The sequence below is a fragment of the Vigna umbellata genome, chromosome 10 (genome assembly GCF_029865625.1).
Source record: "Vigna umbellata cultivar VRB3 chromosome 10, Vumbellata_1.0, whole genome shotgun sequence".
NCBI classification, from domain to species: Eukaryota; Viridiplantae; Streptophyta; class Magnoliopsida; order Fabales; family Fabaceae; genus Vigna; species Vigna umbellata.
Genome location: NC_142174.1, coordinates 16,791,822 through 16,923,767, shown reverse-complemented (window position 1 = coordinate 16,923,767; position 131,946 = coordinate 16,791,822). Strand labels below are relative to the sequence as shown.

Here is a 131,946-nt window from a genome sequence, read left to right as displayed (position 1 = left end):
ATTTGGAAAAGTATAATTATTAAAAGGTAGCAATTAATTTAATATTTAAAATTATATTTAAATTTTAATGCATTGAACTATTCTAACTGAGTCAAAAGTTATACTTTGTTATTAAGTGTATTTTTTATTTTAATGTATTATAGTTAAGTATAATGATTTTATCGTGACTTAACCTCTAGTTCTTGGAATAATTTTTTGACAATTGTTTCACTATAAACTAAACTCGTGATTTTGACTTTCATAGATTTATTAAAGAAAAAATTGTTATAAGTCACATCACTTATCTCATAATATATTCTATAAGAGAAACAAGATTAAATCATAATCAAATATTGGTGTATAGATTATTTATACTATTAAGTAGGGATAATTGCATTATAGCTACAAGTTATAGCATGTAATAATGTACTTAATCCAACAATTAAAAAAACAAAGAAAAAATGTGCATTATGGCATAAGAAGTTTAATGATCTTTTATGAATAAGAGTAATATCCGAAGTTTTTAATTATGTATCGTGTTTTCGAAAAATAAAAATAAAAACCATTTTGTTCTTAGTATCTCCTCTTTAAAAGAAAGTTAAAATTAGAAGAAATAGTTTTGATGTAGTTGGAGGATTCACCGGACATATATTTGAAAAGCTTGTAAATCTATTTGTTCTGCGTTGCATTATCACATTATTAATACTTAATAACATAGTTTATTGAAATTTTTTATCAATTACTTTTTTTTTATAAAATAACTCTTATTACATTAAAAATAATATCTTATTCCAGGAGCATAAAAGAAAGTTTTTCTTCTCAATTCGATATACTTATTATTAAATATTTTATTAAAGATATTTATTGTTTCGACAGGATTTAGAATCCTAATCCAAAACATTCAAAGTAATCTGCTCCATCTTTCAGTTGTGTTGTCTTCTCTCTTCTCCTTGTCCAAGCTACGGGAGAGGATGCCTGCAAAAGACACTCCGACGCTCAAGTCAGTGACTTTTCGTAATAATCTTGTAATAAACATTACTTATCAGAGTTCAAAGTTCAGTCTAAAGTTACTGTCCTCTTTGCCAAACAAATATTTATAAATTATAATGAGTTTACTGTTAGATCTGACTCATTAATCACCAATGAATGACAATATTAATTGTCAATAAATGACAATTATTTTCCTTAACTCCCCGACAGTTATTACTATTGATTACCTTAAAGACTGTTTTTACCGATCGGTTCATTGACCTGAGAGGTATCATCGGTCAACCGACTCTTCTGCACCTTTACCATTCGGTCAGCTATGAGCCCATAGTAACATAAGTCTCCCAAGCCCTAACAAAATTTTTGATATTGCGTTGGATTTATAAAGTTATATGGATCGGTAGAGAATTTTACCTGAGTTTCAATTCATACTAGCATGCGGCGGGTTTTGCGCTAAGAGTTCTTTTGAAGTGTTCCTCATACCAAGGCGAGAGTTCACGAAAGAGCTTGCTTTGCCGCTTGATTTAGGTCTTAGGAGTTCACTAAAAGCGTGCCCTAAGACCAAGGTGAAAGTTCACGAAAGAAATCTGCCTTACCTGCTCGGTTTAGGTCTTAAGAGTTCACTAGGAACGTGCCCTAAGATCAAGGTGAGAGAGTTCACAGAAGAAATCTGTCCTACTTGCTCGGTTTAGGTCTTAGGAGTTCACACGAAAAATATATATTATTTTTATAGTGATTTATTATATAAAAATAAAGGATAGAAAAAGTAAAGCAGGAGAAAGGAAAAGAAAAACTACCGGTAATACTGACTAAAATATTCTAATAGTTTAGCTTTAAGGATGGATGATTAGACAAAAATTTAAAAGAGATAAAATTCATAAAATAAAATATTATTAAGGGAATAGATCAAAACTTTTTTAATAATTTTGTTAAAGTTTATACAGTCTTATAGAATTGTAATTATTTGACTTCACTGTAAAATTGATATTATTATTCTCTTAATTAAGTTCCAAGTTTATAATAAATTTTAAAATATTTATTTGAATTTTTATTACATTTTTTAATTTATTAAGTATTCAATGTTTTTATATTTTTTAATTAAATTTTATCATTTATTTTTTTATTAAATATATTAAATGGATGATGTAATTATTATTTTTGTATGTTTTTAATGAAAATAATAAAAATTTATAATATTTCTATATTAATCTAAAGATATCTCGGATTTATAATACCAGATAATTTTAAGTTATTAGAAAATAGTTAAAATAACATTAATCGTTTTCGTATCACATATTATCTTTAATAACGAATCTAAAACTAAAATATTTGAAATATATTAACATTCAATTATAATTAAAATAAATCTTAATTTATTATATATATATATATATATATATATATATATATATATATATATATATATATATCGTGTTTTTGAAAAATAAAAATAAAAATTAGTGTGTTCTTAGTATATCTGAAGTCAAAATTAGAAGTAATAGTTGATGTTGTTGGAGGATTAATTTACAAAATAAGATCTTATTACATTAAAATAATATCTTATTCAAAGATAGAAGCATGAAAGAAAGTTTCTTTGTTGCATTAGAAGATATAAAAGACCAGTAATATTCAATTATAGTTTTTCCTTCTCAATTCAATATACTCTCTCAATTCGATACACTTATTACTAAATATTTTATTAAAGATATTTATATTATAGAGTTGAATATATTTTATGAAATTTTTATATTTTCAGAGTTTTGTACGCTTGGTCAAATGGGAATTTCCACGAACAATTCTAACTTTATTATATATTTTTATAGTTTTGTATGTTATATTTTCATAATTTTGTATGCTAAAAATGTCAAAAGTTATAGAATGTACGCATTGTTTTGGATGATTGATTTTTAGTAATATTTTACAGGTAAAAGCCAAACTTGTCGTCGCTGCTTTCTTACTCTCCCTCTTTACATTGAAGAAATTAAAAAGAAAAACAAAAGAAACAAACTTAAAAATAAAAAAAATATAACTATATATATAACTATATATATATATATATATATATATATATATATATATGGCGAGATTTTCTCACGTAATTGAATTTTTCTCACCACGTGAATTATTCTCACACAATCCTTTATTTATATATATATATATATGGGTTTGCTAACGCGTGATACGCCTGTTTTTCAGTTGGTACATTTTAGCAATGTGTACCGATTTTTAGTACACTAAAATTATTAAAATACCCTTAACCTTAATACTTGGAATCCATAATATATAAGGATATTTTTGTCTACTAAAATCTGGTACACATTGTTAAAATGTACCAACTGAAAAACAGGCCGTACGCGCGTTAGCAAACCCCATATATATATATATATATATATATATATATATATATATATATATATAGTTATACTTTCTTCATTTTTAGGTTTGTTTATAACTCATTTTTTTGTATTTTTCCTATGTAAAGAGAGAGTGGAATAAAGCAGCGGTTACAAGTTTGACTTTTAGCTATAAAAGATTACTAATAAACTATCATCTAAAACAATGAGTAAATCCTAAAGTTTTTTACATTTGTAGGGTACCAAACTCTGAAAATATAACCAAACATACAAAACTTTGAAAATATAATAAAGTTAGAATTGTTTGTGGACATTTCCCTTTGATAAAGGGTACAAAACTCTGAAAATATAACAAATAATAAAAATTATGAAAATAAAAAAAGTTAATATTTAAGAAACATAAATAAACAATAGAAATTGTAAGCATACGGGTCGCTGTTAAACAATTTACCTTTGTAAAGAGTTTAATAGTTGGCATTTCGCCTTTAAGCAAAGGTTCATTCAAGATCTCTTCAATTTTATCATCTTCACAAACCTCTCCAATTTCATCATCTTCGGACATTGAATCATCATTTCTAAAAAGCAATTTACGCCAATTAGCAATTCCTTCGGATGTTATTATTCTTGTGAAAATTTAGAGAAAAGTCCAACCTAAAAATTTAGTAAAATAAAATAAACATGAGTAATGATTTATCACACCGGTAACGATTCTTCACCTTGCAAATTAATATGATTTCTCAAAGCATATCAATTATTTCGTTATTCAAATGTTAAGCAAAGCCACCAAACAAGGGAGGTCACATAATAGTTAAATATCAAACCTCCTTGAAGATAAACTACTGCTTCTAAAATTTAAAAACAAAATTTAATAATTGTTACTATGGGCTCATAGCCGACCGAACGGTAAAGGTGCAAAAGAGTCGACCGACCGATGATACCTCTCAGGTCAATGAACCGATCGGTAAAATCAGCCGTTAAGGTAATCAATAGTAATAACTGTCGGGAGAGTTAATGAAAATAATTGTCATTTATTGACAATTAATATTGTCATTCATTAGTGGTTAATGAGTCAGACCTAATGGGTAATATTTGTAGACAGGTAACTTGAACTGAACTTTGAACTCTGATAACTAATCTTGATTACAAACTACACAATTGAGCGTTGGAGTGTCTTTTGCAGACACCCTCTCCCGCGGCTTGGACAAGAAGAAGAAAGAAGATATCGTAACTGAATGATGAAGCGGACAACTTTAAATGCTTTGGATTAGGATTCTAAATCCTGCCGAAACAATAACAATATATAACACAACCATTCAATCAAAAATCAATATCAACATCATCAATTATTTTGTTATTAAAGTGACAAACAAATTACGGTATCGCGTGAAGTGAGGAAGGTGGATTAGGAATAAGTGAGTGTTTCTGATTTTTTTTTATTTTAATTAAAAATAAAAATTATTAAAATACTCTTGTATTTAAAATATGTCTTTTTGTATGAATGAAGGATTTTTTGTCTACCAAAACTTAGTATGGTAAGATGTATCGACTGAAAAAAGACCTCATATAAGTTAACAAACCCCTTTATATAATTATTTAACTTTTATTTAATTATTGTTTAATATTTTGATTTAAATTTATATAATTATAATTTTTATAAATATTTAATACATTATTTTAATATTAAATATATGATAATGCAATATTTTTTGTAATATTTTTTAAAATTTAATTAAATATTTAAGATTTAAAAAAAAAGTATAAGTACAAGAATAACCGTGGGAAGATAGAATAAAAATCATATACCCGAGATATATATTATACCAATTAAAAACAAGGCTGATATAAATATGATTTTTATTTCAGAGATGAAATGAAATTATAAATAAAAGTAATCAGAGAACACTGCATTTCTCTATTTTATTCTATTTTGAGTTTTTATGTGTATTATTGTTCTCCTAAGATTTATTATGAATTATTTGCATACGATTGTTGTTCATGTAAGCTAATATTATAATTTTTCTGTATTTTAAATTAATGAAAATTTCAAATAAAAATGAAATGAAAAACGAGTTGTTGGTAATTTGTTTAATATAAATTTTGTATTTGATTATTATCATTTGGTTCAACCGACAACATTCTAAGTGTTAATTTAAACTTAGATTTCGATGTTATCCAATATTTTTAAAGAAAAAGTAATTTTACACACTTAAATGTTTTGTGAATTAAATTTAGAAATTATGGTAATAAACTACAGACGATAAAAATGCATTCTTTTGTATTAAAGAAATTAACCAAATAAGTAACTCTTGTGTAGAAATATTTCATAATAATAATATAAAATAATTTATAATAACTAATAGTAAAAACAAGATTAAAATTAAATAATTTTGTAATGATATGTAAATAAAATATTATTAAATATTTTTTTAAAGAGAAAATAAACAGGAGTTGTAGAAAAAAAAAGTTGAAATAATGAAATGCATAAAAGATAAATTAAAATTTATTTATACATGATACTTTTGGCTTTTGAAATTTTGTAAGGGTTTTTGTTGGCATTTGCACATATTCTATATCAACATAAAATAGTATTACAGATGTTATCATTTGTAAAAAAGAAAGAAATAAATTCAGTAATTTAAAAAAAAATACATGCTATATTGATGTAATTAAAGGTCAAATATTAATTAAAATCAAGACGTTTTAAAAAACATTATTAAATACAATAAAAGTAGTTAAATAACTATATATATTTTTCAAAAAGTGTAATTCTTTAACTAAATATATATAGCTTATGCAGGATAAGAAAGTGCATGTACCACATCGAAAGGAAGCGCACATCATGCATTTATTACCTCGACAATACAAAACAGCAATCCATTAGACCAACAGATATTAGCATGTATATTTCAAATTCACGCAGACACTGCAAAGGTGCAATTGGACAAAAATCTCTATTCGTTGAAGTGGATGGTGGGAATTCGCGCCTCCCAATGCCAAGCTTTCTTTGAGCCAAATAAACGACAACAAGAAAGATAGAAAAAGAAAGACAAAACGACAACAGAAATAGCTAAAAAACTTTCCATCGTTCAAATACGTATTATTATCTGCTGAAAGGAAAATCGTAAAAACCCGAAATAGGTATTGTGTTGACTAGGACGTTCTTTCGTCACCTTCTCATTTTATCAAGTATTTTTCAAATTACTATTTTATTTTATCGAGGTGGGGCCGAGGAGCGTTTAAACAGTGACCGCATACGCGCACATTTGGCCATTAGTTCATTACCTTAACCCCGCTCCTCTTCCTTTTCTGCCTCTCTTCATATTCCAAGTCAAACACTTATTAACTCACTCTTTCAGCTCTTCAGAAGCCAACACACCCATTCAAATCCAATCCTCGTTCTCCTTCTGCTTCTTTTATTTTCCATCACACTAACTTAAGATATTTCATTCTTCTTTCTTCTTTCGGGGTAAGTTTCTTTCTTTTTTCTCTATCTATTTCTTCATGTTGTGTTATGTATCAGTGTGTCAACTTAGGTGTTGCTAAAGTTGTGTTCTTGGACCTGAAGTAGTAGTTAGTACATTCTATTTTCTTACTGCTGTTTGATTTCGGAGTTCTTTCTGTTTGATTTTGAAGTTCATGAGGCAGTTCATTTTGTTTTAAACTAAATTTAAATGAGAGTATATTCACAGTCTCAATATAGTAGTCTAATCCTTTTCCCATTCAAATATTTCATGTTTGGCTGTTTATCAGACTATATAAATTACAATAACTTCTTAGGCAATGGTAATGCTGATAAAGAATAACACAAAACAGAGCAGTTCAGTTGTGTTTGATATTATAAAAGGAAAGGGAAATAAATTGAATGATATCATTTGATTAGAGAATCGAGTTTGAAATACAAGAAAGTCTGTGTTTAGCAACAGGGCAAGGACTCGCTAACAAACTTGTATAGCTAGAATAACTTACTAAAACTACTGACAGAAAGCTTATCTAAAATCAACAAAAACACCAGAATTTAAAGTTCCTTCATCTTTAGCTACAATGATTCAGATAAACCATGTTAAAGAGAAAAAAAAAGATTACTGTGCAATACTATACTGCGGATGAAAACACCACATTTTGGTTACAGGGTGTATTTTTATTTGATTACATTACATGTTGAACAATGACATTTTTTTTATTTTAAGGTGTATTTGTGGGTGGTTTCTTTGGTTCGAATTTATTTTATTATAATAACAATACTATAAATGCTTTTTACCTGATAGTCGAATGATGTGAGCAGGGTAAAATTTTGAGATGGATCGCCGGGGTTGGCTCTGGAAGAAAAAATCATCTGATAAAAGCATCAAGGTTGAGGATGAGAAACCTGTCTCTTCTTATGAATCTGTTGTTCCAACCTTGTCTTCTGTGGCACGTGTAGATAAGGTATTTTGTTCTTTTTAGATATTCAGGAGGGAAAACGTTTTTACATGAAGTCACTTGCTACATTTCTCACTAGCCTTGTTTTTTTCTGACTTTTTTCAGCAAGACAATAGCAAAAATAAGAACTATGTTCAGATATCCATGGAGTCGTATACTTATATGTCTGGATTGGAAGATCAAGTTGTAAACTTGGAGGATCAACTAAAAGCTTTGGAAGCAAAGCTATCTTCAGTTCATACAGAATTAAATAACAAGGATAATCTAGTTAAACAGCATGCAAAAGTTGCAGAGGAAGCAGTGTCAGGTAATTGTCATATACAAAAATGTACATAATTCCACGTAACTATTTGTCCGAAAACTGCTCAGCTACAACATTTTGCAATGACTGGATCAGTCATTCAATGACTATATTGCACTCGTTTGGTGTTGGTTAATTAAGCTTTATATGCATTTTAGGTTGGGAGAAAGCTGATGCAGAAGTTGTTTCCCTACGATGTCAACTTGAGTCGGTATCTCTCTCTAAGCTTACCGTTGATGAGAAAGCAGCTCACCTAGATGACGCCCTAAAAGAGTGCATGAAGCAGATAAGAATTGTAAAGGAAGAAAGTGAGCATAAACTGCAGGAGGTGATTCTTATGAAATCTCATCAATGGGAGAAAAGCAAGTTAGAACTTGAAGCTCAAATAGACAATTTGGATGAAGGACTACGTCTGTTAGCCAGTGAAAATGCTGCCCTTCTAAGATCACTTCAAGAAAGTTCAAACAAAATAGTGAAACTAAAAGAAGAAAAGTCTGAAGCCGAGGGAGAGGTCGAGCTTCTAACGAAGAGTGTTCAGTCAAAAGAGAAAGAAATATCTTCTTTGAAGTATGAGGTGCATGTAATTTCTAAGGAGCTAGATATCCGAAACGAAGAGAAGAATATGATTATGAGATCTGCAGAAGTGGCAAACAAGCAGCACACAGAGGATGTCAAGAACATTGCCAAGCTAGAGAATGAGTGCCAACGACTTCGTGGTCTGTTGAGAAAGAAATTACCTGGGGCTGCTGCGTTGGCACAAATGAAGCTAGAAGTTGAGAGTTCACATCATGTCATCAGTGCATTCCATCCCAGAAAAACTCCTTCAAAAAGTGATAACCTGCAAGAATCTGAGTTTCTTTCCAAAAAATTACAGGTGTTGGAAGAAGAAACAATGACATTGAAAGGAGCATTGGCCTCAAGTAATGCTGAACTGCAGGCTTCTAAAAACTTGTATGCTAAAACAGTTGGCAGACTTAAGCACTTGGAAGCAGAGAGGCATCAAGAAAGAAGCACCCAGAAAGCAATTTTGGCAAACAATTATGAAAACTCCTTTAGAAGAATTTACAGCTACTCACCGAGCATTACTTCTATCTCTGATAATGGACATGAGGATCCAGAAAGTCCTGTTGAGTCCTGTGCAACATCAATTATTGACCATTCTGATATAAATAGAATTGGAAGTGTAGGTAAATTTGAGAATCATAGGAGTGAAACTGTCTCAGAACTGATGGATGACTTTTTGGAAGTGGAGAAGATGGCATGTTTATCAGACAATGGTGGTGTACCTCTTGGCATCATTAGTAAAACTAGAGATACAGCCGAAGATAAAAAGGAGACTAGTTGTTTATCTTCAAATCAAAATTGTTTTGACACGACGAACCAAACTGAAAGTAATAACCCCGATAAGGCAGCTGAACATGATGTGAATATGCAAGATCTTGAAGAAAAAAAGCTGATGTTACAGGAAAACATGCAACTTCTAGAAGAACTGAAAGCACAATTGGCGTCGTCCCACAAATCATGCAGTTTAACTGAAATTCAGCTGAAATGTATGACCGAGTCTTACAAGTCGCTTCAAACTCGTGTAGAGGAGTTAGAAACTGAAAATAAGTATTTAAAGGAAAAGATGGATGAGCTAAAGAATGATCTTACAGAGGAAAAACAAAGTCATCACGATGCTTTGGTGAGATACAAAGAAATTGAGGAGAAAATGCAAAGGTTAGCTCTGAGCCTTAATCGGAAACAATGACATGATTTTTAAACTGTATAATTCGAGCTCTGTTTCTTCAAATTGATATGTGATCCTTTCTAAAATTTTGGTGTGTTTGCCACTTGAAGGGACCCGTGCTCGGTGTGTGCATCGAATTCAACAGCAAACTCCGGGAAGGTATGTACATTTGCATCTTCAAATAAAACTGTTGTTTGATGCAACTCCTGTCATATGTTTGTCTTTGTTTGAACTTGGTAAAATAAACCTCTTTTGTTTAACGTAAAAGAAGCAATTATGTCCTTTTTCTCCTCGGTGTTTTCTAATCTCTTCATGACAACAGGATAAAGAGCTAGCAGCTGCAGAGAAAAGGCTGGCAGAATGCCAGGAGACTCTTTCTATACTTGGTAGACAGTTGCAAGCCATGTGCCCCCAGATAGGTGTAACCACGACCCATCATAGTAAAAGGCTTCAAGTGAATGAAAAGTTAGCCAAACCATCTTATGGCTGGTCTAATTCTTACGGATCCTGTAACTCAAATGAAATTGAGCATGCTGAGGCATGTAGCGTTGTGGCTGATGAGTTTTCATCTCAAAACTCTGGTGCGACATCATGCCTTTCAGACACCGAAGGCAACTTTTGGTTAAACTCTTAAGTTATATGCTTTCTGAATCAAATTCCTATTCTTCTGCCTCTGCTGCATGGAAGAATCAATAAATTCTCATAGTTAGCAGAGAGAAGTAGTCACTAACATTGTTACTTTCGTTGTCTTGATCGTTGGGAGCTCCCCAATGATGTTGTACATAGGTTCATGTGTGTCTGTATTTCTCTTCAATATATAGATTTTGATTTTGGGTAAACATAGCATCCCAAGTCACCTTCTGAATCCATTCCTGCCTCGTTGCACTACGTCACGCTATTGTGTCTTTTTTCATTCTTAAAAATATCATGAAAAATAACTATATTATCTTCGCACCTTTCTTATCTTAAGTTCGAGTAATGATAGAATGCCATGTATTTATATTTATTTGACACATAAAAAAGTAAAATGGTTATAAAAAATAAATTTTTGTAGTTTTTTTAAAAAAAGTAAAAAGTAAAAAATGAGAAAATATAGTATGAAATGAATATAAAAGAATTCATGTGTGTCGAACTACTAAGTGCAACTAAGATAATATTTATGTCCTAATACTTTTTTCTTAAAATCGCGTTTTATAACCTTCATCTTCATTACTGTTTATATTTTTTCCAACAAATCTTTTTAATCAACCTTATTTTTCTTCAAATTAAAAAATAAAAATAAAAAGACAAAAATGTGAAAAATTAAGTTTTGAAGAATAAAGGAGGAATATGGATTTTAGATTTACGATGAGACGTTTAATAATGGAAAAAGGAACCAAGAAATAAATATTAAACTAAAATCACAAATAAAGAGGAATCAACACAAAAGGAGGAGGAGGAGAGGAAGGTGGTGTTAGAAAGAATTATCTGAAAAGGAGAATAAAATAGGAAAGCGAAAGGTATATTTAGTAACAGGGGCCCATAAGTATCACTAACTTAAACTAATCTTCTAAAGCCCATTTAGGCACTTATTGGGCTCTAATGGTCCGGGCCCCATCTCAAAATTTACTAAGTTGCAATCTACGTCAAACGCAAAACGGTGTCGCGTCAGCTATATATTACCTGCAAAGCCAAAACCCTAGCTTCCGATCTATCCTTCTTCCCTCCCCGCGGCGCACTCAAACACAGGCTAGTGAATCGGAATGGGAAGGGTAATTCGCGCACAGCGTAAGGGTGCGGGGTCCGTTTTCAAGTCCCACACCCACCACCGCAAGGGTCCGGCGAGGTTCCGCAGCCTCGACTTTGGCGAACGCAACGGCTACCTGAAGGGAGTGGTCACCGATATCATCCACGACCCCGGTCGAGGTGCCCCTCTTGCGAAGGTCACTTTCCGCCACCCCTTCCGCTACAAGAAGCAGACAGAACTATTCGTTGCGGCCGAAGGTCTATATACTGGCCAGTTCCTCTACTGCGGCAAGAAGGCAACCCTCGTAGTTGGCAACGTCTTGCCCCTCCGATCCATCCCCGAGGGTGCCGTCATCTGCAATGTTGAACACCATGTAGGTGATCGCGGTGTCTTTGCCAGAGCATCCGGTGACTACGCCATTGTTATCAGCCACAACCCCGATAATGACACCTCAAGGTTCCTACTCGCACCTTTACATTTTGTCTCAGGATTATTGCTTTGCGTAATGGCGGTATTTTATTTTATTTTACTGTTAACGAAGGTTAGTGATGCAATACCATTTATTTATTTATTAAAAAAATACAAAACTGAATTATAACCTGTAATCCTTTACATAATCAGGGAAGTGAAAGCTTGACATTTAGTTCAGTTCTGCAAGAATAATGTTCATAACAGAAAATAAGAAAATTAAATAAACTTGTCCAGTAGTTTTAATTAGCTTATTGATGAGTTAAAAATAAGTGTTTAAAGAAGCTAATGGTGTTGAACTTGCCCAAATTAGCTGATAGAAAATTAATTATTTTTAACTTATTTTTTTCTTCTAAAGTGTACAAAGCGGCCTGTCGTGTTCTTATTGTAGAGCAAGTTATATTCTCAATACCAATTCTGTATGTTTATGTAATATCTATCGTTTTGGTCATTTTAGAGGAGATTGATTTTGTAAAGTGGATGTTTGCTCCATGGGAAACTGTGCAAGTGTTTGAATGCATTTTTGCACTCTTTTGGCAGGATCAAGCTTCCTTCTGGAGCGAAGAAGATTGTGCCGAGTGCATGTAGGGCAATGATTGGGCAAGTTGCGGGTGGAGGGAGAACTGAGAAGCCTCTTCTTAAGGCTGGTAATGCTTACCACAAGTTTAGAGTGAAGAGGAACTGCTGGCCTAAGGTGCGTGGTGTGGCTATGAACCCAGTTGAGCATCCTCACGGAGGAGGTAACCACCAGCACATTGGGCATGCTAGTACTGTCAGACGTGATGCTCCTCCTGGCCAGAAGGTCGGTCTCATTGCTGCCAGGAGAACTGGTCGTCTCAGGGGGCAAGCTGCTGCCACTGCTTCTAAAGCTGACAAGACTACTTAAGGAGATTGTTAGAGATATGCTTAATTACAAATTTTCAAATTTTGTTTCATCGATAGTTTGTGTTCATCTGTTTGGGTACTTTTTTGAGCACCATATCCACCATAAATATGAAGCTTGTAATATGCGGTGTTTTATATCTGATTAAGATCTGTTCAATCCTGCTGTTTGTCAATCATTTGATGATTTGATCTAGTTGGAACTAGGAACGTTCTAGTATGGTTTCTTTCCTTTTGTAGACCATTATTTCATTGATCAACTTAGTCTTGTTTGCCAGTATTGTAGTCCTGTTTTTCTTTCGTTAGTGATTTGAATTAAACATTCCTGGCTAAACACAATGAAATTAATAGCATATATTGTACTCATAATTAATGTATTTTTAATAACAAATATATAATATTTATTTTAATAATTTTATTAATGATTTCAACAATGACTTAGAAATTCCTCTTAAACATGGATTGCTTAAGTTATGGGTGATAAAATGGTCAATTGGGTTCGTTTTAGGTCGATTTGATATTAGTATGTTGAAAATGCGTCATATCGAGTTAGCCTGACTCATAAGAAGGATGGTTGGTTAGCTATTCTGTCAGTTTTGATCAATATAAGTTACTAATCACCAGAATTATTAAATCTTTGCCAAATTAAAATGAATCGAAATTCTAGTCAGTAATACAATAATAGCATCACAAAACAAAATGAATCCAAATCCAAAGTCATATTACAATTCACTTGTACACACAATATTAACAATTTCTATTATAGAATCACAAATAAAGAAAACATAATAAATTCAGGGCAAAATTAGATCAAAATCAACAAATTGCAAATGGCTAAACACAATCTAGAATTTTCTCAACACAAAGTAGGGAAAAATGCTTCAAATTAGGACAAAATCATAAAAAGGACAGCGAAATTTATATAAAACGATGTATTCGTGGTTGTAGCTCATGTTTGACTCTTGTGGCTGCTGTTCTCCCTCATATCGTGTCTGACTGATAGTGGTGGTTGATGTCTGACTAGTTGTGATGGCTCACGTTTGCGATGGATAGTCTTATTGTGTCGCGTCTTGATCATCGTCGTGGCTCGCAACTGCCATTGATAAGGTTGAGTGGTTTGTCATGATGGTGGGAGTGAGGGCCAATAAGTGAATGTGAGATGGATGAGAGATGATAACATTATGAGCAAAACCACGAGATGTTCCAATTTTTTTATCAAAACGGGTCATGAGTTGGCCTGGCTTGACTTGTAGACTGGCTTGACGAGTTAACAGGATTGGCAGGCCAGGCTAGATTAGGTTTGTAGGTTGAAAGTTCTATCATGACACGACTTTTTTGTATTAGCTGACGGACTGGCCTGTCATGCCTGGCCCATTATACCAACCCTAAATGGGATTTTCATTTTACACACCTCAATCTTCTGCGTTCTTTTTTTTTCCTTTTTCTTTCTTATATTCTTTATTTGAAATATAATATCAATTAAATTTATATTTGATATAAAATAGAATTAAATATATTTTTAATCATAAACTTAAACGTGAAATTAAAATTCATACTCGTTATAAATTGTGATGTTTTTTTCCCTCTAAGTTTTTAAACTATTTACAATAGGAACAAATTCCAATTTTACATTTAAGTTTGAAGATTAAAAAATATTTAATGCTATAAAGTATAATTGGGTTAAACTACTCTACTTCATTGATTTTCTCTTTTTCCTTTATCATTTCCTATTTTCTTATTTTATTAAAGAAGATTTTTTATCCCCTTATACATATTTTTATTAATAAATTTAATGTTTATTATATATATTATTAAAAATTAAAATAATAATTATAATAGTAATATTTTTTAAATTTATAAAAATGATGTTTTTTTCTTATGTATACATATATATAAATAAATAATTTTTATTTTTTATTATATATTTATCAATTAGTGAGAGGGAGAATCGATTTTATTATTTAGATAAGGTTTAATCATTCGTCAGGTTTTTATTTGGAATGAGAATCTGAAATTGATCATTTTTTTTTCGAAGTCTCAATTGGGTTCTTATTTTATAAAAATTGAAACAATTACAACTCTGCCATTAAATTAGTCCTACGAACGATAATGTAAGATTGACGTGACATGGTCATGTATGTTTTTAATTAACTTGGATTGCATTATTTGGTGTAAGTGATTCTTACATGCATATTTTATTTTATTTTTTAAGAATAAATTAGAAAGAATGGATGAAATATTGGGAATGAATTTCAGAAATATGGAATTGAATTTGTTAGAATTAGGGGATTAAATTTATTCGAATTAGAGATTGAATTTGTTCGAATTAGGGATTGAATTTCTTTGAATTAGAGATTGAATTTGTTTGAATTAGGGATTGGGAAAAAGGTAGTGAGAAATTATGGATTGTCAACCACCACCTCGTGCTATTCATCTCCATTGCGCCAGTGCTTCTTTTCTATCCTCATCCACCTGTAGAGGAAAGAAAGAGAAAAACCCAGAAACATATCCAATGAAAACCTAATTCTTCCAAGTCGCAACAGTTGTGCAAGCATCAACCACAACCACTAGTCCACCATGGAACCCTAATATAGAACTAGGTTCGTTCCTCCTCCTTCCTCTCCATGGCAACCTATAAGAAAATCAAGCCAGCAGTCTTCGCGAGTCCTAACCGCGACATCCAAAGAACCTAGATCGCGAACATTTTCGTATCACAGCCCTAAATTTTCAAAAGCCTAATTAAACCCTAAAGTCGCGATTTGTTTGTAGTACTAAAATCGCACTACAAGAGCCACCACGAGAAACCCTTTCGTCCTCCATTCTCCACGGCGATGCCAACCAAATCGCAACCATGAGAACCTGTAGAGAACCCAATCACAAACCTAGAAAATAGAGAAAGTCCAGACTCGCAGCTAACATTAGTTCATCTTCCTCACGCAAGACAAACAAATTCAATCCTCAATACATGAGCAAGATGAATATGGGTCATCTTCAAACCTCTTACTTCAAGAACAATGAACACCTTGGAAGAAGGGACATAACGAAGTTTTCCTCTTTTATTAAGGTTTGAAGCAATTAGGAATTTATAAAAAATAAAAGTTTTCTCAACTTTTTTCTCATTTTTTCTATTTGAAAATAACTAAAATCCACATAATGCCCTATTTCAACCACAACATTTAAAAACTAAGATGACCATGCCACGTTAAACGTCGTTTGGCCCAATTTAACAAAAAGGGTGTAATTGGGTGTAATTGTAGTAATTTTCACAAAACAAAAACCAAATTGAGACACTTAAAAAAAAAGGATCAATATGAGATTTCTATCCCGAATAAAATCTAACGAATGATTAAACTTTTACGTAATCATTCCTCTCCCAATAATATAAATAATTATTTTTAATTTATATATATATATATAATTATTAATATTAATAATATAATTGATAATATTGACTCTTAATAATAATATTAATATTAATAATGATGATAATAACATCATGTTTAATTTGTTTTTTTCCAAATTTCTCTACATTGTATCAAATTCGTCATACTTTTTAAAAAAAATTCAAGCAACAGACCTTCTCTGTCTCAGTGCTATCTTCAATATGCGGGTCCCTCTTTTCTTATAACCACGTGAATGAAACGAGTAATGATATCTTAATTTTTTATAACATTTTAATATAATGCATATGTTATTTTTTATTGAGATTAAAAAATATCTAACACAATATAAATAAATAATAATCATCTTTGCAACATAAAAATATGATAGTTTTACATAATTTGATATATATAATATCATAATATTAATATTAAATATTACAATTAATACTAATATAATTAAATTTATTTTTAATAATAATATTAATAATATAAATAATATAAATAATAGTATTAATAATAATATTTAGTTTATTTTTCTTTTATTTTCTTTTTTAATGAAGTCGTATAGATTTTAGTTTCTTCATTTCTTTTACCTTAAAACTTTATTTATTTTATTTAAGGATAGAAAATTCATATAATCATAAAAATCACATGTAAAATTTAATAATAAAAATTATTTACAAAAAAATTAAAAAAAAAAACAGAAAGAGTTTAAAACAAATTAAAACAGCATATTAAGTAAACATAATTCTTTTAAAATAATAGTAAAAAATTATAATTTTAAAACACAATGTCTTTATTTTTAAATCGTGTTTTAATTAATGTTTTATTTATATATTTTTTGCATTAGTTTTATTTTTAAAAAATTGTTTTATTTTGTAACCACATGTTTTCGTATTACTTTATTTATTTCTTTTACTCGGTTTTGAATAATTTTTTTTTCTATAAATAGCCTACAATTCTTTTGCAAGGTTAAATTCATCAATAACGTAAACGTACAAGAACATTGTCTATGTTATGTATTCATATTTAAAGGTTTTATTATATGGATTAAAACTTTTGTTAACCCAGAGTAGCACAGGAGTGAGCACTGACAAAGAGGAAGATTTGCGTTGTGCAAATAGCATGGGAGAGAAAAGAAAAAAAGTTAATGTCATCTCTACGTATTTAACAGGAAAGACTAGATTGAGACAAATTATATTAGGTGTGGACAAAACTGAAACTTTTTTTGAAAAGTAGAACCAACTTGATACACTTAAGTAAAACTAGGGACAAAATGTAAGGCCTGTAAAATTAATAAAGGGGCCTTTGGGCCTTATGTGGGACAGTCAGACCCATCCGATCAAATGCACATGACCTTAGTAAGAGTCTTTCTCCTAAGTCAACTTTCTACTCTGCCAACTTTTTCCTTTTCTCTCTAAAAAACTCATCTTCTAAATATTGCTATGTCTTCTATCTAAAATACCACCATGTTGAACCGTTCAATTTTTGAATAGCTGGTGCTCAAAACGTTCAGCGCGTCAAGGGCTCCGTAACGGACCGAACGAGTTCTTGTTCCAACGGTAAATCACTTTCTCCTTTTCTCCACCGTTTCTAACACCTAGGACATTGCTTTTTTACTGAATGCATGACACTAGAAGTGTTCTACTTTAAATTTGTGGTAATTTCTAGCCTAAAAGGCTAATTCTATCACCATTGGGTGATTTATAGGGTGTCTTTGAATTTTGCGTCAAGTAAACTGTGAAGTTTTGCAGGTAAAGGGAGCTAATTATTTTTGTATGAATTTATTTTATACAAATATATGCAGGTTGAATGTTGGACTGGTGTGTTCTTGTGAAGGTGTTCTACAATGTTAATTTTTATGGGATAATTATAACTGAGATTGTGGGATTGTACTTAAATAATTTATGCGTTGGTGTTGAACTGGTACATGTGGCAATTATGTTTGTAAGTGTCTCTGTTTAAGGTTACTTTAAGGGGAAGAGTGATATATATAATTGGGTATTTGATGTCTGTAGGACAATGTTAATAACTTAGATAATTAAATCATAACTGTTAAAAGTCTTTCTTTGTTGGTAGAAGTCTTTCTTTGTTGGTAGGATAGAGGGGACTAGACAAGTAGTTTACCAAATAAGAACCATGATACATATACATATAGAAAAACTTTTAAGAAGTTATGATTTAATTATCTAAGTTATTAAAGTTGTCCTATATACATCCTATCATAGAGCCCTTGCTCCAAACCCTCCAACCAGGACAATTTGAACCAAAACAGATTAATTTCAACAGAGACACTTACAAATATAATTGCCACATGTACCAGTTCAAATTAACATAGTAAAACAGCTTCAGAAGAACACACTAGTTCAACATTCAACCTGCCTTTACCTTGACAGGGATGATCTAAATAGTGCTTCTCACAGCAAAAATTCAAAGACACCCTATAAATCATCCAATGATGATTACCACAAATTTGAAGTACAACACTTCTAATGGCATGCATTCAGTAAAATAGCAATGCCCTAGGTGCTAGAAACGGTGGAGAAAAGGAGAAAGTGACTTACCGGTTGGAATAAGAACCCGTTGAGCCCTTGACGCGGTGAATGTTTGAGCACCACCTATTTAAAAATTGAATGGATCAACCGTGTGATATTTTAGAGAGAAGGCAGAACAATATTTAGAAGATGAGTTTTTAGAGAAAAAAAAGGAAAAAGTTGACAAAGTGAAAAGCTAACTTAGGAGAAAGACTCTTGCTAAAGTCATGTGCCTTTGATCTGATGGACCTGGCTACCCCACATGTGCCCAAAGACCCCTTTATTAATTTTATAGCCCTTACATTATTGTAATTGTAATCATAATAATAATATTTTTTTAATTTTAAATAACAATATCAATTTTATTTTAACATATTTTAACTATTTATTTTTAATTTTATATCACATTTATTTAAGGGTAAAATAATAAATTAATCTTTATGAAAAAATTAATTTAGAAATAAAATTAAAAAATTACATTACTATAATGATTGCTTAGAACTGCCGACTTTATTACATTTAATATATAACATGATTATATCAGCACCTATTTGTTAAGCTAATAAAGTATTTCCTTATTGAATTTAATTTTGTATAGACCACACCCTCTTTCAAAATCTCACGGGTAATGGAGCACAGCATCAGTCTTTATGAACACATGATGGGATATATAATGGCAAAACTAGAGCGAGATAAAGGCTCTTTTGGAAGATGTGGTAAGAAAATGGTTCAAGCTTCTTTGTTCTATTCATTATGTAACATGACTAGGGTAGGATCTGTATAATGTCTCCTTTTCTGAGACTCTTCTTCTTAACCTTTAGGCCTACCTTTATTTCACAATATTATATCATCAACATCGGTAGACTTTTCGATCCCTCATATGGCAGTAACAATCAATCAGTTCTATTACTTAACAAAAATGCTTTTTTGTTTTATTATTATTTTTATTTAAAATGTTTAGTTATGCATGTTTTTTTTTGGAAGAAATGAACTTCTGATGAAAAAAATATCTATGGTTTGACGCTACAAAATATAATTTAGTTTCATCTGCAAATGTGAATATTGGTAAGCGTAGCTATTAAATACGCTTCTTAATATTTAGATTTGCTTCTAAAACTAAATTATTACCATACATATTCTGATCATCGTCATCGAAAGTTTATTTCATTCCAAAACATGTAAAACTAAATCTTTTAAACGAAAATAAACAGAATGGAAAAGAAGAACATTTTTGTTAGTAAAAGCTGTATGATTGTTACTGCAAATGTACCAGCTTAGCTTCTAACCTCAGCATGATTTTATGTAAAAAAAGCTAGGCCAAAAGATCAAACAAAAGAACCTGTGATAATGACAGAACCAAAAAAGGGGCATATAATCACAAAACCAACCCTAATAAGTGCCAAATAGTGACTAAAACAAAGAAGCTTCAACCATTGGTAAACATCCTCCAAAAATTAATCTCAATCTCTAGTTTTATTACCACCTGATGCTTCTAGCATCAAAGTCTGCATATTTTGTGACAGCATCATGTTTGATGTCTTCAGACACGGTCATTGTTTGGACTCTGAAATTTTGCTCTCTACTCTCTTCCCTCTCGCTGCTGCTTCACTTAAAATTCAAAGTAAACAAGTTTATCAATATGAGAAAATAATATACAACAACAACAAGGATATCAAAATATAGAAGAAATATTGTGAGTGTAAACATGAAAATAAAATTAAAAGTTGAAGAAATAACGAAAATCAAATTAAAAATCTCTTACGTCTCGTTACCGAAATAGGGCACTTCCATATAATTTTGGAGAATTCAGCCTTTGATCGATTCAGAAAATTATTTCCTTCAAAACCAGATGGTAAATCATCACATTCCTCGGCAGTTGAAGGTCATACATTCAATGTCTTTCCCAGAAGAGGATCTTCATATTTCTTTTCAACTTTTAATAGGCAATCCTCGTGAGAATGGTTTTACCTGCTAAATCACGATAATGTAAACACTTAAGGAGTAGCAACATTCGAGTGGAAAACACTGAAACTATAACACATAACTTCACACACATATTGATTTTTGTTACTGTGTCCGCTTCTTTATGATAGATCAAAATGATAGATCAAAATGCTCACTCACTCTCTGTGCTTGACTTTGCAAACTAGCACAGCAAGAGTTTATATAGAGATATTGAAAACCCTAAAAGTACTGACAGCGGTGAATGGTGGTTTCGATAAAGAAACAAAACGGTGTCGGATTGCAATGAACAAAACAAGTGGCCCTATGTATCTCGAACAAAGTTGTGTTCAATTGCAAAACGCGTAACGAAAACAGGTGGTCCTATTTTACCGTTACAGGTTTCTAATAAACAGGGGTTATAAAAGTGGTCTTAATTATTTTCTATCGGTTTTAACTTATTATATAATTTTTAAGACGTTTTCTCATCTTATTATAAGATTATCTTCGTTAACGGTAATTACATGAAATTTGAATTTACTCTTTATGAATTTAAATATGATATATTATTTTTAGATTATTTTGTAATTTTTATTTTAATACTTTTATAAAATATATGTTCTATTTAATGTTTTAGTTCGTTATTGATAAAAAAATATGTTTACAAAAATATATGATGTTTGAATAAAATGTAATTGCATTTATATCTTAGTTTAGGTCATTTAAATATATAATTGTATAAATGGAATGATTTCATCATGTATTATCTTTGTTTTGGATCATACATTTGGGTTTTGTGTTTTTTTTTTGTAGATATGTGTTTCTAAGTGTTAAAATCAAAACTCTGGAAGGATTGATGTCCAAGATGCAAAGTTGAAACCAAAAGGTTCCTGAACTTAGATGTGAATGTTTCCACAATTTGTGGAATTGTCTCCAAAATGCAAAGTCAAAACCAGAGAGTTCCACAGCTGTGGAAGTTTAACAACCTGTGGATTTATCTCAAGAGAAACACAATGCAAAATAGAGAGTTCCACAATTGAGTTGTGGCTTTTTCCACAACTTGTGGATTTACTTCAGGAAGTGCAAAATAGAAACCAGAGAAGAGTACAAGCAGAGTGTGTGGATTTTTTTCATGAGCTTTGAAATTTTTCAGATAATTTATTAACCTCTCATGACATGGATTTAAAGAGATTAAAAAATAGAGAAATGAAGGGTAGTTCCTTAACCACTCTCTTAAAAATGAGGAATGAGTGGAAAAGAGATATAAACCGTTTTGGGTCGTGATTTTGGGGAGGAGGGGACACACATCAACAAAGACATTCTACACTTCTTCTAGATTTTTTTCTTCAAGATTTTACATTATGCAGAACTAATTTCCTTCTTGTTAGAGGATTGATGGAATACTTCGGATTATAGTTTCTGAACTTTTCCTTTTGATGTTTAGTTAATTTTAACCATTTCAGTGTTTTATTTATGTTCTAATGTCTATTCTATGATAAGTTTAATCATTGAGAAATTAAAGATTGTTTACCATTATAAATATAATAGATTAGATGTTGTCACAATTAGAAAATTAGGTATAACTAATTAATTTATCATTGAGATAATAATTGTTCTTAATATTAAATGTTATAGCTAACCTAAAAAATTGGGAATTAAAAATTCAATGAATAAGTTTAAGTAAAATTGGGAATTAAAATTCAATGAATAAGTTTAAGTTTGTCTATATAAAAATTAGGATCGGCGGCGGGGTTATGGAGGCCAACCTATGCAAGTAAGCAAGACAATATATTCAACCTGTCTCGTTTTTTTTTTCTTGTATAGTGGTGAGTTGAGGAATGATTTGCTCCACATTGACATTTTTATCTTAAAATTGTAATTCTCTATCTACAATGATGTGCAATGGAAGAACTTACTCATGGCACTTTCAATGTACGTCATACACAGAATTATAAATTTAATTCTCATAAAACACTTATAATGAACTGTAAATTTAAATTTAAAACAGAATAGAAATTAAAACCCCGATTCATAGAAATTAAAGATTAAAACACTTTACAATAAATTTAAAACCCTGAGTCATAGAAATTAAAAATTATTAGTTTTGCTTTAAAAACAATTTTTGTTTCCAATAAATATTTAAGAATAAGAAATTTTATAGAACCTTTGCATTAGAGGAAAAACAGATATAAGATCTGAAAAAGGATGATATAGTGTAACTCACAAAAAGTAAATTAAGGTGTATTTATATTTATTATTGTAATAATATTACTATCATGCATGCCGCATTAATTATAAGTTCAAATGAATTATGTTTTATCACAAATTTATTATAAATATGTTATTGAATTTCTTTATTAAATTCTTTCTTAAATATATTTATTACATTTAACATGAGATTGGTAAACACATTCTATTATTGTAGAAGTAATAAGTAAATGAAATTATTTTAATGGGTTTTATGTTTATCTCCATAAGCTACTCATATTAGAATTTTAAATAATTTATAAAATTGTATTTCATTATTTTTCTTAAAATAAGGCTACAAAAATCCTAATGCCTAAATGATTATAATTTTTGGATTAATTGTAAAATCCCAATTTAATATTATATAACTACTAAAAGAGACATCACCTACGAGGGTAAATTTTTCAAAGAGAATACATAGAAAAGTCTATTACAACTATATCTTACATAACAGTAATAGTAGTTGAACATATTCATACATAGAGTCTATACTTTTAACAATACTATTACACCAAATCAAAAAGCCTACTATTGTTTTTACAAAATTTAATAAGAGAGGAAATCTAACAATCTAACTCTAAACTTCAGCATCATTCCTGCGTTGGATCAACTAAAACATCTTTATTTGCTCACACTATTAACGTGATCATTGCAAACAAAGAACACACATACAAACAAATAAAAAAGAAAGGATAAACTAATGTACCAAAAACAATCATATATGTTTATAGAAGTAGGAATATAACACAAATAAATCAATCAATACTAAGACATACAATCTTTCCCTCTAGATTTGACTATTCGGATACATGTATTGATATCAAACTCTAGGAGTCATGCATCTGATGGTGGTGAAATAACTCATCCAAACATACTATCACACACCGAGATTAATCCGTCAAACATCTATGTCTAAGAAACAACCATTAGACTAAGGACATTTGCTACTTTTCACACATAATCATCCTTTTCTACTTGAGATTTGAAAGTTATTAAGAGCGTCAAGATAACCCCTGATACATAGCTCCTATATCAATATGTACACTATACATAACCAACTTAAGAACTTCTCCTTGAAATTCTTCTCATAGCATATACCATATACAATCCACACTCAAAATATTATCACATACCACTTATAATCATATCCATATTTAACATCCATTAAACATAAACATATAATTCAAAATGACTCAATTAAAACATATCTAAAATCATAATAACACAGAAAACATGAAATATATATCATTTGAAGTAGGGAACGCTCAGTGTCCATTTTTGGCACTCAATGCCAATGAACATGCAAACAAGCTTGCTCAGTGAGCTTAACCTCTCTCTCCCGACAAATAAATGAGAAAAAGAGTACAAACCTGTAAGGGGATAAGTGGCTTTCAATGGCCAAAACTAACGCTTAGGGACATAGAGCTCAGGGGCTCTCTGCCTGTGAAACACTCAACATTCAGAGGTATCCCTCAGCTTCCAAGAAACAGAAACTAATTGTCTTACTATCGCTCAACGTTACCCAAGGTCGCTCAACGTTATACCAAAATAAAAAACCTTAAAATTCTTGGTTTACATGTACTCAATACCTCTCCAATGGCACAAAGTGATATTCTTGACACTATAATTAGTTATACAATATGTTTATACTTCATATTGAACATCAATTTGTCTAATTGGCCAAGAATTCAGTTCATCGATCAACCAAAACCAACTAACTCAAATGACATATTTATAGCTCAGATTTCAACAACATAAGTGACTAATCAAGTCCTAAATACCACAAACATAGACCCCTAACCTAAGACTCAATGAATAAACCATTCCCATAGAATTTATCATGTCAAACCACTAATTATAGACCAATTTCCAATCATCTATCCAACCTATTATTAAACCAAAAGTCCAATCAAATAAGAAATTCTATCATTCACAATTCATCAAAAACCAATACAATTTAACAAGTTGTCTACAACAAGAATTTCATTATACCAAATCACCAATATCAATATATCACACAATTCATTATCATATAGTTCAAAACAGATTTTAGAAAATTATTCCATACAATTACCACATACAAATTCAGGTTATTCAACTACTAAAATTTAGAAACAAGGTATATAGCTTCCAATACCTTATATAGATGACCAAACCGCTCTAAAAAAGCTCTATATGCTCTATGAACAACAAAAACACAATCAGAATATTCATTAGAACCATTAATTAGTAGAAATTCTTATAGAAGACTCAAATACCACATGCATCCATAACAGAGTCGCATGCGAAAGAAGACAAACCAGACAAAAAAGAGGAGAAAAAAATGAACTTACTCTATAGGAGAAACTAATCCGTTCAAATTGAAGAGCTCACAAAGATCAATTCTACGGTTTCAATTCTTCAACAGGACAAAAAATTCTTAAAAAATATCAGAGAACTCTAAAAAAATAGTTTATAAAAATATAATATGTTTTAAAAATTATAAAATTTGTTACTAACGAAACTATTTATACTAAAATCTTTTAATATTAAAATAATTCAGTCTCAATGTTTTAAAATATCATTTTATAGTTCTTTATATTAATGTTTGTTACCTTGTTTTGAATTATTAATTTAATGTTGTTTGTTTATAGTTGATTGAACTGTTACTTTGTTTAGTTTTATCAAAATACTTGCTTTTTATTTATAAATTATAGCTACTTTAAATTATGATGAAAATATATTTTTACACAAATATATTACTTGAAATTTAATTTATCCAAGTTTTAGTTTAAAAAAAAATATAAACTTGTAACTTTTAAATTAATTAATTAATCAATATTAAATTTCATTAACTTTTACTGAGTTGATAAATTAATTTCCCTAAAAACATTTAATTTAATTTTCAATGTTTAACTTCTTTTAACTTTCATCTATACTTATTATAAGTTTTAATGTAGATATTAAATATAGGGCATATTTATTGTATTATTATTAAATATATATTTATTATATTCATTAAATGCGTTTATTATAGTTATTAATATATGTGTAATAATATTAAACATAATAAATATTTTTATTATATATTATGATAAATATATTACAACACTATAAAAAATGTAAATTTTTATTTTAAATTTAAAAGATCATAAATATTTATTGTTCTCATTTTTTAATATATTTTTTAGTGTTTATAATTTTGTGAATGTGCAATTTTTATCCTTATAAAAAACCTTTGATATATATATATATATATGATAGCAATAACCAAAACTGGCTTAATTTAATAAACTTATATATTAAATATTTACTAATGGGTGTTTCTATAAAACATTTTATAATAAATAGGTTTAATTGCTTCCTTTGTTCCCAGTTTGGTTGAATTGTGTCAAATTCATCCTCATTTTTAAAAAAGTTTCATTGTCGTCCTCACGTGGTGTAAAAGTTTCATTGTCGTCCTCACGTGGTGTAAAAGTGTCAATTGAATCCAAACATAGAAAAAATTTGTGTCAAAGTAGTCATTTTTCCTATATCTCTGTGTCTTCCTTTCATACAATCAAGTACAGATATTCATTTTACCTTATCCAATTTAAGGCTTTTCATAGCTCCAGAGAAGTGACATATGAAAGGAAGACACAGATATATAGGAAAAATGACTACTTTGACACAAATTTTTTTTATGTTTGGATTCAATTGACACTTTTATACCACGTGAGGACGACAATGAAACTTTTTAAAAAATGAGGATGAATTTGACACAATTCAACCAAACTGGGGACAAAGGAAGCAATTAAACCTAATAAATACTAACAAAATGCATGGTGTGGCTACGAACTTAGTAGAAAATATCAGATAATTCAGTATTGTCAAGCGCTGACATTCTCCTGACCAAAATATTCATAAAACTGTTAGAGTAAGAAAAGTTTTCCACTTCTAACTCACTGAATGACTTCCCCTCCGTGAGTACAATGTAAACAATCTTCACCATCAGAATATGCAACTTCAGATTACATTCTCCACACCTTATCATGCAGATAACGGCATTTGGAACCACGGCGACCCCTTGAAGTCTTAGAGTATTTGCACGATTTCTGAATTTTCCTTTTCACTTCATTTGGATTAAGGACACGAGGTCGTTTATAATTTTGCAAATGATTATGATTCTGCTTGTCTGGCTGACTCATACCATCATATTTTCTAACAAGGTTTTTATAGTAATTGACATCTTTCACATGAGGTGCAGCTGTGTGAGCAGATACAGATCCAGACAAAGGAACAAGTGGAGTTGCAGTTATATGATTATCATGTGCAGGTTCCAGCAATGAACTAGATGGAATTTCAGACATTTCAGGGGCGACGATCATCAGTGGATTTGATGGAGCTGATGATTTTCTTGCACTCACAGTCCTTGAGGCTGTATTCATCCCAGTGGTGGTAACAGTTGAATATTCTTCTATTATTTTCTCAATCATTATTGGGTCATTAGCTATTTTAAAGAGAAAATCAACATCAATCACGGTTCCTTCTTCGATGCTTTTTAAGATGGTAGATGAAACAGTAGTTATAGAAGCTGCAACGAAATTTGCCTCCGAAGATGTTGCTGGTTGAATGCATTGCTGTGTGGTTTGTGTCTGCAGTTTGGAGAGAGAGTCTCCATGTTTTTTTGTGACAGAAACATCATGGTTAATACCTGTTACTGATTCATATTCCTCAATGGGAATGAGAGAGATGATAGGAGTAAGACTATCATCATAACTTTCATTCTCCACGTTAAATGAAACAAAAGGGCTGCACGAACTCAAAGAAATGAACTAAATTTAGTAAGAAATGTATATGAAGTGCCAGAAATTCTCTCAGTATAAGACAAGGCTTTCTAAATAAACATGACATTTTACCTTGGAGGAATGGCAGAACTACAAGGATAATATGCTTCAGACACTCTCCTTTCTCTTAGCATCTCATCATATTTCTCCGTACTTTCTTCACCAGCTGCCACGCTCCAACAACGATTCAGAACAAGCTATATCCGAAATAGATCAGTTAATGAACATGACCAAATAGAATAACATTTTGTATGAGGAAAAACTGAAAAGAGATATTTCTTCCTGACAGTATATTAAACCATCTGATATAAACTAAAGAAACGTTCATGAAAGGGAAATTTGATGAAGATTCTATATCTTTCAAGAAATTTCCAAGATCTCATTACCGGAGGAGGGCTTTCCCATTTAATGTAAGAAAATTCTGACTTTGATTGATTCTGGAAATGATTGCCTTCAAATCCAGGTGGGAAATCATCATGTTCAAGGGTTGAAGGCCTTGTGGACAATGTCTTTGCTTGAAAATCATCTTCAGATTTGTTTCCAATTTTTGAAGGACTTTCCTCAGATGAGAAAATTTTTACCTGTTAATTAAGGTCACACTAATCTATAAGCTTTCAAAAGAAGACTGAAAAGGTTTACGTGAAAACTCTCAATAGCATAACACTATCATGACATACATATGAACTTTGGAGTTGAGACAGTTTCTTGAACTTGTTCCAGCAGAATGTTTCATTTCAAACAAGGATGTGCAAAACACGACGGAGCGTATTTTGAAATATAAATAAAAAGATTTATCATAAGTACAAAAATAATTAATTTAAACAAACAATATAAATAACTAAAAGGAAAACAATAATTTCTAAAAATAGAAAAATGAATTTAAATTATAATCATGAGATTAAAAATGTTATATGAAAATAACTTTTTAAACATTTAAAAGTAAGATTATTTAGTAATTAAAAAAAATGATAAGTTCTATTTTCATGGTAAAAAAATAAAGACAAAATGACTATCAACATGTTAATGACCTATGTGAATCTAAGCTTGCATTTCTCTCAAAACGTCTGAAAAGAAATGTTATTGAACAGAAGATAAAACTAAAAGCATTCAACTATATTCTAGAAAAACATAAACAAAATAAATCACTGAGCTTAAGCATAGTCCTTTAAATTTATAGAATACAGAAATTGAAGAGTCTTACCACAGTTGACTTTAGTGATTTTTTTTCCTGCAACTGAAATATGTATTTATACTAATGCAGATTAATGCACAGTTATATTTTTCATTTCGATTACGTACCCGTCCTACCTTTTGACAATATATATATACTTATTATTATTGTTTATGTAAAAGGAGTTAGTATGTAATTGGCATTTTACTAATAGTTAAAGGAAAAAATGTGTATTAACTTTTACATTCATAATCTATATATATATATATATATATATATATATATATATATATATATATATTATGGTACAGGTCATCATGCAGATATAGTATTTCAAATCCATGATTTTATTTCTTATCTGCTATGACCACATATCTCAATGACCTTCCGTTTGATGCAATTTGAATTATGTCATATATGATATAGTTCTTGACTTGAAAATCGATTTCAATATACAGAAGGTACACATGTGTGAATTTTATTTCTGAAAACAGATTGGTTATTTGAAAATATTCGAAGGTTTCAGACTATCAGTAATATTTAGAAAGTTAAATCTGACAATTGTGAAGTTAATTGTACATGACATAAACCAGTTAATTGTACTCAACAAGTGCATCATACTCCTCACTGAAGAGGTCTCTCACCAAAGAGAGTTTAGATAGATCATGCTTTGATCGATGTTAAATGCCCGTGTCTTGTTACACACTTTTAGAGATCCCTCAAAATGAGAACGAGGTTGATTATGTTCTAAATGGAAGTACATACGTCCATATTTTTACGTTGGTTCAAACCATGAATCAACATGAATTCATCACTTTCTAGGATGTGATAACGTAGTTATCTTCTATAACCAACGTTTGGATGTTTATGTAGCAGTGAAACAGTCCACCGAATCCAAATGATCGGCACTCATTTGCTCACCGATTTAGAAGAATGGTTATCCTGATATATAATTTTTAAGTTTAAGTTTCATGAATTAATGAGGATACAAACATAGACTAGTGGTGAATTTATGAATCCAGGAAAAAACAAATTTCGTAATTAAGAAAGCTAACAATGTCAACTTATTTGACGTTACACTTTTTTGTTTTTCCAGCTTTAACTTAGTACCATGTCACTGTTTCTTCCAAACTGCGAGGGGATTAGAATTGCATATTCAAGTGAAGAGGGGATTTTGTTTATCTTAAGTGACAGATAGCAGAAGAATTCGACAGAAATTGAACCAGATCGGAGCAAGAGCAGCATAGAGCAAACGAAAAACATAAAGAAGACGACGTTTATATACCTGACAAAGACGAGATTGAGGAGCCCACGAAACCGTTTTTAATTTCCTTGCCTGCTGCATATTAAATCTCCGATTTTCTTCTATCAAGTGAAGGAGAGAAAATGGAATTGAGGGAAGAGATGCTTGAAAATTGAAATGAATGAGCAATGACAGTGTGACGAAAGAAGAGATTAAAGTGAAGCTATAAATACAAAGCACAAGCGGTGACTTACGTTACTTTGGGGTGGTGGTGACGATATATAACAAAAGAATTCTGATTATGTGTGCGACAGATAACATAGCAAAACAATTAACAGATAATGATAATGAATTTTTGAGGAAAACTAAAACTAAATAGTGGCGTGGGTACAAAGCTAGTTTATTACAGTTTTTTCATTTTGTTTATTTTTCATTAATATTATTTTTTTATCAGCAAATTAAATATATAAAATAGTACAATTGAGTTATCTAATCTTCTTAAAAAAAATATTTTTTTAACAATTTTTTTTATAATTTTTTATAACAGTCTATGTAATAACTTGTGATTGATCTATTTTAAATATACATACCAATAAAATAGTAACACATCATTCATTATCAAAAAATTATTAAAAAAGATTGTTAATATTGAGTTTCTAAAAAAAATATGTACATATATAATTATCAATGTCAAGTATCTAACACTTCCCGACTTCTCTCTCTAAACAAGTTAATTCATGTCTAGTTAAGAAAAATAATGATACTACTTTTCCATATTATTTTAGGCTTTCTTTCCCTTCTTCCTAAGATGTTCTTTGAAACAATCACGTGTTTATTGTTTTTATTTCCTTCTTCGTTAATGTCTTCTTGCACATGACTTGTTTCATGTTGCCATTAAATATAAACATTTGTGTGGATTAATGACGAAATTTAATGGTCATTAATTTTGTAAATTCTATCACCATATTTATCGTATTGAAATTAATATAGCTACACACTAATATTTTGATATTGTGTACACTCAATTATTTTCTTTGTCTCGTCTTTGATAATTTGTTTTATATTTGAAGAAAAAGCTTGTCAACTGGAACAATAATAAATAATTCCCAATTACTCAATATGAGAAATTATAATTCTATTGACATAATTCGAATTGATTTTGGTCAAGAAATGGAAATTCAATGAAAAAAATATTCATTGAAGTGATTAAAGAGGTTTTAAGAAAATTAGGGCATCAACATATGGTTCTGTATTTTCTAGATTTTGCGAGACTCGATATTCTTGTACTAACATTTTTGGCGAGTTAAATTAAACTATCAAACTTTCTAATCACCTTGACAACCCACTTTATTTATCTTATCCTAAATGTTACACTTTAATTTCATCATATAAGACAAAGATTTCGGAATTTACCCCTATATGTATATTTTTTTATCATCCACGATCTCTAACAAGATTCGGTATAATAGTTTATATCTTTCACAACACCACCCAAGAAATTAAATTTAATAATAAAGTATTTCATTAACTTGACAAACAGGGTGGTGGTGTAATTATTTGACACAATATTAATTTTTGCTACTACTTTCTCCTGGTTTCTGTTAACTAAGAATAAAAAGTACTAAACGAAAATTGAAACACTCGTTAAAAGAAAATTCTTAAATAATGATATTAAAAATATGTTTAAAAATCAATTTAAAGATCAATTTTTCTGGTATTCAAAATTTTAGCAGATAATGTTAATGAACAATTTAAATATTCATTAATAATAAAAATTATTTTAGTTATCACTTTAAAAACTAATTATAATTTTTTATTCATAATAAAAATTATTTTAATAATTAATAATTTATCATTTATAAATTAGTATGTCATTACAATAATTAATTGTTTTTAATTATTAAAATCGGTCATTATTTAAGAATTTTCTTGTAACCACTTCATAAGAAATTCATAGGAAAAACAAAGTTTCTTTCTCAATTAATGAATATCATTGTACCTGAGAGGAATTGCTGAAAAAGAAGTTCCATGCAATGGTGGAAAACCCTTAAAAGCTATAGCATTGACACATTAATTTTTGCTCCAGTGCCGCTAAGTAAAAAAGAACGTAAGAAATGGAATTTGAAAGAGATGAAGCAGAAGAGAAACGTAAAGATAGATAAAAATGTAACTAACACTGAATCTTAGATATTAAAGGAGAAAGATATATGATGTATTTTGGAGGAAGTGAGTTCTGGGAGTGAATCATAACACCTCTCTGCTTCACTTGGCAAAGAAGCGGAGGAGAATATTATAAAGAGATATTACAACGTAATGTATATTTATATAGATAGATTTATTTTCAATAAAAAATTAAAATATTTTTTTAATAAAAATACATGTTTGGACATAAAATTTGTAAGGAAATTATTTAAGATTTTTTTAGAGTAATTTAATTATTTAAAGGTAAAAAATTTAAGTTTGTTATATTATTTCTTTATTTACATACTTTTTTCATTCATCTCTTCAACTTGGTTTACTGGAGATGCCATTGATTCATATTTTTCTAATGATATTAATTAGTTGACTTTTTGAGGTTAAAGTTAATTAAGACTTCTATTTGTTTGTATCACCAAAATTATTATTTTTATATATGTCTCAAGTAATATTAATTAGGATGTTTTTGTTAATAATGTTTTTTTAATTAATGTTAAACATGAACTTTTCAATTAATGTCAAGCGATAGTGTATTCAATTAGGATAAGTTATAGTTAGGCCGTGTTCGCATGCGAAGAATTTACTGTTTACGAAGATTGATAAGGACGGATTTGCGAGATGATACACGTTCACTTGAATGCATAAGCGAAGACGGATTGAAGATGATTTGCGAGATTTTTACTTTTTGAGTCACTCGCACAATTGCGCAGATTTGAAACGATTTGAGGTAAAATATCAGTTTTGTCCTCAACATTTCTGTGGCAGTGAAGAGTTATGTAGTGAACATTTTAATTTAGCCCAAATTACTCCAGTGACAATGTAATGGCTATAAATGAAGAATAAATTATGAATATTTTTGGACTCTTTACTGTGTTATGTTGTCAGCAAAAGACATGGTGATTCTAGAGTAAAGTGATGAACGAAAGTCCTTTATCATGTTAAATTTTAAAAATATTATATTTTAAAAATAATAATTTAACTTTACTTATTTTTTAAAATTTTTAAAATTAATTTTTATATCAATTTTTACAATTATATACCATAAACAAATATCATTTTATATCACCTTAATACTTAAGGGCATTTTAGTAATCTTTAATTTCTACCAATTAAACAAATTTTTTAAAACTATCACATCAATCAAATCCTACACTAATTCTCACAAACTTTACCCCTAAATCCACTCTCAATCACCTTCAAATCCACTCAAATAAACACATAAAAAATTACTCTCAAATCCCCTCAAATCCATTCAATCACTCTCCCCCAAATCATCTCCCCGAATCAACCCCAAGTGAACACACCCTTAATTTTTGTAAGAATTAGAAATAGTTAAAGAGTAAAATTGTTCTTTAAAAACGGAACTTTATTACAGTAAAATTTGGTTTTATAAATAGAATGATCAGTTGATCAATTTTATTTTAAAAAAGTTACCATTTCATTAAAATTGTTTCTTTTTCTTTTTCTTATTTTTCTGTAGGATTCTTATTAATATATCTAGTTGTTTCACATCAGAGTATGTCTGAGGATTCTGACAATGAGGGAAACAATTTTATATATCTGATTTTTTTTTTTATAGTTTCATATATCTACTTCCCGTGGAATGTTTGAGACTTGTAATGGGAATACACTTATTTGTTTTTAATAGTTTGGTGCTTGGTTGGAAATAAACTGATATTATGTTCTGTATACTCACTAGTGCAGAAAGGGCTTTAGACGTCCGTTCTTTTGGCCTTTTGATGTCTGACGTTTCCCCGACGTCTTTGTGGGTGACGTTACTCAGACATCCGGCCTTACACAACAGACGTCTATATAGATGTCCGTTGTGTCAGGCCGGACGTCTATATAGACGTCTGTTGTGCAAGGCCGGACGTCTAGACGTCTGGCCTGACACAGGACCGCGACGACCACCTGTCTGAATTGTTTTGTGGTAGGGCTGGAGTTTGACGTTCGTTGTGCACTGCCAGACGTTCGTTTGTGCACTCGGTTGACTACCTCTATAGATTAGGCGGAGCGTCCTTGGCTCAGCATCGGCCGGCGCTACTACAGCGCTTCGCTAACTCGAACCGTCGCGCGTTCGCTTTCTCAGTAGCAAAAGTGCTTATCTTGCTCCCACTTCCTCGCATCTGCGCTCGTCAAGCCAACTTTGCTTTTTGGGAGGTGAAACTGCAGTTGAAGCGGACATTTCCGGGCCGGGCGGGAGGTGAAGGCCATAAGATTGCCCTCCCGGTAAGAGAGGCCATAAGATCGCCCCCCTGCTTGCAGAAATGAATGGATCAGAAGGGGGGCTGGGTTCTAAATAAGTGAAACTCTCGACGTCCGATGTGGAGAGGGACGTACGTCTATAATTATATAAACGTCCGTCCCCCGATATTGGACGTTTCGGGTGCTGACAGGGTGGTTGAAGAATTAATTGTCTTCAGCCCATCAAACGTCCGTGCAGGAGGGGCACGGACGTCTATAATATTATAGACGTCCGTCCCCCTCCACACGAACGTTTAAGTGGCTGAGAGACAATTAATTCTTCAAATACCTGTCAGCACCCCAAACGTTCGTTGTGGAGGGGGACGGACGTATATAATTATATAAACGTCTGTCCCCCTCCACAACGGACGTTTGGGGTGCTGACAGGGTGGTTGAAGAATTAATTGTCTTCAAATCATCAAACGTCCGTGCAGGAGGGGCACAGACGTTTAAGTGGCTGAGAGACAATTAATTCTTCAAATACCTGTCAGCACCCCAAACGTCTGTTGTGGAGGGACGGACGTTTATATAATTATAGACGTCCGTCCCTCGATATTGGATGTTTCGGGTGCTGACAGGGTGGTTGAAGAATTAATTGTTTTCAAATCATCAAACGTCCGTGCAGGAGGGGCACGGACGTCTATAATATTATAGACGTCCGTCCCCCTCCACACGGACGTTTAAGTGGCTGAGAGACAATTAATTCTTCAAATACCTGTCAGCACCCGAAACGTCCATTGTGGAGGGACGGGCGTTTATATAAAAAGACTAAATACACACATTTTTAAAGTTTAAAAATTAAATTTAGTCAAAATTTCAAAGACTAATTTCAATTTTCTCTAATAATAAAAAAAAATATTTAATCCTAAAATATTTAATACGATAGTTGTGAGATGTTAAAGTCTTCCATGTAAGTTAAAGATATTTTTCAAACTATTAATAAAACTTCTTGTTGATAAAACTTCTTTTTTGTTAATAATTTTTTTTATGTTAATCAACAAATTTTATTAACGACAATAAAATTATTTTCTACTTGATGTAAGTTAACGTTTTTAGTAAGTATTAATAAAAATTGTTGTTAATTGATATTATTGAAATTATTTATTGACAGTATAGATAAAATTATTTTTATCAAAATTTTGTTGACTAATGTAAGTGAGACTTTTTTTAGAAGATATAAGTGAAATTCTTTTAGTTAAATTGTACAGTAATTATTTTTTCATTAATATTTGCGTGAGTTATATTTGTATAGAGTTCACTAGTGCTCTCAAAATAAGTTGTAACCCGCGAGCCAACCTGGCTCATCAAAGTTTGAACTGGGTTGGGTTTGAAAAAAATGTAATTTTTATTGTGGGCTAGTTTTCAAACCGGCTCACTTAAAACTCGGCTTACCGGGTTAAACCCGTGGTGAGCTGGGTTGCCTCACTAACCCACCAAATTTAATTTAATTATTTATTATTTTGTGTTTTAATATTATTAGCATTTTTTTATTATATTATAAATGGTGATAAAGAAGAAGATGTTTGAAGAGAGTAAAATATTATAGATTTATCTGTTCAAGATTATAATATTATAAATGGACAAGTGATACAAAAATTATCAATATTTAAAACTTATTTGTTTTTTTTTGTACATGTTTTTGTATTATATTTTTCTTTGAATTGTCTTTGGAGTTTAACATCATTTTAGTGTGATGTTTATTTAGGTTTGAATTAAAAAAATTGTAATTTTTTTATTTTAGAAAAAATTTATAATTAAATGAGCTGGTGAGCCAACTTGTTTAACCTACCAACCCATGGTTGCTCAAGTCGGGTTCGAATTTTTTTAACTCGTTAATAAGTGAACCGGGTTGGGTTGACTCACTAACCATAACTTGTGGTGAACCGGGCCGGGTCTAGTTGAGTTACTCGTTTTGACAGATCTAGAGTGAGTTCACTAGTTTTATCTGGTGAGAGTTTGTATTAATGATAATTGAAATACTCTATTTAGAAATTTAATAAACTTAATTTTTTTTATCTAAACAAAGACATTTCTAATTTGAATAATTTGGACTGATAATTTTAAATTCAATGTATTTGATTTTTTAAATATATAAAATTCTGTCCTTTTAATTAAATTACTTTGGTTAACCCACGAGGAAAAAAAATAGTAAGAGAATATATAATGATTTGTCTTTATCAGAGTCTTAAATTTAAGAATTACATTTCTAAAATATTCACGTCTATAAAATGTGTCACTATACGAATCATAAATTTAAGATTTAAGTTTTGAATAAAATTATGGGTCTTGAGAATTTTTTTTAAGTTATAAAAGATTAAAATACAAATTAAAAATATAAAAATGTAAGTTATATGACCTTATCAGAGTAAAGTTTAAAAAAACAATCATTCAAAATAATGAGATGCTAAAATTCATTTAAAACAAAATAAAACTTCATAAAAATATTTTTATAGCTTAATGATGCTCTAGAAAAAAAAGGAACAAAAACTAATCACCCTGTATTTTGCATACAAAATGACCAAAATGAAATTTTCTGATTATATTCACACTCAAATCACTAACAAATAATAAATATATTGATATGATAAATTCAAACGCAAGTTAAAAAATAAATTTTAAACTTAATTCAAGCTCCCAAAATCAACATAAAATTTATACTTTTATATATTATAAATTTAATTTATTTTTAATTAATATGAGATCTAACTTTAAAATGTTTTTATTATGTTCCAAATAATTATATTTTATCACAAATTGAATATGAAATCTCTAATTATAAATTTGTCTTCCATATTTAACTAATAATATTCATTAATCATTAATTTATTAACTTAATAGATATAAAAGATACTTATATTTAATATTGAATAATTTATACCTTTACGACAGAAAAATTAATAAAATAAATCTATTATACGTGAAAGATAAAAATATTTGTCAAATAATAAAAATATGCATCATTAATATTGAGATCTTGAAAAAAAAATGTTAGGAAATCCGGATGTTGCAAAATAAACTAATGAATTTTTTTATTCTAAGGTCTGATAGAATGGATGGACAAGTATGATATAAGTTTGTAATAGCTAAGCATTGATTAAAATATAATAAATATACATATATTTGTTTCAAACATTAAATATATAAAAAATATTTTATTTATTATAAATATACTTATTATAGGTATTTGAAACTATTAAATATAATAAATGTATTATTATCAGTATTTCTTATAATCATTATTAAATGTATTCATTACATCTATATTTATTCTTAAGATATAAGTGTTTATTATAATCATTAAATATATTCATTGCATTTATTATTATAAAATATATTTATTATAAATATTCAATATGAGAAATATTTATTGTATTTATATTATGAACATTAATCTATGTATATAAGACATATTCATTATTGAATATATTATTTATCAAGGTTGTGGGTGAAAATTGTATTATGAAGCTGTGTTTTTAATTTCATGTGTGTGAATGGTGTAGTCTGGATTATTATGCAATTTAATATTCAGTTTATTATTTTCAGGAAAATATTAAGTGTTTCCAAAATTTATTTACAAATATTTTACAATATTATAGTTGATTGTTTTTGTTTTTTTAGAGACATTCGCAAATAATCTATTAATTCTTATTATAATAGAATATTATAAATAGGTAGAAGATTAATTAGTAATTAATTATCTAGAATTTGATTCTAATATAAACTTTACTAATTAATTATATATTGAAATAATTTATTAGAATTTTCATATTTAACCATAAACAATCTATAATCCATACGTTAAATAATTGTGTATACAAGTTTTTAAGGAAATTTTTAAGTAAACGTATTTTAATAACATACAAATAAATTATTTAACATTCAAGAATTTTTCAATAACAATAAAAGTTTTTTTTTTTCATATATCATTAAAAGATGGTCGTAATTAAAGACAAATAGTAAAATCATTGCATAGTAATGTGTTCTTATCTTTTTTGGAATATTCATCACGTGATTTCCCTTTTATATCTAGAATTCTTTTAATATACCTAAGTCTCGAGTTTTTATTTGATAGGTGTTTAGATAGTTCCACATTTATTTTCTTACATATTTTCAAGAAATTTAAAAATATTATTCATGTATTAGGACAGGAAGATGAAAATTGTCGATAAAGAGGGAGAATTTGAAAAGAAATAAATGCTGAAAGTAAATATACAAAAATACTGCAGAATAAATATTATGTTTTATTTGTACTTTTGACTTTGTTATATAACTTCTTCTTTTTTTTTCCATTATTTCTTGATTTTATAAAATAAAAAAGAAAAATACAATTGATTCAAATGAAGTTAAGAATACAGGCTTCAATATACAGTATAGGATTTTAGTGGAAGAATATATGTCAAATGTGATATAAATATTGTACCAATAGGGACCGGACGTCAGATTGGCCGAACGTCCACAATAGACCAAATACGCTACTCCTCGGTTCATCATCGATGGTTCGGCGCGCCAAGCCGGACGCCCGTACGTCCGCAATCACGCAACCTTGCCCTTGTCATCCGGATAAACAGTGATGAGGCCGGCCGGTCATACTGCCTGCTAACCATGCCGCCTATAGGGATTGGCTGGCTGAAAAGCCAAATTTTGGGAGACCGGCCGGCCATGTTGCTCATTAACCAGGTTTAAGGTAAGTTGAGGTTAAAAGCTATTGGGCTGAATTTGGGCCGTGATTAACTTTTCACTAATCCCAAGCCCATAGCGAAAATTATAAATACAGATCCAATGTGAGTGGTAGATAGGTTGCATTTACTGCACATTTATTACTGTTCGATAGAAAAACGTCATTACTCTCAACTGACTTTGGCATCGGAGAATCTTTCGCAGGTCTCCCACCCGCGAGCTGAGGAGGAAATTGAGGAGCGAGGACGGAGGACCGAACATACGAAGTACGAGCAGAGAGTGACGTGAAGACATTAAACCACACAACCCTTCACATCCGAAACAAATATAAAAAATAAGTAGCAGTAGAAAAAGTCCATTTTAGGAAGGTTATTTTTGGCTTAATAAATCAAGCAACTGATGTAGAATTAAAAGATGTAGAAAGTGTGAAATATATTAACCATTGTAGAATATGATAGCATCATCATGTAATACCATACTACATCAGTCATGTTCAAAAATTTCAATTTTGCCATTACGTGTTTATTGACGTTGATTTCGCTACAAAGGATCTAAAGTGTCGTTTTAATATATGTATTTTGCATTAATGGTACAAATTGGTTATCCACAATAACTGGATAAATATTTGTAATTTTTATCATTTTAAATACAAAAAATTTAAAAGAAAAAGATTCACAATGGATACAAAATATATTGTTAATTAGTTGTATATTGAGTTGATAATTAGGTCATGGCAAAATCAATTATAAAATACAAAAATAACAATATAAGAAGTTGTTGGCATTGAATTTCATGTATTTCACTCTTATGTTCTCCTAAAATTATTGATATATATCGTTCAATGTTATTGAATCTTAAAAAACAGTCGTAGTTACTTCCTTGCATTTAGAAATTATAAATTTAAAGTTAATAATTGAGTCATTAGCGTATAAAATGAACAAAGTTTAATAACAAGCAATGTATTATAAATAAAGGAACCTCTTAAGTAAACATGGGAAGTTGCTTCATAACATCTGCATACTTTTTACATTATGGTAATATATTTAAATACAAAAAACATTTTTATTCATTTGAATACATTTTCTTCAAACTCTCATTATACTAGTATAGACATACTTAACGGTAAAGCTTGTAATAAAAAAAACAAATGTAAAAATTTGTTAGAGTTTAAAAATGTTAGTTGATAAGGTTTTTTTTTTTTTCAAGACTTAATACAATTTAGACAAATTATTTATGTACCCTAAAAAAATCATCAACACTTAATATATATATATATATATATATATATATATATATATATATATATATGAAAAACAAAAATGATAAATTTATATATTATGTGATGTAATAATAAGAAAAATAATATTTATCATTGCTCTAAAAATTTTCAACTTACAACAAACAAACTTAACTTAGTATTTCATTGAAAATATTGATCAAGAGAAAAACATAAGAAATCAGGAAGGCAAAGTAAAAGTCAAATAATAAAATTATTTATAATTCATAAATATTGTAGAAAAATTACTTTTTTTATAATAAATTTTAATACAGTTTAATTTGAAACTTTAAAGATAAATATACATCATTATCTAATTCAATTTAATTAATTTTTTTAATATATCAATCAGTATTTTAAATTATTATTTGAATTATTTGTAATATTTGATATATTTTAATTTAAATATCAAATTATAATACCGTTTAATACATAAAAAAAATTAATGTGATTGAATTAAAATAATTATATTTATTTTATTTTTAAAATTTGAATATCAATATATATTAAAATTTGAAACAATAACAAATTTATCAAATATCCCTAAATTAAATAAAGTCTTATAAAAACTCTAATACGAGTAAAAACTAATATAAGATCTTAAAAGATTAAATAACATATAAAATATGAAAAAAAGGGTAAATTAAGATTCTAATAATAATCTCTGAAAAAATGTTCTAAACTTCCCTATTAAGTTCAAGTAATTATTAATTATTCAGTTATTAAACTATCAGCCTATTAAAATTTTATTTTATTAAAGTATTAATTTATTTATCTATTAGTTTAATAACTTTAATATTTATTAATATAGTAACTTATTAACTTAAATATTTTAATAATTTAATTAAATTAAAAAATAGTTTATTAACTTGCTAATTGTTAGTTTAATAAAATTTTATTTTTTAACTTAAATATTTATTAATATACTTAATTATTAATTCATTAATTAATATTGCATGTGTTTTAAAAAAATTAAACTTTTCTGAAAAAGAAAAGAAGTCAAATTTAGAGTTTTCATACCTTCATTTTAAAGAAGGGTTAAGAAACTGTTATTTGAATTCGGATTTCCCAATCGGGATGTGTGCACGAGGTCAATGCTAAAAATGGTCATTTGTGTATTGAAAACCGTTAAAAGAAAAACACGGTATCTTGTTGCATAGAGTACGTTTAAAACCCTCACCGACACGCAACACAGTCAGTAAATTTATTATTTTTAATGTCTTAAGATTTTTTTTATGTAAAACTAGCGTTTACTTTCTTTTTTAAAATAATAACAATAATAAAGTTATAATTTTATTATAGATAGTTTTTATTTATTTTATAAATAATATTTTAATAAAAATGATTAAATTAAAAAAAACAAATTTAAAAAAGATTAAAAAATTCAGTTAAAGATGAAATTTATAAATGATAACTTATAAAAAGATAAAATTAAAACAAAGAAAATATACATATCTATATCTATCTATATATATATATATATATATATATATATATATAATTACTTATCACCTTATTTACATAATATTATTTATAATATTTTTATTTTAATAATTATAATTTATTTTATCTAAAATTATATTTATAAGTATATATTTTTTGTTTTTTTAGTTTTACATTTAATTACTAATTTTAAAATTTAAATAATTTATACATAATTAAAAAATATATCTACAGTAGCGTTTGTGTTTATGCTAATATATAATAGTGAAATGAAAAAAAAATTATATTAATTTTTTACTTGTTCAGGTGTATTTTTTGGAACTTTTTTAAATATTTAAGAAAATCATTAATTATAATTAGTTTATTTATGACTACCGAAAATATATGTATTTTAATTTTTTTATGATAATGAAAAATAGTAAATTATTATTACAGTTATGAAATTAAATATAAATATTTTTATAATTTTATTTATTTTATAGGTAGTTCTATAATCAGAAAACAATTAAATTTAACAAATATGAAATTGAAAAAACGGTTAAATTTAAAAAAAGATAAAATAATTATTTTAATTTAAAAAAATATCTAAAAGATAAATTTGAAATAAAAATATAGATTTAAAATTTTAAAAATTATATGAAATATTTTTAAAGTTAATTTAGTCTAGTGAATGAAATAATTTTAAACCAATAGAAAGTAATTTTAATAAATAAAATAAAATTTGAATTTTATTTTTGGTGTAATTATTTTAGAAAAACTGATTTAAGTATAGATGTGATTCAGTGTAATGCAGTGAAAAGGGTGAGAGTGGTAAATAAAGGAAAATGGGTAGAAAAGAGTAGTAAAATGAAATGAGAAAGTGTATGGAAGGGAAGGAGAAGATATTGAAAAGTAAAAGAGAGTAAATGGAATAGAATAGAGAAATAGCGATAGGGTCAGTCAGAAATTGTGAATCCCAGTTAGAAGATTTGTGTTCTGAGCTGTATAAATTCAGGCACAGAAGCCTCTGTTTTTTCATTCATTCATTCATCTGTTCTCTCATACTCTGCAATGGAGAAAGCCAACGCTGTCGGATCCGGATCTGCCACCAACGGGGAGGTGCCTCCGCCGCGGAAAGTGGCATTGATCACCGGAATCACGGGACAGGACGGGTCTTACCTCACGGAATTTCTTCTTAACAAGGGCTACGAGGTGCACGGTCTGATCCGTCGCTCCTCCAACTTCAACACGCAGCGTATCGATCACATATACGTAGATCCCCACAACGCCCACAAGGCGCACATGAAGCTCCACTACGCAGATCTCTCTGACGCCTCCTCGCTCCGCCGCTGGCTTGACACCATCCTTCCCGACGAGGTCTACAACCTCGCCGCCCAGTCTCACGTTGCCGTCTCCTTCGAGATCCCTGACTACACCGCGGACGTCGTCGCCACCGGCGCCCTCCGCCTTCTTGAGGCCGTCCGCTCCCACATCGCCGCCTCTGGCCGCTCCCACATCCGCTACTACCAGGCCGGGTCCTCCGAGATGTTTGGGTCCACCCCGCCGCCGCAGTCTGAAACCACCCCCTTCCACCCACGCTCCCCCTACGCGGCCTCCAAATGCGCTGCGCACTGGTACACTGTGAACTACCGTGAGGCCTATGGACTCTACGCCTGCAATGGCATTCTTTTCAACCACGAGTCCCCTCGCCGCGGCGAGAATTTTGTGACGCGCAAGATCACGCGGGCCGTGGGCCGGATCAAGGTCGGTCTCCAAAACAAGCTCTTTTTGGGGAACCTTCAGGCCTCCAGGGATTGGGGCTTCGCTGGGGACTATGTTGAGGCCATGTGGCTGATGCTGCAGCAGGAGAAGCCCGATGATTATGTTGTCGCCACCGAAGAGTCCCACACCGTTGAGGAGTTCTTGGAAGTGGCTTTCGGCTATGTGGGACTCAATTGGAGGGATCATGTGGTGATTGACAAGAGGTACTTCCGTCCCTCTGAGGTTGACAACCTCAAAGGGGACGCCTCCAAGGCCAAGAAGGTGCTTGGTTGGAAACCTAGAGTGGGGTTTGAGCAACTCGTTAAGATGATGGTTGACCAGGACATCGAGATGGCTAAGAAGGAGAAGGTTCTTGTTGATGCTGGCTACATTGATGCTCAGCAACAGCCTTGAATCTTCGTCTTCCAATTTCTCTTGTTTAGATTTCTCGGAGAGGGGGTAAACTGTTTTAATTTTGAAGTATAATGTTGTTCTTTTAATCATTCATCATACCGGAGACAGTTTAATTTATGAGCAAATTATGTTTTCCTGTTGCAATTTGTATTTCATAGTTGTGCCTTTCTCAGATTTTTATTTTTCTTTTGTAAGCCAGCTGAATCATTCAATTAAAGCTTTATACATCTATATCCATTATCTTGCACAAGCCATTATGCTGAGTTATTCCGATTGTTCTTGTTTTTTCACTTTTCTTCCTTTGTCTGTACATTCCCCTGCTGAGATACCTGAGATAGCTTATTCGTTCCAGATCATGATTCTGCAGGACCTGTGTCCTTTCTATAAAGTGTTTGACAAGAGGGTTATATTGTTCTTAAGATTTCCCTATAGATATGTCTGCAAACAAGGTACTATAGAGTGACCATGAGTAAGGAGAGTGATACTATCTTTTTTTTTTGTTACTTTAGGTTCAGAGGTTGTTTTCAAATTGCACAAGGTTTTGGAGTTTGGTGTTCAAGAATTTGTCGAGGATTTCCTTAATGGATGGAGTCTTGAAGATGCAATTTGCAGTCTTTACAGAGACGAATGTAGCGGATGGAAGTACTGTGTAATTGCATTAATGTCAGGAAGTGTAGGCGTGATTTGTCCTAAAACTCTACATTTTGCCTTCCAACTAGTTGTTATTTCAACACAATTTTCTACCCATATAAAAGTGTACAAAATTAAAGAACCCAGTTAAAACATAATAATTTACCAAATAAATGTACTAGTGAAAATTTTTCAAAAGGGCCTGATTTGGATGGAGACTTTGATTGTTACGCCTTCACCAGTAAATTAGAATATGTTGAGTTTGCAATGGTTGTATAACTATTCTTTTCTAAGAGGGAAATTTAACTTTAATTTGATACAATGTATCGAACAAGTTAAAACAAAAAGTGTAATTTAAGAAATTGGTTTGAAATGAAAAAGAATAAGACATAATTTAAATTAATCAATATGGATATAACTCTTAAGTATTGGGTTTTTGAACATGAATATGATATAAAAATATGAAGGTTTAATAGCCAATTTAGTCCCCACTTTGGTTAAAAAATCTCAATTTAGTCCCTCGTTATAAAAGTGTTTTACATTAGTCCTAACTTTTAAAATAGTGGGTCAGATTGGTCCCTTTCGTTAAATATAAGTTAACGAAATTAATGGATGATGATGTGACACAGCTTAAAGCTGATGTGTTAGATTGGTCCCTCGTTAGCTTTAAGTTGTGTCACATCATCATCCATTAATTTTGTTAACTTATATTTAACAGAAAGGACCAATCTGACCCACTATTTTAAAAGTTAGGACTAATTCAAAACACTTTTATAACGAGGGACTAAATTGAGATTTTTCAACCAAAGTGAGGACTAAATTGGCTATTAAAAATAATCAAGATTCGTAGTTATACTACAGAAAAAAAAAGTATCATTACTGGTTACTCTATATTTATCATGGATAACCGGTGGCAGAAGCAAGTTACACTTTTATCTTGGTTTTTTATACTCCCTACGAATTGCACAAAAAGAAAGATTTAACATTTATTTTCCCAGATGATTTCTATATTTTTCTGTAAAATTTTTTCATTATAGATGAAGTATATGATAAAATTTTAACATTATGCATTTTGTTAAATCGATAATTGTTACCGATTTTTAACATTTGAGCTAATAACTTTTTATTTAAAGTATTATATAATTTAAATACAAAGGATAAAGATTATTTTTTAATAGGTACCAATAAGCGCATGAAAGTAAATAAAAATCCATTTTAATTAAAATAAAAAATATAATGAATAAATTTGTTGTATTGTGTTATATCTCTCATACGTTGTTTATCAATACATTTAATTCATCAAACATTTAATTTGTTCTATTGTGGCTGTCTTCTTTCCCCTCCACCCCTGTCGTATATGATTAGAAACTTTGTTTGTTTGTTTCTTCAGTGTCATACTTGTATCCTCAATTCCCTTTTTTATCACCTGTTTCCAGTTTTGCAACAGAAATAGATATCTTCATGATGAAAATAACAAGAGTTTCCATTAAGAACTCAAGTACATCATCAAACAGTAATGTCAAGTGCATAAAACTTTTAGATAGCATCATTGCTGAAACAGCTTTCTAGTTTCTTAAAAACTAAATCCAAATAATAGAAAGTTTAATCGGTATAGTGTCTTGTTTTTCTTTCTGTTTTCTTTTTCCATAATTGACAATAAACCCCAAACATTGAAGTTGAATGCTTCTGAAAGTGCACAGGAACTGAGACAAATCATGGAAACCATAATAACAATGATCACCGCAAAACTGCCCAAAAGAAGATTATTTTTAACAACCAATTTTCCTTAGTTCAGAAGCCCTTGAAGACCTTTGTACAAAAATCAAGTGCCTTCGGTTCCAGCATTGCTACGTCTTTGGGAAACGGTTGTGTTGATATAAATTTCTAATGTAATTCAATTTTATAAAACAGTGTATAAGATAATTTATTTGTGGTTGATATAAAAGCCTCATCGCTCTGTTCTTCAAGGACGTGTGTGAAAGTTTTGTTCATGAAGTATGGATTGGTGGTGCCAATTTCGGGAACTGAGTTCAAATTTAAATTCTGCATCATTAGTATTGATCTGGGAATAATTCTACGATCTTACGAGTGTAATGTAGGACTTCTAACCGACATGTGCATTTTCGTTGCAGATTGTGATTTGGTTGGTGATTCCAGCGAGCAGAAACGCAAGAACTGATCATGCCAACAATACTCTTGATCTTTTTGTTCTTATTCAATATTTTCCTAGGTTGTTTCTTATCTTTCATTTGAACCAGCGTATTCACGACAGCAAAATTGAATTATCCACAAAGAAGAAGAACCACTGAATTCATGTTCTTCCTCAACAGAGGCCTAATTGACAAATACCGTGCTTCAAAATAATGCACCAATCAAACCAAGGATCATCACCGAACTCAGTTGCAATAGAATCCACGCCAAATTCAGTAACGCTATACACCAGCAGCTCCTACATCGCCTGATTGATTCTGGATGTTCCAGAAAGGACTCGAGTCTGATTTCTTTTTTAAGGCTTTGTAATGTGCTAAATTTGTACTTTTGTCTGCAACCATAATGATTTGATTCGTTTCATTGCATTTTTCAGTCGAGTTTTCCTTTGGAGTTCCAAATCTGTCGAATGTTAGGTATTTGTACCGAATAAATTTGGTTAGATCAATCAATTTCACTGATCCAAACCATAATGCCGGTGTCATTGGCAAATTGCACGCGGATCTAAACACAATATCTGTTGAAAATGAGATATGAATGAAAACTGAAAGTCTGGGAAGAAAGAGTGAAAAAAAGAGTAAAAGGTTTTTTCACACTGACATGTGGATAATTCACATGTACTTCGACGTCGTCATATTATTATTGGATGTATTTGAATCAATTTTATTTGAAGTTAAATTAAATTTTGGTAATATTAATTTAACAGTGCAATTAAAAAGTATTCAAATTGGTTATATTTACAAATTACAAAATACGCATCGCATAATGTTTGGGGACTCTTCATTAAAACTTGTGTACTGTAACAAAAGGATTAACATCTTTATTTGACATCTGACATAATTTGAAGATGACAAAATATATCTTTAGTTGACATCAATAAAGACATTGGCAACATGTCGCACAATTACACGATCACGTGCTTAATTTATACTGAAATTGTCACCGTTGTCGAAAAGTCGAAACAACCACGTTAAGAGACCCAACAAAAAATGACAAATGTTAATCACTTTAGATCCGATCACGTATTTGTTATCTCGTCCTTTCAATTATTTGCCTCCAATTAGCAACCAAAGAAAAATGTGCGTGTCGGTGACGGACATCGTAGCTCCCATAGAAGCATCAAAACATGGCTGGGTTGCTATGGTAGCCATGATTTGGTCCCAATTAAAGCGAAGTTTCATGCCCTCCAAAACATGGCCCCATAAAAAAATTAGTCTATCACGTGAATGTGATCCAACCGTTCTTCGGAATCTCGAGCACCTCAAATTCGATAAGAATGTAGGAAGCTTCTCAAAATATGAGCAAAAATCAAACTATTCTTCGGCAGAAGGTGGATTTATTTTAGGAACTGTCGGCAAAGTAGACGAACTTGAGCCGGTTTTTTGGTCAGCCGTAGCAATAGAAAAAGGTTTGATAGATGACCGGAGAGATTCTGAGCCCTCTGTTTCAATCCTCTTGCACAATGCATCGCAATTACTGATCACCTCAGTCAACCTTCCTTTCAGCTCTCCAATTTCCACCTGCAAGGCATGGACTGCAACATATAGAGTTAACAATGTTCACAAACAAATGAATTAAGATTTTGACTTCATGATCCTTGAAAAGGATGAAAGAGGGAATTCCCTTTCAATGCAGCAGATTATGAAAACAAGTCTAACAGTATCAGTCTCTCCCTATAATATGAGAATCCTAGTGTTCCAAATATTGTTCAAACTGTGTCAGATAATTACCTCCGGATAGATGCTGCGAAGCACTCTTCATTGTAGATTTTGAATGATTATATCGCTGAAGAAGTTTGATTGCCAAAGCATCTGCAACTTCTATTTTGTTTTCTATATCCTCCTGCAAAAATTGCTACCATCTTCATGGCATGTACAGAAATACAAGAGACAACAATGTCGAGCCATCAATGCAAATATTGGTACTATCTAATAAAATAACATAAATAAACTACCAATATTATTGAAGGGTTCATCATGATAGGAACTATTCTCGTATTGAATTAAATGAGGCCACTAAATTGCCTTTTCATTTTAGAAATAGATTGAGTAGTTTATCACCAAATACGGAAGTTCCAGCATTTTCATTTTTGCTGTGTACAATCAATTAATTAAAACAATAATGAAATTAGCTTCACGATTCCAAATCTTCACCTGAAAAATTAAATTAATAGTCTGATGAATATCTTTTTTACAATCACTCAATACCAACATTTACATACTGAAATAGTCAGAAGATTCCAAAATAAACTTTCGTAGCATGGAAGGGGGAAATAGACCAGCTTAATTGTTATCCATAAGGTAGAAAGTATATGTTTGAAGGCAACTCTTCTCATGTCACCATATGTTTAATAAATACTCACCAGTCACAAATTGAAAAGAGAATGACAGAACATACCAACTTTCATTAAAATTGGTGTCGTAATTGTAACAAATCATCATTACTATTATATAGCAAATAATTGTATTGCTGAAATGTGCTGCCAACACATCAAAATGAAATTCCTTGTATGAACTTTGTTAACACTACAAGGATTCTGTATTTGTTGACATACAATTCTGACCAACTGACATAAATTCAAGAATATGCTACATACACCTCCCCTCCATTAAATTTTTCTTTGAATTTCACATTCTAAATAACAATTTTAAGTTAATTTCTTGTTACCAGTTAGCTCAACGGTGATGACACAACTATTAAAGACAAATGTCTTCTCCATGTGATGGTCACAACTGGTGCCACAACACTGCTTAGTCTAATTGGCAAATACAATTCATTTTATTATATCTAATAAGTATTGGTCAACTATATTTTATTTATTTAACAAATAAAAAACCAGCTATGTTTATCATATATATGTGTGTGTGTGTGTATCAAAATCTTAACTGAAACCATTAAGAATATTTTAGCCTTTTAATGATAAATTTAACACCACATATCCTTCTATTAATAGAATATACATGTTTGAGGTCTTGAAATGGAGGGAATAAAAGGGTGGGTTTCAGTATGGGTAAAGGGGTGTGTGTAAATCACATGACATTGAATTATATACGTGCAAGGAAAAAGTTTCCCTTGTGTATGAGAGGGTAAAGGTGGGTTTGGTAGAGCGGGTGTATGTAATTCACTTGAAATTGAATTATACTTGTGCAAAAAAAACGTTTCCTCTAACGGAAAAGGGAAAGGGTGGGTTTTTCTAAGATTTGTATGTATGCATTAGTAGATGAATACGGTTATGAAGTGGATTTGAAGTCTAACTCAATCTTATAAGATCTGTTTGTAAGTTGAGGTTTGCACTCACTTATATATTGTAAATTGACTTTATCTCTAATCGATGTGGAACTTCCAACACACACTCCTATATATACATCTCGAGCGTGGGACTAGACATTAATAGGTGGTATGATAAAAATCCGATAGTGGATAGAATGATATGCTCAACAAACACAAATCTCTCTAGGATAGCCTAATTCATGGTTTTGATACCATATTAAGAAGTGAATTTTAAGCCTAACTCAACCCTACAAATCCTTACAAAACTGGCTTGTAAGGTGAGGTTTGCACTCACTTATATACTATAAATTGACCTTATCTCTAATCGATGTGGGACATCCAACACATCTCCCTCACGCCGAGGTATATACATCTTGAGCGTGGGATTAGACATTAATGGATAGTCCGATAGCGACCTAATAGTAGGTGGAATAATATGCTCAATAAACACCAAATCTTGCTAGGATAGGCTCTAACCCAGCTCTGATACCATGTTAAGAAGTGGATTTTAAGCCTAACTCAATCCCACAAAATGAGCTTGTAAGGTGAGGTTTCCATCCACTTATAAACTATGAAATCGCCTTATCTCTAAATGATGTAGAACATCCAACCAATGTTGTCAAACTCGAGGATTGTAAGAGAAACAGAAAGGGAATGAAAACTTGTAACTCAAGGATCATAACTCGACTCGTAAGAGTTATAAGTAAATAAAAAATTATATTCATAAATTGGTTGTCCCATCTATGATCGATGATTTTCCAAAGAGGAGTATAGCTATGCAATATAAAAATAAATAAATTTATCTCCAAAAACAAAGTCTATTATTAGAAAATGAAATATTAGTGTAAGCAAATTAGCTATTGTCACCTCTTGCTAACTCCATTGAAAATACTTTCTATCTTCTCTTTAGCAATATCCATTTCTTTATAGATAAATCCCATGGCTGGTTTCTTATATGAATCCACCATGCACAACACCTTAATCAAAGGAAGAACACCCATCAGGCAATTCAAAATATTTTTCCAAAATTCCTTATCCAATATCAAATTTTCCACAAACCCACCATCTCTAGTCTTTACCATTTGATTAGATTGTCACTCCTTTGATGTGAACATCCTAATTAGTGAGCCTTTATTCTCATTCAAGCATCCCAAAGTCAGTGGAAAAGTGAGTATGGGTAGGTCTTATCAAATTTATCCCTTTAGTAAATTTGTGCAACAAAGAAATAAGACTCGATCTTGAATAGATGTAGGTTGTGATTTTCTTACCATTGGTTATTGTTGTATCATGATGAAGTGGAATTTTCTTCTCTAAATCTTCTAACATCAAATCAATGCAGTGGGATACAAAAGGTGTCTGTTCTTCACTTGGTTTTTTTCTAGCATATAATCACCCATACCACCATCCCCTTCAAATTCTTTGAATATTGATTTTTTAATCAGATTTTTCTGCAACACAGAAACCACACCCAACATTAATATTTTTACATCTTTCAGAACAGCAATAGATGCTCATCCTTTGAGGTTCCTGCTAAATGATGCTTGAGTCGATAAATTCTACCCGTCAATAACTTTTCACAGTATTTACATTTTACATTTCTTGCTTTCCCATCAAAAGAAACACAATGACTCCATGCTGGTTCAGTCCTTACTCCAATTCCACTTCTTCTTCCACTTGATGTCATTTGTTTCTTCTTCAAATTGAAAATAAAAAGAGGCGACGTGGAGAGAAAAAAAACAGGGGTAGTACCTAAAAGTCACAGGGAAGAGTGGCGATGCAATGAGGACGATGAACAAGCATCAATGACGAGGCATTGGCAACAGGTGAAGCTTCGTGCATATTGTATGAGTTTCTGTTTGTAAGGTTGCAAAATTGTTTCTGTTTTTGAGGTGAAAAAAAAGTTAACCAAACCTAAAAGAAAAGGAGGGAAAAAAGTTGGGTTTTGGACTGAACTGAGTCTGTTTTTTACTAAAACATGGAGCAGGTCTGTTTTAATAAAACATGGTGTCGTCAAACCCTAATTCCATTTTTTCTCCTTTTGAACCTATCTTCAACATCACCATGGAAGATCGATCCTCCGATCTAGCGAAAGAACTCAAAAGATCGCTCCAATCCGGCAAACTTTTGATCTAGCATCCTATTTAGCTCGCATGGGTTGTGAAAACTCGCAGGTTCGTTCGAGTTTGTGAGTAAGATCGCGATTTTGACAACATTCCTTCCAACTCACCCCCTCATGTCGAGGTATATACATCTTGAGCATAGGACTAGACACTAATGGGTGGCCCAATAACGGTTTGATAGCGGCTCGATAGCGGATAAAATAATATGCACAACAAATAACAAATTTTGCTAAGATAGACTCTAACCTGACTCTGATACCATGTTAAAAAGTAGATTTTAAGCCTAACTCAACTCTACAACACCGGCTCATAAGGTGAGGTTTATATACTATGAAATCACCTTATTTCTAAACGATGTAAGACTTCCAACATACCCTCCTCACACCGAAGTATATACATCTCGAGCGTTGGAATAGACATTAATGGATGACTTCATAGAGGCCTAATAGCAGGTGGAACAATATGCCTAACAAATAACAAATCTCACTATGATAGACTCTAACCTAGCTTTGATACCATGTTAAGAAGTAAATTTTAAGTCTAACTCAACTCCACAAAATCGACTTATAAAGTGAGGTTTGCACTCACTTATTACTATAGTCTTATCTCTAGTCGATGTGAGACTTTCAATAAATTCAATAGACTATTCTTGTATTAAGAATACCTGTCTTTTGGTTATCTCTTGGGCCTTTTTCTCCTGCCAATCACGGTACATTGAGAAGAGCTCCAATAGAACCTTGGGATTCACTGTACCTATTTCAAACATGAAAAAGAGAGAAACTAAGCAATTGGCCACAACAAAACTACTAGTATTAAATGCAAATGCCATTATACAACAAAGTGATTTATGCTCTCAACTCTTGTTTGAGACCTATATGATAGGGGAACCTAAAGAAAAAGCTTTAACAGAAAAAGAGATTCCTTAAACTCTCAAATACATGCAGATGTAGACTTCACACATTAGTGCAGTAAGAATAATAAAAGAACCCTTGATAATATTATAGGTCAATGGGTTGAGCATAACATGCCAATACCCAAACCCAAGACAAATCGGTGAACTAGAACACGGAAGTTTTATGTGGGTACAGATGTGGTGCCTAAGTGAATCATCATGACTTTTGGGACAATTGATCTGGCTGGCTGTTAGGGAATGCTTGCACAGGCACAGCTATGCGGCGTTCTATAATAGATGTCACAGGGCATGGCCAGAGCATTAAGGGTTTTTCTAATTTCGGGAATTAGGATCTTGTTGCTGTAAACAGAAGGCTAATTCCTACAGTTATGAGGCCTTCTTAAAGTGGTAACCCAGGGAAATCATTCTGTTGGAGGGGATTTCATCTTAATGCTACAAACAAAACCAATCAGAAACCTTTTGAAAATGTCGAAGACATTACCCATGTAATCCCTAACTAATTAATAGCTTGAATTAGGAGAAAAAGTTCATGAAAACTGCCAATATGCTAATCTACTTTTAAGAACAAATCAATTACAGGAGAAGCTATCCAGCATGTGTGTTGAAATCACAACCAATAAAAGCATAAGCTGGGGACCGGATAGAACTCTGCATTTTCATTTTTATGTAAAAATAGCCACACACACAAAAATATTATATCGTAAACTAAAGATGGCTTGAGCCAGGCAGGGCAATTACATCTTAGTAATCACAGTCGGAAAAGAATATCTACCAAAAGGATCAGGATTTTAGATGCATAAAATAGATTATTTAGGCCAATAACCCCTCTGTTCAATTCTATTGGGAGTATAAGAAACAAAAGAATCCTTATCCATTAAACCTTAGAAATCAGCACCTGAAAACGAAGACGACGAAGGCTTCCTCACCAAAATATCAGTTAAAGTACCCTCTGTTGGGGGAGAGGTCAATATCGGTGGTGTCTGCACCAAACCAATTAAGGGAATAATAACCAAATAAAACAATCAACAAAAAAGAAAAAACCTCACAACAAAGACTTGTTTCCTTATATCAAAGAAAATTACATACAATTTTGAGAGATTTAAGGCGCTCCAAAATAGGGTCAGAAGCTTCCGATCGCTCCGTTATGGTGGTGATTCTGTCATCAGGCGTCTATGGCAATAACAAATCAATAGTGTTCAGTGAACAAGGGCACAGCTAACAGTTTTATTCATTTTGAACCAAAAAAGAAAAAAGGAAAAGAGGAATTGAAACCTGTCCGCTTGAGAGAGTAGATTCTGAAGCGCCCATGTATGGCAATGTGGTGCAGGACCGTAGCTCAAAAATTAATATCTAAATCGAAACTCTCACTCGCGTAGCGAATTTGGGGAAGGGAAACAGTACTCTAACGAATTCGCGTTCAACGAACACGTTCAAAGACAACAACCACCTTTGATGGTATCGCACGTTACCGTAAGCTTAAGTCCTGAAGATAAAAGTAGAAAATTAAAAAGCTCTTCCACAAGGTAATGTTCTATATTTAAAATTAAATAAAAAAGTTTATTCCTTCGTTAATTTTTTGTATTAATTTTTAAAAAAAATTCATTTTCATTCAACTTGCTACAAAAATATAATAAACTTATTTTAAGAATTAATTTAAAACAAAATAAAAAGATAAGAAATTTGCAGAATCTATTAAAAATGAACATGAGATATTAAAAGGATAACAAATTTAAAAAAATTGTTAAATAAAATAATATTTTGTATTCTTGGTTTTAAATATTTATTGATTTTATTGCTTAGTGTACATATAGACTATTCAAGTATTAATTAATTATTTATTTAAATAAAGTTTTTCTATAATTTATCACTTATCATATACCATAGTATTTTATAACATGATATTTACCTTTCACTTTATCTATCAAAGGTTTAAAAGTTTATAGATACACAAAAACACTGAATAAAATATACATATATTTACAATAATATATTTTTTATTTTCTTATACAAAGCTTCTATTTTTATTTTTTTTACTTTTAGGAAACAAATTATCTTCCAGAATTGGGAAGACTAAGCTCAAATATAATGATATAATCTTTTTGGTAAGAAAAATTATTAAATTTTGTTAAGAATTTTACTTAACACCGATTATTAATTGTTGTTTAAAGCAAATATTTTCGAGATAACCTTCAGAATGATTTCTTTGTAATTATCCAAATTTCAGTTTAACGAAAATTTTACCAAATAATCTAAAATAAATAAAAACCATAAAAATTAATGGAAATAAATGTATTTTTAATCTTTATATTTTAATTAATGTGAAATTGAAATTTAGCAGTAAATAGCGTAAGAGTTTTTTTAGTTATGGATTGTTGTTCTGTGAGTAATGAACTTCTTTAGAAAAGGTAATGATGTTGTTATTTGAGTTTGAGTTGAAAGTGTGGGGTGATCTTTAAAAGTCAGAGCTAAAACTATGTACGAAGAAAGTAGGTAAGAGACAGAGAAGGCAAAGTAAGTATACGGTTTTAAGCTATAGTGTCGACTTTGAAATGATATAGTGATATAGGACGTTGGAACTGATAAAGTGGGTCAGTGGATGAAAGAGTGAATTGAGCTATGGTTTTAAGTGGTAATGTCAATCTTGAGGTGAGGAAGTATTAACAATGAATAAAAAAGAGGAGATTCAAGTTCTTGGTTTGGTAAGAATTGAATAAGAGTTATTCGAAGAGTATGAAGACTGGGGCCTAAAGTGAAGGTGGCAAGGAGAATTCATTAGTATAGTTAAAGTACTATATCTAGTGGGTTTCTTAGAATGGTTGAGAAAATGGTAGTTTGGACAATCCTAGTTTCAAATGTATCATAAGATGGCTAAATACTGATCAAGCTAGTGATTTCAAGTCGAGAAGAATGTAGAGTTAAGTGTGAGTACATGATAGTGGGTCAACAAAGGAAAATGGTTCAGGTTGGCAAATTGAAGGAATGAAGATGGAGCGCTCAAATGTGGTTTTTGTCGCTGTAACAAATGAAATAGTTCTACCTTGAGAATGGTTGGAAGCTATGTTACTCAAGAGTGGAGATCAGTAAAGCAATGTGAAGTCCTCATAATGGGTGTGTTTAAAGGTGATCAAGAGTGATTAACAATTGGCAGTAAATCAAAAGTTATAGTGATCAAGTCAGTTGTATGGTGCTTCTTAAAGGGATCAATAGAAAGTCAAGGGAGATCAGTCAAGGGTTGATCTGAAGTCAAGGATAATTAAAGTTTTAGAAGGATTTTACAATAAGCTCGTGGAAGATAAATGAGTGGTGTTTTCAGTTTGGCAGATGCAGTTTGGTTGCTAAAGTGGAAGAAGAATCCTTAAAAGTGGAGGTTTAGAAGTTGAGAATTTGTTTGAGAGTAGTGGCTAGACCAATTTACACTATTGAACACTATACCATTTTATCACATAAGCAAGGTTTTTCATGTTAGTAAAGTTGTTCGGACGTAGTATCTTTGTCAAATAGGTGGTTGTGATAGAGAATGTGAAGAGAGTAGGTTGTTCCTTCTGTATGATAAGTAAATTTTTGAGGACGAAAATTTTTCATGTTGGGGAGAATGTAAAATCCCAAAAAGTGGTATTTTATAAATGGTGGTAGTTTAAAAATAACGAGGCTCAGTTATTTTAATATTAAATGATTTACTTATAAATAGTTTTGTTATAAACGAGTTTCATTATTTTAAAGCGTATCATCTCTCTAAAAACCACTTTTCTAGAGTTCTCTACCTTCTCTCTAAGAGATCTAACTCCTGAATCATCTCTTTAACGATTAGGTTGTACCTAAACGATCACGACAGAGTAATCTATACTTCTACCCGATCAATTTCTGTCATAGAGCAAGTAAGTTTCGACTCCTTTTTCCTCTTTCGTTCCTAATCTATTTCTAGAAGAATTAAGTGTAGTTGCATGAGTAATCTTGCTTCATCTACTCATTCTTGAGTAATTTAAAGTCCTAAGGACTCTATACGCTTCCAATTTGGTGTTTCGTAGGTTTGTTTAGAAATTTCTTGTGTTTCAAGCAATCAGTAAGATGTTGTTAGAGTTGGGTTGTTCATTGTGAGATAAGGGAAGTTAGTATTTTCTCTAGGTTATGTTTGTTGTATATGTTTAGTATTTTTATGTTCAATTTTATGATGAAATTGAAATTGTGAAAAATGGTTCTAATATGTATTATGTTTAGGTGATGACTTTGGAATGTATGATACTTGGATGATTGATATTTGGTGATTATGAATTGATTATTGTTATGATGGTTGTAAATCTGATGATGTTGGATAATTGGAATTGGATGTGATTCTAATAAGTAATAGGTGGTAAAAAAACATAAGTGTGTAGTTGAAAATAGAGGTTTCAATGGAAAAATCTGTAAGATATGAATTGGTGTGAGAAAACAGTTTTTTCATGTCTGTTATGGGGTAAATTGAAGTCTATTAGAAGTATGTTTTAAGTGGAAACTGATCTAGGATCAAAAAGAGTGGTCAATGGTTAGTGTTCGAGTAGTTTTAAGTACAAAATGAGAAGTTTAGGTAGTGAAATTTTAGCCTGTGTTCGCATCAACAGAAAGTACTGTTAATGTGAATTTGAGAGCGACGAAATGAATCTGTAGTGGTGTTCGTTTGAGCTGAATAGGAAGGATTGTCGCGGACGGATTTGCGGGATATACCCCGTTTTCATCACTCGCAAAATTGGAGAGATTTGCGTGGATTGAATGTAAAAAGTCCAGTATGCCCTTCAGACAACAATTATATTCCAAGCGTGTACGTTGCTCACATACTGCAGTTCAACCACTGTTCAACCACGAGAGTGCATGCCTTGGCGTGGTTTTAGAAATCGTGTGCTTTACACAGGCTCAGTGATGTTACGTTGCCTTGTAAAAGCAATGAACAGCAAAGATTCCTGCACTGCATCAGAGTCAAAGTGCAAGTGCAGTGTTGAATATCAAAGGTGCATTGACCATAGGACCTCATACGCGCATAGTAGTGGGTAGGTGTGGTTCTATTTAATGAGGGATGAGAAGCATAATAAACTGGTTGCAAGTTTGAGAGGTATCTGCGAATGTGTGGAGAGTGGTTGCTGGTGTTGAAAGTATTTTGTGATTTGCTGAGACAGCGAGGAAGAGGCTGGTGAGGTAAGTTCAAGCCATTTTCATGTATGTGTTTGTTTGGTGGTGTGCGTGTGTAGACTGGGACGAACACCACTGTCACTTCATGTGAAGAAGAACCAAAGGGTTGAAGAAGAAGACGAAAGCCGTGCGTGAGAGGCGGAGAAGATGGTGAACAGTGGACGTGGAGGCTTCGTAACCGGTTACACGGTAGACGTAATCGGTTACGTCTGTATGAGAAAAATACACTGCGTCATGTAATCGGTTACGGGCACAGGTAACCGGTTACACTGTTGACCGAAAAATGAGTGAAATTGTGTTGGGTGCTTGGCCGGTGTCTGCAGCAGGTTATGGGGTGGACGACGGTTGTTGTTGGAGGCCACCGAGGAGGATATGATTAGCCGGAGTGGACAGGTATGGTAGTGGTCAGTGGTTTTCAGTGGTTAATATTCATTATGTTGTAATGGGAGCAAATTCATTTGCAATGCAGGGAGTTATGGAGGAGGTGAGGGTGGCGGAGGCCATGTCAGAGATAAGAAGGCCGAGAGGGAAGATACAGTTCTGTTGAAACAATGGTGGAGAAGCAAGGGAGTACTGATTATATGAGGAGTGGATGGTCCTGGGTGATCTACCGTGGTCTAACAGTGGGTTTCTGATGCAGGTGTTCACTGGGAATTGAGGTGTTTATCGTGGTGGAGGAAGAAGCGTGAAGGTGGTGGACATCAAGTAGTAGAAAGGTACGAAATGTGGTGAAGGTGAAGGAACAACATCTTCTGGTATTACTTTGTTATATTGAAATGAATTGTGCAATGGTGGTGGCAAGAATACAAGAACAAGTTATATCTATAATCTGTAGTGTTATGGCTAGACCTACAGTGCTGACTTATACTTGAAATAATTTGTTTGAAAACAAATTGCTTGTACCCAATGTGTTCATTTTGCATTGATGTCAAAATTGGTTGAACATGTTAAGAATCCAGATATGATTAGAAGTGAGGAACTTTTTCAAATTTCACGAAAATGGTTATTATAAAAAATATGAATGTGAACTATAAAAATTGTGAATCTAGAAACACAAGTTGAAATTACTTTAGTGTCACAATTGTTTCAAATCTGATTTCAACTTCTGTTAATGTCCCTGAAATAGACCTACTAGAAATTTTAGTCTATTCATATGTTGTTTCAATTTACATTTTTATTTGCCAACTTGCAGGTTCCATTGGAAAGAGGTGCATGTGGGGTTGCTTAGTTGTTGCTCAAAGGATCTTCAAGTAACCATATAGATCTTGAACGTGTTTTAACAGGTAAGTATTTTACATTATTTAGGTATAATATAATGATTTGAATGATTTATTGAGTTATGCACATGTATACCTTAGGAGTATAAGATTATTTTATAAATATATTTTATGTTCATTTATATGATATGGGTTTTATTAAATATACTAACGTATGAAAATTTAAAATATTAATTTCATTTGTTATACGTATATGTACTTAGTTAATAAGATAGATATTAAATGTTTTTGTGGTATTATGTTATTGAATTTTTTTTTTAATCATTAGTTGAATATAGTAATGTATATTTGTAATTTTTTATAGAATATATGAATTTTAAAATTTTATTGAAGTATGTATAATTGTTTAAGTAAAATTAGATGGAAGAAATTCTAGATTTATCATATTTGGACCGCGAAGAAGTAGATGACGATGTGGTTGGTGTCAACTTCAATATTATAGCAATGATTCGGCAACACTTGCAATGTATTTTATCCATGTTTGATTTTAAAATTATGTTTATGGTTACGATGTAATGTTTAGTTCTTATTGACTCTTATTGTTAAATATAAGTAATTTATTATCACTAATTTTTTTATGTCTCATGTATGACTTTGTTGAAGAAACTGTGAAATGGCCTCATCATCAACAAAAAGGCCAAGAAAAAGTCGTAAGGGAAAACAAACCCTCACTGAGGCAGAAGATGCAGCCAATGTAAGACCATCTGTACAGGAACAATTAGATCAAAGTCGTTTCTTCACGCACAGTCATCAAATGGAGAACTATGCAGCAGATTTCTATACAAGGAGTATAGTTGTTCCCAAGATAATGAATTATGAATCATTTACTGGTTCAGGGTTATATTTTCAACAGCATCTTCTGTTTCAAGGGGTGGTGGAATTGCTTACATTGCAGGGACCGTACTATCCAGATTTAATCAAAGTATTTTATTCCAATTTGAAGATATCTGGAAATGGATATTTGATCAGTGAGGTGAACAAGAAAAAAATTAGATTGAAACCTGCTGATTGGTTGAATGTAGCTAACTTGAAGTACCAGGGTAAGAAATTGACTTATTCAAATATCCCAGACGACTTTCCATACGACCGCGACATGGCATTAGCTACTATGGTTATACCAGATTTGGAGGACAGTCACGGTGTTTTAACAGTTGGTTGTTTGAATATGAATGACAGGCTTCTGCATTATGTTATTGTGCATATGTTGACTCCACGACGTGGGAATTTTGCTAGGTTATTGCAGGAAGATATTTTTATGATATGGGTGCTTAAAAATAATATATCTATCAATTGGCCTCATCACATCATGCAGCATATGCTTAAATGCAAGGCCAGTGACACACCCCTCCCATACGGTGTACTTATCACACGGATCTTGCAATATTGTGGAGTTAATGTTGATGCCGACGCGTGCACTCAGGTAGGGTCCCGACATCACTTTTCAATTAATTCTTTGAAGAGGATGCATATTGTTAATGTCAACGATGTTTGGCAACACGATCATGCTGATGATGAAGAAGAAGACCAAGCAGACCATCATGAATACGTTGTGCAGCCTCCTCCACCTCCACCAAATCCTAATATGATGATTGAAATGTGGCAAGGTGTCCAAGACTTGCAACATCGAATGCAGGGAATGGAACAAATGCAGGTCCGGGTTCAACATATTGAAGACAACTTGGCAAACCTTTCTTTGGACATGAACCGTCAATTTGCTAATCTCAATCACAATGTTAACAACATTCTTCACCGTTTAGATGACTAAGTTGAATTTTATTCCGATTATGTATTATAGTACTTAATTTCCCTTAAATTGAATTGTGTGTTTGATATATTACCTTACCTATTACCTTAGAAATATTTGTATGTTAAATTGTTGTCACTTATTTGACGTACTTGAAGATTATAACTTCATTTAATTATTTCTTTTTTTAAATTTAATCACTTTAACTTACCTATCGAAATTTTTTTTAAAATTTCCTTGTAAATTATTATACAAACAAATACTAAATTTTAATAAAATAAATTCATTTTATAAGGCATTCTAATTTATATAATTTAATAATAATTATTTTATAAATTATTTATATTTTTTGTCTCTATATAAACATTTTTCCAAATAAATATAACATTAATAAATTACATTTTTTATTATATTTATACTTAGGGACATTTTGGTAATCTTTCATTTCTAACAATTAAACTATTTTTTAAAATCTATCACATCAATCAAATCCTACACTAATTCTCACAAACTTACTTCCAAATTCACTCTCAATTACCCACAAATCCACTCAAAAAAACAACTACAAAATTACCCTCAAATCCACCCAAATCATCTCCCCCAAATCATCTCCCCCAAATCATCTCCCCCAATTAACCTAAAGAGAACAAAGCCTTAATGTAAGGAGTTGGGACTAAATTGAAAAATTTAATGTAAAAGAGAAATATAACTAACATAATCTTATTTAAAATATTTAATAAAAGTATTAATTTAAAAAAATATGTATATAATATTTATATAAAAGTTAAATTTTAATTTAATTTGAAGAAAGATAAAATTGTTTAACTAAAAGAAATTAAGACAAAATAAAAATATATGAATAAAAACAAGTATATGGTAATGACTAAGAGTGATAAACTCTTATATTATATTGTTAATGTCACACGATATAAGCTTGACCAATTTTTATTTGTTTAAAAATATTATAAAAAAATTCACAAATTAATATATTGGTACAATACTATAAAAAAATGCGATTGGATGAAAATTTTCAAAATAAAAATCGAGACTCATAAGAAAATATGAAATCTATTTGAAATTTTTCTAAAAATAGATATAAATGTTTGGATCAAATTTTTTAAAATAAAAACCGAAATTAAAAAACGAAAACTATTTGGCATTTTTCAAAAATAGATATAAATGACATAATTCAATATAGTGACAATTGAAAGTTGGAATTTTAAATGTAATTTAAATATTTTCATTAATAAACAAACTGATTGATTTTATTATGTGAAAATTGCATTAATCTCGGCTAGAATTTTTTTTAGACAGCATTGATTTTATTCACGGTTTAAAACACAGATTCACATAATTTATACAATTAAAAAATATATATTTATATTCATTATTTAATTTATATGAAAAAAGCATATATTTTCAAAATTTTCAGAACATGTATAATTAAGTCAAAATATAAATTTATAATATTTTTCATAATTAAATTGTTAAAACCTGTCTTAATTTTTTTAAAATTTTTAAATTTGTATGTTTTTAATTTTAAAATCTTAGTTTTCATAATTTTATTTATATTTTTGTGAATATGTTATTTGTTTAACTAAAATAGTAATGCAAAAGTCACTTTCACGTTAAACTCTTAACATATAAGAGAGTTACTTGCCATTTGATTAAAAAAAATGAAAGAGGTGAATATCTTTAAAAGTTGTGATGATCATTTTTGAAAACTTAACAGGAGATAAATGTATAAAATTAAAGTGTGAGTATGTTTAGCATCTGGGAACATAGTGTAATTTTCTCTTATCTATTTCCATCAAAATTTATGTGAGTGTCTTTAGTTTTTTTTTTCTTAATTATCTTCGTTTCATTTTTTTTTTCTTTTCCTTATTTATTTTGTTTTACTTGATCTCATTGTTAATAACAAGTATAATAAAGCCTTTACTTTTTAAATATGCAACAAGTTTTTAATCTAATAAAAAATAAAAGCACTAGAAAAATTAAATATTGATAGCTCTAATTGATATACAATATAATTTATAAAACTAATAATTTGATTGAATATTATTGTATTTCTAAAATCTTTTATTAATAAAAGAAATAAGTTGAAGATAAGTAAATAGTAGAAAAGGGAATTATTGATTTATTTTTAGCTTTTCAATGTTTTTTTATTGCTTATCATTATTAGAAAAATGGGGTTGAATGTTCAGTGATTTAGTTTGGTCCTAAATGGCCATCATTTAACCTATTTTCACTCACATTGTAATCTACTCTCTCTTGTGATCAACCCTACAAAAAAAAATTGGGTGATAAGAAAAGGAGATGAAGAAAATGGAAGAACAAAATCCTCAAGAAAACACACTCTTTCTTAGTTCCCCATTTGGTTTGAAGAAAAAAAAGTCAGTTACTAATACAAAAAACTGTTGGCATTCCAATCCACAGTCTCGGCCACTTCATAGTCTTTTTCGAGGTCTTCAAACAACGCTCTAAATGTACGCCACGTGTACGTTCTAGATATCTCTCTGCCACGATGGCAATCCTCATGCCACTGTCTCCACCAATAGCACGCAATCCTATATCCAGCAGATATTGCCCCCTTCGCTATTTATAACACGATGTTTACGTTCCCGTCATCATCAATATCAAAACCATCGGGTTAGTTAACTTTTTGCATTTCATCTGAATATTTGATCGGAGATGACTGACGTTGCCGGAGAAGCTCCCGTGCCCGCTACCACCGTGGAAAAGCCGCTGGAGGAGGTGAAGGCGGCGAAGGCGGCGAAGGAGAAGAAAACTAAGGCTCCGAAAGAGAAGAAGCCGAAACAGGCTAAAACTGCTGCGCATCCTCCATATTTTCAGGTATTTCTGCATTGATATATATATTTTTTAATCCCTAATTATGTGTTTGATTTTTAGGCTTTGTTTGTTTATTGAATTTTGTGAGTTTGTTTTGTTTTGTATAGATGATTAAGGAGGCTTTGGTGGCGCTGAACGAGAAAGGAGGATCGAGCCCTTATGCTATAGCGAAGTACATGGAGGAGAAGCACAAGTCGGTGCTCCCCGCGAATTTCAAGAAGATTCTAGGTCTGCAATTGAAGAACCAAGCCGCGAGAGGAAAACTCGTGAAGATCAAGGCCTCGTACAAGCTATCCGAAACCGCAAAGAAGGAGAAGGAGACGAAGGCCAACGCTGAGAAGAAAGAATCGCGTCCGAAACGTAGCAGTAGAGCAACCACCGCTGCTCCGACGAGCAAGAAAACTGAGTCGGTTAAAAAGGCCGGAAAGAAGGCTGGGCCGAAGAAGACTAAGAAGGTGTCGACTCCCGCGAAGCCCAAACAGCCCAGGTCCATTCGGTCTCCGTCCAAGAGGGCCCGGAAGGCCACCGTTACTGCCGCTTGATGTTTGATATTTTCCTTTTCTTAGTGAAAGTCTGTAACTGCATATATAGTAGATAAAAAAAGTTGTGTTGGGTAACTTGCTGCAAAAGCTTGAAGAGAGTCTGTAAGTATAGAATGGTTTAAGGGTTATGTAGTGTTCTCTGTGATCAAATGAGGATCAGTATTACTGTTTTCAATTATTGTTTCTCTGCGGCATCTCTTTCAAGTTCTTTTTCTGTGAATTCTCTGGAACGAGAAAATTTAGTTGTGTTCGGTTATTTTTTTTTACTGGGCCGTTTAATGGGCTTTATTATTTGTGGTTTGTGACTGGGCCGAAAATAGTTGAATAAACCATTAGGATCAAATGAGGTGTGATTTGATACTCTGTCGCTTTAAATTGTTTCCATATTTGTGTGGTGTAGAAATTTTTGAATGAGTGTTCAACGATTCTAGTATAGAATTACTTGCGGAACTTAATTAGGTTTTGAAAACCAGCGTGCATGCAATGTAACCCTATTAAAAGAGGATGAATTCATTTAGTATTATTACTATTGCACTTAATAATATTTAAGTTGTTCGTAATCGGAGAATTTTCATTCAATTACCAGTTTAGATTAATTAAGAAATGCAATTTTTATAATAACATTTTTTGGAACTTGTACTAATGACATGGTAATGCAATTTGCTCTTGTTAATAAATATACTTTATTAAAGGTCATGACATGAGCACCATGTTTCGTTTTTTATTTTTTCACGTCCTCGCCTTTTTAGTAAACATGCATAACCTTTATTAAAGGTCATAACATATATTTATTTTTTTACTTCCCTTCATAAATATGTTTAATAGTTTTAAAGACAACAACAAAAAATGAATACAAGAGAAGAATAAAACTACGAATAAGACCTTCCATTCTCCTATTCTCTTTACCTGTTAAAATTGATCACAAAGTTTATATTAAGAGTAACACTCCTAACTCCGATTTTTACTTTTTACTCTAGGAGTAATTGGATTTTTATCATACTTAAGATAATATTATATATAATGATTAAAAAATTATTTATTTATCACTTTTCGTCTTTACTTATTAAATAAAATAGATATCAAAATTATATTGAATTTATTCAGAACTTTTATGACATTATTATTTTTAATGTATTTTAATATATCTTTAAAAGGTAACTTAAAAGAAAATCTTACGATGAGGATTAATATAATATTTTTTTTATCACGGTATATATAAATTATATGGTTGTGAAATGTTTAGATTTATATAAATTATACTATTATGAATAAATTAAAACAAATTAAAAAATAAAAAAATCACAGACACTGTTTAACGATTTAAATATCGTTAAAGAAAATAAAGTAACTATAATTCAGGAAAATGAAATTTTATTGAAAAAATAAATTATATTGAACAACCTCAATAAAAACAGAAATGACATAATTTATTTATTTTTACCTATAATACACATGAATAGTTTGATGTTAACCAAACGTTTATAAAATTACCCAAAACTAAATGTTAAAGTATGTAATTTAAAAAATAAATTTTAAAGTTTTATTTTATTTATAAACTTATATATCTATAAAATATTTTACAGTTGAACGAAATTATAATAGTAAACATTCAATATATTTTTGTTTGAAAATTAGATATTATTATAACATTTCACGGTACTGTTAACATTTAAAGTAAAGGGATTATATGCAAACAAAATTTGTAAATAAAATAGAATTATTGATAATTTATTTACCATAAAAAATTTGTTGATAAAAAATTTGTAAATAAATTTTATCGACAAATAAAAATATTTATTATTATTATCAGTCCGTAAATATCAACTATTTAAATTCATTAATAATTATTTGTTAGTTAATATTTTTTGGTAATTACAGATATAAATAATTTATTATTAAATATTATTATTATTTTTTTCTTTTTCTTTCTCTACCACCGTCGTCTCCACCATCTTCTGTGTATGTCTGTCCTTCACATCATTGCATACGTTGATTCAACGATGAGTTTGTAATTCTCGTTGTCCCGTTTGTCGTCCTTATCGCTGTATTTGTCATCTCTACTCCCACATTCGTTATTGTTAGTGCGTCTGATGTTGTCATTTCTAGCATCTAATTTCTTTAGCTTCTCAATTTATATATTATTTACAATTTATTATTTCACTGATTTATTTATTACAATTTTATTATAAAAATTTCAAAAAATTATATAAGTTTATAAATTTTTATTTATAATTTACATTTATTAAAATAATATTTTAGTATTATAAATGATATTTATATAAAAATTACTATTATTTTCATTTGAATACTATTAAAAATATTTTTATTAATTATACTTAAAATCAAATGGTTAATTGATTAATAGTGAGTAAATAATTTCTCCTTAACTACTTATTTATTCGTCATGAAATAATATCTTTATTTTTCTTTGCTAATTCTTCGTATAACAGTATGAGAGGGATTAACGAAGTTTAACTAAAGATTATTTCGTCAAATGCATTACTATCTTATAGTATTCATAGTAAAACAATTTGTTTTTTCTATCTCTTTTTCTTTATTTCTACTTTATTATTTATTTTAAATTGATTTCAAATAATACAAAAATTATAAAAATTAATAAATTAAGAATTTTCTTAAATTTAAATTTACCATTATTATAGCTATTCATAATCATGCAAATTTTTATTTACTTAAAGCAAGTATAATATTTTTGTTAATATTTTTATTTATTTTTACATATAATACCATTCATCCGAACCAAAGGCTTTTTAAAACGTAGCAATTGTCACATCCCAATTATATAGAAAGTATATATAATAAAGACGTCCACATGCATAATATAGGAAAACAGTGAGAGTAAATAGGATTACAATCATCCTCTAAGTAGCTTCAGAATATAAGCTTAAACTCCGAAAAGACATAAAATATAAGCTGAAATGGGAAATAGTATCCTAGAACATAAGATCAACTAATAGCATCCTAGGAGACTAGGCAGCAGCATTGTCCTCAACTTCCAGAGCCGTCTCCAATGGAACCTTCTCGCCATATGCTCCCATCCAAATGGATGATCATCGCAAGAAGAAACATACACAAGCAATACAAACAAGCAAGGGTGAGCTAGATATAAAAATCATGTTATTCAATCACACACGACATGTAAAAGCCACTCAAACATGATACATTGACATCACAAGACTCATTGTTTTATAGACCGACTCGTCCGGACCAGAATGATTGTCGAGCTATGGTGGGTTATGCACTCGTGGTGGCCTCTACTGCTTTGCAAAGCCGTTGCCAATGGGTTCCACCCTACCACACTCACGAGGTTAATCCGTTCCACGCCTTGGAGCATACTGGAAGCCTCCAAGACTAGGACCTCCTGCTACTCCTCACCACATGGATCAATCCTCTCTACTTGAGAATGAAAGAACATTGGAGCGTCAGGAAAACCCCCAAGACTGAGCTACTATGCAATCATTCTACACTAAGGATCTCACCAAGAGATCCTACACAGATGGAATTTGATTTACAACTTGAATCATACTTTCATCACTTTGTAATCATATACTTTCTGCCACAATCAACATATACACAATCTCAACAATATACATTACTCACCACTCACAAATTATAAAAATAACATCTCCACAATTGAATCTAAGTTAATCAATACCAAGAACCAAACAACTCCAACTAACCCATAACAGCTCACAAAATACATCAATTTATACATACCTACAAGTAATATAATTATTGATTAACACTCACGTTTCAATATAAGAAACAACTATCCTTATTTTATTATATATATATATATATATATATATATATGATACGTACATTATCTTATAAATATATATATATTATATTAAACTAATATATATTATATATTATCTTATAAATATATATATTATATTAAACTAATATATATTATATTATATATATATATATGTATATATTTATATATGAATCCTTACTTTGAATTCCAAACACACACTGACTGATTTTCTAAAATTATAATTGACTAGAAATTAACACATGATAACTTTATGCATCTACAATCAACTTGTTTTATTTTATTTTCATCCTAGTAGAGATCTTTCTTTACCCGAATTGGTCACCGGAGAGGACCCAGATGTCTGAACGCATCAAACTCTACTTCGACGCCAGCACATATGACTGGTCACAACTGACTGGACCAGGCCAGGGCTGCTCTATGATCAGGGATGTGCCAACTCGGGTTTTTAAGGTTCCTCTATCCTACCAACAAAGAAAGGCTCTCAATAATTAATAATTAATTTATTTAAATTATCTACCATGTTCTCTTATGCTCTAAATCTGAAATGCCTAATTTTAATATTTTCACTTCCTCTCACAGTAACCTCAAACAATACCTGTACACCTATTTAATCCCCATATACATGCTATTACAGAACCCTTACTCCCGACCTTTCAACAAGATCAATTTCAGCCAACAAACTCATTCAAAACAAATTAAATTCATCACATCACAACATGCACAATTTCACAGTTTCAATTATAACACCCAATACAATAAAAGTCATAAAACAGTTTCACAAGAGCACACCAGTTCAACATTCATATGCATATATTTTTATAAAATAAATTCATACAAAAATAATTAGCTCCCCTTACCTTGAAGTTGATCAGTATAGTCAACTAGAGTGCCCTAACCGTGCCTTCCCAGAGAAAACCCAAACAGTGCCCTACAACCACCTAAATGGTGATGGAAACAGCTCTTAGAGCTAGAATAGACAGAGAATCAAAAGGAGCACCATGCAACCAGTAAAGTTGCATGCCCTAAGTTCAAGAAAAAGTGGAGAAACTGACTTACCCGTTCAAATAGAAATCTAATCGGATATAAGGGAAGCTGTCAACTCCGTGAGCGAAAGAACACCACCTATTTGAAATTTCAACGGTTTAAATGAGTGCAAGGGTAGAGAGAAGGCAGAGCAAGAAGGAGAAAAATGGAGATGAGTTTAGAGAGAGAAAAGGGGAACTGCAAAATGAACTCAGAGCTGGAAAAATGAGGCCTCTTCTGAGGTCTTAGTGCCCTTAGCTTTTTGGGCCAGGCTGCAGGCCCAGTAGCCTTACATTTTCAGGCTCTTACAGCAATAAGCAAAAATAAAATTTAATTTTTGTAATGCTTTTATTTTAATTAAGTACATAAATTCGAACTTCGTATATTTTTTTGGGTTTTCTTGATAGCATTGAGAAAATGTTGTAATTATCTCTATAAATCTAATATAAACGCACTTATTGAATAAATAATAAAGGGATAAATAAAATAATTATCCAATATAATGTGAAGTGAATTTGTCTTGGTTAATTGTTACTACTTGGCACCCTTCTTTGTACATCTCATTATGTAGTGATTGAATTGCCATTAGAAGCAAAATCCTTCTTCTGTGCAATTTTTTTCTAACCTTTAGATATTTACACAAAAACACAATTGTTATAACTTTTTTTAATACTTACCAAGCTACTCTAACTTCTACCATTAGTAAGATATTTTGTTGTTAATTTAACTCCTTGAACTGGTTTAATGAATTGAAACGAGTCACCAATTACTTAAAATTAAAATTACAGAGCTATCCGAATCTTAAAGATACTCACATAATTTGTATATATCTTGACAATTTATTATAAAATTTAGTACTTATTTATTTTTATTTTCTTTTTCAGGTTTCTCACTTTGTAAAAGTTCTTCTTAACCATTTCTGAAAACCCAGTCCATTAAGCCTCAAGGTAGGGCAATTGCTTTCTCTACTCCATCAATTTCTTCCTGTACCCGCATCAATTTTCCTAAATGCCTATTTTACTTTCATAAAACTGACTTCCGGATTATTATTTCTAGAACGGGGTTTCCTGAACAAGATTTTCGGAATTTGCGAAACAACGTTTAAGTAATGTGTTTTTCGAAACGAGATTTTTGAAATAAAATTTCCAAAACGCGTGAAGTATATTCCAGAATATATATGTTTTCCGCAACAAACTATCTTGAATGCATATGACATCTAACATATTTTGAAATAAAATTTTCAGAACATTCCTACATAAAATGTATTCTGGAACTAGAAAAAGCTTTCCGAACACATGAAATACTTTTTGGAAAAAACTTGCTGAAATAAGTTCGTTAAGCATTTTCTCTCTTCTTCCTTTGCATAAGCGGTCTAGTCAGTGATGTCAAAATGATTGTAATTCGTGAATTAATCCGGTCTGCTACGGGTTTGAGTCAGGTTGGGTTTGAAAAAAATGAAACTTTTTTATGCGGATTAGTTTTCAATTCAACTCACTTAGAACCCGGTTCATCCGAGTTGAACCCGTGATGAGTCGGGTTGGTAACCAACCCATCTAATTTAATTTAATTATTTATTATTTTGTGTTTCAATATTATTAGTTAACATTTTTGTTATTATATTGTAGATGAGGATAAAAAAAGATGTTTCAAGAGAGAAAAATATTATAGATTTGATACAAAAATTATCAATATTAAAAACTTATTTATTCACATTTTATGTTTATTTTTGGATTATGCTTGGATTGATATATATATTTTTTATTTTAAAATTGTCTTTAGAGTTTAAGATCATTTTAGAGTGAAATTTATTTAGATTTGAATTAAAAAAAATTATACGATGGGTCGCGTCAGGTTCAAATTTTTTCAGCTTGCTAATAAGTGAGTCGAGTTAGATTGGCTCACTAAGTGACTAACCCGTGATGAGCCGGACTAGATCGAGTCAGATTACCCGTTTTGACAGCTCTAGGTCTAGTAGGGGTGGCGGTGACATAAACATAGCATTAACAATGGTAGTGTGGCCCAATAGTAAAGGGTATTTTTCTTTTATTTTGGTGCAAGAAGAAATCTGATGCGATGCAGGAAGCAATTGTCAAAAGGTAGGAATCTGAGGCCCAATCTTTCTTTGTCCCTTCAATACCCCCACACAGTTACCGTAAGAATGTTCAAACTCTGTGTAGAGTTCATATAGTTAGGGTTGCCTTCCCTTTCATTAATTCAATGTCATAACAAAACATCATAATGATGTAAGGGGAAAGTTTATGGATAAGGTTGCCTTCTTTTTGGACAACATATGTAAAAACAAGCAAATAGCGACGAATTAGAATGAACTGACAGGGAAGGGAAGGACCATCTGGTCCTTCCACTAGCTGATCCTAAAACTCATGAATTTGTTCTAAGAGAAAGGGTATAAAAAAAACCCTAAATCTTCTATATGTGTATGTAAGTAAACTACCTCAACGTAGTGTAGGGTATATATGAAGGTACGCACATGCAATTACTTTTTATTTTGTGTGTTATAGCAGATGAAGACAAATACAGAAGGCTCACAAATGTTGGAATAATTAAGTTGATTAAGAAGTGAATAGGACCATTTGGTCCACCTAATGTATAGGATGCCACCAACTCTGAAAATCTAATGGATAAACATTATTCTGTTCGGAATCGGAGAGAATTATTTTGTTACTGCAACGCTCACGTAAGTTATTTTTAATGCTTAGCATTAGAAATCACAGTCTCACAGACATGTATTATTTCATAGACAGGGCCTGAATAATCAAAGTTTGAAGTTGTATATATATGTAGAAGATAGTGTAGGAGAAAATTAAGAATAACGGAAAAAAAGTTTTGAAGGTAGAAAGGTAAAAAGAAAAAAGAAGTTGCATGGGGTTGCGAGGTTTGTGCACTGTAAGACAAAGCATGCTCAACGGGAGAAATGGCCAGCAGCATGCTAGACAACATACGGACCCACCAAAACTCTTCATGCTCATCAATCCAATTCATATGCTTTTCTAGTTTCAAATATGTCTTTCCATCTTCACTTCTTGACTTCAATTTTAACTTTTCTCCCACAATCATTCATTTACTTCCCTTTCTCTCCTTCCTTTACCCGTCTCCAGTTATCACACATCTTATTCTTCCATTTTCGCTTTTTCATCTTACCATCACAATTTCATCTACCTTAATTAAATATCTCAATCTGTTCCCGTTTAATTTGAATAATCATTTCAAACTGTGCTACTCATCAACATAACATCCCAAAAATAGTTTTGCTTCTTCAATATTTCAATTTAACAAAGGATATTAAATTAGAAATATTAAAATTATATAGGTTATATAAAGGTTATGTGTATAGCATGTTCAATTTTTCAATTTTTTTTTTATTTCCATGAGAAGAGAAAAAGGTAATGTGATTTGTAATTGGAAGATCATATACCAGTTTTATCTGTTATTTCCAATAACTAATTTAGATATGTTTTTACTTTATAAGATTTTTGAATATTGTTCTTTCCCATAAAGGTTTTAATTACTCATTTATTATTAATATATGTTGATGCATAATCTAATAATTAGTATCTAAACATGTTAGTTTTATGATTAAGATCTTTCTTCCATTAAATTTTGTCCCCAAATTAGCATCAACTCTAATATGCGTTTCTTTCCAATTTTAATTATGAGGAACCCTAATATGAAATTTAGGGTTTTCAATTTTACTGAACCTTATGAATCAATTACGTTTTCCGCTTCATATGGTTCAAGTGAAACTTCACCTTATGAATTAATTGGATCAAGCCGCCAATTACAAAAAAAAAGTTATCTTTTTTTGGTGTTATGTGAATCGAAATTTTGAATAAGTTGCGTGAATCGATGCCTTAGAAAGGTTAGAACTTGAATATTGCATGCACGTATCACTGTAGCAAATCAAAATTTTGTGAGATTGGCTATATTCTACATTGAGGTTTGCATAGCCCCATGTTTTAAGCAAATTGCAGAGCCTACAATTCTATAGGAAGATGCCAAGGAATTATACATACATACATACATATATATATATATACATACATATATATATATATATATATATATATATATATATATATATATATATATATATATATTAAATATAATAGGTTTATTATATTATTAGTTAAAATATTAAATTGATCTAATTAATATACATCATAAAAAAATTAACTGTGTATATGATATAAGTAATATTTAAATTAGACGAGGAATCAAATTAAAAATATTGAAATCACAAAAATAATTCATAGAAATTATATAAATGAGTTATGGTTTCCTTCTGTGTACATACAATTCTTTTTCATTTCTTTCTTTTATTTTTTTTTTCATTTCTTTTTTATCATCATTATCAGAAAAGAATGTCAAAAAAGAATCTAAGATGCTATATAGTTGAAATATCAAATACAAGTTTTATTTACGTTGTTTTCAATAATCAATTCAAATACATTTCCGTATAGAAGTTTTGAAGATTAAAAGGTTTAATTGTTTATTAATTAATTAGTGATCTGATTTGGTGCATAAATTTCTATCTTAAAAGAGATTGATCTCTACAAACTCACACCGCAATATTAGATTCATCTAATATTAGATTCATACTTAAATATTGCTCAACATATATATAATATCAGAATTTGTATAGTTGAGAAGCTGGAATGGGAAATACTATGATTTCTTGTCATTTTTTGGAGTATTTGAAGTAAGAGAAATAGGTGTAAGTTTCAAGATAAAGGCTTTAATGGAAAAAAGGTGGCTCAAGAGATTAAGGAATAATAGTATAAAAGTTAGGGACCATCGTTCTCCCTATGGGACGACAAACCATGGACGTGTTGGAGAGATATAGGGTCTAGTTATTGTATTAGTTGCTTTTGTTGTTTATTATGCTATGAGTTTTAGTGTGGGTATTAAATTGATGTGGAGAACCTGAGGTCATTGTTATTTTCCTAGGTGAATAGAAATAGGTCGTTAGCATATAATATTTGCTGGATTTGTATTTCTTATATTCATGTTTATGGGTGCTATACCTCTTGTACTAAATGTATATTATAATGTCCATTACGAGAAAAAAAGAAGTGAGTATCTTAATAAATGTTTTAATTACTTAAATAGCATGTGGTAAATGCTTTTTTTTACCCTAATAATTACTACAATAAACATTTTATTTCTGATCATGTTTATATTATTAATTACGGACATTTAAAAAAAAAAACTAAATTTCATATGTGAAATTTATTTTTACTACAAATGTATACTTTTCGTCAACCATAATATAAATATATGGCAGATATAGTTTAAGGATATCAAAATTTGTTTAAGAACTAATTTACGCCGTATGAATCAAATTAATTTCTAATTAATTTACATCTGTTACTGTACTTGATTATTTTTATTGACTAATTATTCTGTTTCTTAATGTTTAGGTTTGTTATTTTCTTTTTTATTATATAGGTAATCCTTTACAAGTTTTTCAATAAATAAGATGTTCTTTAATAAATAAAGATTAATCCTTTATTTTTTTTCAATTTCAATTATATATTTGTGGGTTAAATATGTTTTTAGTCCCTAAACTATCATGTGATTTTGGGTTTAGTCCCTATTCGAAAGTTTTGTTCCTTTTAGTCCTCTTAGTTTTGAAACTCTTATGTTTAGTCCTTAAAATTGAACGACGTTAAATTTTCTTTGATGTGGCAAACGGTGAGCCACGTCTGATGCAAGTTACTGTTCCACGACGTTTTGATTTTCGAAATTTTTTAATTGGGGAAAAGTGATTGCCTCCTCCTGGTGAATCCTGATGACACTGTTCAAGAGCCTCTTCGAGATTGGGGTGCTTGCGACAAGATCCGCCCAGAGCTAGTAATCAATGGAGTGCTACATTCGCAATCACAACCAACTGACGCAATTAACAAATCAAGAAACGGTGAGGGAATAAAGTGAGGAAAAATGGGAGGAGAAGGAAGAAACCTATTCGATGAAACGGTGAACGGGACTTCCAATGGAGGTGAGATTGAAGGAATCTCGATAGGTCCTTTTGAAGAGCCAGAGCAAATCATAGGTGAACATGTTCTTTTACTTCTGCACCGTCGCTGTCCTCGCTCCGCTGCTTCGGCGGATTGCTCCCGCGAAAGCTGTGCCAACTCCGCTGCATTTCGAGCTCCGTCGCTTCCCGTGCTTCTTCCACCGGCGGTGGAAATGGAGACGGTGGAATCGGTGACAACGACGGTTCTAGCGGTGAGTCTGGTGATGCTAATCTTCATTTGGTTGGTGATGTGTCACAGGAGCTTTCAGCACTTTCGCCTGACGTTATCATTCTTGATGTTTCAGTGTTAACTCTTTTATTTGTGTAGAGTTTTTCCTGTTAGTTTTATTTTTAGTATTTCACTTTTTTGTGCGTTTGGTAGGGAATGGTGTGCGACGGATGTGCTCTTATAGAAGTGTGTCGGTCGGGCGAAGCTCCTAGAAGAGTGGTTGCTCCTGCTTCTCAAGGAAATGAGGTTGGTGCTCCCTCTCAAAGGCTGGTTTGGAAGAAGTTTGTCGGTCGGGAAATCGAAGCTCTGCCACAAAACAACACTGTCGGATGAGGTGGCGGTGTCGGTGGACCACACTTGCAACCGACCGACGTTGGTGAGTACCGATTTTTAGTTGCTCATTTCAGAAAAAAAAAAAGCGCAACATGGAACACATTCACGAGGAAGCTGGTATCACACGTGGCTCGCCGTTAGCCAAAATCTAATGCCATTCAATTCTAAGGACTAAACATAATAGTTTCAAAACTCAGAGGATTAAAAAGAACAAAACTTTCGAATAGAGACTAAACTAAAAATCACGTGATAGTTTAAAGACTAAAAACATATTTAACCCTATATTTGTTGTTTGTTGGACATATTATTTCATCTATCATCCATTAATGTCTAATCACACTTTTAAGTTTATAATGTTGTTCAATATTATTTAAATGCTTTAAAAACTAAACTTATTTGTTTGTTTGATTATATAAGTTAATATTTTAATAATTATGGTTAATAATTAATAAAATAGATTATCATCTTGATTTTTTTTCTAACAAAATACATTTAAATGAGTTAATGCTTCCCTAACTAATAAATAATAGGTCAAATCAAACTATAAAACTTTTAATACGTGAGTTAAATTGAATTAACTTGATTTTAACTCAAGCAGTAGCGAACTAATATGGTAATTCATTTTCATACTTCTAAATAAATAGTACTTATCAAAATTTAATAATCTATCAAATCCAAAATCCAAAAATAATCCTCACTGTTAGGTCGTTGAACATTTTTTTTTTATGAATTTGGGTTTTTGTTTATGATGAATTTTTTATGTTTATGGCGAACATTTTATTGAGGTTTTCACTAAATGAAAAGATAACAAATTATTCTTTCGATACGGGGATGGTGATTGGATGAAGTACTAAAAAGAAAATTGGATGAAGACGATGATTATATTTTTGTGATGGTGAGCCTTTATTGGATATTATGTTGGGTTTTCTTTTTATCTAACATGAAACTTGGACTTAAGGTGGTTCCTTTTCACATTGGTACAATTTTCTTTCCGTGAAAGTATTTTTAACCAACTACAATCACTAGTAATCTTTTGTACCGAAGTTCATTTTAACGGGACTCACTTATCTGAAATCCTTCGTCAGGAATGCTTTCGATATAGGGACCATTATATTCGTCTAAGCTGGTCACCAAGACAAACCAATACCATTGTTGGGTCTATCGAAGAGGCTCTGATACCACTGTTGGGTCTATCAACAAAGAGATTCACTGGAGAGAAATAAATATCAATGACATCTGAGTTCAACCATATAAGGGATTCACGTCACTCTTTATCTAAAATCTTAAAACGATGAGTTGATAGGTCTTTCACCTTTATATAATGTTTTACTATCTCATTTCTATCTATGTAAGACTTGGACTCACACTTAGATTCTGAACACTTAGAAGTGTTGAAAAAATGGAGAGGGAAGATGTTTGGATGGTGGAACATGGAAAGATGTTAAAGAAGAAGGGTGATGTTGGGTGATCTTAAAACTGAGACACGTGTCCAAAAGTAAGCAATGGCGTGACCTATTGTTTACCACGTCACAAGAACGGTTAACCATATATTAAATATTGAGGATGAAATCCATACATTTTGTAAGAACACGAATCTATATAATTAAAAAAAAAAGACAAACAAAAATCGTTTAATAGTTTTAGACAACAAAACATAATTAACCCTATAAAGTATATATACATGTAACAAATTCTCTTTATTATATAGGTATAACAAAGAATCGATTCTTTTATAAGCAAATCGATTATATATATATATATATATATATATACATATATTATTATACATACCTATAATTAATTTTAATAAAATATAAATTATTATTAAAATAATATAATTATAATAAATAATTATTATTATAATAATAATAATATATAATTTTGATTTATCAATTAAAATATTTTTTAATCTATTAAACCTATCGTATCAATCACTAAGATAAACTTTAGTCTTAAATTAATTGAAATAACACGATTTTTTTCTTAGTCCGGCCACACATTTATCTAATTTTTTCTCTATTAAAATATTTTTTTAATCTATTAAACCTATTGTATCTATCAATCACTAAAATAAACTTTAGTCTTAAATTAATTGAAATAACACGATTTTTTTCTTAGTCCGGCCAATTACACATTTATCTAATTTTTTCTCTAAAATCCATTTTCCAAAATCAATTTCTAAATCCAAATACACTCTAAGTCAACTTTGCATAGTCAACTTTGAATGAAAAAGTGAGTGGCGAACTGTTTAAGCAAGTACATCGATCATTAAAGATCAACTATATGCACTAAAAGTTTTTTGCGTGAATTTTGTGTTGAAGTTATACTTGATTAAACAAATCAGTTAGTAACACATCATTATTTAACTGGAAAGAGAAGTTTTTAGCATACATGAAGTTGTCACTTATGTTATATGTCAAGAAAGCGAGGACCATTTAATCATAACCTTTCTATATACACATTAACCACACGTTAGTAATTTACGTGTGTTAACCACAAATCAATCCTGAGACTTAATTAAAGTTTTAACCAAATTTACATCTAGTTACAAATAACATATATATATTAATTGATTTGCTTTCATTTTCCACCGACAAAATGGAAGTGATGAAGTTAGCATGTACACACCATGACAGTATAAACAGCAATGTTGTGTGTGCATGCACGTGACATAGAGATGAATGCAGAAAATAGCACAGATGCTTAAAGAGAAGAGCAGATAGGAAGGTTTGCTGTAACGAGAGAAATTAAAGAATGCAGGCATTAAAAATAACAGAAGGATTGTGAAAGATCACAACATATGCTGCCATCTTAGGCATGAGAGCCAGAGCCTAGGTAGAGGACTCGTTTTATGGCAAGGCTATTACTGCACCTGCTTAATAACATGATAACTTAAAATATAAAACTACCTAAATTCTAGAGCCATTTGGACGCATGCATCTCAATTTCCGCACACAGCTGCACTCACGCAGAAGGGCATACAGAGTTTGATTCTTCTCATCCACACATATTTTTTATACAAAAATATAGCATGTCCCCAGCATCCATAGAACAATTCACATATATGGTACTAAAAATAATTAAAAATCGTTTCCATGAACTTCTTTCCTCTGTCATTTTTCAAATACGCATATCCCAATATCACAGTCTGAGCTTGTGTTTAGAAAAGGGCTTAGCCTGTTCCCTTCATCCCTACTGCTCTGCAGTAACAGCAGTGCCATGTCGTGGCTATCATGGGGTTCAAAGCTTGAGAGACCATTGGTTTCAAGCGTGTCTTCTTGACTCAGTTGAGAGGCTACAAACTTGTCAAGAGCTCTCCAATCAGTGACTTTCTTTGTGTTGTTGTTGGATAACCTGTTTTGAATGTCTTCGTCTTCGTTATTGTCTGATACCAGTGACACTGTGCTTGGCCTCTTCACTAATGGCAAAGACGGGCTTTCTAGCTGAGGAAGTTGTACAAATGGATCTTGAAGCATGCAACTCAAGTTATCCGCTTCTATCTCTTGCTTACACAAGAAATTTTGAGATAAAAAGCTCTGAGACTGCCTTGAAATGAGATCGATTGGATCAACCACAGTGCTTACACCACTTCCTTCCTCGAAGAAGTAGCTTGAGTCCCATCCTTCAATAGTCTTTGTCTGTCCAGTGGTTTTTTTCTTGAAGGCTCTGCACACAACCCATCCTTCCTCCTGCATGAACACAATATTTAAGTTACAAAGTTGAGATGAAAACTCTCTGTTACTTTTTGAGTTTACCAGACTTGCTACACGTTAGGGGAAGAAAAAGTGAAAAGTCTATTGTTGTTGCTGCTTTAAAGCTTTTAAGTAAGGCTTTGCTTTATCTTTTGAAAAAAAATTCCATCTGTTTGGTGTGAGGCTGTATGTAGTCAAATAATTAATTACGTTTTGACAATCAAAATGGCAAGAAAAGTGTGTAGTAGAAAGGGAAGGAAAAGAAAGAAATTTAATTATTCGCTGCTGAAAGCAGTGACTTTTGACTTCTTGTTGGTGAAAGTTATGTTGCGAGAAAGCGTGTACGTGACTTGGTGAATATTCAGAAGTTAGTGGTGCACTTAAAAAGTGGAGAAAGTGAGATTAGAGAAACCAGCCAGTTGCATCATTTGATATAAGTCAAGTATAATAGCCACCAACAACGAAGTCTTTTCATAAGATGAAGCAATAACTAGTCAGTATGTAATGCACATATCAAGATTCAAAATAGTGTAGCCATATAGAGGAAATAGAGAGTATAAGCTACTACAGTTACTCTAAAAAGAAAATAAAAAACAAAAATATAGATTTTTTCTATAAAATTAAAAGTGAGATAAATTGGTAAGTTGATGTAAAAGTTAATCGAATAAAGATGGGGAATGGAATATTTTTAAAGTTGAAAACCCTTTGACGTCATTAAGAGAGCTACAGAAAAGAGAAACAGTGCTTGATCTCCAGCTTATATGTATTGTAGATTTTTTAGTATGTGTGTGAAAGAGGAAAAGGTTAAGGAATGTGACATAATTAACGGGGCCATCTAAGGCAAAGTTTGAACGTAAAACATCAAACTCAGCCACTCAAGTGGAGTTAGCAACAATAGTAGCAGTGCAAAAGAACAATGGTACTTGTTTATGCACTAGAGATTAATAGTATGTACGCAGTAATATATATGCTTACCTGAGGAGGTCCATTCTCGTCGGATTCGAGTCTATACTCGTGCATGATCCAATCAGACTTTTGTCCATTAGGGGCTCTTCCTTTGTAGAAAACAAGGGTTTTTCTCATCCCAATTAGTTTTGCCTTGTCATACACTGCTTTGTCTCTTCCTGTAGCCTTCCAAAACCCCGCCATGGTAGCTCTATTAGTTCTTGTCCCTGTTGGATACTTTTTATCTTTGTGGCTGAAGAAATACCACTCATTCTGCTCTTCATATCCGATCCTGCATCTATCTGCAATATCTTTCACATCAGAAAAAAAAAGAAAAACCTAACAGAGATCTATGCTGCTAATATTTGATGAAATGAGTTAATACGTCAGATCAAATATTAAACATTCAAAACCCTAATAGTTGATTTGAAATGAGTAAAGGAGGAAAAGATTATATTAGCTTAACATAAGTATTGTAGGTAACTATGTTCATATATGTATATATATACCTTGGAGATCCCATGGTTCAATACGATATAGATCGATCTCTCTGATAACGTCAAGGTCAATCTTTTGAGAAGCCACCTTCTTCCTCAGATAGTAACCAACAAGCTCTTCATCTGTTGGGTGGAACCGAAACCCAGGTGGGACACATGACTCCATCGACTCCATCATAGCAAATACTGGTACTGCATCAAATTCACCACCACTATATTAATACCTACCACACTTGACTTTCTTCATCATGTTTGAATTATAACCAACCAACATTTGATGTGAGTGTTAATCAATACTGCTTAATGTGTATATATAAGAGAGAAGTGAAGCCAAGGGATGATACTATATAGTAAGAGAGTAGCACACCGTAAGTGATATAAAAAAAAAAGGCAAGCCCCAATAAAATGAAATATTTAAATAATATAATACAAGGCCTTTTAGTGAAAAGGTGACAAGTTTTATCAGAGATAATCATAAGCTCATTTGGTGGTGAGCAACACTCACCAAATTCCATAGGAAATAAATATAAGCGCGTGTTATAAACAAAACCCCATGATTTCAGAAACAATGATTTTCTTCCCTGGGCCGGGTTAAAAAAAAAAAGATAAGGAAATGGGGAAAGAGAGAGAGAAGAAAGCTAATCATGAGAGTTTAGTTTTCATTAATAAAAAAAAAAAAACAAGCAGTTGAAACTTGGCATAAGCCCTGTGTTTGGCAAGGGTGAGAAACGGACAAGCAGAGGCTGTGCTAATGATGTTGTCTTGTGTTAGTGAATGGTGAGAATGATTCATCACAGAACGGGGTTCCCCATTCCGCATTACCATTAATAATTATGTATATTCTCAAATAATTAGACACATAAGTTAAGCTCAACAAAAAACACAACATGACACGGTTAAAACAAACAAAAGCAACTTTCTAGGAAACCATTTTATTAATACTTTTGAACCAGTGGCACAGAACGGAATGTTCATGCTTAAATCTGACATAAGAAAAATACTGATGCAAGATTAGCATGCGCTAGCCAGGAGCTGAAGTGGCCAATTATATGAACACATGTACTAATCGAAATGGAAAAGAACGAACAAAGTACTAAGAACTTAAACAAATGAAATTAAGGAATAAAGAAAGGACATGGTAAATGGGAGTGACGTGATCACAGATTGGGCACGCGTCTCTCGAAAGAGAAAAGAGTTTTGGGAGGCAAAAAGAGAGGCACCGTTGTATTGGATCAAGGCGATGAGAAAAAGCAAAGGTTGAGAAAAAGTGGGAGAGGATAGGATATAGTAGAAAGCACTTATACTGGTGTTGTGGCATTGCGAGTGAGAGAGTCATGGATCGTCTAATTCAGGAAACTGGGGTTCTGACTTTGCTGTCTCTTTGTCGAGAATTTTCATGGCACGTCTGACCTCTTTCCTTGACGAACTTTGAGGAAATATGCTGACCCAAAAACCACTACTTTTATGAGCTACACTACATTCCCTATACCCTATTCAACTTTCTTTCTCATGACTTTGGTTTCGACTACAATCACTGATCATAATTCATCAGAAGATGAATCTCCCACTAAATGAAGGTTGAAATTGTTTTGGAAGAAAATTTAAATTTAGTATTAATGGTGTGTTTCCGAGATGCAGTTGTATGCGATGAAGTTGAAGGGCAAACAGAAGATGACATTAATAAAAAAAATGGTAGCATGGTTGTGGTGTGGTTGTTTTGAAGAAAAAAGATGCATGGTTTTTGGTTGGAGATGCAGGGGTAGTATATGATGAAAGCTTACCTTAATGAAGAGAAGAGAAGATAATTGGAATGAAGAAGAAGGTAGAGGAGAAGAAGATGATGATTGATGAGAGAGGGAGAGAGAAGGATAAGTGAGAAAAAAATCCGTTAGGAGTGAGTGAGGGATTTGTAAAGAATATAAAAGAAGAGAGGGAGGACCGCTGAAATGCGCATGGGTTCATGGTTGTCCCCCAGTAGCTGACGTCATTGCCTAACCTTCCTACCCTATTCATTACCTTTTTCTTTTCTTTTTGTTTCTTTTCCTTTTTCCTTTCTACACCTTTCCTCTTCAACATTTTTTTTTCTTCAAGTACACTGCCTCTTGGTAGAGATAATTAATTACCCACTTTAATTCAAATTTACTTTTTACTATTCTTATTATTTTGCATTTAAGTATTAAACACGTACGCACCCAAACACCACATACTCTTTTATTTACATTCTTTTTACACTCATTACTTTGTACTTCCCTCTCTTTACTTCCTTTATATCTTTCATATCATCAAATTTCATTGTGGATTTTCAGTTCCTGAGCTAAATTTCATTAGTTAATACTTTAATTAACTTATTGTACCTTATTAGTTTCATCTTTTCCCTCTTTCTTATAAATTTTTGGATCACATTCTTCCTTATCATCATATGTATACATTAATTACCTACATAGTTAAAGGCTTAAAAGTTATTTTCAATCAGCAATAAATACATTATAGAAGTAGTACTAACTTGTAGTTAGCTATTCTCACGTGTTAGTTTAATTATGAAGGTTTGCTAATGGTATAATGTAAGGGTATAATTTTAATAGAAAGGGAAAATTCATATTTTAATTAACAATTTACCACCACTTCACGAAGAGAGAATTCCAAACTAAGTTTTTTCAATTCAAATATATATATAACTATAAAGTAATTTTGGGCGTTAATACTTAATTAAGTATCCAAATAAAAAAAGGGTTTTCTCTCAAGAAAAAATATTGAATTGATATTTAAAATCAAATCAATTCAAAGTTAAATGTAAACACTAAATCATTTTTTTATTAAAAAAAAGACTAAATCATATAAGTATTAAAATGAATTGCATAGCGCTCATACAAGTCATGCAAACACATTAATTTTCCAAAAAAATCTCGCAATACTTCTCTTGATACCCGACCATGTATGCAAAACAATCATTTGTTCATTTATTTCTTTATTTAATTACTTACCTTTATAATTCTATAGATGATAAAAAATTATATAGTAGATCTTCCAAGTATAAAACCACACCGGTTCACCACAATCTTGTCTTTTATTAACGTGTTCTACATATACTTTTCTATGATTTATAAGTAATGACTAAATTTTTGTTTCGTATTGTGGGTTATACAATTTTAAATATATACTCCTTAATTTTCAAAATATAAACCAAAGTACTTCTCTTTCACTTCTAACTTCTGTTTATATTTCAAAATCCTACTTAGATAATAATGCCTCATTTTCTTATACATTTCTGAACGTCAAAAAAATTATCGTTGACATTCCTTCCATACTCCCTCTCTTTATTTTATACAACATTATATTACAATTAACACTCAATAGAAATATGTTATTATATATGGTTATATATTAAAACAATACATTAAACGATGGAGCTCGCTTTATATTACTATAAATTATGTATCATTATATAAATATAATATATATATGGGGTTTGCTAACGCGCGTACGCCTGTTTTTCAGTTGGTACATTTTAGCAATGTGTACCGGATTTTAGTAGACAAAAATACCCTTATATATCATGGATTCTGAGTTTTAAGGTTAAGGGTATTTTAATAATTTTCATTCTCAAAACTTAAAAAAAAAAAAAAGAAACCCCCCAAACCCTTACTCACATCTCTCATTCCTCTCAATCCTTTCTCTTTCATCACTGTAGCCCCAATTGAAATTGCCTTTAAACAATTTGTCTTTCTAAAGAGTTGAGTCATTGACATATTCACCTTCTTGAGGCAAAGGTTCATTCAAGATCTCTTCAATTTCACCATCTTCACTAATTTCTCTAATTTCATCATCTGCATATGTTGAATCATCATCTCTAAAAAAACCCTCAAGGCCAATTACCAATTCTTTCGGATGTCATTATGCTTGTGAAAATTAGATAAAATTAGATAAGACAAAAATTATAAAATAAAAACTCATTATAAAATCATTTTTTGTAAGAAATTGTTTAACAACAAGTATTTCTGATTTTTTCCAGGTCAATTACCAATTCCTTTATGCTTGTGAAAATTGGATAAAATTAGATAAGACAAAAATTATAAGATCAAAATTCATTATAAAATCATTTTTTTGTAAGATTGTTTAATGACAAATGTTTCTGATTTTTTCAATTGGAGCTACAGTAGGGTGTTTCTGATTTTTTCAATTGGGGCTAAGTAGGGATGACAGAGAAAAGATTGGAGTGAGAAAGATGAAAGAGAAAGGGTTGAGAGGAATGAGAGAGGTGAGTAAGGGTTTGGGGGTTTCTTTTTTTTTTTTTTAGTTTTGAGAATGAAAATTATTAAAATACCCTTAACCTTATAACTTAGAATCCATGGTATATAAGGATATTTTTGTCTACTAAAACCCGGTACACATTGCTAAAATGTACCAACTGAAAAACAGGTGTACGCGCGTTAGCAAACCCCTATATATATATATATATATATATATATATATAAAAGTAAAATTAATATAAAAACTAATGTTAACTTATTCAAATGAACTAACATCGTTGCAAACATTCAAATACAACAATGTCATATTTTCGCTGATATTAATACCATGTCACAGTTTATATTTTCGCTAGTATTAATATTAAGTAGTAGGTACGATTTTTATGTCTCTCTAGTTTTATTTCACTGTGGCAAATTAAATAAATGTGAGCATATATTTTAATAATATCAGTTAGTTTAACAATTAATTTTAACACTATCCATACATTTTAATTGAATTATATAATGTCTTTCTTTTCGTACAGTGGAATTTTGAGGATTTTTTTTAACTCGCAAAGATGTTGACAAAGCTTTAATGATTATTTGCATTTATAATTAACTTTTGAAATTATGCAAATTGAAGTGTGAAAAGGCCATTGTGTATGACATTGGTCCTACACTTTTTTTTGGGCACAATGGTTTCAGTCTATGGACAACATGCCACGTTAGCCCAATACTATAAATTATGTATCTTACAATATTAGCTTTAACTTTTAAATATAAAAAATACATTTTCAGTTTGTGCATTTAATAAAAATAACGTGATTTAGTTTTTTTCAGAAATAAAGCCTAAATTGATCATGTTTTTAAAAACTAAAATCATAGGTGAACGTTAAATTAATGTAATAAAAGAACTTCTCTTTTGATATTACTCTTTGCTTATAGCATTTTAATGTCGTCTTTTTCAATTGAATGTTTACCTTTTACCCCGTTATTGGCTCTAACAAATAGTATCAAATTTCAAATTTTACAAATATATTGTGAAAAACATCACCTATAAGTGTGGCCACAAATGTATATAAAATTCTCCAACAATAATAAACTTAGTTATTTTTGTTTATATATTCGTTCTGTTGTTGGCTTCACATGGATGTGGTTGGGAAATCCTCGGTTATGCTCTATCCGAAGATTAAAGAATAGATGAATTAACTTAGAAGCTTTCCCTTATTAATTAGTTTAGTTTTATATTAATAACAACAACTGAACACTCAATCATTACTATAAATATTTTTTCAATTTTTTAAAAGTATTATTTCAATTTTTAAAATGTATCTATAAAAAAATTATCTACAAATGCTGTTTTCAAGTATAACTTTCATCTTGGTGTATTTTGATCTTATTGTCCAATTCAACTAAGAGCATACCTAAATTAAGAATTTTGATTGAAATTAATGCCTAAAAATTTATTTAATTTTAGTCTAAAAATTTACTAGGGGACTCCAAGTTAGAACATTTGAAAAAGGGTAATCCTTATTATTTTTTTTAAGATTTATTTACAAGAAACGTGATAATTTAATATCTTTAGAATTCCCTCTTCTAGTTTTCAGATCTTATATACAATTTCATTATTTAAACATCAGAAAATTAGTTAGGTCGGACCCCCCCTAATCCTTATCTAGGATAATATAATTTATAATAAAAAAATGGTTCTGTATTTTTTTTTTTTTAGAGAAATACTCTTTTACAAATATTAGGTTTAGAAAGATCGATTTTGAAGGCCAAGAAATTTGTTATAAATAATTAAACATATCAAACTCGATTCAATTACACACAAGTTAGACTACTTTTTGAGAATACATAATCCCCTAATATTAAGGGAACTGAAAGAAAGAAAGAAAGACTAATTTTACGATAGTTCAATCACCCAAATCCAACCTCTCTCTCTCTCTCTCTCTCTCTCTCTCTCTCTCTATATATATATATATATATATATATATATATATATATATATATATATATGAATTGAGAATGTCCTTTATTAATAAAATTGCTTTATCGTATGCAGCTTCATAACTTCACGATGAAGATATAACATTGTGATTTGTGAGAATATTTAGTTTTCACGTGAGCGATAGAATTGTTTAAGCTTCTTCGTTATCTTCATCTTGCAAAACAGATAAATATTGTTAATTAATCTTAGAGCAGTCTATCTCGTTAAGATAATATATTTCGCTAATTAAATGTTACAAACAGGTTTATTAATATGGTTTTGTTTATTTAAATAAAGAAAATACGATGATGCCGAATAACTTAGAAAAAATAGTTTTTCTTTGGTGGCCTTCTTTTTCTGAAGCGCAGAGTGTGATTCTAAGGTACAAATTACGGTGTTGGAATGATTTCTCGACAAGTATTTTGGAGAAGAAAGAAGGGAAAAGAAGAGAAAACGTAAGTTGAGCAACAACAGTGTGATTAACCAACGTGTAAGTCACGGGTTGGTGAATTTGTCTTCCAACTTTACGTAGAAGATAAACAAAGAAAAGACAAAAAATAACCAAACATTCCTCCTAAGGCCATGCCTTTGATTACCGGGGAACCCCACACTTTCTTTGGTCCTCCAACAGAGTTATAGTTCAAATCAAATTCTCTCTTCAAATTTCAATATACACGATTCCTTTCATACCAATTAATTCCATTATCCACCATTCTTGCTGCTGGATACTTCATCAATAAGCTTCACCAATTTAAAACAAGTTTGCTTTCTTATTCTTCTAATATATAAATGGCTGCACACCACGGAGTACACCAGTTCATCAAGTCTCACTCCTCCTGCTACTTTAACAATTCAAGAAAATAAAACACATGGACTTAAAGGCTGGAACATAGAGGAATCTTATGACATTTTGTTTTTTTATACATCATTGTGCTATAGATATTGGATCAGTAACTATCAAGCATAATATATTTATATATATAAATATATATACTCACAGAAACAGAAGATGAACATTAAATGTCGGCAATGGCTTGTAAATGTCAGTGGTTCTTTTATATGCACAAGTGTTAACAGGTGATACTTCATTCTTTTTTAGATTGGCAACGTTATGTGGACCATTTGGGCCAATGGTGAAAGAACAAGATTTTTTTATCGCGGCCTGTTTCATGGTCTTTTATCGAGTAGGGTGAGGGGTGTTGGTAGCTTCGGATATAATTAATTAATTTTGTAATAATTACTGCCCTTTTCATTGTATATTTATATATATAATTAAAATGTTGCAGTTTCCTTCTAGAGGATTAAGAGAAAGAGAGGAGTTTGACAAAGATATATATTGAAGTAGTGGGGTATTTATTCAAAGTGGTCTCCACCATGCCATCTTGAAGAAGATCTCACATCTTCATGACTATTATTATGTTTGGCAAAAACCCTTGTCAATGTAAGTAGAAGGATTAATCACTTGCTAGTTATAACAAATTCTCAGTCTTCATCACTTCCCTCTTACCTTATTCAAACCACTTTTGAGTTTGTCACAAGTTAGGAATTTCGGATATATAATGTTTTTCATTATTATTCTATTTCATAATATAACATCCCAAAATATATAGCATAAATCATATAAAGGAGTTATTATATAATAATATTGTAAGACAGTTAAAGATGTTATAATAAGATTACAGTTATCCTAAAATAACCATAAAATTTAAAGCTTTACCGAAGTTCTACACAATCCCAAAACCATAAACTTAATCGATCGGTAATTCAGGATTACAAATTTAACCGAACGGTCCAACCCAAAAACTAAAAACAATAATATGACCGAATGGTCATATTTTAAACTATAGGATTCTCGCCTTCTAACTCCTGCTCAAACGAACACTCCACATCCTCTGCTCACACCCAAAAGGTGATCATCGCAAGAGAAAAACCGAACAGGAACATGGACAAAACAGGAAATAAGGGTAAGCTAATATAATTTAATTGTGCAAACATACATACATTTCGTACAATTATAACCAATGCAGAACCAAACATTACAACATACCACAACAAATACAGGTAAGCATATACAACTGAAAACTATACTTTATGCATAAACCGAACACATGACTTGACCATCCGGATTGTATGAATATGTAGCTTGAGGTCGTTCATGCACTCGGGTGGTGTAGTAACTGGAAAACCATCAGCTGTCACCCGAGGTTAGTCCGTTATAACTCACCCAAGAACCTATGGGCTAGGACCTCCTACCATTCTCACACAATGTCTTACCCATCTCTACTTGAGAATTGGTAATCATCAGAATATCAGGATGAACTCCGTGAATTTCACTATCCATATTCATATTATAACACCATTTTGATACACTTTTCACTGAGACATTCCTCCTTGGAATTCTCTTTCACATTACTTGAAACATATGCCTTATTGAAATATCAATACAATTTTCCCATACACAGTAGACCAATACAACTATCTCAACCCATCAAAGTCAAACAGTGATAATAGCATTTAAAGACCAAATATTCATTCATAGAAGAAAACCGAACGTCAACAACACAACTCCGAGTACGACCGAACGAAAAAGATAAACATAACCTATGAACAAGACCGGACGGAAGAACACTCCCCATATGTGAACATGAGCGAACGGTCATGTAAAGAGTAAAACTCAAGCATGAGTCGAATGTCTTTGAAGTTGAACGCCAGAACAACCGAATTCTAAAGCTAAAACCGAACACTTGAAATTTAGAACGAACACTATTGTCGTAGACCGAACGCCATTGGTTTAGGCCGAACATTGTTGGCTCAAGCCGAACACTATTGAAATAAGATACAAGAACAAGACTGAGTACCAATTCTGAGACCTAGTGCTAGTAACGAACCGAGCACTACCAAGACAGTACATGACCGAGCGGTCAATAACAGTTAAAGCCTATGATAGACCGAACGTTATTTACTATCAAATGTTATGTCTGGACCGACTGCTATATTCACTTGAATATCAATACAAGACCGACCGGTCATTAGCTAAGGATCCACAAAAGTAGAACTCAGTTAAGACCGAGCACCAATACAAACCAAGTACTACCAAAAACGAGTGCTAACACATAATACTAGTAATAACGAACGCTAAACCTATTACAACTAATAACAAACGATAATACCTACCCTAAGACTGTCGAGATCGAAAACGAATACTTTTAAAACTGAACGTCAATATTAAACCGAACAACACTTAATTAGATTATCACTACGAAACCGAATACCGCTAAGCCCGATTACATGACCAGACTGGGTCGTTCTATACCGATCGCTCGATTTTCTACAAAACTTGTAGAACTTCTCAACCACTTCACAGGTTTCGTCCAAACACAGAATATTGCATACAATTCAATCAAACATATAATTGTTCATTCATGCAAACGTTCAAATAGAGGTTCCAAACACAAACACAGAAAAACATAATTAAATTACTAGCTTCCCTTACCTCTTAATTGGACAGAGAACTTTCAGTGCAGAAACTTGCTCACCACCAAAAGTCTTAGAAACCTAAGGTTCACAACTCAAAACAACAACTTGATCGGTGCAAGGTGAAGCCCTTGACACTAGGAAGACTCAGGCGTTGCCTGATTGATGATCGGAATAAAAAGAAAGTGAGAATTTGTAGAAAGAAGGAAGAGAATTGTAGAGAGAAGAAGGAGAATACGAACTCAGAAACTTAGAGAGAAGAAGTGCATGCAGAGTAGAGTGACACGAAATTTTGAAAAGTTTCATTATATACTACCGTCAAAACTGATTGACCACTGAGCTACACACCTGACTTCCACTCTTTAAATTTCTGAATCCTTACACCTACATCTGGCTTCCACTCCCTGCTGAATTTAATGGTCCTTACACGTAACACCCCATTCACTAATTAGATAATAATTCAAGAATTATATAACTGATTATGGTTTATTTCGTGCTCAAAATATCAATTTTATTTCTACAGATCAAGAAAATAAATAAGTACTATTTTAGTTAAAAGTCTTGAGAGGTGTATTTAAAATAGTGAAGAGTCAAAACATGCATATTTGTGAGATTAGGTATTCAAACTACTTTTGTGAGAATGATTATGATAAGATAGAAGTGTGTTTTTGAAAAGTTATCCCTCCGAAATTAAGTCATATATTATTGTCTGAGTTATGTTATACTTAAACCAATTCAATCCATCATATATCAAGAGCATTTCTATTATTTCATTTAAGAAAACTAATTGAAAAACATTGTGATTATGGTACATTTACCCTTGAATAGAGAAAAGCAAATTGTTAATAAGTTATCATTTAGTGTTGGAATGTAGACATAAAAGTTTAGTGAAAAAGTAAAACCAGTGTCCTTAAATTACGTGTTGGAATTTTATAACTTGGTAGGGGATTTTGTTTAACAGCGACATGCATGGCAAATGGTGTTACAAGAGTGGGGTATTGGATAGAATGTTCTGTTTTGTGGTGGTCCTCCCTGTAAAATACGAGGCCTAATTGGTGACGAAAGAGAAGCAAATTAGGCGTCACGGGCAATAGACGCTAATGCATTCACCAATTTATGTTAGTACAAAGAATCATATCTTTTACGCAAAATCATTACTCATAAGTAGTAATTTTGGAATCATAATACATGGAACACCTCTGTCAATCTCTTAATTTTTCTATTAATATCATTTTTAAGTAATTTTTATTTTATTATAATTATTATTATTACTGTGCACAACAATTTTCTTTTTAAAAAAATTATTTTAGTAAATACTCAGGTGATGAACTGGGTTTAACTTCAAACCCTTTCACTTTTGTGAGGATCAAACATTTTTTTCAATTCTCCATATCATCTTCTTCAAATAAGTGAAAATATTTTGAAACAATTTTCACGAAGAATAAACACAAAGACGACACAAATATTTATACTTACAAATACTTATTAATAAAATTTATACGAAAAAAAATTATGATATTTTAATAACTTTTTTTAACAACTTTTTGACAACAGATTATATGTCAATATTTTATTAATATGTATATTTAAAACGAATAATCAAAAGAGTAGATTATTATACAAAAATTATAAAAAAAGTTGTTAAAAATATAATTTCCTATTTATTATTCATAAGTAATAAATATTTTAATACTTTTTATAAACAAATAGATATATATGGATGTATTTGTAAATATCTTGTACTAGCAAAATTATAAAGTAAAATTTTAATTTATATTTTTTAATAAAAGTTAAAATTTAATTTATATTATGTTTTATACCTTTTTATATATTTTTTATTTAAATTTTATTTTAAAAATTTATAAAATATATTTTTTAAATATTTACGTTTATCTATGGATATTTCTAAACCTATAACCTTTTTAAGATAATATATTTATGAATTTTTTTACTTATTTATGAATCATCTTAATATTTTTATTTAATATAAGATTTTTAACTCACCTTAAATTTTTAACAATATCTCTTTAATTATGAATTTTTCTATATTAAAACACCTATCTCTCAAACACTTGTATGTATTCCTTTGTCATTTTAAAAAAAAATGTTTTTCTAAAATAAAAGCACTTTAGATACGAAAAATCCTCAAACTTTAATGTTGTTGACCTATTTTACAAAATATTCATTCGAAATAAGTCCATATAAAATATTAAGATAGCAATTTTATGCCAAAAACTTAAAGAAATAAATTTAAGGATATATACTTTTATTAATCAACTTATTTATTATGATCCAATATAAAATATCCATCTGGCATTAAATTTCTAAAGTTAAAAGAAACTTAAAACACTGTTTTGCCTGGAGTAAAGAAAAGTCTGTTAGATGTCATAGACAATGATGTGGACGGGCATAGTCCACGTAGGACGGTGATGGTGGTCGGCGGTGGGTCTCCAATCATGGGGCAGAATGCATCATTGAACTCTTATAAAGACTTATCATTGGCCCCACCAACAACATTCCCTCTCCCTCACTTATGCCAACAACAAACATGAAATTAGCCATCTCTATCTATCAGTTTACCTCTCTCTAACATGTCAATTTTACTGTGTTCATATTATTATTATTATTATTTATTATTACATATAATAATAATAATAATATAATATAATATAATAAGAGTATATGAGAGAGAGAAAGAAGGGTTAGCGTAAGAAGCTAAAGGTTGAGATCCAAGCGGGGTCCTGCAAGGATCTTAGGCCCTTTTGACACGGACGCTGCTCCAAACCTCTTCCTCTTTCTATCAATTACATCTTACCCTTCAATATTTTTTTATGTTATGTAGTTTTAGTTTATGTTATGTTGGCGGCAGTTGGTGAAGAAAAATCACCATACTGAATTCAAAGAAAGATAAATAAATGAAATGGGGTTTGCCAAAAGTCTTCAACTACACTCCCTGTTTGCATCTAGGTGTGAATATCAAGCTTCTTTCAAGGGGGACATCAACCATGATTGCACCCTTATAGGTCTTTATTTTTCCATTTCACAGAAACACCAATAAGAATATTTATCTTCACTTTCTAGAGCATCCATGATTGATGCCCGATTTTAGAACACCCTCCATTTATGTGTGCCCAGTGCAGTGAGCAGTGACTATTAATTCTGACTTGCCCAACCCTCGAATACAACCCAACACACATCTTTGTTGTACTAAATGTCATATTTGATATGGTTTATTCACATCAACAATTAGGTACAGTAAAACCTACACGAGAATTCATTTGATGCATACGAGAGATTAACGTTGCCTGGTGTTGAGTGGAGGGTCCAATTGAAATAGACTAGAAAGATCTGTCTTCATTTTGCTTTGTGCTATAGTTTGTCAAAAACGCATGATTCTCCTTGCCTTATTACCTTTTTCTTACTTTCTCTATCACCATTTTCGAGTCAATGAACTTCCTTACTTACCCGGTCTTGATTAAGACTTAATGAAAGATACTTCCTACTTTTACAACACTCCTGATTCTCTCTATTTTTCTCCAATAAGCTATTCTTTTCAAAAGTATTTACTTAATACTTATTTTGAGAACCAGTGACACATATTTATTTGTTAGTGGAAAGACATCACAAATACTAGTAAAAAAGTTACTTTCTGAATCATGCGGGGAACGCGTAATGCAGACCAAAGAGGCAAAATATTATCCAAGTATTTTTCGCACTATCGTCTCTTAGGAGGTGCAAATATTAAAACAAGTTAAGTAAATACAATTATTCTAGATTAAATTTCATCCATTTATTTTAAGATATATGATACTTTTTTTTAACAAGTCTCATTAAAATAATTATTACCGAAATGCACTACCATATATCGAAGAGAAACAAACATTACATCTGTCTCGTGTTAAAATATAAACTCTTTTTCCTTCATAAATATACATATATCACGGTTTGCTTTATTTTTAAATAATCTTACGAATAAAATATCTTTTACAATTTACAATTTTTTTTCCTTGAGCGATTTCAATATGTATACTAATTAAATCATACAATTTTTCCTTTTATATAATAGATGAAAAAATCAAATAGTTTTTACTAATGACAATTTTTTCCCATAAAAAAATTATTTCATAACTTTTATTCTTTTTTTACAAAAATGTGTATGCCATAGCTCATTGGATTTCATAATATAAATGCAATAGTTACTTATCTAGTAAATGTCATTTCTAACTTTTTATTTTTATACGTACGGATAGAAAACATATTTGGTTCAATATTTTAGGAATGTTATGATAGAAGAAAAAAAATGTAGTTTCTTTATAACTTGAGAAAGTTGGTTTTCATGTATTATTTGTATTTTAAAATATTTAGGAAATGAAAATTACTTATATTCTATGAGGAAATTTGTTTCGGGTGAGAATTTAATTATTCTCGATTAATTTCAGGAATCAAGCATAAACTAATACAACTTTGTGGATGGTAATTATGATTAATGAACTAAATATTAACTAAATTAGTAAAACTAGAGTGACGTACGAGCAAAAGTTGGTAAAGATATAATGAAATTTTAAGTATAAGTAAAAGTATTCTATTGGGTCTCAAAAAGAGAACCGTCATTCTAATCCTCAACTAAAAGTAGTACTGAACTTACCATAGTTTATTGAAGGGACATGATACGGGCAAAATATTATTTATTTTCATGCATACCAATTAATTGTTACCTTTCACTCGTGAAACATGAAAAATCACTTTCTTTTAAATATTAAGTTTATATCATCTGTTAATATATTATAAAAAATGAATTTAAAAATCTATAGAATTTCGAATTTATTAAATAACTTAAACTTAGTAATTTGGTTTTTAAATCTAGATTTATAATTTATTTTTATCCTTATTTTTTTTAATTTTAATATTTTTTAAATAGAATTAATTTGGTCTATTTTATTCATTTAATGTTTATAATGACGTGTCAAAAGGTTTTAAGAAAATTATGAGTCAAACTATTTAAAAGATATTATGTGTCAAAATATATAAGTCACATATTAAATTAGAGAGATTATAAGATAAAAAATATTCAGATGTTGATACTTTACACCTTTTAAACAATATTATCTCCAATTTAATAGAAAAAAACAAAATTATTATTTAAAACATATTAAAACTCAATTAAATATAAAAGTATAAAAATCAAAGTAATAATATCACTAGATGTAAACATAAACTTACTAATTAAGCCTATGACATATTATTCGATCCCAATATAAGCAAAACTTACCATAACACTATTCTCATCTCAATTAAAGAATGTAAACAAAAAATAAAAATCCAATGATGACCTCTTTATTTTACTCTGTGCCTTTTATTATAGGAGAAGCATACATTAAATTCCACTTTCCTTAACGGGTCCAATGATAATCTTACTGTTACCATACGTACGAAACACACTCTTGATCTTTATTACCAAACTACGATTGACTTTGTTCTACCTTTGCTTTGGTAGGTGAAGTTGCAACTTTACCATGTAATGTTGATTTAAATACATGGGTATAACAATGATGACGCATTTAAATTTAAGTCAAGCAATCCGTGTGCAAATCATAATGGGTATACATTCAAAATTTCTTGTCGACAATAAGATGGAATACAAGAAAATTTCCATGCTCTAAAAGAATTGCGAATGATGAAGCATCGGTATGAATCCGAATTAAACGTTAGAATTTGCTAGCGAAATTGGACAACTCAAGAAAGTAGTGATACGAAAGCCTAGAGAATAATTACACCTCCATATCAAAGTGGCAATGCCTCTTATGATAATTTCAGTGATGTTTTCATTGGACTTTTATCATACATCTTTCAGGCCCCATAGGGACATACCATATCTGAAATGAACGTGTGGCGGAAACTGGTTCTTCAGTGTGAAGGCCCGGAAAATGTGGTAACATTTCCAGTGGAAATTATTAGAACTTCTCCAATGATAACAGTTTTGACTTTTTATTTTGCTCTTGTTGTAAAGGATTAAATCGATAGCAATACATGTTTAGATAAATCCAATGATGAAAGCTTAGCTTAGCATGGTTCAAAAAAACAAAATTAATGATGAAAGCGAGAGTTTAATGTTCATTGTTAATCCCATTATCTAAACCAAGCTGCATTATTATGTGTTAAACATTGAAACGCGTGGTGTCTGTAGTTCATTTGGTTAGTTGTTAAATGTTCTTGAGTGGTAATTAATTCTCATTATTGAACTAATGTCAGTCATAATATTACATGTCATTCTTCATTGAGATAACCTCAGCACCCCCTTTTCGTCGCTTGAAGTACATGAAAGTGTGTAAAAGAGAAAAAAGAAGTTGAGAAAGTAACTGAAAAGTGATATATATGCTTAATCGTGTTTTAAGGGAGATCTAATTTTATCATTTATTTAGTTTCATTATAAATTTAAATTGCATATGAATTTAATTAAATTTGAGAAATTTGAGAAATTTTTAGCGTATCAACTGTGATTACATGTTACAAATAATGACCACACGCCTGAATTTAATACATTCTATTTTAGGTTAAAACTAAAGTTTCCTTGTTTTTACGATAGTTTAGTAATGACTTTATAGTGACATCGTGGGCCGCAGCTATTGTTTCAAACATTTCCATACGGGCCTCAAGAGTTTTTTGGTGGATGGGCCGGCCTTTTAGTTTTCAGCCACACCTGCTATTTTCAGTTCCCCTTTTCCTAATTACACTTGGATGTTAATAAAGTAAAAACATGTTCTTAAGATAGTAAAAGGTAAGCGGAATGACATAAAAGGGATTATTTAGGCTGTTTCTAAAATAATATAGTTTGATTACATGTGGCGTGAGTGATAATGACAGAGGTGGCAGAGAGGGTCCGTTCAAGAAACTTCCGAGAGGGAGAGGGAAGAAGAGAGGGCGAAAAAGCAATAATAACAGTAATAGCAACAGATCTCACTGTCGTCTGGCCGAAGCCAAAATCCAGAGAAAGAAAGAAAGAATGGTTGATTTCAGCGGCGATGAAACTGCCCCCTTCTTTGGCTTCCTGGGCGCCGCGGCGGCCCTCGTTTTCTCCTGCATGGGGGCGGCGTACGGCACGGCGAAGAGCGGCGTCGGTGTTGCCTCGATGGGCGTGATGAGGCCGGAGCTGGTGATGAAATCGATTGTGCCGGTTGTCATGGCGGGAGTGCTTGGCATCTACGGCTTGATCATCGCAGTGATCATCAGCACGGGAATTAACCCTAAGGCCAAATCGTACTATCTATTCGATGGCTACGCTCATCTGTCTTCTGGTCTTGCTTGTGGTCTCGCTGGTCTCTCCGCTGGTATGGCCATTGGCATCGTTGGCGACGCCGGTGTTAGGTACACTATTCTCATTCTCTACTCTATTTTCGTTACTTGTTCAATTTCTTAGGTATTCGCTTCTATTACTGCCCACACTTACTTCACTTTGGTTGTTCCATGAGTTTTGTACTTGTGTTGAATTTGTTATGTCAATTTCAATGGTAGATGACCTTCTGTGTGCAGAATTGAATTGCAAAATGATAATTTATTCAAAAATTAGGCAGAGTATGTGTGTTGACATATAATTCGGATGCTTGTGCGGGGTACTTTGTGTATTTGATTTTGGTTCAATGAGTTTGAAGTAATGGCTAGGAATTTTTCTTTTTATCTTAAGGGCATATCTGATGATTACATGAGCATTTGTTAAGTGTTTGTGAAAATAGGTTTTGATTTTTTTTGTTCGTATGTTGCTTTTTGCTTATTTTAATCAGCTGTGCAGGATAGCTTATGAAAACAGCTTACAACTTGTATCAAAATAGTTTAACCCAATTTCTTTTTGATAATGGAAACAACTTAAACGTATGTAAGCATTTATGTACAGTGCTTGACGAAGTTGTTTATTTAAAGTTGTTAAAAAAACATTTTCCTTATTTAAAGGCATCGATTTCTCAACCCAATGGAAAAACTACTTTTTGTTCTGTTTTTTCTCTTGTAGTCTAACATGCATTTTAGGGCATAATAAATTTTAATTAATTAATAATGAAAAAAATCTTTACTGTGAGGTCATGTTTCTGTTCTTAAACATGGTTGAGTCCTTCAAATTTGTATCCGAACATGCTGGTAGTTAGTTTGGGCCACAGCAGCAGACTTCTTTATAGATAAAATTGATTTTCAATTTGTTCTGTGTAGTCTACAATGAAGAAATGGCTATTATGGCATGATAAAAGGCACAATTTGGGATATACATCAGTACTTGTCTATTGTCGATTGAATTTGAAGTCCAAAAATTATCTATTGCTGGTATCACCATTGCTGCTAGTGCTTTCAATGTTTTGACTGCATGTTCACTGAGAATGTTTCACTCCTACCGGATAAATTCTTATAATCTCTATTGCAATTTATTGAATTTGCCGTGCTGAAAATGGACTGTTCTTTGTAGAGCAAATGCCCAACAGCCAAAGCTTTTTGTTGGGATGATTTTGATTCTCATCTTTGCCGAGGCATTGGCGTTGTATGGTCTTATTGTTGGCATCATCCTCTCTTCCCGAGCTGGCCAATCCAGAGCTGATTAGTATGGAATTTCACGCAGCTTAGAGCGCATAGAACCATGGATTGAATGTTGAATGTCGCGAAGATGTAGGTATTGGTAAGAGTGTTGCTTTATGATGCTCTTCATTCAGGTTATTCAGGAATAAAACGTCCAAACGATTTCTTTGGCCATTTATTGTATTTAATTATGCTATCCAGACTAAATTGGAGATCTCTGAAATAAAACATGTATGTGTTTATTTCGATAACGTTGAGTATTATGTTATGTGTCATTCATCACTACACCTCTCTCTCTCTGTCCTCAATTCCCAAAACTTCGTTTTATGGCTGTAATGAGATATTAAATGTCAATCTTATTTCTTTTATAATGATCTTGACAATTATGGACATGTCTTACCATGATGACTGTCCTAATAATTCGTCTAGTTAATGGATAAAGCTGTTAATGCGTAATGCTGTTTGTGACCTTGGATAATAGGGTGGTTTGCTAAGGAATTCAGGGAGGATCCTACATTAGGTTGGATCTGGTTTGAAGAAAAAGAAAAGGTTTAAACCCTCGGTTGGTCCTCGTATTCTTGTATTTATATGGAAATCTCAAATGGGTCATCGTTTTTTTTTCGGTCTCAATTGGGTCATATTTTTTGTAAAAATGAGCCAATTTTACCCTAACCGTTAAATGCTTTCAGACGGCGTTAAGTTTAGCTGAACTGTATTTTATATTTTGGTGGCATGGCATTGTTCATTAAAATTGAATGGCTGATGTGTTTCAAAATTGTTCACGTCACATCTCAAATCAACTTCTTTTGTCTCACCACTTTCTCTCTCTCCCATCTCTTCCAACGCTCAAAAGCTGCAATCTTTTTTCCAGTCCTTTTCCATTGTTTTCCATTCTGCAATGACACCACACTGCAACAAAAACCATTTTGATATCAAAACAACAAAACCCAATTAAAACCCAAAATTCACGAGACATAAAAAACATTGTTATCTTTTTGAGAAAAATTGAAATTGTAATTGAATGGATTTGGAAACTACAGAGGCGCGAGAATGGCAGTTAGATCAAGATTGAAATTTCACAATTTTAGCTCAACTTGTCAGTCAAAGGGAAAAACTTCAGATTTCTTTATGATAAAAAACCCTGAAATTTCTCTCAAAGTTTTTCTTTTTAATATGTGGCGCCACGTTTATAGGCGAGATGATGCTAGGGCTCCTTCACAAGCAACCCTCTGATCAAATCTCTGGCAGAAAAGCTAACAGTTGGAGATTCTGGAAATCTTAGAGGCTCACCAATTACATTGAACAGAGTTGCACGATTTGCAGGACCTTTGAATGGTGTTCTACCAAACAGAAGCTCATACAAGAATATCCCAAATGTCCACCAGCCCACAACACTTCCATGCCCTTCACCCTTGATGATCTCTGGGGCCAAGTACTCGTGTGTTCCAACAAAGGACATTGATCTTGCATTTGTTGGCTTGGCAATTAGCTCAGGAAGAGGGGTCACCTGGTTGTGCACATCATTCTTTGGTTTAGACTTTTTGTCTTTCTTGGATTTTCTGGATAGAAAGCGCAGTGTGAAGCACGCAGTGTGAAGCGCATAAATGGCGGAATCCTTGTGCGTCCACGGGAGGAGTCTGCATCAGTGATTGGAGGAAGAAGAAGCACTGTAGCCACAGAGATCATTCAATTAAATTCAATTAAATGCATAATGCCACATCATCAAAGCAAAAAATACAGCTCAACCTAATTTAACGCCGTTTGGAATAACTTAACGGTTAGGGTAAAATTGACTCATTTTTACAAAAAATATGACCCAATTGAGACCGAAAAAAAAACGATGATCCATTTGAGATTTCCATATAAATACGATGACCAACTGAGGGTTTGAATGAAAAGAAAATGATTGTTTGATAGAGAGTACCAAAATTTTCAGCCCGATTAACTTGAAGTAATCCAATCAGAATCAGGTTTGACCGGATTACAATCATAAAAGTAGAATGACATTTTGAGATGTAAAATCTGAATTTGTACCAGTACACCTCACATATGGTAGAGTAGGTACGTTAGGTGTTTTCCAAATAAATTTGGAGTTTAATTTAGTAATGCATATTTTATTAAATACATTTGGATATTACCTAGATAAATCTCTAAAAATGATGAAGAACAAAATACAGTGTTTATGTTATCATATGTAAGTTTTTGCCTAATAAAATTGTAAGAATATGAAAATTAAAAAAAAAATGTTAAGGCAGGGGGGGTTAGATTGATTGAATTTCACTATGCAACTTAACAAGATCCAGAGGTTGCAACATGTGAACTTAGTATGGTTTGACATGGGTTAGAGTGAGTCGACATACTTAACCAGATCATTTTAATCCAGATTTTGATATTAATAAAATGAAATACAGCAATGTCAATATTTCAATGCTATTATTACATATATAATGTCATTAATGAAAAATGCTATTACTTTTTATATTTTATTAATTTAATGAATTAATTCACTCAATCAACCAATTCATATTGGATCTAGTTGGGTTAAAAGAAATTCATCCACTATAAACTGAGTTGATTTAAATTCCCTACTACTTTTAGTTCAATGTGTAGTGAACTAATTTAAATTGGTTCGCTTTGACACCTTCATAGGATTGTTAGACGGTTAAAGGTTTAGTTTCTCTTTCCTTTCTTGTTTTTTTCAAGCACTTTCCATTGAGTACAAGTCAAATTTGTCTATGGTTTAGAATTTTGAATTATACAATTTGAAAATGTATTTTGAAATGCAAAAATGTATTTATAAATTAAAAATTATTTATAATATAATTTTAAATTATGCAATTCAAAATATTTTTCTAATTTCTTAATTGCATAGTCTGTAATACATTTCTGAATTATGAAATCTTATTATATAATTTAAAATATATATTTTATTATACAATCCAAAAGATTTCTAGTCATCAATAATTTGAACTTTTTCCCACCTGTGAAGATAGAAGAAGAAGGGTACTAAAAGAAAGAATCACTGTTAATACCATCACTTGGCCCACATACGGGACTAATTGGGTTGAGCTGGTTCAGCATACTAGAGGGGACTTTCTTCCTGCACACCACATTTTTTCCTACACCCCCAAACTTGACTGTAATGCCCATAAACAAAGGACTACTGAGCATCTTCTTGAGCTCGGTCACTAAACCTGAACAATGGGCTCTGATACCATTTGTAGGGAGAGACAACACACAAATAAATCTTCGTATTAATAAGATATTGTCCACTTTGGACTATGCCCTAACGAATTTGCTTTTGGTACCACTCCAAAAGATCTCTTACCATTGAAAGTATCTTATATATGTATATAAACTCATGTTCATCTCTTAATTTATCCGATGTGAGACTTTATTTGTACCCTCTATATATATAACACATATATATTATAAAATTAATTACTGCTTATCCACCTGTAGTTATTATTTTATTACATATTTATTTCTTCCCCACCTTCAAGCAATTTTCAAAAAGCATTGAATGACATTTTTCTTTTTTTTTTCTTTTAACCATATTCGTCTTCTTAAAGTGTCTATTTATTCTTAGATAATATTCTTTTTCAATGATATTCTTCTTTTTCAGTAGAATTTTTCACCACAAATATTGTGTTTTGGTTAAAGTTTAGTGGCATGTATTTATTTTGCTCTTTTATGCTTGAGTTATATTTCATTTTTCGAAATACGATTCTAGATATATGGAAATTGATTTAGAGTAATACTGGATTTCAAAATTCGATATACGAATGTTTTAAATTTCAAAATCTTTCCAAAATTTAAAATTATCAAATTTAAAATTTGGTTTAAGAGTGTGCCAAAATTTCAAATATGGTTAAAAAGTGTCACGAATTTCACAATTCAATTAAGGGGTGTACCTAACATTTGAAATCTAGTTAAGAATTATCTCAGATTTTGAAATGCGGTTAAGGAGTTTCTTAGATTTCAAAATCCGGTTAAGGAGTCTCTTACATTTTGAAATCTTGTTATTTATTTTTTTATTTTATTTTTTAATCTCTCGATAAATGTCAATATTAATCCTTCACATAGACATTAAACCAAAATTCATCACAAAAATTATCTTTCCTTGAGCTTGGACAAAACAATTGCATATAAAATTTAAACAAATTAACAAGTATCAAAAATAGAAAAAGAAATTAATGTATTTTACTAACCTAGCCTTCTCACAACATAAATGTTATGTGGTCAGCTTAACTTATGAGCAAAGAACTATTGTCTTGACCTCTAGAAAATCCATATACTTCATGTTCTTATGGAACAACATCCTTATGTTACCAAGAAAAACATCCTCTTGTTGGTCTTCAACATCAAGACTAGATAACGGTGCAGCTTCTCCAACTTCACCATAACAATCTCTTCTATGAGTAGATTAAGCGGGTCTTCTTTGAGCTTCACCCTATGCAATGATTTCAACCTGGTATGTAGACACACTATGTGTTCTTGTCATTTTTATAACAAACAAACATTAAAAACAACATACCAAATAACTAAGCTTAAAAAGAAAAAAATAACAAAACCACATCACATCAAATATTTAAACTTCAAGAAATAAATAATAACATAAGAATGATACATTAAATCATAAACAAACAAAACACATCAAATTATAAAAACATTAAATCATAAACAAACAAAACAGATCAAATTATAAAAAAAGACATTAAAAGAATTGGACTTTGAAACTCGAAAACACCTTAATAAGATTTAAAAATTCAAGAGACCCCTTAACCGAAATTCAAAATTCAAGAGACAACTTAATCAGATTTCAAAATTCCAAAGACACATAAACCGGATTTCAAAACCTGAAAAAATCCTTAGTCATATTTCGAAATTTGGTGCACTCACAAATTAAATTACAAAATGCACTCCTAAACTGGATTTTGAAATTTGGTGCAGTCCTAAATGAGATTTTGAAATACAAGCACTTAAACTATATTTTGAAATTTGATACACTCCTAAACCGAATTTTGAAATTCGATATACTCCTAACTGAATTTCAAAATCTAGTGTTTTCCTAAACTATTTTTGAAATTCGAATTTTTGTTTCCTAAATCAATTTTTGAAATATGGTAGTTATCCTCAAAAGAAGAGTGAGAAGGTTGAGTATGCACACTAAAATAAATGTGAGAGAGAGTGTGAAGGGTGAGTGCGCGACACCAGATAAATTTAAGGGGTGAAAGATGCTGACAAAATAACTAAGGAGTGATTTAGGATAATTATATTTTTACTAGTCAAAGTTAAAGGAGGTTCGTTTAGGATATTTAAAAACAAAACTAGGGGTGCAAAGGAAAAGTGCGTGGTGCACGAAGAAAGCCTCATACAAAAGTACAATAGCTAATTTATACAAACTTGATACAGCAACATATGGATTGAGTTGGTCCACATAATAAATGAATTAGTAAAATAGAATTCTACTGGCTCCTCAGCTAGTCAGCACGACTAAATAAACATATGAATAATTGAATAAAATTAAAAGAAAAATATTAATAGAGTATAATAAAATAGTTGTTAATAATTGATGATTTGAGTAACATTGACTTCAGTACATGTTTTGTGAATTTAATAAGTTCTTCAATGGAGATTGATCATTCTTCTCCCTATAAAAAGTAACAATCATAATAACTTTAAGAAATTACAAAGTTTTGTGAATTTAAAAAAAAAAACCTTGAAAAAGAAATCCATTAAAAGTAGTTAACAAGTTATTCCTCAATCGGGATTGACTGTTATCTCTCTATAAAAGTAAAAATCATAAAAGAATATTGATTGTGATATAAATACCTGATCTTTTGTTTAAGAGCTTCAATTTATAAAAGGTTACATACGAAAATCCTCACAATTTGCAAGAAGTGAATGACGACCAATTTGTTTCCTTCCTTTCATTTAATGGTTTCCATACAGCAGACTTTTAGAAACAACATTTGTTTTCAGCTAAACAGGTTTTTCTTTTTCTGTCCACACACTGAATCTTGCTCCCAAATCAAATATTGTCTTGTTACGAAATTTAAGGGTTCATGTATCATTGCATAGCATTGATTTTCATTCCTTAAGCCCATATTCCTTGTGGACCTTGTTGTTGAGATGAGAATTTTTTATTAGAGTACACGTGTTTACACAAAAAAAGAGTATGTAAAATCTCTATCTATTACTCTGGGGTCATTTTTTTCATTATTTTTATAGTTTTTTCACCCTTCTTGTACTCATCCCATGGGTACAGCGTGCACTGAGTTGACTCTCTCTTTTCTTTGTCTGTGAAACTTAGCATATGATGCAAAATTTACAAATACCAAAAACATGTATTGTACCTTCCTAAGTGGCACACTCACATGGCATATGTTGTATAATTTGAAAATGCACAAACTAGTACATGATAAGAGGGTGGAAAAGTATGCTTATCTCTTTAACTTTTCTTTTCACAAATAGATATTTTAGATTTTATTTTGGTTCTAATGAATCTAAAATTTACTCTCTATAAAAATAAATACCTTTAACTTTTATTATCTCTTTTACACATAAACACCTTATTTTCAACAACACTCAATTAATCTTTAAAATTTACCAATCCTGCAAGTACTTTCCTATTTGAATTAGGGTTACATTATTTCATCCGTTTGTTTATTTTACATTTCAAGTTTTTCTATATTTAAAAAAAAACATAATAAAGTTTTGAATGAGTAAAACAAATAAAGACTTCTTCTTGTTCTTAATTTTTTCTAAGTTTACATTGTTATTACATTTTAATATATGAAAAAATGAATTGTAGAAAAAGAAAATATCAAAGAAAGAATAATTCATAAAAGGGATGCGGAAGGATTAACTAAGACTAGATAAAAATAATCTACAATTTATGCAGTTAATTAAATTGTTCCACGTGGCATATGTTACCCTAAAAGACAAATAATACAAGATAAAAGGAAGGCGTGTTGAAAAACATCTTGAGATCTACGTTCTCTACATGTAAGCTCCATTTAACTTAAAGTGGTGCCAATTTTATTTTTTAATAGAAAAAGGATAACAACCGTATGAGCTGTTTACAAAAATAGTCAAGTAAGTTAAGACAAAATTGAAATTTATATACAGTTCATTTTTTAATGTCCTTGCTAAAAACATTTTTCTAGTTTTTGGTCTAACGAATCATTCAAAGTTTGGAAGGACCCTTAACGGTCAGTGGACAGTATTAGGAGTTGTGCTGTCTGTGTTCCCTTACTCTCTCTTCACTGCCAGTCAAATTGTATTTTCCGTTACAGATCCTTGTGAGTATTTGGCATTATTGACTACGATTCCTTTATGAATTTTTTATGACAGTACCACCTGTGGAGAATCTTGGAGTCTTGATCCACTACCACATACTGCTAAGTAGGTATTGCAGATGAAGAAATAAATAAAATAAAGAAGATTTAGAAGCAAGTTGGACTCACATAGTTACTCCCTACATAACCAGATCCAATCACAAAGGAAGGTTCTTTAATTTCCTCTCTTCTTTTGAATCTCCAAAATAGATGCCAAGTGTCCCCTGAAAACTCCCTAAAGCAAAAAAATGGTAACCAAGCAGAATCCAATTCAAAGAAAAAGTGGCGGATATAATATGATGACGATCCCACAAAAAAAGGTTCAAGAGTTGTTGAGCCGTGGGCCAAATGGCCAATCATAATGTATTCGTCCCTCCTGACTTTTCTCTATTCCCTTCTTTCCACTAAACAAAAAATAAATAAACAAATCCCAAAATGAAGACAAATAATAAACTAGAATTAATTAGAGCACCAAAAAAATACACGTGGCGAATCAAGGGAATACTGAATTCTATATGTCTTTCAAGCTGCATGACCAGATGGGTTACACCAAAAAACAATGCACTACTAACTCTTGGGAACAACGTGTACCTCGGACCCCACAATCTTAACGGCTACATCATTCAACTCCGTTGCCGGAACCTGCGCCAAGCCAAGACCACATGACGATGTCAGAAAAACCAGGTCCGTTTCGTGGACGGGAACAATACCAATTATGTGCCGTTAATTTGGCGGGAAACGCCACGGGACCCACCTCCTTGTCCTCACTCGTTCCTCGGTATCGCAAACCACTCTGTATGTCGTAGATGTTGACTAACTTAGAAGTCGAGAAAGTGAGAGAGAGATAACACGCCTCATCATGGGGTTCCCACCTCTCCATCTACGAGTCCGGCACCACTTTGAAACAAACCGTGAAAATAGCCACCAAAAATGGAAAAAGTGGCGACAATGTTACCTTTTCCTGTTTTTTCTTCTTCAAGAGGAAAGAATTCGGCAGAAAGAAAACAAGTTAATAACGAAGAACAGGGGAGAAAGATAAGGGTTTTTTAATAATCAAAACAACTAAATGTTAAAGTTGATCATGAAAATTTGCGGATTTGGGTTAGGCCGGAGAAGGTTGGGAGGTGGGATCCGCGGAGGATGGGATATCAGGACCGACTCGACAGCCTTCAAGCATGAAAACAATGTCAGACATGGTTGGTCGATCAAGAGGGTCAGGTGCTGTGCAAAGTAACCCAACTTTTACACCCAGTAAAAACTCTTCCCACTCTGATGATTCTGGATCCAACTCAAGCAAACCCGGTTCTAATAGCTCTGTTATTTGACCCCTTTGTAATTGTTTTTTTACCCACTTTACTATGTCTTCGTCCTGGGTGAACATGACGGGTCGTTTTCCAGTCAGCAGTTCCAACAACACAATGCCAAAGCTGTAAACATCACTCTCCTTCGTGGCTTCCCCGGTTAAGACTGCTTCTGGAGAAACGTAACCCAACGTGCCAACCGATGCTGAAGTTGAGGCTTCGCCTGGGGTGGTGGCTACTGTTAACTTTTCTAACCCAAAATCTGATAAATGGGCTTCGAAATCTGCATCGAATAGGACATTTTGTGGTTTCACGTTGCCGTGGACCATTGAGGATTGGTGTAGGAAGCCTAAACCACGGGCAATGCCCAGTGCAATGAGGTGTCGCATTGGCCAATTTAGAACGTGGCCATCTTGGTGAGAAGCTTCTTGGAGGAGGGTTGCGAGGTTTCCATTGGGCATGTAATCGTAGACTAGGAGTCTCATGTCAGGTGGCCCAGCATAATAACCTCTGAGAACTGTTAAATTTCGGTGCTTCACTTTGCCTAGTGATTCGGCTTCTTTTCTAAACATGTTTTCATCCAATGATCCATCTTGGAGCCTGCGAACGGAGAGGACCATTCCATCGTTGTAACAGGCTTTGAACACTAATCCATACCTTGTTCTGCTCAGCACGTTCTCTTCGTCGAATTGTCTTGTTGCTTCAATGGTCTCAGCAAGTGTAACTTTAGTGTTAAACATCACTAGTTTTGGTCCCCCACTCTCAGTGCTGCTACGACCTCCACTTGTTCCAGAACTGGCTCTAGCGGGACTCTTCTTCTTTTCACCCGATACACCCCGTTTCAGTCTTTTACGCCATCTCAATAGACTGAACACGTAGAAGCAGCAAAACAAAACCAGTACAAAAGCTCCGCAAGCAACGACAACCACAAGCACAATCATCCTCTTTCTGTCCTTACCATTATTTATATCTTCGCATTTCGTATCCAATGGCTTCCCACATAAACCTGGATTATCTGTGAAAACATCTGGGTTACTGAACCGAAATCCCAATGTTGGTGGTATCTCACCGTCCAAGTTATTTCCCGAGACATTTAAGAACACTAAACCCGGAATCATAGAAAGATTGCTTGGAATTTTCCCACTCAAGTTGTTAGCAGAGAGATCTAGCATTGTCAGGTTTGCTAGATTCCACAAGGACCCCGGTATATCCCCGGAAAGATGGTTGTGATCCACCAGCAAAGTGGTTAGCCCCGAGCATTTGGAGATTTCCTCAGGCAAATCCCCAGTTAAAGTGTTTCCACTCAAATCAAGCACTCTCAAAAAGGTGAGACGAGAGAGATCAGCAGGAATGCGACCTACCAGAGAGTTTGATCCAAGCTCCAGAATTTCAATACCAGAGCAATTTCCAATTTCCGAAGGGATTGCTCCTGTAATGTCATTACCAGACAACGAAAGAACAAGCAATGAACGAAGAAAACCATAATTTTCAGGAATAGACCCGGAAAAGGCATTAGAACTGAGATTAACATACTGCAAACTCGTCAAACTACTAAACCCTTCAGGCACATCACCAGATAACTTGTTTTCCTGCAGTGCAACAACTTGCAAACTGGGCAATCCCGAGAGCTCAAGCGGTAATTCTCCAGAAAGATTCTGTTTGCTCAAGTCAAGCGAAGTTAGCTTGAAAAGATTCCCCAAACTAGAAGGAATTTTTCCAGAGAAGCCATTGCCACTAAGATTGAGAACCGTCAACTTATTCAAATTCCCAATACTCGCATAAACTTGACCCGTAAATTTGTTTCCACTAAGGTCTAGTATCGTCAAATTGTTCAAACTCATTATCATCTCAGGCATACTTCCAGTCAACCTGTTACCCCACAAACTCAACATTTCAAGATATGAAAGGTTTCCAAAACTCACCGGAACCGAACCAGAGAAGTGGTTCCCACCGAGAGATAGCACCTTCAGCCCCGTCACATCACCCAAAAACGAAGGAACTTCCCCGCCAAACTCGTTTCCTTCAAAATCAACGACGCTTAGGAACCCACATTTCTTCAGTTCCACCGGAATGGTACCGGTGAAGGAATTATTAGCCATCTTCAACACCTCCAACTTAAAAAGATTTCCTATTTGGGGCGGAACTTCCCCAAAAAGTGCATTATTGGACACATCAAGCACGGTCAACGTGGTCACGTTGGTCAACCACAACGGAAACGTGCCTCGTATCCGATTGTGCTGAATATCCAAAACCTGAAGAACACTTATACACGTGCTCATCTCAGGCCCCACGAAATCCACGAAACCGTTGAAACTAAGGTGAACAATCCGCAACGACGGCGCGTGGACAGAACCATTGCAGAAAACGGAAGCTGGAATGGAGCCGGTGAAGTTGTTCTGAGACAGTGACATCACCTGAAGTCTCGGAAGCGCCGAAATCGCCGACGGAATCACGCCGGTAAGCGCGTTTCCGTCCACGCTCAGATGCAGAAGCGCGGAGCAATTTGCGAGCGCAGAAGGAAGCGTTCCTCCGAGGAGATTGTGGTCCAGCCAGAGGTACTGCAGCTGCTGAAGTTCCCCGAGGCTCGCCGGAATCTCGCCGGATAACTGATTATACGAGAGGTTTATCAACTGAAGCTGATAGAGGTTCGACAAGGAGCTTGGAATCTCGCCAGAGAAGGCGTTCGACGAGAGGTCGAGGGCTTTGAGGCCGAGAGGAAGAAGGCCGGGGATACTGCCGGAGAGGCGGTTCAGCGCGACGTTGAGAATCTGAAGACCAGTGAGGTTGGCGATCTCCGTCGGAAGGTTGCCGGTAAACGAATTCTCCTGCAGGAACAATGACCGTAAGAGCGTGCATTTGGAGAGCGACGAAGGAACGGTTCCGTTTAAGTTGTTTGAGCGAAGGCTTATCTTGCGTAGCATGCGCAACTCGGAGAGACGGTCACTGAGTCTGCCCCCGAGTTGAAGGCGAGGCAGGCGCAACTCCGTGACTCGGCCGTTCATGCATGCGACTCCGCGCCAGTCACACGGTGCCGCCGGAGACGTCGGATCCCAACCGTCGAGAGCTCCGACGGGGTCGTGGAGGTTGAGCTTGAAGGACGTCAAGGCTTGGATCTCCACAACAGTAACGGCGGTGCGGTCGGCGCACGTTAAGAGCGGTGCGCAGAACACCAGGAGTAGAAGAAGAACAGGCATGAGAATGCGAAAGGATGGTTGTTGGTATGTGGTTAATGGTAACCGTTGCAGAAGCAACGAGTGAAGAAGCTATGAATAATAATAGAGATGAGCAGTTGGAGCAGGGTATTATTATTGGGTGTTTAGGTTAGCAGGGTGTGCAGTTGTTGCGTACATTAGCAATCCGCACACACTGAAACTAATAAGCAGAAGAAGAGCGCGTATTTTCCAGATTCCGCAAAAACAACTCTCCCTTCTTATTTCCTATTTCTCTGTCTCATACATGAAAAACACAGTTTTCATTGCATAACGCCATAACAGCTCCCCCTTCTGTCTTTTTTCTGTTTCTGTTTCTTCTTATTTAATATTTTATTTATTTATTTATTTATGTCTCCCTCTCTCTCTCCTCTCTAACAACTATTATAACCATTTGAACCCACCCTTTTTTGAAAACACCACTGTGTGTGCTGGTCTGAGTTCTGCTCTGTCCCTACAAACCTTTTTAAACTCATGTGATGTGATATGGCTTGAATCATTCACCTTTCTTTTTCCTTTCGTGCTCCTTTTTAAATTATTAATTAATATTCGTATTAAATACAGTTAATAGGGATTATAGTAAAAGAAACAGTTACACCATTTTAAATTTTTTAAAGACAAATAGAATTTGACGAAAAAAAAAGGAAAAGATTTATTATTGGATATTTTATTCCTTATTAGTTTGAGATTGTCTGTTTTCTCTTGGGGCCATTCAGATGAAAATGGACGAATGGGGATTTTGGGTTTTCATGTTGGGACGGCTTGGACATATTTTTGTGTTGTTCATGTTTCGCACTTTATAGTTTCAGCCCTGCATTAGGTGATTCCCTTTAACCCCATGCTCATGTTTTGCACTGTTACTAGGCTTTTGAATCTACTTAGACATAAAAGTTATGGGGAGAAAGTACAAGAAAGGCTAATCCGAGACAGTAAATTGAATTAAGGTGAATCAATAATTGGGTGGACCACAAAAAATCCCATAGTCGAAAACTTTGACAATGTAAAGACAAGCCGTGGAAATAATTTAAAATAAATGCAGTGTCTTTAGACATTGGATTACAACTATTTTAGTAATCAAGAGTGAAAGATAAAGGGTGCTATTGAATGCTCCATTGAGCTACAGCAGGCCTTATGCCAACCAAAAAAGGTTTCACTTTAACAACATGATGATCCTCCATTTATAATTATGTAGTAATTGTACAGTGGTCCATCCTGAAATGAGTGCAAGAAATTTATCACAGGCAGAGGGTAAAATGGGTGAGAATTAGAATTTGGGGAAGCCTGAAATCGAACTTTGCATTGTGGTGCCATATCCCTGCAGTGGCTAGTGGTAGAGGGCAGGCACAATCTTTGCAACCATCAAGGCCATTCAATTTTCCCTATGTTTGTGACTGAATTCAATCCAAAAGGGTAACGTTTCTTCTGCTTTTCATTCAAATCTTTGCCACTGCTAACTTGTCAACATTAAATCACACTGGCCCAATTTGCTTATGTGTTTCTTCATACTGGAAGAGTAGATAGAACCAATTCTGCATTACATAGCCTGTGAAAGAATCTCAACTTTTTCCCCACTTTCTCATCATTTAACCACAACCACTGCCGTGTATAGTAAAAGTAATTTTTTTCTTAACTTTTCCTCAAAAAATGTTGGTTTTTTTTTCCAACCTTCCAAATAAAAAATAGTTCAGATACTTATTTGTTTATAACCAAATCATAATAGACGGATTAAATTTTAAAATGTGCAATATTTTATATATGAGTTGGGAAGTCAAGGCTTAAAATATATGCTGCCACTTACACCCTTGGCTCTTATTTTTTTCTTTTTGAAAAATTTCATATTTTTCTTTCTTATGAAAGGAAAAATAAAATAGTGAAGTAAACCCAAAAACAAAAGATATATGTGTTTTTTCTTATCAAAGATGTCTAAATGTTCTACAAACATGTAGAGAGACAATAAAAAAGATGTTTTAATCATAAATGAAATTTAGCTTAATTATAATACACTTACCGTGTAAATATTTTTGCAATATTGTATAATTATAAATCATATTTATGATAAGTTTTAAATATTTTACGTCTTTAAAAGTTAAGGATTTGTAAATAGTTTTTGTACTAAAGTCTATTGCAGAAACTCAAACAAATTCAATATCTTACTCCTTCTAAGATCAAAACTCACTATTGCGAGTATATCAATTTTAATACCAAAAACTCTTTAGAATGACAATATATGTGTGTGTGAAAAAACATTGGGAAAAGTTAAGAGAATAAGCTCATCCAAATAGATATATCTTAGAAAATAATCATTTAAAAAATAAGAAAAAAATCTCTACATATTAATGAATAAGTTAATTTGTATAAGTTATCTGCTAAAATTTATTTAAATAAATTAATTTTATGTTTATGAAACAAATTGTTTATTTTAGTTGTCCAAATACATGTCTCGAACTGCCATCGTCATATCTTCTTTTAGAGGGTTACTTCCTACACCATCCCACATTGCTTTTTGTACCATCACATTTTTTTAAATTTCAAAACTATTCTTTATATTTTAAAATATCATACACCCCACTTCTTTTCTTAAAACGGATGTCACATCCGTTGAGTTTTTTTTTTTTTTAGTTTTTAGTATTTTAATTTATTGTATTTTAAATTAATATATAAATATTATTTAATTTTTTAAAAGTTATTAAATAATTATTTATAAATTAATTTCATTTAATAAAATAATTATTATTAATTTAATGTATGTATTATTATTTAAATAATAATTAAAATATTTTTAAAAATTTTATTAAAACGAATGTGCTGTTGTGGATGTGGCGATATCCATTGTAATTTTTTTTAGTTTTTTGTTTTCTAATTTATTATATTTTAAATTAGTATATAAATATTATTTAATTTTTTTAAAATTATTACTTAATTATTTATAAATTAATTTTATTTTATTTAATAAAATAATTATTATTAATTTAATTTATGTATTATTATTTAAATAATAATCAAAATATTTTTAAAACATTTATTAAAACGATGTGCCACATTCATTATACTTTTTATTTTTTTAGTTTTTAGTTTTTTAATTTATAATATTTTAAATTAATATATAAATATTATTTAATTTTTTTAAAATTATTACTTAATTATTTATGAATTAATTTTATTTATTTAATAAAATAATTATTATTAATATTATTATTTAAATAATAATCAAAATATTTTTAAAAAATTTATTAAAACAAATGTGCTACATCCGTTAATGGATGTGCCGTTAATGCTGTGCGACATCCGTTATAGTTTTTTTTTAGTTTTTTGTTTTCTAATTTTTTATATTTTAAATTAATATATAAATATTATTTAATTTTTTTAAAATTATTATTTAATTAATTATAAATTAATTTTATTTTATTTAATAAAATAATTATTATTAATTTAATTTATGTATTATTATTTAAATAATAATTAAAATATTTTAAAAAAATTTATTAAAATAGATGTAAATCAAAATATAAAATATGTGAACGGACGGAAACGGACGGTCGACATCCTTAAAAGAAGATATATAGCCCTTAAAAAAACAGGGTATAAATGGACTTGGGCCCATTAGACATATAGCCCAAACAAAATCATGGATTACGGAGAGTAACACGATAAGATTAAGACTTTTGCTTTCTGAACCTCAACCATTACTACGTGCATACCATATTCATAGACAAATTCCTCATGCTGTTGTCGTTGCACCATCATCACGTGGAAAAAGAAAAGGAAAAAGATACAGGGGAAGAAAAGAGAAAAAAACACATAGCTAAAAAAATAGTTCTGAAAATCTCATTTTTAAAAACTCATTCTGAAAAATATCATATATATTTTAGAAATCCTATTCCAAAAAATTTATCCCAGTTTCATGTGTTCCAGAAATCCCCGTTCCTAAAAGTCATGTTTCATAAATTTTATAAGGGTACAGGAAGAACAAGACTAATTCTAATAATCTTCCAGTTTGGATTTTGTTTGAAGGGTAACTTTTACTTTACAGAGTAGCATCGAACTTCGGTCTGAAGCAAACTGCAGAGTCAGAAACAAATTTCTGCTTAAGCAAATTCTCATTTTGCTAAAGCAATTGTTAGCAAAATTCTAGGTTTTATGATTCCTGATTTTAACTAAAGAACGCAGTGCTACAATACATCACACATGGAAAACAACATCACACAGCATTTCTTAGAAAATCCAGGTAACAATTAGTATTGAACAATTCCTGATGTTCCAACTGGATTCAAGGTAAATACAGATGAACAAATCTACCACCTTAGAATTGCACATCCTTTACAAACCACTTTACAATCAATAGCAACGAGAGTTAGAAACATACAACAGAAATCAATTTGTTTCTAAGATAAGAGAAGAAAAAAATTAGCTACGTTATGCATATATATATATATAGAGAGAGAGAGAGAGGAGGGGGTAAATTTTGACATGGCCATACCAAACTACCTAAAAAGTAATCCAAGCTCACAAAATATGCCTCACACTGGCTGTCCAGCTAAAAGATTTCCTACTGGTGGGTTGTGGGGTAAAGTTAAGTCCAAACATCTCCTTAAAAGCTTGCTCTGGCTCCACTAATCCAACCAATTTTGCAACAATTGATGCACTGTCTCTAATGTGGTCCATGTCTTTTGTGTCAGTCCACAATCTATGGGCCAACTGCAAACTCCTATTCTTTGAACTCAAACGAAGCCCCCATTTCAAGTACAGGTTCTGTCGGTCATCTTTAGACAATCGCTTATGCATTTGCTTGCTCAACATTTGCCTCTCTTTTCTAAGATATCTCATGCTGTTTCAAAGTGAAAGCCATGGTAAGTTCTATTATAGTAAAAAAGTGTAATTTTTCAATTTAAGGACATAAATAAAATCTTAATAGTTTAATTGTGTTACCTTGACTCAGGTTTGAGGATTCTTCCATCTTCCACTGTCTGATTGCCTTGGGAAAAAGCTTGCTTAAGGTATGATAGTCTTCTCAGCTCTACCTCCATGTAAAAAGAATCTGATTGGTCCCCTTTGAATAGAAGGAAAAAGTATGTCCTGTGAACCAATGAAACATTACAAGCACCCCAGAATTCAATGATTTCTCTTTGGAGCCTCTTGAATTTTGAAGGCCAATCTGAATGACTTTCTCTGTCATCAGCTTCCATTGGGTCCAAGCCAACATCTTTGACATCCTGTGCAGACATGATGGGATCCAATCCTGTCTCCGGAACCTGTCATGTAAAGCAATCACTGATTGGTTGAATTCTCAATATAACAATGCTTCTATACTATGAATGGGATAAGAAGAGTAATAAAGAGAATCAACAGAGCAATGATCCAAATAATTATCACTTGGACCTGTTTACTGATATTTGGCCATCAAGAAACATAAAATGTATTATAGAAGCTTACCTCACGTTCAGCTAGTAAATTCAACCTCTTCAGATTTTCTGATTCCTTTCCTTTTGGAGGCAAGGGAGCATTACACTTGCTTTCCTTGTTTGTGGACGATTTCACATTCTGAACTATATCAGATGCAGAATTTTGCACAAAGTTCCCATGGCCATTACATGAAAGCCCCTGTGGTCTGGCATTATAATTTAATGCATAAATGTTCTTCGGGAAGCCGTTGGGTCTTCCAGGGAAGTGTTTTTCATTCCCAACTGGTGGAGTGTTCTGAACATCGTCTTCCTCTTCAAACCAATCTGATGAAAAATTCCTCATGAGACTTGCTTTACAACTTTTACTTCGGCTCAGCCTCACGGCTCTAGAAGTACCACTTCTACTGTTTCCTGTCATGCAGACAGAAATTTCTTTTGGAGAGGGAAGAACAAAATCTTGGGGCAAGTGATTCACTCTCCTGTCTTCCTTTGACCTAGATGAACTCAAAACTACTTTTTCCTTGTCTCTATTATCAGCTACAATCAATCCTGAGATTGTTGTGCTTGCTCTAGGAGACAATGCATTGGAATTAGTGTATGTATTTGATCTTGAATCTTCAAGGTTTGAGTGCTTATGAGTGTTTGTACTAAGATCTTCTGACTCAATGCACCTAACTTCCTTACAATTGTCCTCTTCATGCTGATCTCGATCGTTATTCTTATCCACATCATTGGTTACAGAATCGTTCCTTTTGACAGGAGGACCTGGGGAAGAACTTCTCACCAGAAGATTCTTTTCAAGGTCAGGCAGTTGGAATAAGTTGTCATCAGAGCTAAAACTATGTCCATCTGAATATTGAGATGCATCAAAAGACCTGACACTCTCTTCGCCGTCAAGACTTAGTACATTTGGCTCCTCTCTTTGATTTTCAATGTTCCATGAATTTCTCACATGTAAATTTGGGTATTGAGTATCCAAACTTTCCTGAAGATTTGACAGGAAAATTTGTTAGATTTAGAAAAGGCATATGAGTCGCTACTTTTACTGCTTTAGGGAGGGCATGAATACTCACCACTTGGAGCATATCTATTGTTGACACATCATCTCCATGCACTCTTATCATCTCATTAATTCGAGATTGTGCAAGGTCCCGTTGCAGGGTCAGCTCTTTAACCTCTTTCTTTAACTGCATGGACAGTAACAACATTCATATTAGCACAGTTCTATAACAAATTACAACCAACAAGAGAAACATGCTCAGTGGTAGGAACTTCCAACAACCTCATTCCCGTGACTATATATAAAAAGCATACATATTTGCTGAAGTTGTCACCATAATGTGAGATAAAATAAGAAAAGAACAAAACTTGGATGGAAAGTAGGTGTTTCATGGAAGGGTATTGAGATGCATTTTCATGTTTTATTTCTATAAAGCATCAAATGGTTTATCATTTGCCACTGGAAAGAGGTAACAATAGTATAGGTTTTAATTTTGCAAAGTTTCAGCATAAGAAAAAACATTCAAGGTGGAAAGCCTCGTAATAGAAAAGGACAGTATGATAATAAGTATTGGAGTATATAACCAAGGAGAAGCAACAATACTGAAGGTCATTATTAGATGTGGACAGAATAACATCGCAGAATCAGTGAATGAAAACAATTGAATCAACAATCAAGTGACGACGACCTCCAAAAAAAAATAACAATCAAGTGACAATATATATTATCCTACAAGAAACCAATCCCTATATTTAAGGAGAACGAATCATGGCATCTAATGAGAAGATTACAGTCAACTATTTCACTTTATTTCATTCCTGTGGTTTTTCGGATTTCTAGTTAATTCTGAGAATGTCCTATTTAATAATACCTTTGTTCCTTCTTTCTGTATTATCTATTCTTTCTCGTATGAAATAATACTCGGGTAAAATCATCTCTCCATACTCTGCTCATAGTACAGGGATTTTATTTGTAACTTCATGGCCGATATATTTTATTATTTTATATGTCTGGAATTTTAGCATTTTTATCCCAGATCTGTAGTTCGATACATACTACAAACAATCCTATGTTAACCATAAAAGATAATGAATTTCAATTAGCACAAAATCTTTATTATTACCATCTCAATTTGACGGTCTTTTTCTCTCAACATTGCAGAAGCATCAGATGTAACGTGGGGTGGCCCTGAGTTTCTCAATTCGTCTTCCAGCCTAGCCAACTCTTTCTGTAATTGCTTGACTAGTGCTTTATCAGACATCACTACGTTGACTTGTGCATTAGTTGCCACTTCTTTTGCACAGCTTGCAAATAATAGGGTGTTTCTGGTTTGTTCAACATAGCTCCGTGCAGGGCTCATGGTGCAGATGATAGCAGTTCTGGCGTTGCCTCCTAACGAGGACTGCAATATGCGGGTTAGCTTTGAATCTCTGAAAGGAAAATGTCCATTTCTTCCCTTGCTGCAACCAATTTTTTTATTTTTAGATGAAAAGGAAGAAATATTCAACCTACCCTTCCCCAAAACAAAACTATATAAACTATTGCCAATATGGAAAATATTGACTATTATTAAGTTATGGAGCAAGTTTCTAAAAAGGAAAACACTGGCCATGAAAGCACCATCTTCATAAGCTAACCTGAGTTTGCGGATAACAGTTCCTAGAGTTAATAAGCTACGATTTATGTGGCAACCCTCTTTCAATCTCGTACCAGCTGAATTGGTTTGGGATGCTCTCTCACTTCCAGCTAGATCAACAAAATTCTGCACCCAGAAAAAGAATAGAGAAATTATTTGAATTCCTATTGATGTTCTTCAAGACAATAAGCTTATCCTTGAAAATACTTTCCTACAAACTGAGGGAATCAATCATACCACTGAAGCGGAAAGAGAGCTAGACTTGTCATTTCCAAGGAACTCACATGAAGAACTTTCAATTGTCTGAGGTGAGGCAGCACATTGTATAAGAAATGTGAGAGAAGAAATATCATAAAAGTTTCACAAATTTAGTAGCCCTTTAACAACATTAATAATATAAAATACCAGTCTTAGAATTTGATGAGATCTGGAGCTGGCTTCATTCAGTGCTGTCTCCCCTATCTGTCTTTGAGCTGCAAAAATGCAATCAATTGAAGGATGAGTAAGCACTCAACTCTGTCTGGACAAAATTCTTAAAGAGGGGAAATAAAACAAAATGAAATATATTCATTCAGTCTAGGTTACTCTGCTGAAGCAAGAATCATTCAAACCCTTCTTACCTTCACTGAAAGAAATAAGTTCTGTAAAGTGTTCCCAATCTCTTATAGTTTCCTCTGTCAGTTTCTCAACAACCGTCCCTCTCTGTTAAATTGAAAAACTGTAAGCAACATGCACAGATACTAGTTCTGTAGGAAATGGAGATGTTTACCTCTGGATCATCAAGAAGTCTGAGAGGAGTACAGTCTGGACTAAGGAGGTCCCTGACAGATTCATTATAAATCTCAATTGCCGAAAACTTCAAAACGAATTCTCTTTCCGTGTGCTATGAAAAGGTAAAACCAAATCAGAAAATTGTTTTTTAGAAAGGCAAGGTAAATGTTGGCATGTTCATATTTGACCTACCATCTCTATGTACTTAAAAATATCTGCTACTGTGTATTCAGTTATGCCACTCATGGTGTATGTCTTCCCGCTGCTTGTTTGTCCATATGCAAAAATGCTTGCTGATCAATTAGACACCACGGAGAGAGATCAAAAGAAGATGTTAACACGGAAATTCCGTGGATTCTGATGATGCTGGTGAAGGAGGAAAAGCAGACAAAGGGAAGAAACTCACAGTTGATGCCACCGACAACTGAAAGAGCAACTTTCTTAGCTGCTTTTTCATACACCTGCCTTGTGGAACAATCCGACCGAAACACATTGTCTAAAGCCAAAAGGAAAGAATGGAAGATCAGAAGAGGAAAGCAATTAAAGCAAGTTATGATCTTGGAGTAACAATAAGTTCATTAACCAAACCAATGGACTAACTTCATATGTAGATATGACCAGATTTGTGGCATACAACAGAGAGAATGGCCGCAAAATACATACACAATCCGGGGCTGCATTATGGAAAGTATATTAAACCAAATCAAATATGATGAAAGTAAGTTCTTACCAAAGGAATACGCTGTTGGGTAGAGTGACCTGTCAGAAGCCGAAAGGTTGCTCCTGTATATGATGGTAGTATCATTGATGCATTCCCAGTCTGAAAGATCATTTCTTGCAAGCTCCTTTTCATTGAGGGGACGAAGACGAACAGAAACAAGAATCCTCTCATCATGGCCAGTAGGCTCGTGGATTGCCTCTTCCCCTCCAACCGAACCCATTTCTCTCACTCACTCACTCTCTCCGCAAAACTAGCCTAAACTCCTATTCCAAGGTTGAGAAGGATACCACATGTCATTGAATTCTGAGCATTCCAAAGACCCATTTGGTGTTCAGTTAATTATCACTGCTTGTGTCGCATTGTTGAGTTGAGATAGCATGGAACACAAAGGACCACTCAAGGTTTCAGCCTCCGTTCCTCCAATCATTGCCTGCCGCAGGAAACTAATCACAGATTACGGAGCCATTCAACGGAAACAAAAAAGATAAATAAAATTTTTTATATTATAGTCAGAGATGGAAGTGGGAGGAAATAAATATTAAATAGTAATTGACTAATATCATATGGTCCTGTTATTACGAGAACAAATTATACGGTGGTTTCTGTATTCTTGTGGAAAGCTTGGAGTTTTGTGAAATGGTCCCCATCCCAAGAAACAGACTGTCAAATTCTTCGTCACATGGAACATAGGAAAAAGTCTAGAAGTAAGAACTTTGCAAAAGGAAATTTAACCAAAGGTGATAATGACATGCGTAGTCGATTTCTCAAGGAAAATTCTTCATCCAACTTTTTGCGCAGTGAATTCAGAGAGAGATGGTTTGAAAATGGAAGGGAAAAAATGAAAGGATGTAAGTGTCTCACAAAAATCCTCTCTATTTTTCTTTTTTGGCTGTTTTACCTTTCTTCTAAATTTAGTCTATGCATAATCCAAACAAAACCCAAAAGAAAATTCTATAAATAGGATATGAATAATAAAAACAAGAATCTGCAAAATATCATCTTGAAACCAACAAATTTTGATGTCGCCGAGCATATCAACTGCGAGAGAATCTAACATTTTCAGGTCAACCGACACTTGGGAGCTGATTATAGCCTTCAGCATCACAAACACCTCCTTAAAAGGAATAATTCAATGAATTCTGGTCCTCCATTCGGGGCATTGGTGTGGAGAACACAATGTTGAAGTTCAATCTTCAAAGTCAACCCAAAAGAAAAAGAAAAGAAGAAAAGAAGATGACTTCAAAAGAATGTGAATATGCCTTCACCTCATGCAAATGTGATCTGAAGCAGAAGGTGCAAATGCAGGGAACAAAAAATGAGAGCTTAAAAGTTAAAAGTAAAGAGAGAAAGAAGAAACAGCATTTTCTCTCTCTTTTCCTTTCTCTATCTAAAGGGAGTGTGCATCTGTGGATATTTCAGTGCTGCTGTGACTAGGCTTCTGAAATCGGGAGCAGAGGTTATGGTGTCTCCCTCAGAATTTATGTGATGAATTGCATTATATAACACAATAGCTCCACATACAACAGTACGTTGAAATTAGATTATGATAATCATTAAAACCGAAATTACGAATCTACCCACAACCCTGCAACTAGTTCTTACTTGATGAATAATGCTTGAACAAAGTCTCCACAAGCAGCGGTGAAAATGTTACTGAAAAGAAAAGTAGCATTTGAATCATGCAGTGCCATAGCATAGCCCATGATAAGTTGGGTAAAGCACGTGGTGGCTTCTCCCCACTTTTCCACATCTTGCAAGTGTTATATAATTACTTTCAAGTTTCAGAGGCCTCACTACGCTCACGAGTTTCGGCACTTTGGACCTGAAGCATGATGCTTTTCAAGATTCTTGCATCTAACAACCAGATTAATTATGATAACAGGAGAATTTATGTTTTTATTTTAAATTTAGTGAAAATTACCAAAACTAAGAAGCTCATAGGATTCTTGGTTAATGTTGATGAGATTGTTATTTGTTAGAGAAGATTGTTTGAGTATTACGTTGTGAGAATTATTCGGCAATGGAAAAGGCATAGGGTAGGTTTTGACCAAAAGAAGTGAGAGAAGTTGAACAGGCCATGTGCAGGTTTGGAAATGGAGAGAGAAATTTGATTGAGTGGATGACTGGGGACTGGAGAGGCCCATTGCTGGTGTTGATGTGGAACTGTGAATGAATGTTACATAATGAACTACAATGTACATTACAAAACTACTCATTTATTCATTTGGACTTTTGTGTTCTCGCTCAATAGGTCTACACGTGCTTCTTCCTTCTTTAAGTTACTCCTTTTCTTTCCCCTGTTCGATTCATTAGTAGCCGACACACAATTTTAAACATACTAAACACTTTTTTTAAGCAACTAACACATGCCTCGCAACAATAGGGAAATTTTATTATATGCATTTAAACACTAACGTGCTTTCAGTTACTCCTAAACAAATGTCTCTGCAATTTATTTCTTAGACATTCTTTTTGGGAATTGTATTTCTCTGACTATTGACAATTCAAACTACATAAAAATATATATTTTTATTTTAAATTTATATATATTGTTTAATAAACATGAGCTAAGAGATCACAAATCCGATTAATTAAGCCTATCATTCCATCATCGATTTATAATATATTGAGTTGAAAATATCAGATCTTGAAATGTTCACTTGCTTATTCTTTTTACATTCTTTATTTTTATATTATAATTGTAAACTATTATAATTAAATTATTAAAATAAAAGTATCGTAGTAAATTGTGTTGTTTCGAGGACGTAATTATAATTTAAATAGTTACTCTGCAGAACTATAATTGTAGAATTTTAAGAAAGTATTGTGTGAGGCCTTTTACTTCTCAATAAATTATTTAATCAATGTATTAGTTTATTTTGTTAAAAAAATAATGTCATTTACCTTATATTATCTGTTTAATCACTATTTTAACGTTGAAATTTGTAATTTATTATTCTTTTATTCTCGATAGTTTTTACTTTTTCTTTATACTATTTTTTACATTTTCTTAGTTTATTATATCAATATTTTTCTGTTTATTTTGTTTTAGTAAAAGTAATAGAATTTAAAATAAATTAAAAATATATAACCATGATTCCCTAAAGAATAAATTAACCAATGCGCCAAAAGTTACATGTCTCTCACTAGTTAGCAGAAGTGTTTTTTTACCAGTAGTTAGTAGAAGTTTGGTTACATAAATAAAAGTTCCATCAAAAGTACGAACACTTATAATGGTAATGTTTACAGTTTTACACACAATCACCTAATCATAAATTATTGATAATATAATTATAAAATAATTATTGTAAAAATCAATAAATCTAACTTGTATAATACTTTATAACAGGGTAATAATATAAAATAATTTATGAACATTAAGCAAATAAATATGTATATCTACTAGTGTAAAATGAGCTTATCATATAACATCAATTAAAAAAATTAACATAAAAATTGATCGATAGTCTTTTTGTAAATAAAATCAGAAGTTTGACATTGGACACCAAATGGGCCAATGTAATCATGTTTAGACAAATGTTTGAAGGACCAACATCATCATATTTAAACGAATGTTTGGAGGAGCTAATACCTTTTAAACATTTAAAACAATCAGTTGAAAGACAATATTCTTAAAGAGTTTGACGTCGGAATCAAAAGGGATGGACATTATACCACCTTTAGACGTGTCTTTGAAGGGGTGACATCATATGATTTTTAAGCATTTAAAACAATCAGCTAGAAGGCAATGTTTTCGAAGAGTTTGATAAAATTTAAGATGGCTGACATCATACCACCTTTAGACGTTTGTTTAGAGAGGATGGGCGTCATATGATTTTTAAACATTTAGAAAAGTTAGTTGGAAGACAATGTATTCTAAGAGTTTGATATTAAAATCCAAATTAATTGACGTCATAATTATTTTTAAAATTTTTAAAAAGATAGTTGGAAAGTACCTTTATACTCTTTAGATGTTGGATTTTGTGAGAAATCGTTGTCTTTAGTGTTTAAAATATCAACATGAAGATCATTTTCCTCTACCTGTTAGATGTCAATCTCCATAGAATTCAACATTATATGTTGTTTAAAAAATTAAAAAAAGATGGTGCTACTCTTTCTTCTCAAGTCTCCCAACAGTTGTAACGACTTGTGCAACCACCACCAAGGATAAGTTTGTTTCATTTAACGCAAAATACATGTTGCTTAGCTACCTTGAGTATGATTTTCTTTCGTTTTCACCAATTGTTTTTGTGCATAATTGCATTTTGAACACCTTCAAGCGATGGCGCGAGTTCTTCTTTTTCCTTCACTAGCAATGACTCTTTCATCATCCTCCAACTTCATTCAAGGTTTGTTATGTACACTAAATATTGAATGAATATTTCGTATACGTGTTATAAAATTTGGATATGGCTTGATTTGCATTTGATTTTTGTCATTATGTTTCCCATTATTTTATTTACCTTAACCAAATTTTTTAGGGATTTGAGAAACTTTGTTTGGAGAAGATTTTCTCACGACTTTTTTTCTCCGTTTTTTTGGCATGTTTATTTCATTTAAATTTGTAGAATACTTTTATTATCAAATTTAATTTTATTTTGTGACATTTGATTAATTGTTAAGTAATAGATTAAATTGTATTTTTAGTTTCTATTAGTATGTTGATTAATTTTAGATTTTTTAGATGTTGTATGTTTAATAATTTTAGTTTTTTAATATTTATTATGATTTTAGTTTAACATAGAACGAACTTTAGTTCTCGTTTGAGATTTTGTACAAATAACTAAAATTTTAATTATTTGTTTAAATCTTGAATTATTTGATTGGACGATTTGAAAAAAAAAATATTTTTCATAATTCGCTATAACGTGCACATTGAAGTTTATATATAAATTTGATAAAAATTTTGGTTGAGACCATTTTTTGTTCTATTTATGAGTAATCATTTTTATTTCGTGTACTTTGGAGATCAATTCAAAATGCTGCCAAAATTGTGTCAACATTATCATGTTAGACTTCTTTATATATATATTAGTAAATTATGAAAAATATTTTTTTCGAATGGCTAGGACCTCACTTTGTGAGAGCTAAAAAAATAAGATTAATGGAATTTTTTTATAAACATAATATAATTCAAGTTTGATAAATGAAGTAAAGAGTATTGAAAGGGAAATTTATGAGTTCTTATAATATCCTTAATAACATACAATGTTTGTGAATAGGAAATATTTTTGTTAAGTCATTCAAATTTATTAAACTTTATAATAATTACTTTATATGATAGAGTTTATGAGCAACAAGTTAATAAGAAAAAAAAAGTTTGCATCACGTACCTTCCTTATTAAAAGAAATGGAAGGAAGAGAATCTTAAGGTTAATCGAACATTATAATCATCCCTCCAAATTTGGATAAAAAGGAGGAGAAAAATTCCTTAATGCCACCACGATAACAATACTAATATTTATTTGATGGAATATTTAAAAATAATTTTGCTAACTATAAAATTAAACTCTAATTAAAACTTGCCTTTGAAATATGGATTAACCAATATAGAAATACCTAACATCATAATTTGCAGAAAATTTGAGTTTCCAAAGCCCAACATTATTATTATTATTATTATTATTATATATATATATATATATATATATATATATATATATAGAGAGAGAGAGAGAGAGAGAGAGAGAGAGAGAGAGATAGATAGATAGATGTATGTATAGATGGTCCACAAATTGAAATCTAACTATAGATTATATGAAATTGTGAATGGTGGCCTTACCTATCTATATTAAAACAAATTATAAATTTTGAAAGGTGTATATGATCTCTTACAGGCCACAGGGGCAAATTAATTGTTGAAACAATTGGATACTACCAAACATCATATAATGTTATGAAAATGAAACTGGGAAGCTAACATTACACATATTACTCATTCTCAAGCTCAAACATCATATTTATTTCAATTTCTGCATGTTTTTAATGAATAAGAACACCTATACTGTTTTTTTAATAAACTATCTTAATCATTCTAAAAAATATTTAAGAAAAAAACATACAATATTAAATATTCTTACAAAATTCTTACAATGTTAAATATTCGTATAATATGATGGGTGGATTAGGTGAGTGGTATTTGAATTAAACCTGTTGAACCGACAAATAAATCCAAAAGGCATACGTAATTTATTGGGCTATTAACAGTTATTAATAGCTTAATAGCATTTATTTGGTGGATTAGGTGTTGCCAACCTCAAATCACGATCGCATGCATGCAATGCCACATTTGGACTTTACTTAATTCGCCAGCTGGTACTTCTTCTTACCGCTAAATTATCAAATTAGAAACGTTTAATTAAAACACATATACACACAAATATAGAGAAGTAGTTTTCCTTTGTTTTCGTGTCATGGTCATCAATCACTTTACAAACTGAAAGCGATTTAATATTCAAAACTTTGTATATATTATTTGATGTTTAAAAAAATACAAGTTATTAAAAGTAATTTTACTTGAAATGTAGGTAATATATTTATGTTTGATTTTACCTATATTAGAGCAAACAGACACTTGGTATATAAAATTAATTTGGAATTGGCTGAGGTTAGGAGAATTTGTTTATCCCTAAGAAGAGATAAGAAGTACTAAAATAACCAATTCCGTCCTTTCTCGTATAAATATTATTTTAAGAAATTGAAATTGTTTGTATAATTTCTTAAATGCCCCTAACAAGGTAACTATTAACGGTTGAAAAGCTGAAATAAAGTGCTGACACGCTTGCCCCAATGAGTTGACAAACATCATCGAAGGAATTGGAAAAAATCAGCAAAACATGTTATTAATTAATCTGTTGAGAGCTTGAAAATAATAAATAATATGTTGAAAATAGGCAGTGATTAGACATGTGGGAACGAGCACACACGTTTAATGGCCATCCATTCATTCTAATATTAATAACTTCACACCATGCATTACTAATTACCTCATAAATTTTTTCTGATGGTATATGTACGTACTTTTAACATATAAAAAATTCACACCACTTTTAATAATTTTTTTAAAGTTACCATTTTCTCAGTTATGTTTAATTTGAAAATTTCAAACAAAAAATATTATTCATTATAATGAGATTTATTTTCCTAAAACTTAGTTAAAAATAATCTTAATACAATAATCATAATATTCATACGAATTAATAAAAAAAAATCATTGATCAATAAATAAAACTTAAATCTAATCATATAAATTATTAAAATTATATTCATCTCATCAACTTTAAGACTACAATTTTATAAGTCTTATCCAATTTCTTATTTTTACACAACATGAAAAACATATATCAATACTAATATTAAGTCAATTATTGTTTTCTTTACTGCTCATTCTTTCTTTTATTTATTTTCACTCTTATAAGTAATGAAGAATTATATTATTTCAGTATAATTTTTTATGTTACATCAATTTTAAATAACTAGTATTACATTTTTACAATATGCAAAATTTATTTTAAAAATATATATTTCGTACATGTTTATTTTAATATTGTAATCATAATTAATTATTATGTCATATAATATAAAAATAGATAAAATAAAATAATAACAATATGTAAGAATATTTAAAAATTCTTTTATTTATTATATATATTTCATATTATTGATAATGTTTTAAAATTGAAAAAATAAAAATAGTAAAAATATTTATCTAAATATTGAAAGTAATTCTACATACATATTTTATCCACAAGGCATTCTACATCCAACTCACATCACATGCTTATATTCGTATAATATAACCATTATTAATTTTATTTTAAAATATATACGTGTGTTATTTTTTTATGATAATAAAAAAATATTATTATGGTTATAAATTAAATATAATTTTTTTTATAATTTATTGTGAATAGTTTTTATTTAGTTATAGGTAGTTTTATAATAAAAAATTGTTAAAATAAAAAACAATTAAATTGAGAAAAATTGTTAAATTTAGAAAAGAAAACGGTAAAATTAATAAAATTCTTATTTCAATTTTAAAAAAATTGTATTCAAAAGATAAATTTAATTTTTTTAATTTAAAAAAATTTGAAAAATAGACGTGAACGAGGAATCCCTTTATAGGTATAGATATAGCACCAAGAATCTTCTTCCCACTAGTATTAATATTAATTATTTAAATAAATTCAAACTAATATTTAATTAAATTCATTTGTAAAAGTAAAAATTTAACATCCAAAATATATAGTATAAACTATATAAAAGAGTAGTCTACATTATAATATAATAGAACAGTTAAAGACTTGCAAATAAAGAGTTAAGCTTACAATCATCCAAAAATGGCTATAAAATTTATAACTTTATATACAATAGAGTATTTTAAAAATACACAAAACAAAATAGATAGCCTGGCTAGACTATACAGTTGAGTCATCACCCTCCAAGACCTGCTCCAAAGGCACCTCATCTACCTCATTGCAAAAGAAAATACAACACAAACAAGATATAAACAAAAGCAGAAGGGTGAGCTAGATATACAAAGATCATACTTATTACAATAACACGCATACATGTTTAATTCAAGTAAATTGGATCACACATCATAACATGTTATACTTTAAACTTGACTCGTCCGGACTTAGAATGATTGTCGAGCTATGACGGGTCATGCACTCGTGGTTGTTAGCAAAAATCAAAGATGAAGTTTTGATGATGAACAGATTTGCACAAGTCAAGATCCATAAAGACAAATTGAAGATCTCTGTATTTTATAAAGCTTTTATAATAATCAAAGTTGATGTAATAGTGCTCAAATATGTATTAGGGTTGATTCTTGTAATTTATATTTGATTTATTTAGTTAATCGATTATTCCTGAGAATAATCAATTAACACTAGCCGTTGGGGGTTTCAGATTTGAAAAACTAGCCGTTGGGGGTTTCAGATTTGAAAAACTAGCCGTTGTACTCATTATTAATCGATTAATAGTATTAATCGATTAAATGCGTTAGATGGCCCGTTTTTCGAAGAATGGAAGGGTATTAGGCTGAGTCTATAAAATGGCTCACTCTTTATCTCAAAAATAACTCTTCCCTTGTGCAAAAGATCTCTGAACTCTTTGAGAACTCTGTGAGATTGTTGAAGCTAAGGAAACTCTTGTCTGCAAGTCCTGAAGTGGTACTGTGGTGACAGAGGAATAGCTTGTTCATCCTTGGTGTGTCTGAGGAAGTGTCTGGAAGAGGATCATCCTTCGTGAAGCATTCGAAGGAGGTGGTCATCCTTTGTGAAGATTCAAAGGAAGTGTAAGTTCGTCTCTTGTGGTTTCAAGAGAGGTGGTATCATCCTTTGTGAAGATTCAAAGGAAGTGTAAGTTCATCTCTTGTGGTTTCAAGAGAGGTGGTATTTCTAAACTCTTACAAATTGTTTTTCTTTGTGACTAATATTTGTAAGTGTTTTGTGTTAGTGAAAAAGGTTTATCTTGTTTGAGATAAGCGACTGGACGTAGGATCCTAGTGATCTGAACCAGGATAAAATCACCTGTGTAATTTTTCTCTTTCACTTACTCTGTCATTTATATTTAATCATTCGCCCAGTAAGAAAAATTAAGAGAAAAATAATAAAAGGCACAATAAAAGTATATAACCAATTCACCCCCCCCCCTCTTGGTTTGTTCCACGCTAATAATTCCGCTGCAGCGATTCTAACAGTGGTGACTTCTACTGCTTTGCAAAGCCATTGCCAATGGGTTTCACCCTACCACACTCACGAGGTTAGTCTGTACCACGCCTTGGAGCATACTGAAAGCCTCCAAGACTAAGACCTCCTGCTACTCCTCACGACATGGATCAATCCTCTCTACTTGAGAATGAAAGACCATTGGAGTTTCAGGATAACCCCCAAGACTGAGCTCCTGCATTTTCAATCTAAACATACTTGATTCTCAACAAGAGAATTCACTTTGAATCACAACATAGGGCACCACCATGTATCATCTCCTTGAGGATCATGGAATTACGTCCATCAACCATACTTTCACTTTAAACATCATTCATATCTCTTATATTCATATACTTTTAATTTAGCAATATACATCAATCATACTTTACATCTCAAACAACAATGCACTAAATTCAAACAAAGATAAAGAACTAAAGATTACACTAAACTCAGATGGTTCGCTCAACGCACCCTATCCGCAAGGTGAGATAGGAGTTGCTCACATAACGACACCTTTCGCTATGCGAATTAACTCGCAGAGGTACCAGACCTCAAGCACCTCGCATAGCGCACACGGGTCGTTATGTGAGAGCCTAGACAGAGACCACACCCCCAAACTCCTCGCTGTGCTCACAAATTCGCCATTCGAATTAATCTAGTAGTGATTCCAGACCACTCCCAGTCGCACAGCGGCCAGATTCGCTATGCGAATCAGCAGACAGAGAACAACCCTCTCCAGTCACTCGCACAGCGCACCAACTCACTGTTCGAGTGACCAAGCAGAGAGCACTTCGTTGTGAGGACTCGTTGTCCGAAACTATTCGCTCCAGCGAGTCTGCATAATCTGCAGAACCTAATTATGCAACTCACACCCCATTTACCATTTCTAATCATTTTCTTCAACTTCAAACTCCCCTAGATTGTGTTTTATACCTAATTAGACTTATCTAAGTGATTCTAAACCTTCCAACATCAATCTATAGTGTTTAAAACTCAATTCATACTCTAAAACACCAAATTCAACAACTTAAAGCCCCAAAATCAATTCTATCACTTTTGCACATGTTTTTGACCAGTTTGATGACTCTAACAAGTCACAAATAACTAACCTAGACTGCCCCAACAGACCACAAGAGCCTTTGACCCCTAACTCTCCAATTCACTACCTCACTTCCTCTAAAATAGCCT

General features: G+C 31.7%; 11 protein-coding genes across 14 annotated transcripts; 6 read left to right on the top strand and 5 right to left on the bottom strand.

The window, feature by feature from the left end:
- The first annotated feature begins 6,628 nt into the window (after positions 1-6,628).
- LOC124839829 (filament-like plant protein 5) lies at positions 6,629-10,723 on the top strand. Its single transcript, XM_047315757.2, has 6 exons — positions 6,629-6,786; positions 7,603-7,745; positions 7,845-8,046; positions 8,199-9,759; positions 9,880-9,928; positions 10,092-10,723. The coding sequence occupies exons 2-6, from the start codon at positions 7,617-7,619 to the stop codon at positions 10,401-10,403; spliced, it is 2,253 nt and encodes a 750-aa protein (XP_047171713.2). The 5' UTR covers positions 6,629-6,786; positions 7,603-7,616; the 3' UTR covers positions 10,404-10,723.
- Positions 10,724-11,447: 724 nt separating this feature from the next.
- On the top strand, positions 11,448-13,008 carry LOC124822066 (large ribosomal subunit protein uL2x). The gene is made up of 2 exons (XM_047294026.2): positions 11,448-11,951; positions 12,504-13,008. The coding sequence occupies exons 1-2, from the start codon at positions 11,512-11,514 to the stop codon at positions 12,847-12,849; spliced, it is 786 nt and encodes a 261-aa protein (XP_047149982.1). The 5' UTR covers positions 11,448-11,511; the 3' UTR covers positions 12,850-13,008.
- A 13,931-nt stretch (positions 13,009-26,939) lies between these two features.
- Positions 26,940-30,271, bottom strand: LOC148192063 (zinc finger CCCH domain-containing protein 6-like). The gene is made up of 4 exons (XM_088100440.1): positions 30,212-30,271; positions 28,142-28,336; positions 27,828-27,952; positions 26,940-27,720 (listed from the first exon to the last, which is right to left on the bottom strand). Exons 1-4 carry the CDS (start codon positions 30,269-30,271, stop codon positions 26,940-26,942), a joined length of 1,161 nt encoding a protein of 386 aa, XP_087956566.1.
- Positions 30,272-42,896: 12,625 nt separating this feature from the next.
- LOC148192062 (GDP-mannose 4,6 dehydratase 1) lies at positions 42,897-44,987 on the top strand. Its single transcript, XM_088100135.1, has 2 exons — positions 42,897-44,204; positions 44,669-44,987. The coding sequence occupies exon 1, from the start codon at positions 43,056-43,058 to the stop codon at positions 44,157-44,159; it is 1,104 nt and encodes a 367-aa protein (XP_087956261.1). The 5' UTR covers positions 42,897-43,055; the 3' UTR covers positions 44,160-44,204; positions 44,669-44,987.
- Positions 44,988-47,753: 2,766 nt separating this feature from the next.
- Positions 47,754-54,777, bottom strand: LOC124837255 (uncharacterized). The gene is made up of 6 exons (XM_088101091.1): positions 54,573-54,777; positions 54,387-54,470; positions 54,196-54,280; positions 53,052-53,140; positions 48,728-48,839; positions 47,754-48,531 (listed from the first exon to the last, which is right to left on the bottom strand). The coding sequence occupies exons 1-6, from the start codon at positions 54,606-54,608 to the stop codon at positions 48,311-48,313; spliced, it is 627 nt and encodes a 208-aa protein (XP_087957217.1). The 5' UTR covers positions 54,609-54,777; the 3' UTR covers positions 47,754-48,310.
- Positions 54,778-60,347: 5,570 nt separating this feature from the next.
- On the top strand, positions 60,348-61,499 carry LOC148192061 (uncharacterized). Its single transcript, XM_088100414.1, has one exon. It carries the CDS (start codon positions 60,348-60,350, stop codon positions 61,497-61,499), a length of 1,152 nt encoding a protein of 383 aa, XP_087956540.1.
- A 2,603-nt stretch (positions 61,500-64,102) lies between these two features.
- LOC148192060 (histone H1-like) lies at positions 64,103-65,045 on the top strand. The gene is made up of 2 exons (XM_088100149.1): positions 64,103-64,331; positions 64,436-65,045. Exons 1-2 carry the CDS (start codon positions 64,170-64,172, stop codon positions 64,868-64,870), a joined length of 597 nt encoding a protein of 198 aa, XP_087956275.1. The 5' UTR covers positions 64,103-64,169; the 3' UTR covers positions 64,871-65,045.
- A 13,988-nt stretch (positions 65,046-79,033) lies between these two features.
- Positions 79,034-83,295, bottom strand: LOC124847174 (NAC domain-containing protein 37-like). 2 transcript variants are annotated; one of them, XM_047324597.2, is made up of 4 exons: positions 83,204-83,295; positions 81,435-81,614; positions 80,956-81,227; positions 79,034-79,977 (listed from the first exon to the last, which is right to left on the bottom strand). In XM_047324597.2, the coding sequence occupies exons 2-4, from the start codon at positions 81,598-81,600 to the stop codon at positions 79,402-79,404; spliced, it is 1,014 nt and encodes a 337-aa protein (XP_047180553.1). In that variant the 5' UTR covers positions 81,601-81,614; positions 83,204-83,295; the 3' UTR covers positions 79,034-79,401. The 2 variants fall into 2 exon arrangements, with proteins under 2 accessions (XP_047180553.1, XP_047180552.1); XM_047324596.2 differs by lacking the exon at positions 83,204-83,295 and having other exon boundaries at positions 81,435-81,737.
- Positions 83,296-97,968: 14,673 nt separating this feature from the next.
- LOC124821084 (V-type proton ATPase 16 kDa proteolipid subunit-like) lies at positions 97,969-99,947 on the top strand. Its single transcript, XM_047292899.2, has 2 exons — positions 97,969-98,474; positions 99,556-99,947. Exons 1-2 carry the CDS (start codon positions 98,113-98,115, stop codon positions 99,686-99,688), a joined length of 495 nt encoding a protein of 164 aa, XP_047148855.1. The 5' UTR covers positions 97,969-98,112; the 3' UTR covers positions 99,689-99,947.
- Positions 99,948-107,441: 7,494 nt separating this feature from the next.
- On the bottom strand, positions 107,442-111,895 carry LOC124848160 (uncharacterized). Its single transcript, XM_047325811.2, has 2 exons — positions 107,760-111,895; positions 107,442-107,647 (listed from the first exon to the last, which is right to left on the bottom strand). The coding sequence occupies exon 1, from the start codon at positions 111,498-111,500 to the stop codon at positions 108,108-108,110; it is 3,393 nt and encodes a 1,130-aa protein (XP_047181767.2). The 5' UTR covers positions 111,501-111,895; the 3' UTR covers positions 107,442-107,647; positions 107,760-108,107.
- Positions 111,896-115,701: 3,806 nt separating this feature from the next.
- LOC124848171 (kinesin-like protein KIN-7E) lies at positions 115,702-122,506 on the bottom strand. Of its 3 annotated transcripts, none has more exons than XM_088100410.1 (14): positions 122,308-122,506; positions 121,052-121,472; positions 120,728-120,817; positions 120,514-120,614; positions 120,320-120,433; positions 120,171-120,252; positions 119,956-120,023; positions 119,788-119,853; positions 119,552-119,676; positions 119,038-119,374; positions 117,988-118,101; positions 116,946-117,899; positions 116,442-116,764; positions 115,702-116,340 (listed from the first exon to the last, which is right to left on the bottom strand). In XM_088100410.1, exons 2-14 carry the CDS (start codon positions 121,260-121,262, stop codon positions 116,019-116,021), a joined length of 2,907 nt encoding a protein of 968 aa, XP_087956536.1. In that variant the 5' UTR covers positions 121,263-121,472; positions 122,308-122,506; the 3' UTR covers positions 115,702-116,018. The 3 variants fall into 3 exon arrangements, with proteins under 3 accessions (XP_087956536.1, XP_087956537.1, XP_087956535.1); XM_088100411.1 differs by lacking the exon at positions 122,308-122,506 and adding an exon at positions 122,098-122,258; XM_088100409.1 differs by lacking the exon at positions 122,308-122,506 and having other exon boundaries at positions 121,052-121,549.
- Positions 122,507-131,946: the final 9,440 nt, after the last annotated feature.

Bases quoted from the DNA above. Each gene is read 5' to 3' on its own strand.
- LOC124822066 (XM_047294026.2), top strand. From the start codon at position 11,512: ATGGGAAGGGTAATTCGCGCACAGCGTAAGGGTGCGGGGTCCGTTTTC. The intron at 11,952-12,503 runs GTTCCTACTCGC...CTCTTTTGGCAG, and splicing joins CCCGATAATGACACCTCAAG to GATCAAGCTTCCTTCTGGAG.
- LOC124839829 (XM_047315757.2), top strand. From the start codon at position 7,617: ATGGATCGCCGGGGTTGGCTCTGGAAGAAAAAATCATCTGATAAAAGC. The intron at 7,746-7,844 runs GTATTTTGTTCT...GACTTTTTTCAG, and splicing joins CTGTGGCACGTGTAGATAAG to CAAGACAATAGCAAAAATAA. The intron at 8,047-8,198 runs GTAATTGTCATA...TATGCATTTTAG, and splicing joins TGCAGAGGAAGCAGTGTCAG to GTTGGGAGAAAGCTGATGCA.
- LOC124837255 (XM_088101091.1), bottom strand. From the start codon at position 54,608: ATGGGCGCTTCAGAATCTACTCTCTCAAGCGGACAG. The intron at 54,471-54,572 runs GTTTCAATTCCT...TTATTGCCATAG, and splicing joins CTACTCTCTCAAGCGGACAG to ACGCCTGATGACAGAATCAC. The intron at 48,532-48,727 runs GTAATTATCTGA...TATATGTTGCAG, and splicing joins TTCGCAGCATCTATCCGGAG to TCCATGCCTTGCAGGTGGAA.
- LOC124821084 (XM_047292899.2), top strand. From the start codon at position 98,113: ATGGTTGATTTCAGCGGCGATGAAACTGCCCCCTTCTTTGGCTTCCTG. The intron at 98,475-99,555 runs GTACACTATTCT...TGTTCTTTGTAG, and splicing joins GTTGGCGACGCCGGTGTTAG to AGCAAATGCCCAACAGCCAA.
- LOC148192063 (XM_088100440.1), bottom strand. From the start codon at position 30,271: ATGCAGCAGGCAAGGAAATTAAAAACGGTTTCGTGGGCTCCTCAATCT. The intron at 28,337-30,211 runs GTATATAAACGT...CTTAATTAACAG, and splicing joins CTCAATCTCGTCTTTGTCAG to GTAAAAATTTTCTCATCTGA. The intron at 27,721-27,827 runs GTAAAATGTCAT...GAGTTCGTGCAG, and splicing joins AGTTCTGCCATTCCTCCAAG to CCCTTTTGTTTCATTTAACG.
- LOC124847174 (XM_047324597.2), bottom strand. From the start codon at position 81,600: ATGATGGAGTCGATGGAGTCATGTGTCCCACCTGGGTTTCGGTTCCAC. The intron at 81,228-81,434 runs GTATATATATAC...AAGATATTGCAG, and splicing joins TGAACCATGGGATCTCCAAG to ATAGATGCAGGATCGGATAT. The intron at 79,978-80,955 runs GTAAGCATATAT...GTGTTCATGCAG, and splicing joins ACGAGAATGGACCTCCTCAG to GAGGAAGGATGGGTTGTGTG.
- LOC148192060 (XM_088100149.1), top strand. From the start codon at position 64,170: ATGACTGACGTTGCCGGAGAAGCTCCCGTGCCCGCTACCACCGTGGAA. The intron at 64,332-64,435 runs GTATTTCTGCAT...TGTTTTGTATAG, and splicing joins CGCATCCTCCATATTTTCAG to ATGATTAAGGAGGCTTTGGT.
- LOC148192062 (XM_088100135.1), top strand. From the start codon at position 43,056: ATGGAGAAAGCCAACGCTGTCGGATCCGGATCTGCCACCAACGGGGAG.
- LOC148192061 (XM_088100414.1), top strand. From the start codon at position 60,348: ATGGCCTCATCATCAACAAAAAGGCCAAGAAAAAGTCGTAAGGGAAAA.
- LOC124848160 (XM_047325811.2), bottom strand. From the start codon at position 111,500: ATGCCTGTTCTTCTTCTACTCCTGGTGTTCTGCGCACCGCTCTTAACG.
- LOC124848171 (XM_088100410.1), bottom strand. From the start codon at position 121,262: ATGGGTTCGGTTGGAGGGGAAGAGGCAATCCACGAGCCTACTGGCCAT. The intron at 120,818-121,051 runs GTAAGAACTTAC...TTTTGGCTTTAG, and splicing joins CCCAACAGCGTATTCCTTTG to ACAATGTGTTTCGGTCGGAT. The intron at 118,102-119,037 runs GTAATAATAAAG...CTGTCCATGCAG, and splicing joins AAGACCGTCAAATTGAGATG to TTAAAGAAAGAGGTTAAAGA.